General features: G+C 41.4%; 1 protein-coding gene across 1 annotated transcript; it reads right to left on the reverse strand.

The window, feature by feature from the left end:
• Positions 1-4980: 4980 nt before the first annotated feature.
• MAP1B (microtubule associated protein 1B) lies at positions 4981-98488 on the reverse strand. The gene is made up of 8 exons (XM_077816317.1): positions 98311-98488; positions 92352-92453; positions 32459-32541; positions 25488-25628; positions 13680-18796; positions 12106-13505; positions 8246-8484; positions 4981-5136 (listed from the first exon to the last, which is right to left on the reverse strand). Exons 1-8 carry the CDS (start codon positions 98486-98488, stop codon positions 4981-4983), a joined length of 7416 nt encoding a protein of 2471 aa, XP_077672443.1.
• Positions 98489-144179: the final 45691 nt, after the last annotated feature.

Raw genomic sequence — 144179 nt, forward strand, 5'->3', positions numbered from 1 at the left:
TCTAAGAGAGCTTGAAAACAATAACTTGAAGCAATTGAATTTTAAACTTGTCCCTTTCGGACCAGTTTAGTCAAAGAGAAGTAACAATATGCCTTAAAGATAAGTGCACCCGTGGAACTGTGATAAATGTGTTAGTATTAAAGAATTGATGATTGTTAGTAAATGTAGTAAGAAATCTTGGTAATTTGCATTGTTCCTTGATATAGCTGCTGAGTCTCAACTGTCGTCTGTTACAACTGCTTGCAAGACTGTATTGTTTATGTAGTACACACAATTGGTTGTGTCTGTATTTGAGTGGTGAACTGTTGGTTATACATTAACATGGTTCTGGATGAATTAACAAATTGTTGGTTGGTTAAGAATAAGCAAGTGTCCTATTTGAGAAATACTGTTTAAGTTAAAAGTTGAGCTGAAAAGAACCCAGCATTAAACTAGTAAGCTAACACTTCCTGGACTCAATAAAATATTGAATTCTAATGTGTAGTTTTTTTTTAGATCTAATGTGGCTTAGTAGATCGGGCACTGGACTGGGACGTAAGAGACCTCGAGTCTCTTCTCATCTCCATCACTGGCCTGTGGGGTGATCTTGGGCAAGTCACTTCACTCTGCCTCAATTTCCCCATCTGTAAAATAGAAATAATTATACATCAGGTTTGTTAGATTTTTGGCTTTAAAATCTAACAGGCAGCCTGGCAAATTCATAAATTCACACTTACAACACACAGACAAGAAACATACCAACACTACTTCATTACTTTTGTATTTTATTGTGGAACTGAGTTTGTTTCCTTTACATCAAATATCCTCAATGGAAGAGGGGATATTGCACACAAATATCATAAAAGCACTACATATTACTTTCACTGGAAACTATTTTTCTACATTAGATATGACTGGATAGAATAGAAGTGATGCAGGATTATAAGACATATTACCATACACAGCTGCAGACTGACACAAACACCATTCAGAACAAGAGAGAGGAGTGTGTGAGGTGCTTCTCAGCTGGCAACAAGACTGTTTCTTTCCATAGTTTGGAAGATACATGGCTGCATGCAAACATGTGAAAGCATATTGTACTTCATAATTGCTCTTCTACTGTTGTGATTACAGCCCAGTCTTGAATGAATTTTATGGATAGCTCCTGCCATCTGGAGCGCCTAGCTAGTTAAGTGCAGAGAAGCTTTTTTTTTTCTTTCCCTTTTTTCCTTTCTTTTCAATATTTTTATGCGGCCTTTTTATTTAGTTATTTGATTTTTTTTTGTAAAGTCACAACAAACAGATTTTTTTTAAATATCAAACATTTTAAATCAGGTGAATAACAGAATTGCATTCAAAGAAATGCTTATCACTAGGTTGCTTTGTGTTTTTGTTCAATTATTAAGTGAAAAGATGAAAGCTTACAGTTTCTTTCAAGTGTAACCATTATAGTTTTTCCTTTTCTAATAAATCCAGACCAAAAATATTACCATTTCTCTCAAAATGTTATCACTGAGCAAGAACCTCCGGTGACAGATGAATAAAGAGGCATATGACAGAAATTTCAAAAATGCACAGTAATAGTTCCTTACAGCTGAATTTCTTGCACTGGGAAGGGTGGAAAATTCCATTAACAAAACTACTAGATCTTAGCAAATGAGTACGGGAAGGCTCCTAAACCATATAAGCTACTATAGACAGTTAAAAAAACCCCATATACACAGTTGGATCCATTCACCAGAGTGAACTCTACAGGAGATGGAATTAAAGGAAAGAGACAATGTAGTCAGCCCCAGCACACGACTTTGAGAAGGCATGCAAGGGGATCTGTTTAGGTTTGGAAATGGATGTGATCTCCAATGTTAACTCTTCATTGAATTTTATTCAGCAGTGCAGTACTACCATAAAGGTCATGATTGGGAATGTTGTCATGGGTAACATCATCATTTAAGTAGAGTGTTCTTTACACTCAAATATTGAATCTTTATAATTCGAGTAATCAGTATCAAACCATGCTCCTAGAAATCTGTGCTGATCAACAGCGCTCACCATTAACGTTCATGGTACATTTTGATGACTGTTACTAAACTAATTGTGTATGACTATGACTAGCACAATTAGATTAGCTACACAGGCAGGAAAGGCATTAAGGGCAAGAGGAGCTAATTGGGAAGTTAATAACACTCAGGCTTGGCTGTCATTTAGAACAGTGGATGGAACAAGTATTACAATATCTCATAGGAACAATGTCAGCTGAGTCAAAACAGCTGACTTTTTCTGTAGCAGCAAAAAAAATCAAAGTACAGTTTAAGATTGGCTGTAACTGGCTTATTTTAAGTAAAACAATTATTTGAGCTGTTTCAAATTTACTTGGGGCGCTGGAGATTTGAAGCTTGTTTCTGATTTAATTTATACTAATTTACCTGCAATTTCAATGAAGCTACTCCTGATTTACATTGGTATAAGATTAGTCTCGAGATCATTGCTCATTGTTAATTAGATTTTCTATCAAAGTGGAGAAACAAACTACTTCCAGTTTTGGGAGAGTCTGGAATTTGCTCCCTGAAGCCAAAAGGTCTGAAATCTAACTGACATGAGAGAGTAGATAAATCAGAAAGAATTGTAGTAGAAATAATACAACTATTCTACCAAATCAGCTAACTAATAAAATATTTTGCCTTTCATTTTGTAGACAAAATAAATGTTAAGTAAATGATTATGAGCTCAGCAAATTCCGCTTGTTTTCACAATACATTTCCCTTTGTCTTTTGTATCAAAATCATTCTGAGTTATTTTCAAGGATCTAAAAGGTAGACCAATAAATAAAATAGCATTGCTAATGATATCCAACAAAAATATTAAAACAACCCCCACCCACATTTGACAAACAGTAATTCACAGCATTAAATGGGCTACAAGGGCCCAGATTTAAAGGGCTCTGAAGTAATATAAAAAACCCAAAACATAAAAATTAGCAGTGCAAACACACACCTACCGAACAAAAATAAACTAACAATGTTAACATTTAAAATACGTAATACGTAAAGAAAATAAAATGAGGTCATTGTTCACTACCTAGTGGAACTCAACGCCTACCATAAAGATGAATTGTACAGACCAGCACAAATCTCCAGTTAGGAGGCCTTTACCTTATTTAAATTCTGATGTACAAGTCTACAAACTGAAATGTAACAATATTTTCTGTAGTGGTAAAGCTTCCAAGACTTAAGAGTCCAAACTCTCTTTAATAGTGGAACTGATCTGTATGTTTTTACTTTTGGAAATGATCTGTAGACACTGGGAACACTTTACAGAAAAATCAAAAACACACACATACAAAGAAAACCAACTCCCCCCCCCCCCCAACCTGCTTGGCTTATTTAAGGTAATCATTGCTTTTTCAATCTTTTTAAAGATCTTGGGAGAATTGTGAGTCTAACTACCACTTTGTAAAGAGCAGTCAACTGGCATTTCAACTCCTATTTTTTGTGAGCGCTAATAGATTAATTTAATCATTAAGGGTTTTCCCCAAAAATTCTTGGCAGTTAAATGTTTTCAATAAATATGTTACTGCAATATCATACTTCATTCTCACCAGAACCTCAAACAACATTATGTATTTCTTACAAAACTACTAAAAAAAAGGCCTTCACCTGAAATTTTTTTCTTTGCATTTTCCTGTAAACAAAAAATTTTGTTAAAAAGTCATCTATTAAAAGTTCACACAGAGCTAAAAAAAATTCTTCTGTACATTTGTTCCCATATTCACTCTTAAATTAACAAATAAAATAACGTAAGACAAAGGAAAGTAAAATACTGTACAGACTCGCTGAGAACCTTTTTCAATATACTGTGTTTCACTAAGTTTTGCATTTCTGATACTGGACACCACTTCAATCTTGCTTCCGCAGTACAAAAGCAGCTTGCAAAAATGCTTGTCTTGTTTTGTTGAGCTGTCCAGGTGTTACCAATGAAGTGTTCAGCCAACATACATAATTCATAGTACCAAGCTGTTTGACCAATCAGATAGGCTTCTAGTACCACACATGCACACTCACACTTCTTTCCTGGTGTAACTATAATCCTAAACAGATGTTTTATAAACTTGCTGTCTCACATTAAAAAATAAGTGCATTAAGTATCTTTGTACATTCAAGTCACTTTCTAAGGCAATTTGTCTACTGTATGTACTCCCCAACTGCTTTGGTATTTTGCTTCAGTAAATTGGCTGTTGACTTGAGTGTTTAAGCATGCAGGTTTGTCAATTTTGAGTGGACTAAACAGATATTCACTGGGAGCATGCCTTAGACCAACATATTTGCATGTTAAAAGAAAAGTTTTAGAGTTCTGAATGGGGTTCAAACTACTTGCATATTTAGTGTATGATAATTATGTTACGTCAGTATGCAGCGTTCAAATTAGTTAATGGCTAATGAGTGTTTAGATCTTATGTCCCTTCAAAGCCACATTTAGTTTCCTTTTATTATTAGCTCACATAATTTTGTAAACTAAGGCCCCCTTTCCTATAACTCAGACTGATACAAATTTAAAACTTTCTTTTCACGTGAGAGCATAAGCAGACTGCAGTAAGCAATACATCTATCGCCGTGAGACTAATGCAGACCCAATTATTTATACTTTCTCCTCCTACCCCTCTCTCTATTTCTCTCTCTCTTTGTGTTTCTTTCGAGGTCAAATGCCTCTACCTGGCAGAAGTCAGTTGGGTTTGCTAGTGCATGGTTTCCAAATGTTCAGCAGAGATGAACCAGGATCTGTAATTTTGCAGTAATCTGAACCCTACTTTGGGAATACTGTTATTTCCCTTAGCAATCAGCAAAGACTGAAAAATATTAGTGATTTGCATCACCGTGACACAGTATAGCATTTGGCAGGTATATAGTTCAGCAGTTGAATTAGATGGGTTGAATTTTTAGAAAAGGTATTTTCAAACTGAAGAATTTCAGGAAGTAAAGTTTAATGTTGTAGTGTATGGCCTTGTTTCTACAGTTCAATCTTGCATGCAGGGAAAGATTCATCTTGCATAACAACAGTGCTGCTGCTTGCCAAAACCATGATGTTGAGGTCCTGCTGTTTCTCATGGGTCTCTTGATACCAGTCCCTCATCACTTCTGAATCATGGGTTGGGATTAAGGTCACCTACAATATGGAATAGGAAAACTCTTTAGGAATGGACAGAAGAAACAACTGATGTGAAAACAGAGTCTTGATGCTAAAGTCACAGTCAACACGTAGATTTTCCTTTTGGAAGCAAATGGGTATTTCAAGCAAGAAAATATGCAGGATATAATTGCGGCAAAGAAATCATTTACCAAAAGAAAAGCCTGAATATGCAAGGTATTGCTTTGCATGGAAGCTAAATCAATGGTCTCTAAATGAAAAAAACTAACTAAAGATTGCACTTACAGTGCTGCTGTAACCCACTGGTGAGCGTGTTCCATGTCCCCTTCTGTGTTGATCCACAGAGGATATGAGTAGCTACAGTCCCAGCCACAGAAGCTTTGTGTTTTTAACTCAAACTGTAGCAGCTCCTGCTTTTACCTCAGAAGGTCCCTAACTTCAAACCCTGATGTGTTGGCCAAAATGACAGCCATCACACTACAATTCTGTAGACTGCAGAGGTACCTTGTGGGACTAAGGCATCATGTTTAGTCTTATTTATTATGTCTGAAGGGCAAATGAGGTGCCCTAGGATTACATGTTTGCAACATAAATTCATGCAGCATTCACAGCTTCAATAACTAGGATCCCCTTAGGTCCAGATCTTGCAATGAGTACAATTAGGGCATTTTGAAATTTATTATTATTATGATAAGACAATTTTCAAAATCCTTTCTACTTCATAATTTGTGCACATACAGTAACACTATACAATACTAAATTCCGATAGCTTTTATATATACACAACAAATAATTCCTGGAAAAAGACAGAAAAACCAACACAAGTTTAATACAGATATTTCTAAATGTAACTGTTCCTATGATAGACTATTTGGGAAAAAACTGCAGAGTGCAGCCAGCAGCCACTGACTCCAGCAAGCAGGGGCAGGGCAGAAGCAGCCAAAGCAGAGATTGCTGCATTGGGACAGGATGGGTGTCAAATGGGGACCAGCCAAAGCCATCCCTCTCTCCAGTGCTCTGAAGGACCCAGAACTATATAGGGGAGACACCCTTACTAAGGGGGCACTAGGATTAGGTGGTACCTCCCCTTCTGTCCCCCAACTCCCCATGTGACCTTAGGAGAAAACTGCAGAGTGGAGCCAGACAGAGACTCCAGCTAGTACGGGTGGAAGCAGCCAAAGCAGGGACCTTTGGGAATTTGGCCATTCTGAGAACTTTCTACAGTTTTGTACTTTCTCTGCCTTGTGCAGTTTGCTCCAGATCTCTCCTTCACAGTCTTCCCCTCAGCTTCACTCCATACCTACCCCTTTTCTCCCTTGCTCTGCCCCCTCCCTTTCCTTTTGCTTTCCATTTAGCTGATACCCTTCTAAGTAAACCCACCCTAAAAAACTAAACAAAAACTGTTAGTACCCATGGAACTAATAAACGAACATGACCTTTTTGGCCATCACATTGTTCCCGCTGCTTGTATATTAAACCCCTTCCATCACCCAGTGTCTATCTTCTCTATTTACACAGTAAGCTCTTCAGGGTAGGGTTCGGGGTAGGGACCATCTACTACTCAATATCTGTACAGCGCCTAGCACAACGGGGCCCTATTTTGATTGGCCCTTTAGGCAATATTGCAATAAACATGACTAATATTAATAATAGTTCCAATGAGTACAATCTTGTTCCTTAAAATTTATCCTTCTCTTCACAGATTTCCTGATATGCTGAGTGAATTCCATTAAATAACGTTGAGTTCCTGTTTTATAAAAAAGCTGGAAAGACTCTCCTTTTCTGTAGGAAAGGAGAAGTTTAACAGGATGGTGTTGGAGGCAACATTTTAATAAAACTGTGTTTAATTATTTATTAATTTGAGCTGCCAAATGTATGATCACTATTCCTCAACGTTTTTCCCCACATGAAGAGCACAAAAAGGTCCCTGTCCTCTCTGATATTTATTTTGGTGACACAGATTTGGCACTCAGAAAATGCGTCGATAGTGAAAGAAAGAAAAAGAAAGAAAGAAAGAAAGAACTGGATATAGCCATATCAACCACACTAGAAATAATCATTATGGCAAGGAATATGGACATCAAATTAACTGGACAAAGAAAAATAAAACTGCTTTTATCTGAACTGTGCTACTCAATTACAAGGAATTGGTATAAATAAATAAATAAATAAATAATCTATTTAGGCTTATTGTAAATAAGAATGTTATTAACATAACAGTTGCAACTGAACGTTTATTATGTCAGCTATTGTGGAGAATTTTACAAGAGAGGACAGTTTGTTTGTTAGTCTTTCAGGGAATTCTTGCATCATTGACATGGCTCTTCAAACACCTTTTACACAGTAGAACCTCAGAGTTACAAACACATCAGGAATGGAGGTTGTTTGTAACTCTGAACAACACATTATGGTTGTTCTTTCAAAAGTTTGCAATTGACCATTGACTTAATACAGCTTTGAAACTTTACCATGCAAAAGAAAAATGCTTTCCCATTTACGTTTAACGCAGTACTGTACTGTACGAGCCTGATTGGTTCCCCACGAGGTGTGTGGTTGACTGTTCATTTCATAACACTGGTGGCCATAACTCTGAGGCACTACTGTATTACACGTCACCATGCTGCTGCTAAATGGAAAATACCAAAGCTGAAGATGAATAAATTATATTCTACTCTGCACAAAGGACACCTGAAGATACCACAGAATATGACATGACATTAGGTAGCAAATGGATTTTAATTAATTGAGTTAGCTACCTGTTTTTATGGACCGGATACCAATGCAAGCGTTGCTCCATTACGTGCCTTGAAAAATCTGCAGCTGTGGGTGTCTGTGTTAAAGAACCTAACTCCACGTTTAGGTGCTCAAATTGGCCAAATCCCTTGAGCCTGCTCTTGTTGCTAAGATCACGTACCTTTCATCATGCCTCTAGGCTAGGAGGATTCCAAACCCTGATCCTCACATATGTCGCTCTTATTAAAAGAGAAATGAGGGAGTGTTCATCTATAGTACACCAAAGGACTCTCTTCTAAACAAGAGCCATAGCTTAGTAGCTTCTCTTGCTTCCTGTGGTTGCTTTTCATAAGGATTTTAATTCACAAAACAGAAATATTGTTAGAGAGCCTACCTGCATGTTACTTCCCCACTGAGCCTTGCCCTCCAGTAGGGAGTCCAGAACAGCCCTGCTTGGTTCTTCAGCCGCAGGATCATTCCCACTCACCACGTAGTAGGATGACCTCACTCTCTTGAAAAACTCTACATCGACATTCTTGCTATTACTGTGGTTGGGAATATATACCAGGTCCAAGTACACTGGAGGTCCTGGAGGCACAGCTGTGGATTTTGCTGGTTTACTATTTCCAGGTCCTTTTAAAATAAGAACAAAAGCCTGTCATTTATTGGTGAAAACAAACATTTATTAGCTACCACTATACCATTAAAGGTGACATTCTTTTTTAAGAGGATTAGAGTTAGTACCTGCGTCACACAGCCATTGCTGTATTCCTGTGCACTCTGATGCACTTATGTTGTTATCCTATTATATCTAATAGCATATTCTAATTTGGTTATATCCCATATATGTTTTATTGGGAGAAAAAGAACAGAATAAACTTAACTAGCTACTGATACAACAAAAATTCATTACCGGTATGGGCAATCATTTGAACTGTATTCAAGAATGATCATTATTAAGTATTCAAGAATTATCCAGTCACTGTGATTACTGAATTACCATTCAATTAATGAGATTATTTTTTCTCGAACAATAATAGCTACAGGACCTTGGAATTCTCTTGCATGCTTGATAACACAACTCTCTGACACTTTCTTTTCAAGACATCAGTGTCGTAACTCAAGGCCAATCCTGCTTGCTTTACTCATGCAAACTGTCCCATTTACTTCAATGGGACTATCACTGAGTGTGAAAAAAAACAGCGTTTGGCTCTCAGTTATAGTATGCAGGTTTAGAACCTGTCTTGGGACTCTTGAGGCATCATTATGACAAGGATGGGAGATAACTGTTGATATCCTAGGAGTATCTTGCAGGAGCCTACTATATGTACGCAAAGCTAGAAGAAAGGGAGGGAGGAACTTGGAGCAGACTGAAACCTTCCCAAGAGAAGACCCAAAGGAACTAGAAAAAAATTATCTGTACAGCTGTACAGTAAAGACAGTCTTTAAAAACACTGAACTACTTTGTAATCGAAACCTCACAGGGACATTTTAAAGTAGTCACTTAAGACCAAGAGTTGCCTACTGGAGTGGATTGTTAGTATGAAGGACAGCATCTCCTCTCAAAGACTATTTTATATGGAGAGTGGAGGGAGGAAACTGCACAGATTTTCCTCTAGTTTTCATTTCTTTATTCTAACTCAGCCCAGCCTTATTATATTCTCCTGACTTATGAAAGGAGTGATCACAGTTGGCATATACACATGTCAAAAGTAATCTTTTCTAAATTCCTGCAATAGTATGCAAAATATAGGATTAATTTTCAAAGACAGCATGTACAATTGTGCCCATACATTTGAGCACCCAACACTTAATGTACACAAAAATTTGATGGAGGTTTAGATACTCAGAAATCAGCTCTTGTGTGGATGGGGCAAGTTACATGTCTAAATAACTACATGCATGTGCAAACATCTAATCTGTGCTACCCAACTGAACGTTTATGCACATAGGTTAGGTAGATGCAATTAAGTATGCCTACTTTTGAAAATTTGGCTCTATACTACCAAGTTTGGGGAAAGCTTCATTTTGTTACCAAGTCTTAGGATGCATGTGTCCCAAAAAGAGGGTTTTAATTGGAAAAAAAAGTGTAAATTCTTGACATTTCAACAATAATATTATAAAAGACACTGTTATTATCATGCACAGGATAATGGCATGAGCTGGAATCATAACTTGATCAATAACAAAACCTGTTCTATTAATCTCAGTGTGTTACAAAGAGTGCAGTTAAAGTACTAAGTGACCTATGCAATATATTTTTCATGAATTCACAGATTTTTAAAGCCAGAGAGGCCCACTGTGAACATCTAGCCTGACCTCCTACTGAACACAGGCCATAGCATTTCCCTGAATTAATTTCTGCTTCAAGTCCAATAGCTGTCGTTGGAACTAGAGCACAATTTTTAGAAAAGCATCCAAACTTGATTTTAAAATTTCCAGTAAGGGAGAATCTACCACAACCCTTGGTAAATTGTTCCCAAGGCTAATTATCCTCATTGTTACAAAATTGTACCTTATTTCTAGTCTAAATTTGTGTAACCTCAGCTTACAGCCATTGGATCTTGTCATACCTTTGTCTGCTAGACTAAAGAGCTTTCTGTTATCAAATTTCTGTTCCCCATGTAGGTGCTCATTGCCTGTGATCAAGTCACCCCTTAACCATCTCTTTGTTAAAATGAGCAGATTGAGCCCCTTGAGTCTTTCAATATAAAGTATGTTTTCAAATTCTTTAATCACTCATGCCTCTTCTCTGAATCCACTCCAATTTTTCAGCATCCTTCTTGAAGTGCGGACATCAGAATTGGACACAATACTCCAGTAGCAGTTGCATATTTCATAATCTTATGTTATAAAAAATATATAGTTTCTGTTCCAGCACTACAACATGCACTGCAGATTTTTTTGTTCTCAGAATATACTTGACACCAGGCAGTAGTTCAGTGGGGAATGAAATGTGCTATGGACTACATCTTAGTGCAGCTCCAGAAAGAATGTACCAACTATTCTTCTGCATTGGAAGGCCAAGAATAGTGCAGCAGCATACGCATAGGGAGGCTAGAGATGGTGGAGTGCCAGTTTGCTAGGAACATATCCTCATCCTGCAGCTTCTGCACAGGTGAACTAGGGAAGGAAAAGGTTTTCTATACCCTCCTCTCTCTGCCTGAGATAGCACAGATTTTGCTCAAAAGGTGCAATTTCTCTATATGGGATGAAATACATAGCCTAGTAGAAATACATTCTATTTCTGTTGTGATAATAATAAGCCACTCAAGATTTGTTTTTTTTAATGTAATAAAGTAATATAAAGTTAAGCGTGGATTCATGATCAAGCCAGGAATAAATTACTTAACCTATAAAACAAATCAAATCCCACATACAACAAATTGATCAATATCTGAATTTTTAGTTTTTATCTATATCTATACAGAGATATTTCTGTTTTAACCATAATTTTTGTACCGCAACTGAAAACCACAGTATTTTCTATCAGATTCTGCAGGTTCCTAGCTGCAGGATCGGGTGTATTGTATTACAGATTATCCTTTAGTTCAACAAGCCCTCAGGGTAAGCCCTGCAGGGGAACTGTGCCTTTTCAACTATCTACCCTGTAAATGAGATTTACAGTTTCGTTAAATGAACAGGAACGTCTGTAGAAAATGATCTCCCTATATGTTTAGTAAACCACCACCATCAGAATGTAGCCAGACTTCATGGAAGTGCATGCTTAGATAACTGCCTGTCTTCTGAATACTTAATAAGGAATAATGCACTGGAACAGTAAAACACATCTAATTTCCTATTACACTCACACAACTTAAACTAATTAACGGGGCTTGTTCACTTTACAATTTTATGTCTAAATTATGTTTATAATGAAGAGAATAGTTGCTTACTATTCATTTAACTTTTCACATAGCAATTTTCAGCTTAGCCAGCTGGCTAACAAATTGGACAAATAATAATTGCACTCTATATTTCATACACTGCCTCGCTAATTGTTTGATATCTGAGCAAATTAACACATCTAAATAATTATTGGCTTTTTCCAGATTAAAGAGTTGATTCAGTAAATTTAATTAATTTAAATGTGAAACCTTATATTATAGATTTTTAATAAACATGGATTTTCCTCAGGCACACCTCGCAGGCCAGATGATCAGCTGATGAAATATCAACATAGCTCAATTATACCAGCTGAGAATCTGGCCCCACATCTTTTCGTGATACACACAGGTCCTGATCTTTCCTTACCTGAAGTTGCAATCTTTGCAGACTTCGATGTTGTGGAATTTGTTGCATTCTTGGCCTCCTTATCTTTTTCCTCAACACGGGAAGATTTTACTTCTGGAATAGAGATATTTTTCGCTGCTTTCTCCACAGACTCTTTTTTCTTTGGAGAAGCAGTTCTGGAAACTTTGTCTAAAGATTCCTTTAAGCCACCTGGCTTTGGTGAAGCCACCTGCTTTGATTTCCCATCACTTTTTTTGGCAGGTGAGGAAGACTTGGTCTTCGTACCCAGCTTTTTAGTTTTGGTCTTTTCTTTCAGATCCTTCTTCAAAGGTTTGCCTAAATTCTGATCAACAGGCAAAGCTTCTGGGTCTACCATTGAGACATCTGGGTGCCGGGGTGAAGGACTGCGGTCTTGCATTGGGACTGGTGGAGGGTCAATATGTTTGTATGTAATTGTTTTATCAGTTGGAATGGTTTCAGATTCATCTTCTGAGTCAATGTTAGCATCTGCAGTAATAGAAGGGCATTCTTCAGTCTCTGGGGGAACATCTGAATCGGTCTGAGATGGAGCAGACTCGCTTACTGAGGTGGGAGGAGTTTCATCACACTGGCGTGCTTGCTGTTTTCCTCCTGACGGTGGCTGGGCTCCTCCAGACTGGGTTAATGGCTTTTCTTGTTCTTGAGACTGTTCTTCACTTGCAAACCACTCCAGGGGATTGGGGTTGATAAATGAGGGTGAAAGTTCAGTTTTGGGATGCTTGTATTCACAGGAAGACACAAGGCATAAATCGACATCTTGACGGGTTTCTGCTAGAGATGATTTTTCTGCAGCAAAATGTACATCTGTCTTATAGGAGTAACTAACAGCCTCAGGCGACCTTGTTGTTTTCCCAGGTGTCTCATAGGCATAGCTAACAGCCTCAGGTGATCTCGTTGATTTCCCAGTTGTCTCGAAGGAGTAATCCATGACTTCAGGTGACCTGGTGGTTTTCTCTGTTGGCTCATAGGAATAACTTACAGCCTCAGGTGACCTGGTGGTTTTCCCAGTTCTCTCATAGGAGTATTCCACAGCTTCAGGTGACCTGGTGGTTTTCCCAGTTCTCTCATAGGAGTATTCCACAGCTTCAGGTGACCTGGAGGTTTTCTCTGTTGGTTCATAAGAGTATTCTACAGCTTCAGGTGATCTGGTGGTTTTCCCAGTTCTCTCATAGGAATAATCCATGGCTTCAGGTGACCTGGTGGTTTTCTCTGTTGGCTCGTAGGAGTAACTAATAGCCTCAGGTGACCTGGTGGTTTTTCCAGTTCTCTCATAAAAATAATCCATGGCTTCAGGTGACCTGATGGTTTTTTCTGTTGTCTCATAGGAGTGACTAATGGCCTCTGGTGATCTCGTGGTTTTCTCTGCTGCCTCATAGGAATAACTAAGAGCAGGTTCAGGTGACTTGGTGGTTTTCCCAGTTGTCTCATAGGAATAACTAACGGCCTCTGGTGATCTAGTAATTTTCCCAGTTGTCTCATAGGAATAACTAATGGCCTCTGGTGATCTAGTGGTTTTCCCAGTTGTCTCACAGGAATAACTAATGGCCTCAGATGACCTGGTGATTTTTTCAGTTTCATCTTTTTCTGTGGAGGCTAAAGGCTCTGGACTATGTTTTGTTAGAGAGTCTTCTACTGTGTCATGTGTTACTGAGGTATGGTAACCAAATATTTTATCTGAGGACACATGAAGTGATAGTGATGGTGAGTGACAAACAGCAGTTGTTTCTTTGATCGCAGGAGGCGAATCTGAAAAACTAGGAGAGTATAAAGGAGAGGATTCTCTTGTAGTTAAAGGAGATAAATCAGACTTTGGTGAAAGCTTTTCTCCTAGGCTCTGCATCTTTTCTGAGGTAAATGAAGAATGCAGAGGCATATCTCTGGGTGGCATGACACCTGAGAGAGTTTCCTCTTGCAGTGGAGAAGCTACCTGTGAAGGTGTATGTTCTGATGAAGTTGAGGGTGAAGCTTCAATCTGAGATACTGAAATAATCTCTGAAAGATCCTTTTCTTGAGTATAACATGTCTGCTCCACAGGTGATATCTTATGTGAAAAAGTAGGTTCCTGTATCTCTGAAGGACTATAATCTACTTCAGTTGGTCCATTTTCAGATATATGGTGTACACTAGTGCCTCCTGTGGGATGTTCTGGAGATTGTCTACTAAAGTCCATTGCCAAAGACTGCTCAGGGGACTCCTGACTGAATTCTACTGACATAGTTGACTGCTCAGGAGATCTGTGCTCTTGCACTGGTGTTCTTGATTTTGCAGTTTTAGGTGAAAAATCTGGTGGAGAAATTGACATGGGTCTCGGACATTCTTCTTTAGATGGAGACATTTCTGTTTCCTGAAAAATTGTCGGTGTTTGTACAACAGATACAGAAAGAGAATCATCAACTTCTGTAGAATGTGGTGATCCAACCTCAGCATGTAAAGAAGGAGATACATCATCTGTAGTAGGCTCTGGAAATGAACTAGTAGCAACAGAAGCTGTGGAGACAGAAGCAACTCCTTCTATATGTGAATATGTGTCTTCTGCTACAACGTCATCAACGGGAGTTGCAGATTTGTCAGAGACTGTACCTTCAGATATTGACATTTTGGTGTCTTCTTTAAAAGATCCAAACTGGCTAACATCTATTTGTGTAGGAGAGATATCTCCTGCTAACTTCCTTTCATCCAAAACAAGTGGAGACTGAGAACTGGTAGCTTCAATATCCTCCATATTCTTTTCTAGACCAAAACCTTTAGCAGGCATAAACGCCATACCTTTTTCATCTTGCTGTCCTTGGAAAAGATCCACAGAGGTGACTTCAGAAACTGGGCTTATCTGAACAGGAGACTCTTCTTTTTCACTTTTCTCCTCAAAATGACCCTCAGTCAGTCTGGCAGTTGACTTTATATCGGCAGTCAAAAATGTATCATAGGAAGACTCTGAACCTATCAAAGGTGGACTTCGTAAAGGAGAGAGAACTTTTTCAATAGGCGATTCTGAGTCTGGCACAGGCTCATCCATAGGGCTTATTCTGGGTTTTGCAGTCTCATCTTTGGCATCACTAAATTCAAAACTAACTGGAGCCTCTGCTGCCTTTTCAGTGAGTTCAGAAGGAAGTTGGCTGGACTTTTCATCAGTGGGAGACTGATAATAAGGTGTGTGGCCTGCACTACCAGCAGCAGATTGTGCAGGAGACACCACTTCTAATGTTTTATCATCCGGGCTGACAGAGTGCTCTTCAATGACTTCTGGATGTTCATCAGGCAATGCAGTGAGCACTACAGGTTCAACTGATGCCTTAATCTCATTTGGGGTCAGAGAAAAGTTCACACTACGTTCACTTAGTGGTGTTTTAGCAACTGGTGATGGAGGTGATGGACTCTGAACTGGACTCTTAGCTGGGCTATGCTTTTTTTCCTCAAATGCCTGTGAAAAGGTATCTTTGATTTCTAATTTAGCAGTACTTTTGATTTCATTTTCTCTTTGATGGTACATTTCTTGAAAAGAAGATTTGCAGAATCTGTCTTCCTCTAATGAAGAAGGGGGTGAGAGAGTAGAAGCTGAAGCATTATAATCTTTACCTTCTGTGGCATCTGTTTTTGATCCTTCAGATAAACCATTGAAAGCATCATGAAGTGGAGAGAGTTTAGGTCTAGTATATTCTTGAGAATATAGTGATGTCTCATACTTAGTAACGTTTACAAATTCTTGAGAAGGCGATTCACTTTCTTCGTTGTTCGTTTCATCGCTCATGATATCCCGAGGAGTTGACATTTCATCCATTGGTGTTGGCTCACTGGATATTTCAATGGTAGACTGAGTATAACCTGAAGTAGCAGTGAATTCCTCATGTTGGTCTTCTCTATTTTCTTCATCGGAAACAGTTGCTTCACTTTCTGAACCGCCAGGTAAAGTCTCATCATGGATAGAAGATGCTGGTTCAACAGCTGGGGACTGAGGTTCAGAGTGTTTAGCTGGTGTGATTATGAGTAAGCCATATTTATCTTCAACTTCACCAGCCTCTGCAGCTTTGTCTACCACAGCCATAACATAATCTTCTTCAGCTTCGACTTTTTCAGTTTCCTCTTCTTCATCTCTGACATCCTCCATTTTGTCTTCGTCCTCAGCTTCTTCTTCAGTCTCTTCAGTTTCTGCCTTTTCAACGGTCTCTTCCATGTCTTCTTCAGCTCGCTCATCCCCTGCCTCAGATTCTGCCTTTTCAACGTATTTATCTTTAGTTTTAGCATATTTATCAGCTTCAGTCTCTCCCATTTCTCTTGCCATGCCAATATCCTGTTTTGTGATGCCCACTGTTGCTTTTTCTTCCTCATCTTCATCTTGTTCCTCAGCTTCCTCAGTCTCTGCCTTTTCTTCATAATCACCCGCTTCGGATGATTCCTCAAAACCAGTTCCTTCATCTTCAAATTTTTCATGGTCATCAACCCTGTGCTTTTCTACAGGCTCCAGCTCTTCAGGTGTCTGTTCACATTCACCCTCAGCTTCAGTGGTCATTATACCTTCATCAGGAGAGTCAGCAGGTCCTTCAGTATCTAGTTTTTCTTTCTGGATTTCACGTGCTTCCTTTTGTTCTGAGTCAGCTAGTTTCTCTTCACCTTCTATTAACTTTACCTGAGGCTTTGTTTCCTTTACTATTTCTACTTCTTCAGCCTTTAATTCTTCGAAGTCTTTTGTTAAATCCTCTGGTGAAGACATAAGGGATCTCTCAGCTTCAAGTTCTTTTCCATTAGCTACCACTCCAGCAGCTGCTGCTGCTGCTGCAGCGGCAACCGCTCCCACTGCAGCCACAGCAGCTTGTGTTTCACTGACCTTGCTCTCTTTCTTTACTGGCTTAATTTTGCCTTTTTCCTTTGGTTTTCCAGCAGGCCCAGCTTCCTTTTTAACAGGTTCCTCTTTCTTTTGTGCTTTAGGTTTTGTCACAGGCTTTCGGGCTTCAGTTGAAGGAGCAGGTGTTTTCTTCGTTTCTTTTGGAAGCTTTTTGGTGTCTTTTTTGGATTCTTTTTCTTCCTTTTTAATTTCCTTTTTCTCTTCTTTTTTAGCTTCCTTTTTAGCTTCCTTTTGGGGAGTTTCTTTCTTTAATTCTTTTTTAGACTCTTTTCTCTCTTCCTTTTTCACTTCCTTTTTCGCTTCTTTCTTGATTTCTTCCTTTTTAGGTTTTTCCTCTTTCTTGGTAGGTGTTTTCTCCTCTTTCTTAGAAACCTCTTTCTTTGGTTTTTCTTTTTCCTCTCTCTTTTCTTCAGATTTTACTTTCACTTCCTTTTTCACATGCTTCTCCTTTGCAACTTTTGGTTTGACATCTGCTGCTTGTTTTTCAGCAATTTCGGATTTTACTAGCTGCTCCTCCTTAACTGTCATATCTTTTTCTGTTACTAAAGGTTTTGTCTCTGCTTTTGCCGGTTTTTCCTTTTTTACTGTAGTCTTTTCCTTGCTTTCTACTTTCTGAGGCTTTTCTGGAGGACTAGGCTTTGCTGGTTCAGATGCTTCTTCTTTAGATTCTTTTCTGACAGTCTTGGTTGATAGTGTCTTTGTGGCAGGTTTGAGACTTTCCTTGCTGTCCGTTCGCTGTTTCAGCTTTGCTTGTTTCACTGCTGGGCTAGGTATGTTACCAGTAAGGTCTTTCTGTGTAACCATTGGTTGTTTAAGGAAATCTAAATGTTTGAGTTTTTCCAGTCCTTCTAGTATGTTATATTGAGTACTGTTTCCTGGAAACAAAACTCTGATTATTTTTTCTGCAGGATTTGCTGGATGCCAAACGATCAGTGATGAGACTGAGGTCAAATAGGATACTGGAATATCTACTTCCTGACCATTTGGCAGCAGTAATTCAGTTTTATCTTTACTTGTACTAGTCCACTGCTGCATAAAATACTGCATCTCTTTGCTGTTTTTGACTGGATTGAGCACATACATCTCAAGTTTGCCTACTCCCATTTTTTGAAACAGAATGATAGGATCAATGGTATTTCCTATGCTTCTAAAGAGAGGTTCTGGTTTCATAGACAACTTATTTAAATACTGGAGAGTGAAACAAGCTTCTTCTATGCTTCTTTTTACCCTAAAATTAGGATCAGGGTTTTTCAGATTTTCAGGAACATTGAGGAATACAACTCCTAAATCAGGTGAGATCAGATTTTTCATCCAGTCACTGTTGGTAGTAGAACCTTGTGACTGTTCCTCTTCTAACTCAGCTATCTTTCGTTGAAGCATGCTATTGATTCCTGGTAGATTATCATCCCCAATGTGGGTGAGCAGAATGGAATCCACTCTGTCTAAATGTCGGATAAGTTTCCAGAAGCAAGATTTTCTTTCAGATCCCCCATTAATGAGCATATTGAATCCATTCACTGCAAACAATGCAGAGTCCCCTCTTCCACCTGGGAAAATATAACAGCAGGGTTTTGAGAGCTTCAAGAAACCTCCAGATGTTGGCGGTTCCAAAATGTCAAAGGGTGATGGCACTTCTACCGATTCTGACAGATACTCTGTGAATTCAGAAAGTCCTTCCATTTCAGGCAATATGGATGCTGAGTTGAGTTTAATGTTAATGAAGTCTTGAAGGTTATGTCTGTCAAGGTTTGAATTTTTCCAATCCCCTTCCTCAGGGCAAAACAGAGTTAAACTGGCTTTGTTGGCAGGGTGTGTAGTGCTCAGTAATTCACCAATCTAGCATTGGAAAACAAAAAAGACAAAAGGGAGGTGTAAATTTATATTTTGTAATAGAAATGTCATATAAAAATATAACACAGCAAGGCTATCTTTGGGTTATAGTACAAGCTACACTATAAGCTTCACACTAAAGATACAACATTCCTTTTTTATTCTTTTTCACATGACAGTAGCCAATTCTAGGTGCTAAAGGAATCTGTTGCTATCAGCTTATTGCTGTACTGTTTTTAAATACAAAAAAACAGACTGTGCCTGGCCTCTTCGTGGGTGCTGAAGGCACCTCTTGCATCCTTCACAGAGAGGCTGGGTTCAATGGGAGTCCTTATGCTCAGAGCACAGTGTGAGGATTCCGTGGTGCTGCTACTCAGTGCAAATGAACTATGAACCTCTCCACTTCTCCTAACCAGCCAGTAGAGCTGGTGCACCACCCAGGGGAGCACACATTATACCCTCTTTGCGGGGCATGATATATCGGTGTCCCACAGAAGTTCCAGGAGGCACACTCTGAACCACAATACTTCCTGGAGCTCTTGCTGGAGCAGGATGCCTCCGCATTATTCCCAACATGGGGCTGTATTCCACAATTCTGCCATTATTTTAATGCCTTTTGTATGGTCTGGTGCCAAAAAAAGCAGGCATCACACCAGAACTAGCTTAACTGCTGGCCAGCTCTTGACAAGAAGAGGAGCTGACAGGGGTTCTAGAAAAAGTTGTATAGTGGGGGTGCTGAGAGCCATTGAACCTGTAAACCCTGTATATGATGGAAACCACTTCAAGCCAGCAGGTGAGGCAGCACCACCAGTTCCAGCACCTATGGGAGCGGATTTACTGCTTCAAAGTTAAAAAAGAGTTGAGAACAAAACTTTTGTAAGATCATTAGGTTTCTGAAATATGGGAATTAAAGAGGCAGGTCTGCATATTCCTAATTAGTGTGCAATTTTGCAAATATACACATTTTGAATGGAACAATGGACTCCATAGCATTTATATATAATTAGATATTAAAAAGGCTATAAAATGGCAGTTGTATTAACACCATATGTTTAGTAATTAATCTCTGAACAACAGAGCATACAGTATATATCAACTTATGTATGTAAACTCAGAGCAAAAAAGAGAGAAAAAAAACAGCTGAGTGTTGTGGCTAAAAATCCTTTTGACAACATTTTGATTTAAAACAATCATGGACCACATTCTGAGTTCTTTTGCCAGTTTAAATCCAGAATAACTCCACTGATTTCTCCAGTGTTGAACAACATTCTGAGACCCAAAACAGACACTGAACTGGAGGCTTCTATGAACAAAGAGTCCTGTGTTCAGTACTAAAAGCTAGTATTCTGTTCCAGTCTGAATTGAAGACATATGTTTGGTGGTCTCAGATTAGTAAACAGAAAATAAAAGTACATAATATTTCAACCCTTCACTGACAAATTTCCTCTTTTCAGTTTGCTCTCAGAGTTCAGAAATCAGCACAGCTACAAAATGGCTCCAAACTGAATCAGTCCTGCGGACTGGCATGCACATAAGCACACCAGGGCCAAATTCTACCCTTGGATACACATGAAAACTCCCACTGCAGTCAATGGTAGTTGCATATGTGCATCCGAAGACAGAATCTGGCATCAAATGTTTCCCTTGGCTTCCAAAAGTCTCATATCTAGCAAAGACAGAAAGCTCATATCTTGAAAGTGGATAATGGTTTTCCCAGACTAGGATCTGATAGTGACTAATAATTTATTAAAAGACACCAAAACATATTCTGTTTGTGAGCCAAAACAAATTGTGGCTAGAAAGGCCAGCTAAATGGTGACAGGGTGCTGCAAGTCTCTCCTTTGCTGCCATTGGGGGCCTGTTGGGAGAACAGCAATAAAATGTTACTGGACCCAGTACTGTCTCTGTAACCAGACGAGAAGGGGGATTCAGAACTCCTGAATAACCTTGTACTTAGTATTCTGCACTGGCAGTTCACAAACGCCTGCCCACTAGGATCAATGAGTTACATGAACCTGACTGAATTACATCAGCCCCTTATCATCAAGAATGGTTTTTACAAACCCAGTGTGGCCTCCAGACTTAAATCCCAGTCACAGGGTAATCCCCACTGCATACAGAGTTTCCATTTGTTTTATTGTAAATAAAGTATATGCAGGAGACTTCAACTAGCTCATGACAAAGATATTACAAAACTGTTCAAGCATCTTTTTTTTTTAATAATTCAGTCAAATAACTGAATATGGAGACCAAATGTCAATGTAATCTGTGAGAGAGACAAGGTGGGTGAGATAATGTCTTTTATTGGAGCAGTTTATGTTGGTAGAAGAGACAAGTTCTTGATTTCCAGAGAGCTCTTTTTCTCTGTTGAGCTCAAAAGCTCGTCTCTTCCACCAATAAAAGATATTGCCTCACTCACCTTGTCTCTCATGTATCCTGGGACCAACATGGCTACAATAACGCTGCAAATGTAACTGAAGCATATTCACCATCTTGCAAAGTATTACAAAATACTTTTCAGGAATAGTCAATTGTAATTTATATCTACAAGAAAGACTTTTATAAAGATGATTTAGACTAGACTAGAGCTGAACAAACTGAAAATTTTGGACCATAAACTGGATTACCAAGAGGAATAGAGAGTACTATAATAATTAATGTTGTGTGTCTAGGAGATGTTTCATTTCAGTGGAACTCTGAAGATCTGTGTGTTTCTTGCTCTCCTATTTTTGTTGTTATGGAATTTATTTTTAGAATTTAGTGAAAGTAAAATTCAACAGAAACACAGAATGAGATGGTGGATGTTATCCACACAAAAATAATCTACCCAATGCGTATGGGTGAGTAACGAATAAAAGCAGAAAAGGAATAAAATCTCAGAACAGCTGTTTTATGTTCACAAGTCATCCTTACTAAGTATATAAACCAACTTATATAAGAGTATAAATAAATCTTATCCAAACGTCAGACATAGCTTTGTTTGGAAGAGAGCAAAGACAGGACAAAAGGGAGGGAGAAAAGAGAGGAAAGAGTAAAAGGAGGAAAATGGGAGAGTCATATTAATGGCAATCACAGAGAAAGGATGGAAGGGGTAGAGTGGAGAGAGAGGAGGTGAGGACAGGCAAACTGCAGCAGTAAAATTAAGCGCATCTGAGTGGGATACAGATGGTGCCTAACTCCTTGCGCTGGGCTTCTGCTGAGGGGTAAGATTCAGTCTATAGAACACACAGTATTATGGGAAGATAAAGTGACATGAAGTGCTCTTAATTCAGATCAATGAGACAAAGTTTGATGGAGGGATAGTGATAATTCAGTGCCTCTGATTTGGATGCAGATGATGGTTTCCCATGTAGGGAAAATTTTCTGGCAAGATCAAAGATTGTATGGGAAGAAGGTGGGTGAGTGGTCACTGAATTAGTGATGTTGACCATCTGCAGTCTGGAAGATAATAAGTCATTCAAGATTTTGTTTTACAATGATGAGAGGGATAAGTATGTGATCACATTAAGCCACTGGTAGGGCTGACCAGTGAAAAAGTGGGTGAACAGCAGTTTTAGACACAAATTCCTTCAGAGTGGAGTAGCAAGTTCAGGAATACACTGAAAAATGGCTTTGATGGAAGAGCTGATTTTAAGGTTAAATTGGGTACCTGAATCTTGGAGACTAGATCTACATTTGAAATGGTATAATGCAGTGGTCCCCAAACTGTAGGGCATGAAAGAACATTTGAGGAGGCACGGTGCTGTTCAGGCCAGCCCCCATAGGGGGGAGGGGGAAAGTGAGTGGGGAGCACCACCCAGCACCACTATGTCCCCAGCTCCACTCTGGACCCGGGCTGTGCTCCAGCCCTGCCCCCAGCCTCAGCCACAGCCACGGCTCTGCTCCTGGCCCCCATCTCTGCTCCCAGCCCCGCTCTGCCCCCTGCTCCACCCACAGCCCAGCTCTGCCCTTATTCCCTCTCCGCCTCCAGGCCAGCTCCACTTCAAGCTCCAGCTCTTCCCCCATCACCAGTTCTGCTCCCACCTCCACCTTCAGCCCAAACTCCTCTGCTGGGCCAACTGTGAAGTTATGGAGGGGAGCATGGAAGTTTCCATTACTGGTAAGGGGATGGGGTGCAACAAGAAAAGTTTGGGCAGCACTGGTATAATGGAACCATCCTCTGAAGATCCAATAATATTTTAATATTCTATTGCTCCCAAAGGTTGCTTCTGAAGTTTCTTTTCCTACTCACCAGGGATAAGTTGTTTCAAAGAAGAAAATTGGCTAGAGGAAACTCTTTGCCAGAGGATGTTGTGAAGGCCAAGACTATAACAGGGTTCAAAAAAACTAGATAAATTCATGGAGGATAGGTCCATCAATGGCTATTAGCCAGGATGGGCAGGGATGGTGTCCCTAGCCTTTGTTTACCAGAATGAGCGACAGGGGATGGATCATTTGATGATTACCTGTTCTGTTCATTCCCTCTGGTGCACCTGGCACTGGCCACTGTCAGAAGACAGGATACTGGGCTAGATGGATCTTTGGTCTGACCAAGTATGGCCGTTCTTATGCAGGGTTCCTTTTGAGAGGGACAGGTGAGTTTGAAAAGAAAGTAGTTTGGGTAGAAAAGAAAGGCAAAGTTTGACCCTCCTTACTTGACAGCTCTAGTGGATTGTACCAGTAAGTATGTTACATGTTAGGAATCCACCTGACCATGTCTCTCAAATGGTAGGCTACACAGTAAAACAGAAGATCAGATAGACTTAGTCTGTCATTTTACTGAGACCTCTTTAATTATCTAGTGGGAAACGCTTGAGTTCTTTTAGCCACATTAAATAAATTGTGAAAAAATTAGACTGAGAACTTTAAAAGGAACATGCATGTAGTGTAGAGAGTCTGGGGGCTATATTACTTGAAGAATTTCAGCTTTGTTAATGAAGAGCATAGGTAGTTTCACCCACTTTTTAATTTCATTGCTATGTTTTCAGAGCTCTCCTCTCAGTTACACAAATGCATACCTATGAACTTCAGTGGAGTTATACTGGTGCCCATGAAAGCAGAATTTGGCCCACAATTTCTGTCTAGAGATGTTGGACCAAATTCTATTCACAACTACTCCCATGCAACCCCACTGTCTCAGATGTTGCCAAGGTGTAACTTCCTATTATCTTTTTAGATCCAAGGAAAGATTCCTTGATACCAAGGAAAGATATCTGTTTTTGAAAACACTGTCTGTTCACACAGAGATAGATTTGTTAAAATGAATCAGTGTGGATTTCTCATTTTTTGCAGTGACTTGGTTGCTCAGAGGGAGAGTGAATCAGATACGTGGGGCAGCCAATGTAAAATAATGATTTCAAATTGTGAAGAGCTGCTGTTAGGACACTGGAATTGGATGTCTACAGCGATCTGGTAAGGGAGAAGTTGAAAATCATATGGCAGGCATTGCCTGTGGGAAGATCTGGATTTCTGAATTGGATTCAGCAGCAGATTTCCCCACCTGCAAGGAATGACTTATTTACTCAACTGAAAATAGATTACTTGAAGACAGTCTTAGACCAATGGCCAAAACATAGAGAAAGAAACCTTCAATCTCCCAAAGTAAACGTCAAATCTTATCCTGTGCTGTATTAAGGGAGCAAGGCGGCATAGGATTCCTCTTCCCCTCTAGAGTAACTATGCCAACGGGTGTATCACAACCCCTAAAAGGAGCTGTCTCCCATTTAAGGCGCATGGCCAGGCCCCTACCAGCTAGTATGTATGCTGCCATTATCCAGGAGTGCACACTGCTCCTTTTTAAAAGGGCAACAGAGTGTGCCCCACTATCCAGTGTGTCTGCCACCACGAACCATTCTCACAGCACCTGTAACTAACAGCCATCCTTCCCTTGATGGTACAGCGCAGCTCCCTCTGAAGTCAACGCACCCCTGAAACTGAGAGCCAAACTAGACTAGCTCTTACTGAGAGACATAGCTAAGCTATATGTTTTGAGGGCTGGAATTCCAAATCTCACTCTTCTGAAATACTCCTAGTTAATGTTGAAAAATAAAATTCCAGTAATGAGATTTTATTGTTCATTTAAACATATACTTTTACAGAACAGTCAAATTAAGTCTGACAGCTTATTTACCATGGGTTCCTGTGCCCTATGGGAGCTTGATGACACAGTGTATTAAACAAGACAGAGTAATGAGTACAAACAGAATTAAATACTGGTGTATTTACTGGGTAGCTGCTTATAATTTTTGGTATATAATAGACACTCACTTTACAGATTTCTCAGACCAAATTTTAAATACTATGCAGCAAAACAAAACGATATGTGGTGAACATATCAATTGTTAATCCTACAGACTGCTGTGTGTCTTATTTAATGTTATCTACCAGGTAGTTGCTATCAGGCAAGAACTGATGTAAACAAGGTGTCAAACTTAATTGGGTTGCCTTGTAAAAGTACACTGAATAATAATACTCCCCTTTTTTTTATTTCGTAAAGTTATTATTGCAATTTGCCAAATTAAAATTTAATTTTGTTGTTACATCAAAACTAAAGTAATGAAATAGACATTTTGAAGAAAATTGTGTAAAGAGGGCCAAAGGACACCAACCCTGAGGCATCAATGATAGTTTCAAGTATATCAAGGTTGCCATTGTCAATGCATCTAAAAATATGTCATCACACTAAAACGTAATGAAAGACATTTTGTTAAGGACAAACCTCTTGATCAGTGAAGATCTCAATGAAGTTCTGGAACGAGAAAGATCCTGATTGGAGAATGAGCTCTCCTGTGTTTTCAAAGCACTGGCCAGTTAGTACAAGAAGCTTGTGTCTTGCAGCATCTGTGATCATTAAGCGCACCTAAGGTGAAGAACAAAAGCACAAAAATTAAATGCAGTTACCACATTTCCAACCTTCCTCTTCTGTCCAAACCCAGCTTTGCCTAATTTCAAATCCACCCACCCATTACTGGGTTTCTACCCTGTGACGTTGCACTCCATATGTTTTATGGAAATATGCTTATGAGCGTGAATATGATGCAACTGGAATATGCTTTATGCAAAAGGTCTCTTGTAAGGTATCATAACAAAGGTTATAAACTACTGAATATATTCCTCCCATTTGTATGCATGTATCATTCTTGTATCTGAAGCTAGAAATATGAAGACTCTGAGGTCTTATTGTAATTATGCAAAGTGTGGGCCATTAATGGTGGTGTAGAATCTTGATGGCTCCCATTGACTAGGTCCATTGGTTGTAAATGGTTTATTTACCTGCAAGCCTTCCTCTATACCCGTGGGCCAACCCAGGAAGAATGGAGACTAGGGGGTCTTACAGTGACATGTGACCATGTCACATGATACTGGAATCCATCTTCATCCTTGTACTTTTCCATTGATGAGGTGGGGGTGAGGACAAGCATAGACAAAAGATTCCTGCCTTGCGCCAAAGCTATAAAAGGGGGTGGAGCACGACAAATGGGGCTGCCAGTCATGAGAAAATCCCTGCTTACCACCTGAGATGTCTGCTGGAACTAACAAGGACTGTACTGGGGAAAGGACAGGGCCCAGACTAGGAAGGAGTCTAGTCTGTGAAAGAAGCTTATTGGACATCTCTGAGAGTGAGCTATTACCTGTAATCAGTTTATTAATGTACTAGGCTTAGACTTGCATGTTTTTGCTTTATTTTGCTTGGTGACTTACTTTGTTCTGTCTGTTATTACTTGAAACCTCTTAAATCCTACTTTTTATACTTAATAAAATCACTTTTGTTTATTAATAACTCCAGAGTAAGTGATTAATACCTGGGGGAGCAAACAGCTATGCATATCTCTCTATCAGTGTTATAGAGGGCGGACAATTTATGAATTTACCCTGTATAAGCTTTATACAGAGTAAAACGGATTTATTTGGGGTTTGGATCCCATTGGGAACTGAGTGTCTGGGTGCTGGAGACAGGTAACCTGCTGAGCTGTTTTCAGTTAAGCCTGTAGCTTTGGGGGCCGTAGACCAGACCCTGGGTCTGTGTTGCAGCAGGCTAACGTGTCTGGCTCAACAAGACAAGGTTCCTGAAGTCCCAAGCTGGCAGGGAAAACAGGCTTAGAGATAATTTCAGCACATCAGGTGACAGTCCCAAGGGGGTCTCTGTGACCATACTCATCACAGTGACGTAGTTGGCAGGATATGTGCACAGCTGTTTGCTTTGAGACTCTGGAAATGATTTTAAGGGAGTGGTGGCTGTAGAACAGACGAAGTGGTTATTGGTTTGGTATTTTCTGTTGGCTTATTGTGGGTAAGGGAAATAGGGACAGAAAAGTAAGCAAAATGAGTGAGTGAAGCTCAGAAGAAGCTAGAACTACACAAGTTGAAGACTGTTGAGAAGGAAAATGAACACAAAAGGCAGATGGAATTAAGACAAATGGAAATAAGACAAATGGAAATTGATGTGCAAATTGCCAGGGAGAAAGCTGCTCATGAAAGAGCCACGGAGTTAAAATAAAAGAACTTGAGACCCAGAAGCAGGCTCAAATTGAAGCACAAAAACTGCCCTGGAACTCAGGCAGCTGGAGGCTGACAAAGAAAAGGCTGCCCACCAGCAAACCCTGGACTTAAAAGACAAAGAAATTGAGGCCCAGAGTTGAGCAAAAATTGAGACCCAGAAGCATGAACTGGTTGTAATGGAGTAGAAAAGGCAGAATCCTTCAGCAGCTGGCTCCACTTCCCCCAAAAATCCACAAATGGGAATGGTTATGCCGGCTCTGTGATGAATCCAGTAATATTGCCGAATATTTCCTCACCTTTTGAGAGACTGTGCACTCTCCATGCGATTCCTGAGGATCAAAAGATGACTACTTTGGTTGCAAAACTGACGGGGAGAGCTCTGGACATATGCAATAAGATGCCTATTGCTTATGCTTCAAACTATGGTATATTTAAGGAACTGGTTTTGAAACAGTTTCAGATTACACCTACAACCTACAGGGTTAAATTCAGGAGCCTTACAAGGGGAACTGGATTAAGTAATGTGGCTTATATAAATGAAACAAGGGATTTGTTAGACAAGTGGGTGAGGGGAAAAGGCATTACAAACTTTGAAGAAATGTGTGATTTGGTTGCTCAGGAGCAGTTCCTGAATATGTGCAGTGATGATGTAAAACAATATTTGTGGGACAAAAAGGTGGATGCGGTGAGTGAGTTAGCTTGTTTTGCAGACTCTTATGAGCAATCACAAGCTGCAATTAAACATAAACCACTGGCAGAGGGGTACAGGGTTGGTGGAAAGCAGAATCACCGTTTTACCCCTGGGGAAAAAGGAGGCTGGACGTTCACTTCCCAATTCCCCTGTTACTCGTCCCAAGTCTCCTGTATAAGCAGAGGAGCCCAGAAGGTGCTATCATTGTAATTCCACTGAGTACCTGAGGAATAAATGTCCTGGGCTGAGTGGGAACAGGCAGCCAGTAACACATGGAACTGCTGCTTCTCAGAGCACAGGGGCATTCCAGACTATTGTCTCTTACCACACAGGATTTGTAAAGGTTGCTTCTACACAACCAAGCAGTGAGCATATGAACGCTATTAAGCTTAATGTCAAAGTGCTCCAAGGTTGGAGGGATACTAGTGCAGAGATTTCTGTGGTCAGGAGGGACCTGAACCATGAGAAGGATTTGTTACCAGGAAAAATGGCAGAATTAGAATTGTTGGGAGGTTATAAGGTCCTTGCCCCTTTAGCTAAGGTACATATGTAAACTGGTGATTTGCAGGCTGAACTGACTTGTCACAGCAGAGGCACACAATTTTGTACTGTTTCTACTGGGGAATGACTTTTCTGATGTGGCAGAACCTGTCCCAGGGTTTGTTAGCAGCAAGAAGGAATCTTGTGCTGAAAGCCCCAGATGGGAGGGTGAAGTCACAGGTGCTGCTGGGGAAATAGGAGAGTGTCTCTTTAATTCCCCTGTAGCAGTGGAAAAATGGGCTGTTGAGGGCAGGGATGGTTGAGACCAGTTCCTGTAACCCCAGGGCTCAAGGCAGGTCCCTGTGGGAGGGGGTGGATAGAGCCAGCTCCTGTCCTGTCATCATCTCTCTGGGAGAGGAGGATGTTCCATCTTGTAATGGGGAGACCATCCCAGCTGCTGACTGCCGGGAAGTTGCAGTTCAGCAGGGGACAGGCCCTGCCCTAGGATGCAAAGGGACATGTATCCCGGAGATGGAAGTTGGGGTCCTGACGACCGCTGCGATAGGAACAGACCGCAAGGGCTCTGTAGCTGGAAGCATGCCCAACCTGAGTGAAAGAGGGCAGATTTTGCTGGCCAGTGAAGGGTCTGTCACAGCTGGTAGCTGTGAGCCCACAGCTGGATCAGGGTCACCTTCCCTTTTGGAGGACACAGGGCTGTCTGCGCTAGGGGGGAATCCAGAGAGAGAAGTCCAGATGGAAGGTGAGGGGGGACACGAGGGTCTGCTCACCTTTTGTAGGAAGGCATTTCCCCAGGAGGAGGATGAAGGATCTGCATACGAAATGCCAGACCCCACACCTGTGGATCAGGTTTTAAGGGAAGACTGGGGGTCAAATCTCCTGGAGGGGAGAGTCCACCCAGCTGACCTTTTGGGAACAGAGAATGGAGTGATTGAGGGGATCTTACCAATCCAAAGCACTCTATTGAAAGATGTTGTTCTTACTACGCTTGTAATAGATAACACTATCTCTTCAAGGCAGGGGGAGGAAAAACTTTGCATTTCAAAACAGCCTTCACTACATCTGATAATTCCCAAGTTTTACCACTGCTCTGTCACTGCTTGTAATATTTGACAGCCTTTTGTCAAAGTAAAGCTTGTAGATCTAGAGGGATGTCTGCTGGCTAAATACAACTGGAATTCAACTGAGTTTTGTGTAAAGAACTGTATTCTTGAATACATTTTTTGCTAAATATTTCTAAGCCACAAAACAGCATCTCTCAGCACTCCCAGCAAGCCAGTTTTATAACTTTATGTATTGATTGTTAATCAATCGCCTTAAATTACTCCATCTCATGCCAAGAAGGATGCAGTATTGACCTAAATCTCTGTTCAACAACTCTGTTTTTAGAATGAGATGAAAAGGGCCACTGAAGAGTATGGATTAGGAAGACCTCCATTTTGATCTTACTAAAGAAGTGGCCCTGAAGTTTGAATAGCAGAAGGACCCCATAATTAAAAGCTGGCCTAATATGGGCTTGTCACTAATTGTGCTGGATGACAAAATCCAACAATATCCTTGGTGGGTCAAGGATTTCTGTTTCAGAAAAGAACATTGATAAGTGCACCTGGCTGGCTGATGTATGTCACTCAAGTCTCATCTGTTTTAGCTGTATTAAAATCTATTAAAGAACTGGCTTCCCTTCTTAATTTTTTTTCCTCTTTGCAGGAGCAGTTCTGGGCAGTCAGCCAGCTTATGTATAAAACCACCAGCTTTTTCAGCCACAAAATTATTTCCTGTCTCATGAACCACCAATACACGACTGTCATATAATTCCCCTCAATTTCGTTTATTAACTGATGATTAAAGAGTTTCTACAGAGATAAAGAACTATGGCAGAAGCAAAATAAAAATACTTGCAGTTTTTAGAACATAATACATAACATGCATGGAAAAAAATAAGAGACAAAGATAAAAAGAGTATAATGATGGCCTAATGGGGGACTACCAGAATTCTGTGCATTGATATTAGACCATTACTTTTAAAATAAATTGTAATAAGGTGGTATAAAATAGACAGAGATATGTTGTGTTTAACCCTAGCCTTGATTGAAGCCCTATATTGTTCAAAGTAGGATGGTCACTTAAGTTTATAAACATGTTGTTGAAAGAAAGCCCAGAATTAAGTCAAATATATGGTGTTTAATGAGTCTGTGTGGCCCAAAGAAACAGCTGATTAGAAGTTTTCCAGATGTGGTAAAGTTATAAAATTGTTATAGCAACAGAGCAGAATCTTCTTAAAATGAGAGAAACTGTCCATGTACAGACTATAGGAAATGTATTTTGTTTGGGCAGTTTTGATGGGACAAGAATATTGCTTGTTTTGGACACTTCTTTCCTAGGGAGTATTTGCAGCTTACTGATCCTTAGGCAGCATCATGCTCAGTGCATCAACCTGCATCACTAATACGATCATCTTTATCACAGGGCAGATCCCAAGGATTTACAATCACACCATGAGCCTTCTTCTTTCCCACTCTGTCAGATATTCTGTCCTGACTAGACAAGGAGATGGAACCAAATGACATCATCGCCTCCCTGGCTGTGTCCTAAGCTACTCCTGTGATATGAACCTAATGTTCCTGATTGCCATATGGTGGGGTGAGATGGCTATTTCTACTCCTACTTTTTTCCTCCTTCCTCTTTCTTAATTCTCATTTTGACTTTTGCCTAATGAGAGTCTGGCTTAGCTAGCCAAGATAAAATTAACCTTGTAACTTTTGGCTGTTATCAGTTTGGCAGAATGAAAGCATTGAAGATCAGCCAAATGTCAGGAAAAAACAAACAACAACCCCTCCCCCCGACTGGTGAGAGGAAATTAAGAGTAACCTACCCAAACATTTTCCAGAGCCAGGGCAGTAAAGCCAGGGTGCAGGAGTCACTAACTGGCCTGCATGCCAACTGCTTTTCCTACAGTCTTCCATCAATTGAACTACCAGCCTCAGAGACAGAAGCTGCATTTTCCTACCTTTTGCCATTCTTGCCTCTCTCTCTTTGTGATGTTTCTCTTCCTTTATAAGAAGAAAGGGGATCAGACTTTAACAGCAGAACCTAAGAGCTGCCACCTGAACTGATTCTCTCTTTTCTCATTAAATAATTTGGATGCAATTTAAGAGATTCTATAACTGCAGAGACGAAATAAGAGAAATTATAATAAAGATGACTTACTTGATGTTTAATGGTTTAAACATTTTGATTAGTATAGCCTCCTTTTAGTTATGGTTGTTTAATGTTAGTAAGAATCTGTTCTTTGGTAGTGTACAGCAATTAAAACTACATCCCTGGCAACAAAATACCCATTTGAGGGTTTTATACTTCTAATATGTTCAGAGGGGATCCTCCATATTCACACTGAAAATTATTTGTTAACTGCATAGGTATGCCTATTTTTATCTGCCACAACTTCCTGGATGGAATGCTGCTTTGCCTCTCTAAGAGGTGTCTTGAGATATATGGTTGGTGCTTTGACCCTCTTCTAAAGAATACGCAGGACTTGGAGATCTCTTGTTCTGTGATAGCCTCCAACTCTGTTGATCATGGCATGTGATTTCTTGGAGGAAAGATGTTATATACATGTTAATCCTTCTCAAAAGGTCTAAAACTGTCTCAGATGACCTGGTTTATATCAAGTTTAAAATAGACATGCAGAACACAAGCCAGGGAGAGGTGCGGGAGCAACAGTCCAAGAGCTCTCATCGCAGTTGCCTCCACTTGATCAAAACCAGATTTTAGTGGGTTATTGGAAATGTAATGCTGAGAACGGAGATATGAGTATTTCTGTTCTATGTCTTTAAAATCCTATTATGGGAAGGGGAAACAAGAGGAAGAGATAAGAGAAGGCTGACACTTTTACTGACATTCACTCCCACATGTTCATTTATGCACAGTCAGAATACTGTTTCCCCTTATTCACTTATGGTGCTTTTATGATGCATCCAATAAGACATTTCCAGCTGACTTACCTCAGTACTAACTGCTTCATCTGAAGGGTTAATCAGGACTACTGTTTCTAAGACATCACTTCTGTGGTGAAGGATTTTCTGACCTGTAAGCACAGGAGAGGAAAAAAGAATCATGAGGCTTCGCAAGTTAAAACCAACACTTCTTTCACCTAAGCACATGTCCTCCAGGGGCCAGCTCTCACGGCACCCAGAGCAAGGACACTGGCAGTGTCACCTGCATGCATCCAGAGATGCCACCAATGTTCCCCTGGATGGGCCAGATCCACTGCTGAAAGTCTCCACCAACTGGCAGTAGCAGCTACCCCTGTCTCTTCCAACTTCCCTTTGTGATTGAATTGTTCCTTGGTGTACTTGTTGGTCTGTCTGAATTAAATTATAAGGTCTTCTGAGTGGGGATTGTGGGCCAGCTTTTATGGGCCAGCTGAGGACATGTCCCCATGTCTTTAATGTGTTTAAGCTACTTCACCTATACACTCTATGAATAATAACACTCTTAAATAATTTCTCCCAGAAAATTATTCATATCAAACATGCAGGATCCTTGCAATGTCCCTGCCCCATATTACTTGATCTTTCAGTTGTACACAGAACTTCTAACGGTCAATGTTATTGTTATTAAACAAGAGTGAACAGACATTCAATATGCAGGTTCCTAAATGAATAGTCTGTGTAGTTTTGGTGCTGTGTCATGGCACATTGGCTTTCATACTTAGTAGTTAGTCTGTCTCCATATTTAATAGTGATATTCATCTTACCGGGAGGGGGTTCCCTAAAACACAACAGGGCTCTTGACATTTTCTTTCTTATGTTAATTGGTGATATGCTTATCAGCATTTCTTTCTGTGAGAACTGCAGCAAGATTAATTAGCAGCCTTATTGTGAAGGGAATGTCATCCAGAAACCCTGACTAGCAATTAGTCTAACAATCAGAATAACTGTCTCTTGCAATAACTGTCTTAGCAGCGTGGTGTCAATTTAGTTAATTAATTGTGGCTTAAAGGAATGTGCAAGGAGCCCAGAGTAAACTGCCCATAGGCTAAGTTGGAAAATTCCTCTTAAAAACCCTTAATATTAATAAATAAATCAAAAGCAAGCAGCACTGTCTGGAAACACTTCCTAAGAAAGTGGTGTTGATTCCACCTGGGTTGCAGGCATCTGTAGCTTCCCATGCAGCCTCACCGTCCCATTTTAAAGATTCCCCGGCAAGAGAATCCAGCATGGGAGTTCCACTGATGTATTTGGAGCTGCACATAGCACTTCCCCAGCATTACCAGCAACAGCTCCTCTTTCTGAAGTACCAGAGGATCACCATGTTTGTGGTGATTCTTCACACATCCTTCCCATCCTTGTGACCCAGCAGGAAAAGAAGGATGAAACTAACAAGGCTTACGTGAGTTTCACTTTGCTGTTTCTCTTGTGGGCCCCTCTAGGGAAAGAGCAGCAATCCTGAGGGACCACACAAGAGACAAAGAAGGGGAGGAAAGACATGGAAATGAGGATGAGGCAGATAAACAGGAATGGAGAAAGGGGAACAGAAATATACAACTGGCTGATGGAACAGGGATGAAGCATACAAATGGAGGAGGACAGACACTCGAGCATCAGGCTAGTGGCAGACCAGGAGAATTAAGGGCCAAGCTTGATCTTCCATTCTCTGTGCCAGAGAGGGGAACGTACTATGACTATGAGGGTGAAGGGTTGTTAGCTGTCTGGTAAGAGGAATGTAAAATACCATTCATACAATGTAAGTGGCTGTCTTTCTCCGCTGGGAGGCCATTGTTTCCTCTTTGTGTCTTTCCTTTTTATAAAGTGGCTGGTTGGGGAAAATCTCTTGTTACTATGTATAGGAGATCTTATTACATGAAAGAACCAAGGTCCCAGACTGTCTATGTGTGTCTGAAATAAAAGGTGTGGAGGGAAAAAATAAACGTACGAAATCCTGGGGAGGTGAAGACACACAAATAAAAGAGGACAGAGCTAATAAAAAAGCAATGAAATACAAAATGGGGTAGTATAATTTAAGAGGAGAGATTGTATTTAAAGATTTTTGGCTAATAAAGGGGAAGTACCTTGAAGCAGCATCCTGGAAACCCCATATTCACCCATGTCATATAATTATTATATATTTCATACAAACCATGCCATATAAAATATCACGTGAAAGATCCTGATCTGTTGAAACCCACTGTTCTGTCCAAATATGTATATTGTTAGTGTATATGAGTTATGAGATTTTGCTGTATGGTTGTTAGTGAAGTACGCTGTGAGTTTGGAAGTCGCACAATGCTAGTTCTCCAGTGACAACGACAAAGGAGGTGATCAACACCGAAATTATGTCTGATTTTGATATGGTGTGAGGTAAAGAGATTGAGGGCCAAGTGTCTATATGCCTTCAGCCTCACAAGATTTTAAACCATTTTTAAAAAATTAGCTCAACTAGATTTTTAGAGCAATTAGCCACTAATTTTATAAAACACTGCAGCTGTTCCTCTTTAAATGCTATTACTACCTTTGGAAAATGCCTTCAGTGACGTTTTTGCAACAACTCAGGCTCAGTCCCAACCTACATGGTTATACTAGATGTACCTGTGCAAACGAAAACCATCTGCTTTTTCTTTCATAATGCCCTCAAACTGATGAAAAGCTGTGGGGATTCCTACAGCCCAAGATTAAAAAACTGCATATAAAAATGAACCAGTTTTTGCAGTCATGGGAGTATCCTTGACAAGGTTTTCCCAACTTTCAGTTCATATAAAACTCTAAAAATCTTTCTCCCTACCATAACTGCTCTTACAGCTGCTAATATGCTTCTATGTAAACTTTCAAAGAGCAGTACAGACTTAACGAGGGCTGCTGCTGGTTTGCCAAGAATTTTCATAATGTTTGCTTAGAAGGAAGGAAGAAAAGCCGTTAAAATCTTGCAGGACATCATTGACAGCAGAGGAGCAGAAGCAGTATGGGCATTTGTCAAGCTGGAAACTGACTTAATGGTACAGACCCCAGGCCACCAAGTCAGCAACAATGTATGTAAAAGAACATGGCCCACTCTTAAAGTTTAATTTTTAAAAAATTAGCTCAACTAGATTTTTAGAACAAATGGCCATTAATTTTATAGAACAGTCACCCCTGTTTGTAAAGTGTCAGAAGAGATGAAGAAAACATCATTTACACCTGCACAGAGTGAGTGCAAGGAAACATTGGCCATTTTACCTACTTCTAGTCTCTGGATACCATGGATGAAGATGGATTCATGTTCTATTTAAAGAAATTAGGAAATTAAGACTGATAGTGTTGGAAGAAATATTTTATGTCTTGAATAATCTTAGAATGTATTAGATAAAAGCTTTGGTTAAAAATATATAGATCATAATATAGAATCTTGCACATATATGGTGCTGGTTTGATTCTGGACCAAGTCAACAGTGATCAGAAGTAATTACCATGTGACAGTTCCTCTGTGTATGAATTAAGTTGGTGTCAGTCCAGTTCTGGTCATGCAACCACATCATTAAACCCACTGGATCAAATCTTGATCTCAGTTATACTGGTATAACTGAGATCAGGATTTGGTCCACTACAACTCCTGGTGCATTGTTAGGTAGTCACGCTTGTTAAAGAATTGACTAAACTATCCTCTCACAGAGCTGACCTCTCCAGGTCAAGGTTGACCATGTCAGTTAGGCAGCATGGAAACCCTTTTATTGCTAGCATTCATATTATCCCTATTCTATGGATGGCTATATCACAATTCATTTTATAAAATTTGCGTATAAAAATTATAAATGAAAGGCAAGTGTAGGTAAGGAGGCACTGCTATGAGCCTAATTATTGCTGTATTTATCATTACCCAGCTTTGCTGCATAATACTAACCCATCAGGGATGCATGCTTTTGCCAAAAAGCAAGTCAGCAGAGATGTTACCATCAGCTCTTAACCCCATCAATCATTAATACCAATGCTTGGTTGCACAATGTAAATCAATTCTCTTTCTTACGCAAATGAAATTTTAAAAAGCAGCATCTGTGGAGTTCTCTGGAGAAACAATTGTAATAAAAAACAGCCTGTGATAAATATGGCTAGAGGGGATGAGAGAGAATGCAATCCATTTGCAAACAAGGAGCGTTCAACACATGAGCTAACATTTAATAGTCTTTGCCTGGCAGTTTTTAACAACTATTTCTCATTCAGAAAAATTTTAAAGTTTCTTTTCTTTTTCAAAAGCATGAACAACGTTTTACCGGTATCATTACACAACATAGGGTTAACAGATGATAGAGTGAGCAAAGCATGATTTTTTTCCACACTGCTAGTGAATAGAAAGTAAACTCTCAGCAGCTAGAGACGCTCAAAGTACTCTATGTACTTGTAAATTAGCTTCGATACACATAGCTCTCTACATGCCTTTGTCTTGGGGAAACATTGCTGGTGACACTAAGGAAAAACGTAAAACACAAATCATACTAATTTCAAGCGTCCCACTCCAACTTCCAGAAGAATTTTTTTATGGATAAAAATAATACTTCAGGGAAAAACAATGCACCCCAACAGAATGATACTATGTTTGAGGAACAGCAATCAGTAAATCCCTTTTCAGTTTCTTTGGATGCAAGCAAAGGAAAAGGCCCTGCATATTTCCAGTGTTACTGTGAACAAACAAAAGCCCTATTTATGGACATTACACATCTATTCACACATTAGAGGCTTGATTCTCTACTGCCATGCACCTTGTATAGTCATTTTCACCTGCTAAGAGTGAGTGCATGATGGTTTTTAAATGTTATTAAAAGATTACAAACACACCCACACTTACACAGGTGACAGCATTTCACATGTGTAAAAAACTACATAAAGGGGCCAGGCAGTGGACACTCAGACCCTCCTTTATAGCTAAATTCAAAAGGACAAACTACTCCCTTAACAAAAATTGAAATAATAAATATTTTGAAGTCTACCCAAAAGATTTCAGCTGTTAAAGACAACATCAGCTAGGACATTTGAGCTACAAAGTTGGCAGAAGAGACTGTAACAGAGCATGTCAACAATCACATTAGAAACCAGCTCCTAATGCTCTTGAATCCTTGCAGCAAAATTTGCTTTACCCTACCCTGAGGTGAGGAGGACGGATACCAAGGATCCAAGCAAGAGATCCCTTTGAAATGAATGAGGATTTTGGCTTAAAAACAACAGTGCAACATAACCCCAAGGTTGACCCCCCCCCCCCCCCGCCATTTGAATCTTCATTTAGTAATTAAAAAAATATCTAAATCGTCAGGGGCCTTGGATAGCTCCAAACTACTGTCCCTAATACAGCAAACAGAAAATAGGACCTTTTTACTCTTCCACCTTCTTTGGATGTTGGGGATCTCAAATTGAGACCCTCAAAAGGACATTTAAACCTCAGTGTTAGGCTAACACAGTTGCTTTCCATTATTCACAAGGCAGACAGTATGAGTTCTGGAAGGCTCATCTTCCGATAGTGAATTTTTTAGTGAGTAAAAAAATGCATTTGTTCTGGTGTTTTTAACACAAACACACACCACCAAGTAATGCTAAAATTGTGACACAATCCAATATCCTCTGCGCCATCATCCTTGAGCCCACCCCCCCCCCGCCACAACTGCACACTTCCAGCTGAAGAAGAAAGGATCAAGATCCTCTCTACATCAGATCCTTAATTAGCTAGAGAAATCATTTGTTAATGACATGAAGCACTCCTTCCCTCTCATCCCCAGGGTCTGAACACAGTACTTCAGGCCTCTAGTGACCCAAACTGCATCATTACCACCAGGCTGAAGCAATACAGCTCACTGAGAGCACTTAAGAGAGTCCATGAGTGAAAAAGTGGATTTTGTACACTGATCAGTAACCTCATTAGAATCTGAATGAAAAATGTTTCAGCAAGACTGACAGTGGAGAACCAAACTGCCTGACTGGAACACAGGCTTGTGCGTGTAAAGGCTGAGGCTTAAAAAAAAATATGGTAGAATAACTGAGGAAATGGTAAGTTTTAAAAAACAACAACAGATACATTGGGTTTTATGTTGAGACCCAAGCAAGAACAGGGTACCTAAGAATTTAGGACAGACCATCTGGCAGTGAGAGAAAAGGATCTGCACATTTTCTTAATGGAAAGGATCTTCTATTTTCTTAATGGAAAAATTAGTTTAAAATATTCTAGTGCATGGGTGGGCAAACTTTTTGGCCCGAGAGCCACATTGGGGAGCGAAACTGTATGGAGGGCCAAGTAGGGAAGGCTGTTCCCCCCGAACAGCCTGGCCCCCGCCCCCTATTTGCCCCCTCCCACTTCCAGCCCCCTAACTATCCCCCTTAGAACACCTGACCCATCCAACCCCCCCGCTCCCTGTCCCCTGACTGCTCGCACCCCGACAGGCCCCCCCGGGACTCCCATGCCCCATCCAACCCACCCTGTTCCCTGACCACCCCAGAACCTCCGCCCCATCCAACTGCCCCCTGACTGCCCCCCGGGATCCCCTACCCAACCCCCCCACTGCCACGCACATGCCGCCGCCGCCCCCTTACCATGTCGCTCAGAGCAGCAGGAGCTTGCAGCCCGACTGTCCACGACGCAGCATGGCTGCAGGGGAGGGGCTGAGGACTAGCCTCCTGGACCATGAGCTCAGAGGCCGGGCAGGACGGTCCCGCGGGCCAGATGTGGCCTGCGGGCCGTAGTTTGCCCACCTCTGTTCTAGTGGGAGGTGATGATTGTGATGATAACATTATTTGCATTGAGGGGCAGTACAGAATCCCTCCCACAAAAGCAAACGAAGGGTACTCTCTTCCAGTGATACTAAAATTTTATTTTTTGGAATTGGGGAATAGTGAAAAGGAAAGGAGTCTTCAGAAATTTCAAAAGAAAGGAGACAGAATTACAGGAACAAGAGAAATCGAAGCTAAATTTAGCATAACTCCATTTAAATAAGGAAAGATGCATCCACTTCCTCCAGGGCTGAATTTGACCTAATGGTTTCCCCAAATCTTAAGCGATGGATGGAAAAAATTTTCTTCAATGGGAATAAATCTGAATAGCTGAATGGCAGTACTTTACTTTATATGGCTTCTGTATGAAAACAAAATATATATTTACTGCGATGTTGAGTTGACAAGACAGCTTTGAACACAAGTTAGCTCTGCAAGCATTACTGAGAACTCTGACAGTAACAAAGATACGGAAGACTGAAATTGACTGCAAAGTGTTATTTGACTGCAAAGTGTTGTTTCCCTGCCATGATTTAAACCACTTTGATACATACACAGTTGCTACAGTATAATTCTAAGAAAAAGTATGTTAGGTCTTTTGTCTTTTAAATATCTTGGGTTCATCTGCCCTGCAGTTTGATGGGTTTCTCTGTTTGGAACTGTGGACTGTGTTATTATTCTGAATTTAATTACTGTGATGCACTCATTCTCCCTCTTCCCATCCCTCAAAATAGTTTCTCTAAAAGCTCTCCCCACCCCCCCAAAATGGAGTAAGCAATCAAATTTCATATGGTTCAACCTCAGTTTTGTGACTGGCTAGAGGTTCAGGTCTTTCCCCTTAAGACTAATAATTTGACAACTAAAAATCCCTCAGCAGTAATACCTGCAGTGTGTTGTAGTTTTTTTAAAATGATTTTTAACCACCAAAATCAAAACCAGTCAAACTGATTTTCTTTTAACCATTGAGCTGACACCTCATCAGGCAAGACTTCATTTGGGCTCTCACTTGCATGTAATAAAGCCCTGAAAATAGAGGATTAAAGCAAAGATTTTGATGCAGATTGAACAGTAACTGTACATGATCCAAGTTTACCAGGCCTCTATCTGAATCCCTTGAATAGCAGTGAGAGAAAACAAGTTGACCAATTTGTTGCTAATTCTTCAATTGAATTGATATCTTCTGCCTAAAAATTTATACTATAACATTTTCTGCCTTATAAAATAAGCTCTGCTGAGGATTGCTATAATTACCACGCTACTACTTGAATACTTTGGGGTTTCTTTACACCACTGCAACAACTTCCCAGTGAAATTTTTTGAAGTAAATTGAATGCACTAAATCAAGTTGTTTGCAGATACACTGTTGATTAACAGACTAATTGTACCAACTTTTTATCACTAAATATTGATTTGCTGCATCATTTGCCAATTTTATGTGACATTTAACTTGCTGTCAAACTACTGCCATATAGCAAGTACAGGCAAACTTCTGACCTTTCACCTCCATTAGTTACTATCGGGAGAAAATTCTCACCCACAACAGTCATTTCTGACTTTCAAAAATAGCTTTTTCTCATACTTTTTCATAAATTTCAGTTTAAAGGTTTTTCTACCATAAGAACGACATTCACAACACTGATACCCCTTCAAGCCAAAAAACAACCAACCAACCAAATAAATTAAAAACCCTAAAACTTCCAAAGAAAATCTGAAACAAATCAACCTGAAAAGAACAAAAAACCCGCCAACAAACGTGAAGAAAATAAATAAAAGACACAAACCCTACCCCAAGCAGAGATTTTATTCCAAAATGGAGAAGTGCCAGAATCTCCATAAAGTATACTAAGGACTTTGCTTTCAATTTTACAGATACTACGGTGATGCGTGGCAGTTTAAAACCAATACAAAGATATACAGATGAAGATCAACAACAAAATACAATAAATGTCTATAAATGTTGCTTTCCCAAAGAGTGGGAATCCTAATTCTGCCGATAAATAAATTTACTCTTGATACAGCTTAAGGAAAAAGTATTTTCAGTAATCAGTCACCAGGCACTGATCTGTTTATTTATTCAACTGTAAGTTATTGTCCATCTAGCAAGAAAATATACTCTGCTTTAGAGAGAGTTGAAAAGACAATGTCCCTGCCACCAGGGGCTTGCAATCTCTTCAAAAAAAATTTAAAAAAAAAAAAATCAATAATTCAAGTAGAGAATGTTGAAGTGTTTTAAGGAACAATTCAAAGGCAAAGCTGTTACTGAGTGGGTGACTGGCTAAGCCTTTGAGCGTTAGTTTCTGGATTTCTAGTGTAAGTAGGGATTCAAAATTCAAACTGATTACATGTGCATACCAGGGTAACCAGCTGTCCATTTTCACTGAGTTTTTTCCCAATTACGATGGCTAGTCCCAATGTCCCAGCTGGTTGTAGTGAAACTGGGAGGTGGCCAACCACCTGGCAACCCTGTTTCCCCTCTTTTTAGCTAGCCACTGCTCTCTCCCCGTTGCTGTCACGTCACAACTGTCTTTTTGCTGGGTCCAAGTGTGCAACCTCTTCTTCAGCCAGCTGCTCCTTTATTGAATTGGGCCCTTTACCATCCATGCCACAGAGCATATGGCATGATCCCACATGCCCCATATTTCACTGTTAGGTAGTGTGGCAAACTGAATGGCGAAGTGACCAGCAAAGAAAAAGAGTCAGCACTAGCGCAGCTAGGCCCATCAGCTGCCAACTGCGAGCAGCAAGTTGCAACAGTGGCGGCGTAATAAGTCAGTGCAGCATTAGGAGCCCACCCCAATATAAGCAGCAGCAAGATCATGTAAGTAGAGGGAAGTGGAGCAGATAGGGTGTGGTTGGGCAGGGAAGGTGCAAGCGAGTTGGGGAAAAAGAGAGAGAGCCAGCATATCTGGGCAGAAAAAAAGGGAGGATACATGGCCGTCTGTAGGAGAGGGAGTGTGAGTGCCCGCTGAAGGAATGTGGGAGCATGGAGGGGAGAAGGCAAGAAAGCTAGGTGGAGTCTGTAAGAAGTGGACACCTAATCCTTAAAAAACATCTTAACCCGTATTGGCTCTCTCTGTGTGCTGCAAGCTCTTTTCTATCAGTTTCATGGTAACAAATGGCAGGTTTATATTTCATATAAACAAGTCACTTTCTGGATTTTCCTTTAAAACATTCAAAGGTAAATGTGGTTGATTACTTAAAAAGGAACAAGTTAATCTTGTTTAGGATTGTCCTTACATCTTGTTTTTGTAGACTTGTAGTACTGTATTTTAATAGTACTTGCCAATATATTATCTGAGCAACTCACATATGTTAATGAATTTATCTTTAGACTCTCTGTCAGGTGTGGAAGTATGATTATCCCCATATTATATAACTGGGAAACAGGCACTGAGATATAAAATGACTTGTCCATGGTCACACAGGACATCTCTGACACAGCCAACAACAGAATCCTAAGTCGAAGTCCAGTGTCATAGCCACAAGTTAAGTATATCTGATGGAAGCATCACAATGTGATGCATCAAAAAATGTTGACTATTTAAAAATCTGTTGACATTTCTTTTTCGATGCACTTACTAAGTCACCTTTTTTGGCTACTGTCTACTGCTCAGTCAGTGGTAAGATAACTGCAATTCTTTTATTCCATGTATCAGAGTGCCTGACCATACACACATACATCATTTAAAAACATCTTAACTATTCAATATATTAAAACTCTAAATAAAACGGCAGTAGAAAACAGAAACCAGGACCCTCACCCTGCTCCCACTGAATTTAATAGGAAATTTTCATTGACTCTAGCAAGAGCAGGAGCAAATCTAATCCATCCCATCCTCTATTTTTCATCAATTTCTTATAGAGAGAAAGTTATGTGTATCATTTTAAAATAGTCATCAAGCTTTGTAAACCTCCATTTTATAAGCATCATGCTCATAGGAGGCTATTGCAGTAAATTCATCATACTGTCTGAGCAAGCCTTCATTATAAGGATGCAATCATTCTTTCATGTTCTCATAATAATCTTTCCCCAACCCTATCCCCCTAATTTTAAATACCTAGAAAATGGCAAGGACAGGGAAACACCTTTTCAGGATTTCCACCAAATACTACAGCTGTAACATTATAACACTAAGATTTTTCTGCAGAGGTGAATGTGAATTTGGAGTGTTGGTTTTCAGTTACACAGCATATTGGCCTATTACCCACATAATTGGCAGCTAACATGTGGTGTGATGAAAGACTGCAGTGATCTGGAGCTGACTCATCAATCCTGAAGGTTACTGAAGTCCCAGGCCTGGAACTTTACTGGGAATAATACCAACCAGAGAAAGGAAAGGTAACATGGTAATGTCAAACGCTCTCTTGTCTAGGACAAAAAAGTACATTTCTTCTTTCAGTACCTGAACACATTTATGACCTAGAAATTAAAATAATCATGAGTGTTGCAGTCTAATTCCAAGTGTAATCTCCTCTATAATTGTTCAGATAATCTGATATTTTAACCTTATGTAACTATTCAAGAAATAGAAGATCACTTTCACAGCTCAATTTGGTGTAATTACTGAAAAGCTAAACAGCATATTATTCTGCAAAAATAGGTAACTCTTTGCTCAATATCTCTATGGGCCTCATTTCAGGATCATTACCTATAAATGCAACACCTGAAGCTCCAGTATTTATCAAACAGAATCTGGCACCATAGTTAGCAGGAGTGGTTTTTATCTTAAGTATTCTCCTATTATACTAGGCAACCAATACATGTTCAGTGGTGCAAGGAAACTATTAGTGGGTTGTATGAAGATGCTCAGCAAATTCAATCTCAGGGGGAAAAAATGTTTGGGGCTTATTTCAAGGGTGGTTTTACCTGGAAAAGAAGCATGAGGGCCATCCCTTTATCACAGCATGTGATAGCTGGGATAATAATTAAATAATTCTGGGCCTGATCCAAAGCCCATTGAAGTCAACAGAAGTATTTCCACTGACTTCAGTAGGCTTTAGATCAGGCCCTCTGACTGTAAAATATCTTAACTGTTGAAATGAAAGCTAAATAGGAAATGCCAGTATTACCTTTCTCCTCAATGGAATTTAATCTACAGTATTGTTCAAGACCCTTAATATACTTGTAAAAGTCTCAGCTAATTGTACATTATCATTTTTCTCTCTTTTTTAACATTGTTATTGTAACTCTCAGTGATGGTTCACAGCTCAGAATGCAGAAATTAGTTCACAGATTCCATTAACTCAGAGTTTAGGGTCTCCTAATGCTAGAGAACTGCCCAAGGTGAGTCTGCTTCAGAGGCTTTGATCTTGTGGGATGCTACATTTTCCAATTTATCTTCTTCTGTTGCTCTCGCCAGCTGCGGAGCTCTGCTCCCACTGTGTGGACTGTCAATGAAGTGACATTTGTTAGAGTACTTTCCTCTGCAGCACTGTGTGCCAATGCTTCAAAATGTAGGATTTCACTGAACTTCACTATAACTACCAGCACAATACACTGAAACAGAACACAGCACAGTAACATCAGAAGAAAGCAAGCAACGCAAGAATGCCTGGAGTGGAAATAAAACACTGAATTGAAAGGAGGGATGAGAACAACCCCATTGTAAGAGGAAAGGATAGAAGGGGAGAAGAAACCACACACAATGGAGGAAAAGCAAGCAAGATGATTGAGTACAAAAATAATGCTGGGCCAAAGATTGCTTAGTTACACCAGACACAGGAGTAGATCTGGAGTAATTGCACTGATTTCAGTGGAGTTACTCCAGATTTAAACTAATGTAATGGAGAAAAATTTGGCCTAATCATATTTTAAAATTGAATTTTTGAATCTGCAGTGAAGCAATAAATTCTTCAGGAGAACAATGGAGTTTTGAAAATTTCATCTGAGAGATTAAGAACTCTTCAATTCCCCCAGTCTCTGAGTGAGCTCTGTGTTTGATATCAGTCTGGAAAATATACTACCTCACAAAAACGTAGGGCTGACAGGGACCTCGGGGTGCTAGAAAAAAGATCAGGTGCACTGAGATATGTGCATATGCTCCAGGACTCAGTGACTGCTTCCTTGCTCTTGGTTGTAATGAGACCCAGGCACTTCTGAGAACAGGACCTAGTCCTTGTATCTCAAAAAGGGTCTCTCTGCTTTTGCATCAAGGTCTTTTGTCTGGTGAGGAACCAAAAACTTCTGAGGAGGACAAGACCAGGCCTCAGGCCTGATAAAGGTCTTGCTTCTCTTGCTTCAGGCTGTGTGTCTGTCTGGAGTTTTCCCTGAGATCTTTGCTTACAGCATTACTCAGACTGGAGACAGCAGAGAATGATCTAGGAAACCTGTTTGAGATTTCTGTTCCTCACAGACATCTCTGGCTGATTTTAACTTCAGCCTTTTACTTCCCTTTCCATCAGGGGAAAGTGTCTAGATTTTGATTATTTCACAAACTCTAGTCTACAGTAACATTTCTAACAAGATGGGCTCTCATCACTATGGCAATTGGAGCCAAACCCAGAGCTCCAATTAGAAGCCTTTGGAGGCAGTTCCTATTCTGGAATCAATGCTGCAAATGGGACTGTAGTTATATGATCATCTGCCATCTCCATGGAAAGTCTCCAGGGAGTTACGTACATATATAGTTTGGTGTAAACAAAAAATATACTTTTCCTTTAAATTGGTATTCTTTTATACGGACTCTAGTTTATTCCAATATTAAAGCTCTCCAGTTTATATGGACTGTCTCTCCTTTCTCTCAATTAAACAGAGAAAATCCTCTGACGGCCAATGAATAATGAATGAATAATGAAGATTTGCTGGCATCTCCTGCAAACTATATTGCAACTGGACTTGGGTTCCAGCTTTGCTGTTAACTTTATAGTATATAACATAATTTATGGCTGAGTTTTTATTTACTCTGCCAGTCAACAAAGTTTCTTCCTAAGGATCTTTGTAACCTAACCACTTAATCTCCACTGTAAAATTCATTACACACAATAAAAACAACCCAAATCCTTTAAAATCACATCCTGATTATTTGTTTGCCATAGTATTTCTTTAACCCTATTGCATGCACCTATATTTTCTTTTCAAGTACCATCAGAGCTTTAGCTTTTTTCATGAACAAAATGTAATTATAGGATTTTGTATTGTAAACATTTTTGAGCATTTGCTTTTACTTCTTTATAAGCCTTTTAGGAACTCCCCACTCTGCCTACTGTATGTGATCATTACCTTCCAATTTAGCAGTTGTGGAACCCCCCTTGAGCCTTCATGAGCACTGTAAAACCTAACAAGACGCTCTGTTTGTAAGCCTTTAATAAGAATTGGACTTAAGTTTTTTCCCTGGCAACCAGCCAGCTTACCAATTCTACAGAAGCTGTTGCCCAGGGCTTACATTTTGCTTAATATATACACTCAGTGAAAAATATTAAGATAAACAGTGTTACTAATCAATTTCTTAACTTATAGAAGTCACTGTCATACACTAGTAGCAAAACTTTTGCTGACTCGAGACATCAAAGTGACTGCTGTACCCTGAAGAAGAGCTCTGTGTAAGCTTGAAAGCTTGTCTCTCTCACCAACAGAAGTTGGTCCAGTAAAAAAATATTACCTCACACACACACCTTGTCTGCTGTACTCAAAGGCAGAAAGCTTGCTGTAAAAGGGAGGAAACCCAGCTGAAAGCCCAGAAGCATCTTTGCGCTAGGATTCTTTATTGAATATTGGATTCTCTGCTGAGAAGGTGTCTTTGTCCAAAATGATAAATGTAATATGAAATAAACTGCCCATACTAACAATAAAGGCACGTGCTATAAATTAATTACCTAGCGAGCTGCAAACATTTCAAAAGGAAGGAATCAGAAGGTGCAGCTGCTAGATATTTCAGAATAAGAGGAATTATACGCAAGTTTTCATTTCTTAGACAAATACAAGTTTTGTTTAACCATATTCTCTTTTGTGTTTGCCCTTAAAATTTTCCTACCGTATATCTTTGGTACAAACAACTAGCCTGTATAACGATGCAGCACAAGACACTGGTATCCTGAAATCGAAGTAGCAAATACAAGTAGAAAAACACAAAGTATCTTGGAAAAATACAAAATAGTATCCAAATATATTGAAAAATTGATTTCTCCTAACACCTAAACTCTAAAATTCTACAAAGCAAATATCCTTATTAGTGAGGGGACTCTGATACCAAGAAGCAATGCATTAATGACAGATGGTAGGAGCTCATCCCACTGATATGCAATAGAAAAGAAAAGAAAGAACATCTTATTTTCTTCCTACTGCTTATTAAAACAAAGAACCAAAGTAGCATTTAGGTCCAAAATGTCAGACATCTATTTATCTAATATAACTAAGCTCAATCTTCAGTGTCTTAATTGACTGGTTTGTCAAGGATACTTAAACCTTTGTTTACATCTGGAACATTGAACTAATGCAGTGAAATTATTAAATTTCTCAAGATGACATTTTTGACCAACCCAACTTAAAATTTTACACAACTACATGGATACAGAGTATTAATACAAATTCCCTAGAGCTATATCATTCTGCAAAGAGAACAGCATAACTATTCATAGCTTCTCCACATGTAGTCATGTCAGGCCAAAAGTATCTAACAACCTACCAGCTTCTAGGTGCCTATTCCTATCCTTTTAGGATTCTGCTGCTATGCAGAGAACCAAATGCAAACCCAAACAAGTCCCCAGAAACTCTGCATCCCTACATAATTCATTCTAATGACACTTGGAAAAATAGCTGACCTCTGTAAAACACCTGGAATAAAATTTTGGCTCCACTGAAGTCAATGGGAGTTTTGCCACGGACTTCAAAAATGATTAGGGGACTGGAACACATGAGTTATGAGGAGAGGCTGAGGGAACTGGGATTGTTTAGTCTACAGAAGAGAAGAATGAGGGTGGTGAAACACTGGAATGTGTTACCTAGGGAGGTGGTGGAATCCCCTTCCTTAGAAGTTTTTAAGGTCAGGCTTGACAAAGCCCTGGCTGGGATGATTTAGTTGGGATTGGTCCTGCTCTGGGCAGTGGGTTGGACTAGATGGCCTCCAGAGGTCCCTTCCAACTCTGTTATTCTATGATTCTATGATTCAACAAGGGCAGGATTTAACCTTCAAACTCTCCCACCTGAAAACATCCAAACTTTAATAATTATTCTGTTCAAACTAAAGGATTAGGTATTCTTTTCCACACGATGCCAACGCAAACACTTGATACAATCTGGATCATCTGATATAACCTAATAGAGGCACAGAATTAAAAATTACTAATAAGTAAAGGTTGATTTTTTAATCAGATTCACAGATCTCTCTCATAAACACATCCATGTAATCTTTCATCAGCACCAACCCCTGTGACTAAGCCCGATGCTCACAGGAACACTCTGGCTTCACCCTTTGGCTACTGTCTCCACAGCTGGTCTTGGAATGACACAAGGGTTTTGCTGTGCATGATGTCCAAACACTTAACTCTCTACCAGTGGTGCTGGAACCGGGGGACCATGGCCCTTCCACTTTTCGCAGGGGCAGACCCTGTCCCTTTCCCCTCTTCTTCCCAACGAGGTCCCACCTCCCAGCCAGGCTGCCGTGAGGACTCTCCACCGGCCCGTAATGCAGGAGGGGGCTGAGAGCAGCCCCTGGCTGGTGTCCCCGCCCCTGGGCTCCCTGCCTGGCCCAGGGCAGGTGGAGGTGGAGAGTCTGCCGTGACTCCGGGCTGGCTTCCCACAGCTACCCTTGTGGCTCTCCCTGACCTGGCTCTGGCCGGGGTGGAGAGGGCCCTCGGAGTTACAGCGTGGCCACGGTAAGAGCCTTGCCGCAGGTGGCTCTAGGGAGTCACGAACCCTCCTCCTGCCCTGGGGCTGCTCAGGCCAGTTGTGGGTCTGTGTGTGTTATGCTTATCATGGCCGGGCTGCAGCCAGAGCATCTGGGTCGGGGAGAGCCGCATGGGGAGCATGGTCCCTCCACCTGCCCTGGGCAGAGGCCCAGGGACATGGGCGGGGGCTGCTTTTGCCGCCCCACCCTTTGCTCCAGCTTGGCCGGGGGCGAGGCCTCAGGGGGTGGGGGCTCCAGGGCCCCCCCCAACTTTTGGGAAGACTCCGGCGCCCTTTCTCTCTACACAGCTAATGCGTCAGACAGAATTGCCTATAAAGCATCTGCTATTAACAGTAATGTGCCTCCAAGATATTCTGTGAGCGTATCTCCTTAAATATACCACCCAAGAGTCCTGACTGCAATTTTTATACAACTATATGCAAAGCAACACAACAGGAAACAGAATTGTACAGAGTGAGAACAAGGGATTACAGACAGTTTTGAGGATGTGCAACCTACGCAGGCATGCAAGATGCCTCTCCACACCTCCAGAACAGTAATGTGATGTCACAAACTGAATGCCCTTTAGCTTTGAAGACATTGGCATGTAAAAGTGCTAAACCCACCCAGGAGGAATAACAGATGGAAAGTACAGGGGTGGGTGGGCAGCAAGCCAGGAGGTAAAAGCAAAAGCTGCTCTTGCTTTGTCAAAATTGGTCAGGCTCTTGAGTGTGGAGTATGGGTCCGAATAGCTGGCATTTATCTTTTTCTCACCCTCTAACCCAGGGGTGGGCAAACTTTTTGGCCTGAGGGCCACATCTGGGTATAAAAATTGTATGACAGGCCATGAATGCTCAACAAATTTGGGGTTGGGGTGCGTCCAGAAATGAGCTAAGGGTGTGGGAGGCGGTTCTAGGCTGTGGTGCGGGGTATGGGTGTGTGGGGGCTCCGGCTGGGGATGTGGGCTCTGGGGTGAGGCTGGGGATGAGGGGTTTGGGGTGCAGTAGGGTGCTCCAGGCTGGGACCAAGGGGTTTGGAGGGCAGGAGGGGGCTCTGGGCTGAGGCAGAGAGTTGGGGTGCTGGTTGGGTTGATGGCTCCGTCTGGAGGTTCAAGCTCTGGGGTGGGGGTGGGGAGGATGGGTTTGGGATGCAGGCTGGTGCTCTGGGATGGGACCAAGGGGTTCAGAGGGCAAAGGGGGATCAGGTCTGGGGCAGTGGGTTGGGGTCTCAGAAGTCCAGGCTCCGGGCAGTGCTTACCTCAAGCAGCTCCCAGAAGCAGTGGCATGACCCTCCTCCAGCTCCTATGCGGAGGTGCAGCCAGGCAGCTCTGTGGGCTGCCCCGTCCGCAGGTGCTGCCCCTCCGCTGGCCACAGTTCCCGTTCAATGGGAACTGCACGGGGTGGCAGTTAGGGCAGGGGCAGCGTGCAGAGAGACCCCTGCCTGCCCCTACGCATAGGAGCTAGAGAGGGGACATGCTACTACTTCTGGGAGCCGCACAGCAAGCCCCTGACTCTGCTCCCAGGCTGGAGTACGGCAAGCCCCTGACCCTGCTCCCTGGTGGGAGCTCGAGGTCTGGATTAAAAGGCCTGACGGGCCAGATGTGGCCTGCGGGCCATAGTTTGCCCACCCCCGCTCTAACCTGTTTCTAGGAAGTAGTTGTGCCCTCTGCTGATGACACAATAACAGGCAACCTCAGTGAGAGGGAAGGCAGCAAGAAGCAGCCGCTACTGCAACCAAAAAGTGAGGCTGATGCTGCTTCCAAAAGCTTTATGTTTACCTTGATGTATTTTCTTTCCCCCTCCCACCCATCAAAGGAAGGTGATGGTAGCAGTTCTATAATGACCATCAAATTTAATTGCTTTTGTGCCCAGAAAAATAGGCCCATCTTGCATATAAGATTCAAGAGAACCTTGACTATTGAGAGTTGCTGAATTTTCAACCAGATAAATATTCATAAAGCTCAGAGAAAACCAAAAGTGACCTGAAGAAGTTTTCAGTATTTATTAAAACTAACATTTTTTTTAAATGCAAAGGTCTGTTCTAATAGCATATCACAAGCAGGAACAAGCAATTAGTTAAGTATGATTCTACTTCAGATTTTGTTTGTTGCAACTGATATCATGGCTGCCTTTTCCCAAGCCTTAGCTGAAGTATAAAAACTGCTAAACATTCCTTATGCCTCAAAAATACAAGTCTCTTAGAATATTTATTACTACTCAGTGGGAACAGTAATACAATCCTGGTCTAGTCCTCTCTGAAATCGTAATCATGGTACACCAAAGATTTCCAATTTTAGGGTCTATTCTCTCTAAATGTGTGCTTAAGTCCCATTAATGCCAACAAAAGTTATGTGCATGCAACAATGAAAGATTAGACTCCTTTATTGTTTAAGATGCGGTGGTCTGTCCTGCGCTGCTTTTGGAAAAACCTCAAGGATACTGCAAGAACTATGGGGAGTTAATCTCATTACACACTACTAACAGCATTTATGGCAGTCAGCAAAATGTGTGTTTGTTCCTTAAATCAACCATACATCACCACCTGGTCCCCTACAACTGGAAAACCCCTTCTACACATATGCAGACCAGTTCCAGCCTGGGAGATTAATCTGTGAGCAACTAAGTGCTACAGAATCAAAACATTCTCCCCCACTGAGTACAATGTTTTCACTTTGTCTGAATATTTATAATTAAACAATGGATTATATTTTAAATCATTTAAACTATAAAGATCCTTTTAACAAGTCAACTTTATGGAAATCATGGATTTAGAAACAAATTAATTCAGAACATGTTATGCCGTGATGTTTTTCAGTGGAACCATTACAAACGCTGAATGTTTCAAGTTTCTATATCACCAACCCCAACTAATATCCCTCCAAAATATAACTGCTGTAAGGACTAGCTTTAAATACTGTATCAGCAATACACAGCCATTCCAGAAAATACAGAAACTTGTAAAGGATACAATGAGAATGAAAACTACATAAGAGACCCTCCCCCTCCTCCCCATTATTAGCCAACCTTTTCTTTACAGGCTGCCCCATTATAGTCTCAAAGTTATTGGGACACATCCTCAGCAAAGCTCCACTGAAGTCACTGGAACCACACAGATTTACACCAGCTGATGATCTCGCCTCTTGATTACAATTCTGTTCCATCTTCAATAGAAGACTACCTCAGTTAAGAGACCTGTTTAAGTCAGCCAATTGAATGGCTTCTTTAAGCAGGTATCATTGTACAAGAACAGCACTGTGAACAAAAAGAACACCTTTTGACTATGCTGTAGATGACTGATCTCTACCTTCCTACTCTAAGCCAAGCAGATGGGTCATTGCTCATCATCACTTAATAGAGCTCTTATTTTGCCCCTTATACTGGTATAAATCCAAAAGTACCTCAATTTAAGCCAGTGGAGTTACTCTGGATTCCAGAGGGCATAAAGGAAAACAGAATTTGGCCAATACAGTATGGCTATATATCTGGTACATCGATATAGATGTTTCAACTAATATTTCAAAGTAGGTAAAGAACACATAGGAAATTACAATGGGGAGACTCCTTTCATTACAGAAAGGATCTGTGGTCTGCTGCATTACTACCATGTTGTAGATTACAAAGCATCGTGTGTAATAGGAGAGGTCTCAGAGTAGCAGCCGTGTTAGTCTCTATCCGCAAAAAGAAAAGGAGGACTTGTGGCACCTTAGAGACTAACAAATTTATTTGAGCATAAGCTTTTGAGAGCTACAGCTCACTTCTTCGGATGCATGCAGTGGAAAATACAGTGGGGAGATTTTATGTGCTCAAATAAATTAGTCTCTAAGGTGCCACAAGTACTCCTTTTCTTTTTATAATGTGAGACTATTTCTAGATGAGCACAGATAACACCAATGCTCAGGGCATTTATAGCTCTCACCTGGAAGTTCTTCCAAATTTAAAAACCAAATACATTCTGGAATTCCCCCAGTTTAATGGTGGAGGAAAAAGGGGTTGGCTCCTAGTTTTCCCAGGTTTACATCCAGCAATGGTGCTGAGTGGTTGTTCAACTAAAGTATGGTGGGAAATGGCACCAACTTGGTGGGAATACAGGGGTGGAGGGAGGCAAATGCACCCTCCCCCCCCCGAAGGTTTATGCACTTGCTTAACATTCCATAGGCCGGGGAGGTGGTAGGGGGACATGGTACACTTGCTTTTAAGCAGTCGACCCATACAGCTGGTGCCAGAGTGGTTCAGAGCATCACTCCAGCTACACAGTCACAATGCCATTGAAATGGACCAAGCTGCCCCTCCATACAGATAGAGGGGTGGCGGGGTTACATTTCAGTACATGCCTGACTGGGTGCAAGTGGTTGCAATGTCACTGAAATTTGGCCCCCGCCCCTCCAGCTGGATTTCTGTGTTCAGACAGAGGGGCGGCAGAGCCAAATAGTGTTGTGCCCTGCTGCAGGGGGAGTCTATTTTAGTAGACCAGAGCACACAGGAGTCTGATGAGAACTTGATTCCTGGTGGCACCGGCTCATGCACTGAGTGGATAAGAGAGCAGAGAGACTCCCGGGCTGAGGGAGACTGGAGTCTTTGGGAAAAGGGTAGTGGGGAACAAATGAGGACTGGAACAGGTTCCCTGCCAAGATGGGGAGGGGAACCAGAATTTGCCTCCCATCCATTATGAAATATGTGAATCGGTGTCACTTATAGTGGGTGAACCGCAAGAATCTCTGAAGTCTGCCAATGTGAAATACAGGAGAGGAGAGCTAATCAATTTTCCTTTTTATAGATTTCCTTTTTTCAATTATATTTGGCAACAGAGACCAATTTTTAATGCCTTCATTAGTAGCCTGAAGCAATGAGTTAATGAGATGAGACTTTACACAGAATTACTATAGAATATGCACTTGCAAATTTGCTTAAATTTAAATGATAGGGTTGTGTTGGCAGAATTTTTTTAAAAGCACTAACATGTTGAAATATACAGAAGGAAATATGGAAATGTGCCAAAACAGAACAATCTATCTGCACCAAAAAGGAATATACAACATTCTGATTTTCTTTAAAGGGTGTACTGTATATAATTTGCAGCTGTAAATTTTATAATGAGTTGTTAAACTGATACACTTTCTCTGAACTGAGTACCCCAAAGCTATATTATTGATGAGTGAACCTCAAAAGATTCAGAGGTTCTGTTTAGATTAGGTGCTTTTTTATTTAATCCAAACTGTCCCTTTGAGGCCAGTTACCCCTTAACCATGATCTCCCCTCCATACTTCTGGCTTCTCCCATCAAACAGACTATTTGCCTTCTCTGTGTCTCTGTGCTTTGTGACTTGCCTCCTCCTGGAAATCTTGTTGTGGAGCCCCCAGGTCTGAAAGGCTCTCAATTGTATCCTCAGGGATTACTCTAGTGAAATAATCCACACTCTGAGGCTTCCTTGATAAAAACAATAAGGGACTAGGAGAGCAGAAGAAAGGAGAGCCAGGGGGATTAGAAGATCTCTGGATGATAGGTGATAGGAAGAGATAAAGAAAAGATCTCAGGGAAATAACTTCTCAAGGGAGGGAAATCTCAAACAGATGGAGATAGGGGAAGATGGCAGAATAGACAGAATAAGGAGAGCTTAGTTAAAATTACTCAATAAAGATGCAAATAATTTACTAAACAAATCGCTTGTGCTTTTGTGTGTGATTAGAACTAACTTACCTTAAAAGAATCCTGCAGATTTTCCAAAAATGTACACAGACACTCACGTGGCAGGATGGGGGTCCTATAGAAATTGGCAACATTGCCTGCAGATTTTCAGAAGCCTTATGGTTAGCGCCCATTTTTATCTCAGAATTCTGAGATGAAAATAAATAAAATAATACATAAATAATCTGGAAAAAGGGGCAAACAGTGAGGTGGCAAAATTTGCAGATGATATAAAACTACTCAACATAGTTAAGTCCCAGGCAGACTGCGAAGAGCTACAGAAGGATCTCTCAAAACTGGGTGACTGGGCAACAAAATGGCAGATGAAATTCAGCGTTGATAAATTCAAAGTAATTCAATTTCAAATTCAAAGCACATTGGAAAACATAATCCCAACTATACATATAAAATCATGAGGGTCTCAATTAGCCATTACCACCCAAAAAAGAGATCTTGGAGTCATTGTGGATAGTTCTCTGAAAACATCCATTCACTGTACAGCGGCAGCCAAAAAAGCACACAGAATGTTGGGAATCATTAAGAAAGGGATAGATAATACGATAGGAAATATATTGCCTCTATATAAATCCATGGTATGCTCTCATCTTGAATACTGCATGCAGATGTGGTCGCCCCATCTCAAAATATATACTGGGCTTAGAAAAGGTTCAGAAAAGGGTAACAAAAATGATTAGGGGTATGGAACGGCTGCCATATGAGGAGAGATTAATAAGACTGGGACTTTTCAGCTTGGAAAAAAGACGACTAAGGGGGGATATGATAGGTCTACAAAATCATGACTAGCGTGAAGAAAATTAATAAGGAAGTATTATTTACTCCTTCTCATAACACAAGAACTAGGGGCCACCAAATGAAATTAATAGACAGCAGGTTTACAACAAACAAAGGGAAGTATTTTTTCATATAACGCACAGTCAACCTGTGGAACTCCTTGCCAAAGGATGATGTGAAGGCCAAGACTATAACAGGGTTCAAAAAAGAATTAGATAAATTCATGGAGGATAAGTCCATCGATGGCTATTAGCTAGGATGGGCAGGGATGGTGTCCCTAGCATCTGTTTGCCAGAAGCTAGGAATGGGCGACAGGGGATGGATCACTTGATGATTACCTGTTCTGTTCATTCCCTCTGGGGCACCTGGCATTGGCCACTGTCAGAAGACAGGATATTGGGCTAGATGGACCTTTGGTCCGACCCAGTATGGCCGTTCTTATGTGGCTAAATAGCTTTAGTGTTTTGTCTATACCCTAATATGAAGTTAAATGCCCATCTTTTTGCATTGTTTTTACTCGCTACTCAGGAATGAAGACAAAGGGAGGCTTGCACCACAACCCAAAACAAATACAGCAATAAAAACATCAAAGAAAGATTTTAAGGTGTTGTAGGACCATAAGGCCTACCAAGGAAAAATCATCTTCCCTGTTCAGGGTGGGTTTTTCTCAGAGCACAGATCTCCTGTTTTCTGTTTTTATGGGTAAGGGCCAAGATAGTTAAGGGCTTTAAAAACCTGCAGTGTCAATTTAAAATTAATCTGCAAATCAATTCCTCTCCCAGCACCTCCCGCCTGTCGCAATCAGATATTCCATGGTGTGCAGGAGGCACTGGGGGTGGTGGGGGAGAGGGAGAAGGAGCTGAGACGGGAGGGCATGCTCAGGGGAGGAGGGGGTACTGGGCAGGAAGAGGTGGGGCAGAGTGGAGATGGAGCCTTGGGGTAAGGGGTGGAGTAGGGGCAGGGCCTAGGGCGGACTGAGCATCACCAGGACAAGGAAGAAGGTGGCGCCTGTGATGCCACTGCATTCTGAACAAGCTGCAGGCAATGGAGTAGCCCTATCTCAGAATAAATAAGAAGAGTCCATTCTTCTCAGGATATGCACACTCCTCATTAAGTATATATTTTTTCCTTTTAAGATCATTTCTGGAGACAACTTCATGGTAACAGTAGTGCTTCTGACTTCCAACCTGTACCTAAAATAACTCTTTCAATTTATACCCCACACAGTGAAAGAGAATCCTCTTTGTTCCCAAACTTCTCATTACCACACAAAGTTCAATTCAGAGTGAAAAAAGAAACATTTAATCCGGAGAAGTGCTTAGCTTTCCCATGTAAAACAGAACTGCCAAGATCTGCCATAGCTTTTTGGATTGTTTTCTGATTACTTGTAAAAATAACTATCAGGTTATTGCAACCATTTTGTTGGTTATAACATTTTTCACCACATAAGCCCTACAGTGTGGGTTAAATCCTAAGGGCTCTTATGCATTTTTTAAAATCCGTTCTCACTGGGCAAATTCCCATGGGTTTTAATGAGAGTTTGTCTGAGTAAAAACTGAACAACACCCCAAGGATCTAGACCCAGGTTTGTGGTGTATAGTAGATTATATAATATAAACTAAATATAAAAAGTACTTTGTTCTTGACATATAGCTAAGAGAAAAATAAAGATGGATATTTTAAAGTTATACAAATATGCTCAGTTTCCTCTCCCTACATCTCAAACTGGAGGGCTCCTGAGACCTTCATGGAGCCTCCAGGATTTCTGTCAGTTTTTCCCTTTGTTATTTTCCCCTCTCTCAAAGCCACATGCCATGACAGCTGTCCTTTGGCAGAAAGGGGCTTGATATGGATCCATCAGAGTCCTGAAAAAGCCAGAGGAGTCACTGCTGACTGACGTGAGGCATTCCTATCCCCAAAGCCTAAGCAACACCATGCGTAATTTACCCAGGCCCCACAAATGTTTTTCAGTCAACAGAAATAGAGGCAGATTCCAATATTAGGACTCAAATATCCTCCAATATGGATACTAGCGTCTACTATAGCTTATATACTTGAGTGTCTTAACAAAGAATGCTACTCCACAGACAGTTACAAATAATGGGAAATGTTTGCTCTCTGTCACTCCAGAAAACAAGAGATTGAATAGTCTTTAGTCATCACAAAGAACCCTAGGGAAGAGTACACATGTATTTATGGGGTAAAACTAGAATCTTATATTCAGGTTCTTATTCCTGAACTCTTGAGGTTTGGATAAAATGATATCTGGATCGCCCCTGGTTTTGCTTTTACAAAACTAAAACCCAGCTTTATTGGCCTATCTCTAACAGTAAATAGTGCATTTAAAATCTCATGTGGTTTGCTTTTAATCAATACTTTATTTTGGTACGCAATCGCAAACGCTCCTTTGCTGTTCCCTCATGTTAAAGTGTTTGGCTTTATAGTCTATAAATAATACATTTTAAAACCCTGTTGGGTTTGTTTTTGCTCTAATGTATTTATAAAATGTCCCTGTCAATCTTCTTTGAATATCATAAAATGCTTCTGGGAGCTGTTTGGGGATACCCAAAACCACACATTTGCAGTTTGCAATACCTTGGTATTATGCATGCAGCAAACACCAGCACTTTGTAACATTCAGACATAGGCAAGGGAGTCCTTATAAATACTAAGGGCCCAATTCTGCCTTCAGATACAAAAGGAGACACACAGCTCTTGTTCAATATTCATTTGAGATGTGTATGCAGATTGTATTTGAGGGAAGTATAAAATCAATCATTAAGGCTTGATTTAAAGTTTTAATTAAATTAATATAGTTGTATGCAAACTCTAGGAGAACAGAGATTTTTCCCACCCCACTTCTTGCATAAATTAGCACATCTGAGGAGCTGATGGTTTGGTTCTCAGTTTTCTCAAATTTGATTAATTTATACAAACATTATTTGGCCTATACTTTCCCTTCCAACTCCTATCACCTGAGCACAGCTGATCCCATTGTTGTCAGACACAATCCCTACACCACCTGTCTAAATTCATTTGCATAACCAAGGTCTAAGTAGCTCTCTCCTGTCCGTCACTTTAATCTTCCAGGAACAATATTCTATGTCTATCTCAGCATCATATATTATGTGAAATCAAAGGTATCCTTCAATTATGTAAACCTAATTAAAGTGCATTTTCATGGTTTTATTCCTTCAATTTATAAGATTCAGAATGCATAACAGAGTCCTAATTCTGGCACTTTGTAGGCACTGTTTATCTGTGGTTCTATTCTTTCCTATTTGTGTTCTTATATAGCACCTATCATTGTGAACTAAGTGCTTAGACAGAAGAATATTAGACAAACTCATTCTGACAGTTGAGTACTAGCCTATCTAAATTTTAATCTTCTCAATGTTTCCTATGAGGATATGAAGCCAAATCCATGGAGGTGCTAGCCACCTGTAATTCCAGTTAGCCCTGGGCCACCCATTTGAGTGGGCCCCAAAGCCAAGTGGCACTGTGACTTGGCACGCTGGGTTGCGATGCCACTCACTGAAATTTGGCCCTGCCTCCTTGGCTGGGCCAAATCTGAGTAACAGTGTGACCCTGTGTGCCAGGTCGCTGTGCCTGGTGTAGGTAGCCGGGCCCAGCCCACGGGACAGGGCCAGGCCACTGACACAATGTGGTTGCAATATGAATTTGCTGCCCAACTCTCCCTGCTCCTCCGACAACCACACCCCCTTGTGTGGTACCCTTGGGGGTAATTTTTTTGGAATATGGGGTGGGTGGGGGATGGAGAGGGGGATAGCTCAGTTTCAGATTTTGCCCTGGGCCCTCAAAAACCTCTGTGTGGCCCTGCCCTTTGACTTAAATGAAAGTGGCAAGTACTCAGTTCCTCTGAGGATTTGGCCCATGGTCCTTCCTCTATATTCCTCTATTGGAGAGCAAAGGAATATCCTTTATATTACACAGTGGAATCCTCTTTGCTTTGTAACAATGACTGTAGAAAGCTTTATCTAATGATTTTCATGCTAATAGGTTCCTGAAGTTTGCATCCTTTCCTCAACCCCTCATTTATATTTTGTCTCATTATACTGGAATTTCTTTGGGACAAGAAACGCACACCAACAGCCCCATATAAACAAGGAATTGAGATGTCTTGCAGGGGAGCATCCTGTAGCTCTGCACAGGAACAAACAGGAGATTATTAGCAGGCCGCCTGAGTGACACCTGGGTAGCCAGAGGATCCACTGGTCACAAATCCCACATGGGGCTGCTCAGCATAATGGGCCACAGCTATTATTACTACCTACAAGCTATAACAGTAGCCATGTCCCAGCTGTGCAGGTTCTCAGACCCTATGTCCAAGTTGGAGGAAAGGAGAATACTGTCCCTCATGCATAATCAATTTAATCAGGTTTTGTGCAGGTTACGTGAATTTCACTTGTAATTATTTATCTTAGAGCTGATTTAGGAATGAGATTTTGCCATTAAAAATGAATATTTTATTTTTGTCAAAAAATTAGATTTTTTCCAGGTTTTATGACAACCCCCCAAATGTGATGTTATTTTACAAATACCTGAAAATTTTTAATATAAAGTGACATTTTTAAATTAAAATTTCCATTTTCACTTAAAAAAAAACATTTTCCATCAAAAAACGTTTAGATAGAAAAATTTCAGCCAGTTCTAATACCTCTGTTTTAGTGAGCAAATACAAGTTTTCCTTTTAGCTTCCTTTCAATAACTACAAAGTCCCTTCCATAGTCACTGGAGTTCTTGTTTGCCTTATCCCTAACAAAGCCTGAGGGCATCATGGCTGGTGTGCTACATTTACATTAGAGCCCTTGGACTGCACTCTCCACTTTCCACAGCTGCAGCTGTTGACCTAGTGTTTTACTGATATTTGCATTTCAAATAAAATCAGTGGAAGCAATGAACTACAAAATAGATTGAAGATTTGCATAGAAAACAGAAGCTTTTCATTTATCAGAACTCAGCAGCTACAGTAGGTGTGGAAAAGTATCAAAATGTGGACAACTTGTAATGAGCCATGATAATGGCCAGTCTGGTCAGGACTAGACAATGCTTAACTCTGAATAAACTACCCAGCAGAACCAAGAACATGTATGGAATGTCCAAAAAGGCTTTCTGTAATTAATAAAGGACCTGATTCTCCACTCTGTTGCCCCCGCTTTATGCCGATATAGCTCCATTGAGTTAAATGGAGTTACACAAGCATAAAACCAGCGCAATGGAGAAGAGACGGAGGTCCAATAATTCTATCTTTAAAGTATCACTCCTGCCCTCTATGGAAATATTCTAATTTGGAGCACTGTACAATGTAGAATTTATTAGATATGAGCATGATTTGTTTCTCAAAAGCCCTCTACTTATTTCTACCTCACTCTCATAGGTAATTTCTCTCCCCTATTTTTGATGAATAAGGAAACTTGCGCTGGAAATTAGTTTAATGTATGATTGACACAATTCTAGACAACATTATTAGTTCACACTTTAGCAAAAAAACATGCTGATGGAGCAAAGTTGTACACTAAACTACAACATCCCTGTAAAACTACAAAAACAGCATTCCATAGAATGATTCTTGGAGTACAACCACCCAGTGTCATTACTTCATTATGACAACATGGTTTTAAAGTATGCTGTGACAGATATGGCAATTTCCTGAAATGTCTTTAGGAGATTTTACTGTATTAAATTTATGTATCATTGTGGGCCAGGGATTATACATATTAAATTTATGTATCATTGTGGGCCAGGGATTATACGTAATTCCATGGGGGAGGGAAACCACTGCCCTGCAAGAACTAAGGGAGGTGTTAAGGCAAATTTACTCAGATTGTAACACCTCCTGGCACACATGTAACACCACCTGCTACCACTTGGGGAAGCTTGCATATATACTGATTCAAACTAGATTCTCTAGAGACCAGCAGACACAGAAAGGGCTTTTGGATAAATAGTCTGAATTTAAACTGACTCAGGGCCTGCTTTCTGATCCAGCAAATGGACCCTTTGTCCAATTCTTCCTGGGAAGGGTTGGACAGACTTGACCTATTCATGGGGATTCTTGTTGGGGGGGGGGGGAAAGAGGGGAAGAGAGAGAAGAGTTATGAATTTGTAATCACAGAAAAAAAGCCCTGCATAGGGTTTGAATGACTGTTCACAAGCCAAAGCCCTTGCTGGAGTTGGGGTGATCTCTCGTAAACTTATTAGCACATGTGCAGGTTCTGTTATTGTTTTAATGTTTTCTCCATATTTTTATTTTAAGAATAAATATAAATAAGCTTGCTTAGAAAGAGCTGTGGGATAACTTCTACGCATGGGCAATTACACTGTAGCCTCTGAGGAGAAAGTAAACCAGGCCTGCTGAGGCAGTCTGACTTGCTCGGGACTTTGGTGTAGGCAAGGACTGTGCAGCCTGGAAATAGCCCAAACGGGTGGGAGAGAGATGTACGTCTCCACCCAAGAGAGGTGACGATTGGGAAGCCGGAAGCCTAAGAGTGGAAAGACCGTAGGCTATAGTGCTGTTTTATACTTGTTAGGATGGGTAGGTGCTATACCATCTCTTTACCACGACCAACTACTCATGTTAAACCTGAAATAAACTTCAGAGCTAAGGGTGAACCATTCAAGAAATATATGTTTGCTGATGATATTTTAAAGAAAGTCACATCAGTGAAGTGGTGGATTAAGCACTTGGATTCAGAAACTGTTGAAGTGATAATCTCACTTTTAACAGCAATAGCTTCTTCTGCTGGCGTAGAAAGAATATTTTCTTCCTTTGGACTAATTCATTCCAAATTGAGAAATCGTTTGGGACCTGAAAAAGCAGGAAAGCTTGTTTTTCTTTTCCAGATTATGAACAAACAGGAAAATGAAGGTGAAGATGACTGAGTTAGCTGCAGAAGCCAATATTTTAAGTTTCTCATGTTGACCTGGCTGACATTTTTTTAAAACAATTAAATTGACTATTTCATTTAACTATTTTAGTTAAAAACAATGTTAACAAAAACAAATCTGATTTCAAAAAACTTGAATGTTTAACTAAATTCACAAATTCATATGCTTGTTTTCTTAAAATATTATGTTTGTTGAAGAAAAAAATCCAGAATATATAACATTGTTGTTTTAGTTAAATAAAACAATTTAAATGTCTATCTGGTGATGTTCTCCTCCTAATACAGCATGGCAAGAAAATCCTCTAAATATTAATGATTAACTGTTGCATTGGAGATATTTATGAAGTCATTGGGAGGTGAACTATCTGCTTCAATTACCTTTGGTAAATGAAATAACCAAACAATCATTCATTTTCTGATATAGCTGTAAAACTAATCTGAAAAGTTTTCAAAATAAATCACCTTAAAAATGTATATAGTGGAGACCCTCTAAAAATGAAACCTACATCTATCTCTGAGTTGTGAAGAATGTGTATTAAGGTTATAACAACCAACAAGAATGCACTTTTATGTAGAAATCCATGATTAAATCGAGTCTTCTTGACTAGTGATTTAAATCAAATCCACCCTGCATCGCTGGCACAGGACAAACAAGTATGAATCTGAAGTGTATCAGATTCTAAACAGTTCTCTTTTCATCCATACAAAATAGTTTTCAGTCACCTGTTCAAAACTGCTGTAGTGTTTAATTCAGATGGCTTTTTATGGACCATCACATCAGCTTGTGTCCCGAGTTCTCAGCAAATAGGATCGGCATTGATTTCTTTAACTGATGAAGAATAAGTCAGCAATATTCTGTGCTAGATGGTTATTTTCAGTCTGTAGCCGTGTGAGACTCACTGCTTTGGCATTGCCTGCTGGCCGTTCTGGAATTCGCTCAAGTCCTTCTGCAGGGTGCCCTCCCCTCTGGTGGTGTCTCCCTCGCCATTACTCCCACTTTGCTGTCTCCACCACTCTGTGACCCGCGTTGCTCCCTGGAACACAGCGTCCTGTTCTGGGCACAGCCCTCCAGCTGTGCCCCGCTTTGCTGTCTCCCCCACTTTCAAGGGAACCGGCAGTCAATAGTCCAGCCGTGCGCCTCAGTGGCCTGCTGCAGTCACCAGTCTAGTCCCTTGCTCCAGGGACAAACTTCAGTCTGTGTTAGCCACTTCCCTCAGGGCAAGTGGGGGCAGCCCTAGCACCTTATCTGCCCTTCCTCCAGGGCCTCAGTCTGGCAGCGGCCGGCCATCCAGCCAGCCAGAAACTCCTTCTGCTCTACTACCCTGCCCAGCACTGCTCTAGCCATGGTGCTCCTAAGCAGCCATGCTTCTCCTTAGCAGGCCAGGGAAAGACTTCCTTCTGCTCTGTTGAGCAGCCCTTTATATATGGCCTTGCTGGCACTGATTGGCCGCTGCAAAAAACCACTTTCCAACTGGCTCACTTAGTGAGCCCGCCTCTAATTGGAGGGTTCTGCACAAGCTCCCTCTGGCCTGCTTCAACCCTTCCTCCGTGTATGGGGCAGCCGCCCCATCACGCAGTCACTCAAGATACTGTGATTACCCAATACCAAAGTAATGAATCACATTATTACCCTTCTAAATATTTAGTACCTCACTTTAATCCCACATTCAATTGGGCTTCCTGTTTTGCTTCAGTGTTTCTTTACAGGTGCAGTAATGGCATATACGTATCTGACTTCCATGTGAGTGCCCATGGATCAGATAGCTAAACATCTAAAATATATCAGTTGTACCCACAAATTGAGGGAAACGGGGGAAGAGAAGAGAAGAGACTAAAAACCTGGACTTTAAAAGCTGAATCAGGAAAGCACTTAAACCCTATGCTTAAGAGCTTTCCTGAATAAGGATGGATTAAAATATGTAAGTGTCTTCCTGCATCAAGGCCTTAATTTATTGTATGATTATCCTATGCTTATCGTACTAAGTCTTTGCATACAAGAAGGTATATCTCAGATTTTTGAAAGAATGCTGGTAATGCTTAATATTAAACTGCTGCACAGAATTTTTTCAATCTATAATTATGTCTACTACAAGCACCTGTTCAGGCTTTCAGATTCAGCGCAAGAATGTAAGAATGTGTCTGGGTCTTGTATTAAAGTATCTTTTTTTCCTAAATAAGGCAAGCTTTATTCCTAGCTCAGCAAAAGCTTATCTAGTCTGGTCAGAGTTCACAGAACCAGACACCAGACATAACCATAATACAATTTCCTGACAAAATTTTGTTTTTTTACATTTCCCTTTGGGATCCTGAGTACGTTTCTACTCACAAGACTTCAGACGGTATCAGTTTCTTTGTGGTACTTCTGTCAAAAACGACATTATATCCTCTGTATGGTTTTTCTTATTATAGCAACAACTGCTAGTACAGCTATCATTAATGCACTGTCAGCACTTCCTTTATAAACCTCTATTTTCAGTGGTTTATACCTCAGTTATAATAATTTGCTACATTCTGAAAAAGCATTCAAAGCCTGGGAACAGTGTTTTATTAAACTATTATTTTTATAAGTCTGTTTCACTGTTTTTAAGGGCAAAAATAGAAGTACAAGGTGTAGTTTTTTAGGTAGGTTATTTACAGAATGCCCAAACTGTGTTTCTTTACAAATAAAGAAAGCCCCTGCATAAAACAATCTTTGTTAGGATAAAACCATCATAGGGAGCACATTACTCACAACTACTTTCACTGGGATTTCATGGACCTTCCGCTGAAGTATCTGGTACTAGCCACCATTGGAGACAGGATACTGGACTAGATGGACCAGGGTCTCATCTAGTATGGAAATTCCTATGCTCCCTAGGTTGATGGTCTTACAATCTAAATAGATGACAAACATACAAAAGAAGGGGGATTGGATGAGACAAGAATACATGAGAGCACAGTGTTGCCCAGCAAGAGTCTTGTAGTCCAATATTTTGTTTATTGTTCTTATTTCATATATTCATTTTTGTGGGGTGGAGAAGGGAAAGGATGCTAATAGAAATATAGGGCTGGAAGGTCATCAAGTCTCCTGTGCTTAGGCAGGACCAAGTAAACCTAGACCAGGGGTCTCAAACTCAAATGACCACGAGGGCCACATGAGGACTAGCATATTGGCCCTAGGGCTGCATCACTGACACCCCCCCCGTCGCTGCCCCCGCTCCCACTCCACCCCTTCCATGAGGCCCCGCCCCTGCCCCGCCTCTTCCCACCCCTTCCCCAAAGTCCCCACCCCAACTCTGCCCCCCCCACCCCTCAGGGGGCAGGAGGCATGTGGGGTGCAGCAGGGGGTTGGTGTACAGGGTGGTTTGGGGTGCGGCAGGGGGCTCGGGTGCAGGAGGGGTATCGGTGCAGCAGGGGGCTCAGGGCAGGGAGTTGGTGCAGGAGGGGTTCGGGGTACGGGCTCCAGGGTGGCAGCAGCGCGCACTGGGGCCAGGGCAGGCTCCCTGCCTGCCTGCCCTGGCCCCTAGCCCCTGTGCCGCTCTGCTCAGCATCCGGAACCATGCCCCTGTGGCCTGGGGGAGGAGGCTGGCGAGGGCACAGGGCTCTGTGCGCTGCCCTTGCCGCTCCTCCAGGTATTGCCCCCAAAGCTCCCATTGGCTGCGGTTCCCCCTTCCTGGCCAATGGGAGCTGCAGGGGGCGGTGCCTGGAAGCCATGGCAACGCACAGTGCTCCCTCTCCCTGGGCTGCAGGGATGTTGTGCCGGCCGCTCCAGGGAGCGGTGCGGGGCCAGCGGGCAATCCCGTGGGCTGCTGTTTGCCCACCCCTGGCCTGGAGGTAGGCCGGGAGTGCGGGCTGCTTGGTGGGCTGCAGGAAATAGCCCCGCATGCTTGAGACCCCTGACCTAGACCATCCCTGACGGGTGTTTGTCCAACCTCTTCTTAAAAAGCCTCCAATGGTCTCGATTTCACAGCCTCCCCTGGAAGCCTATTCCAGAATTTAACTATCCTTATAGTTAGAAAGTTTTCCCAAATATATAATCTAAATCTCCCTTGCTGCAGATTAAACCAATTACCTCCCGACTTACTTTCAGTGAACAAGGAGAACAATTGATCACCATCTTCTTTATAACAGCCCTTAATGTATTTGAAGTCTTATTAGGTCCCCACTCAGTCTTCTTTTGACTAGACTAAATATGCCTCATTGATCAGGTTTTCTAAACCTTTTATAATTTTTGTTGCTCTCCACCTTGACCACATCTTTCATAAAGTGTGGTGCCTCACTCTGAGGTTTTTTAAACACTTCTGCATAAGTAGGTGGTGAATGGAAAAACACTCCACATATGGATTTCATCCCTCTTTTATTGAGTGGGCCAGTCAGCTCCATAGCACGATATTCCTGTGCCATGTGAACTATGTAGTAAATGGAAGGAAATGGAAGAAAAGCCAAGACTGAGATGAGGAGGCCATGCTTTACCCTTCAACAACCCCACAGAAAGTGCTTAATAAAATTAACATAGCCAGAGACTATATTAATGGACATGCAGAAAAAACTCTCCACTGGAGAAACCCCTTAAAGGAGAGTTTTGGGGGAAATTCATTGGAACTTAGCTGTCAGAGAACTGGGACAGAGCCCTAGGGGTCAAGAGCCAGTGCAGAAGCACAGGACTTCTGAATGGTTAGCCCCATATATCCAGGAGATCCCCAGTGACCTGCAGAGATCTCAGGGTTTCTAAACCCCAGGCTGTCACAAAGAGGGGCAAACCTGGAAACTACATGACCGGATAAGACTCCCCTGAATGGGTCCACAACAATTTTGTTTTTATTATATTATCAGCATTGTGCTTGGATCCACATTACAGTCTGACTGGTATGATGTCAATACAGATTCACAGGAGATCTTAGGGTTTGTACCATGAGTAATACTTAGTTCTTTTTTAACAATGTATATTTGATAATGCATGAATTATATAAAGAACTGCTCACTAGGTGCCTGTGAAATAATAGTACCTTTGTTAACTTTTTCCTTCTGAAGTTTACAATTATTAAAGAGAGTATAATATCATTGATTACCCTATGTTTCCATTAAAGTCACAGAAAGGAAATTAAGTACTAAAACACATTTCATAATACTATGGGCCAAATTTTCCTATTCCAGCATTTAAATCAAAATATGTATGGAAAAGGTAATTGTGCATACAAAATACATAGGCATCTGTACACAAAATGGATAAAACAGTCTCCCATCTGGATGCATATTCCTAATTTTACTTGTGAAATTTAGGTTCTTATTTTATCCTTTTGTTAACAAACAGATTTCTTCATTGTAAAATAAGCAATTAAATCCCTGAAGTATCTGACCATGTCAAGATGTACTCTGTGTTCTTCCTGCTTACTGATAAAGTCACAACAATACTATGACTACATTATTGTTAAAGGCAGGAGATTACTTTAAAAAAATGCTTTAAATAAAATTATCTTGAATCTGGATCATCAATAGGCTGGGAACAGCAATGAGAAGGTACTTCACAAAGTAACCTTTTAAAAAGGTTGTCTAGACTGTAAGAATTCACCTTTAAACAAGTTTTTATGAGAAGATGTGTGAAGAGCAAATGCAAAATACAACATACTACACTAATTATTGTCTGAAAAAATGTAGGAAGCAATTTCCAGGTCTAAGTCTTAGTGAAAACTACTAATAAATATTGCCTCTTGGTGGGGAGAGAGGGAGGGAAATCTATATTAGATTGGAAATAGAAGTAACTCAAGGGAAATCTGCTAAGACAGAATAACCTTTTCTCAGAGGGTCAAGATTCAGCAGAATATATTCTATGGTTTTCCAAGCAACAGTAAGGTGCAGACACTGCTTACATGGCAGCTTGACATAGCCAAGAAATCTCTCACACACACACACACACACACACACACACACACCCACACACCGGGTGGAAGGAGCAAAAGAAAGAAAGAAGAAAAGCTTCATACTGGGTAATGGACAGCTGACCAGGGTAGAAAGATCCAGCTCCATAGCATCTTATTGCCTGCTCATCCTTCCCTCCAACTAGGGTTGACCTAATTCTCCTATATGGCTGGCAGCAGGAATGTCTCCGAACTACAGGTAAGGATTATGTTAATTTAATAACAGGTTTCAGAGTAACAGCCGTGTTAGTCTGTCTTTGCAAAAGAAAAGGAGTACTTGTGGCACCTTAGAGACTAACCAATTTATTTGAGCATGAGCTTTCGTGAGCTACAGCTCACTTCATCGGATGCATACCGTGGATGAAGTGAGCTGTAGCTCACGAAAGCTCATGCTCAGATAAATTGGTTAGTCTCTAAGGTGCCACAAGTACTCCTTTTCTTTTTGTTAATTTAATAGTTACCTGGAAGTAGAGAAGGGATAGGTAAATGGTTCCTACTCTCTTGTAACAAATAATTCCTCAAACAAGTTCCTTCTCTCAGTTCACTATTGTGCCAGGAGACTCTCCATCAAAAAATTTGGGGGTGCAGGGAGAGAAAGGTTGATTGCCATTTTTTAGGCTAGGGATATATTCTTTGGGTAGTATGATCTTTGTGTCTCCTTCAGTGAGCTAAGAAAACAGTTGTGAGCTATGAACGTTCTGATATCTTTGGGTCACAGTCCCTTAGAATTCACATCAAATGCATCAGAGTGTCAAAGGAGTCTCTGATCATACTTACATCCCCCCTAGGAATGCAAATATCAGATACTGCAAGCAGTCTAGGTCATATCACAGATTCTGTTCCTAAAAATGGACTAGTTATTGGCATTCTACTGGAGACAAAATAACAAACAAGAAAATGGAACAGTCTGAGGTTTCAGAACTTCTGTTACCAGTAGCCAGGAAATTAGTATTTTTCCCACACAGTGTCCAGATATTATGAAATTGGTAAAGTAGACAAATCATTCTAAGTAAATAAAGATACAGAGAAAGATGTACATTCTTGTATAATGCTAATACACTGTATGATTCCAGGCAGTTAAAGCATCTTCTTTTAGCATATGATTAGTAAATGATTCAATGGACAGTAAATCTTTACCATTTTATTCTTTTATTGCCCTCAGGGACAAGCAGAGATTTAATAGCGTGAGCAAACCCATCCTGTCTATTTACCACTTACATTCCCCTTGATATATTTCTCAGACTCCCCTCCCCCCATACAGCTGCTGTCATTGATACTTCATTCCCTCCTCTGCCTTACAGCATGGAATTTGCCCCCTTTAAGGAAGCTGTATTAACACTGATCTATCAATCATCCAGCAGGGAATGCTCATACAGGCAATTCCACTAGCACCCACCCTCTTCGGACAAAGCAAGTCTCTTATATACTAGCTTTCTAACACAGAAATGAATGTTGTGCTTGGCCTCTTTTTTTTTTTTGGCAGAAGTTCACTTAGTAAACACAATTTTAATATTTTCTTTTCACTAACAGGGCTGGCAAAGGTTTTGCTTAAAAGATGACCTAGTCCTTTATTTGACAAGTACTTCACATGACACCAACTATCAGAATCTGAAGTGAAAGACACATGCAGTCATTCATCAAAGTAGAAAAATGTGTTTTTTGTAGAAATATTAGCTGACTTTAAAACCTAGAAAGACAAACTTCTTTCAGGATTACGTACGCTGCATTTGAAGTGCTATCTATAAAGGCATTAGAGCGGTATGCTTTAATTAAAAAAAAAAGAACAATCTATTTAAAATTAGATGAACTGCATTAATCTGAATGTTAGCCTTTGGGCATTATTAAGATTCACAGTACTAAGTGTCATGCTAGGTTCTAATAAATTGATTAAAATGATTTAATGAAAATATACCATCTCTATAATGGAATAATACTTTGTATTACTAGTGCTTCTAAAACAAGTTGGCTGAATTGCTTTTATTGTATGATTCACAGCCACATGTTTAATATATTGGTACTTCCCATTGGCTGCATCTGTGTCCTGTACTCCTGCAACAGGAGTGTAACAATGTTTAATTTAATCAGCCTCTTCAACTGTCACATGTATTCACCGTCCTCCCTCTAACATTTTGACAAATGACAGACCCCTACGTTAAGTAAAAACCTGTAGTAGTTGGTTCAATACCAAAGAGATCTCCGTGGGATATCAAAGTAATTTGCCATGCATAACAAATAGAGCAAATTATTAAAACAATACAAAGAAGTATCCAAAAATCTACAGTAGGTTGATGTACATGATGTAATATTTCATTAGCATAATTAGAATCAGATTTATAACAGCTTATTTTTTCAGACACCGTTCCATTTGCCTGAAGGGAGACTGCAATACTCTGCTGCTTCTTGGAGAAAGTTTGTAATGTGACTGGAAAAAATGTCAGGTGAAATCAGACCACAGAATGCAGAAAATGTTGTTATTTTAGATGTGAAAGTTAGAAATCTTGCTAATTACACATACACTGTGTAATTACAGATTCATGCATTATACTTCATTAGAATGACAAAGTGTCAGTGCTGGTGAGACATTTAACCTAGCTAATAAAAGAACAGCAAGCTTTTAGGATCACCATCAGTCAAAAAAAAATAGAGGAATGACAGGTGCATGCTAATTTCACCAGGATATTTTTGTGCTCTTTCTAAAGATTAAAATTGTTCTGTGTTTAATGTAATTTCCCCTATTTGTGATCCTGTGGGATATAGTATTTTCTGTCAGCAAAGAAATGAGAAGATTGATGTGAGACTTCCAAGATTTGTACTGGGAATTTCCCATATCTTTTGTTGTAGGTGGGGTTATTTTTTTCTTTAAGAGCATGAATATTTAAAAGGCTGGTGTACTAAACACTATAATGGACTAAACTTACATTAACTGGGAAGTTCTTGCAAAATGTTAGCAAACTGATGATGATACAGTTTATGATAGCTCTAAAGAGCATACAGAGACATGGTTAAAGAAAAAGGTACTTACATGCAGAATAGGGGCAAACACTAACATGGGGTCTGATCCTGCTTCCACTGAAATCAACGGCAAAATTCCCCACTGGCTTCAACTGAAGCAGTATTGGAAACACAGATTGTATTACTAGATGGATTTATAAAGCTACAAAACTCACTTTAAGCTCTGGGTGTTCAGTAGAAAGAAAGTTTTTATTTTAGGTTAGTCAGATTACCCATATTTGCAAAGCAATATGTAAATTCCTTGGTACAGTATTTAATTTAGTGATTATTGTCCAAGCCTTTTCTCTGTCTCACTCCAAATTTTTTGTACGTGGCTACATTTTAGTAGAGACATTATTGTATGTCATTTTATTAAATGATCAATGTATAGTAAAAACATAAATAGCAAAAAGTCACTCTAATGTGATAATACTAATCAAACCAAGTCCTGCAAAACTGAGAAAGACAACTGCTTCTTTTCCATACACATATGATTTCTTATTATCTGTTAATATGAATGGGTCTTTCATTTGCTGGAAGGTTATTGATTTATGGTTTCTATTTCAGGGCTTTTGTGAATCCTCACTAGTGACTACATCTTGCACATTGTCCCTGTTTGCTCCTCAGGGGTTATATGCGTCCTCCACAGACATTGCTACTGGAACCGATTTTAAACAATAGAGCTGCCTTACAAACAAACAAGAAACACAAAATCACTAATAACAAACCCTCATTCATATGAGTTGACTCCTATGTGATTGTTCTCAGAAGGCCACTCTGAGTAAATGTTTGCAAGACTGATCTCTAAATATAGTTCCTTTGAAGGCTTTGCATCTAGGAGGCTCCACAATTTGGATTTTCACCTTAGACTATGGTACTTCTTATGATAACTAATGCAATTAAATAACCCTAAACCCTTCCTTGACAGTTCTATACTTGTGTTTGAAGTTAGTCACTTTCTTTTAGCCTACTGTCCAGGCATATTTTGGATCCTATATTAGTTTATTCTGAGACAAGCAGTGATAAGTAGTCTCTGAAAAGAAAGACCAACAACTGCTTCTAATGAAGTCTAAAATATCACAATAAATTAATATGACAAAAATATAGTTGGAATTAAAGAGACTTGGCCTGTCAAATTTAATTTTTTAATATTCTTTTGAAATTTAACATTTAATTGTGTCTTCAATGGCCCTGGAATCTTTGAATGGGCAAACCTGTCTAACTGAACAGATATTTTAAAAAAATACTCCTCTCATATTGTAATATCTCCTATAAATACAACAGTCTTTCTTTGCCTAAATAAGCTGTGCTAATATGAATATGTGGGCCAGGACTGTAAGGTACAACAGACCTGACAGAGTGTGAAAATGCCCTGAAGTCATATGCCGCTTGAAAGATATGCACTGGAACTCTGTCTGCATACTAATAAACTCTACTAGATCATAATCCAGACAGGTGGAATTTAAATTAACCTTGTGCCAGGAGATAAGCAGCCGTACTGACTCGGGGAATGGCACAGCAGAGATGATAAAAGCAGGGATGAAAAGTAACTGAAGACACTTACCGGTATGGGCCGGGGTGGCTCTGGTCCCCGGAAGGGGCGGGGCTGAGGGGGGGTCAGCATCCCCCAGCCAGCCCTTCCAGGCCACCTGGCCTGTGCCACCCGGGGCTCCCCTGTTGATTTAAAGGGCCCGGGCTCCGGACGCCGCTGCTGCAGTAGCGGCAGTGGCGTCCGGAGCCCTGGGCCCTTTCAAATTGGCGGCCCCAGGGCAGCTGCTCCCTTTGCCACCCCCCTCCACCCATTGGCGGCCGAGGGGGGGCAAAAGGGGCAGGAACATTAAAGAGCTGCAGGGCTGCCGGGGGAGGGACGGGGGCGTGCAGCAACATTAAAACACTGCCCCGGGAAAAAGATCGTCCTTAAAGCACTCCCGTGCTTTAACATCCCTGCCTCTTTTGCCTCCCCTGTCGGTGGCCCTGCCGGTACAGACCCTACTAGCAGGGCTGCCAATGGGGGAGGCAAATGGGGCAGGGTATGGCCAATATGTTCCAGAAATTAAAAAAAGGCACATATTTCCAGAGACATGTGGCAGTGGTTAAAAGCATTTAACTCTCATGTGAAGTAAAGCTTTGTTAGATGACAGACAATATTTCACCAGCTTGCACTGTATGCTTGTATTATGCTTTGCATAAACATTTCACCTTCACAGGTTTACATCTAATGTAAATCTGCTGATTCATAGCCATCTCTACCAAAGCCCAAAATAAGTGGGGGACACACCATATTGGGCTTCCTGTTCAACAGAGGACCTTAACCCAGTATCACCGCATTATATTTTATATGTAATAATATTACAAACAAAATATAGAATGATCTCCAAAACCAATCCCCAAACTATGCATATGGGATTTATAAATTGGAATTCTTCAATAGTGGGCCAAATTCTGCTCTCATTTACATTGGTGTAAATCCAGAGTGATCCCACTGTAGTCAGTAAAATTACTCATTTACATTTGTGCAAATGGGAACAAAATTTGGGTCAGTGACTGTAACTAATATAAGCATCTACCTACATGATTTTAAAGCAGAAGCAGACATCCATGCACAACTGTACATGCGCTTGCATCTGTGCATACAAATCAGTTGAATGACTGTACAGGTAGGTATTTGCATGTGCATATTCCAGTTTTTGCATCTGATCGAAAGATCTGTCCATGCAAATCTGGGTAGGTGCACACTGAGTGTGCTGGACCTCAGTTCGTACATCTTAAAAATATCTGACCCGTAATATCTTGAGAGACTGAGTAACTCAGGGGCTTGGTGATAAGATACAGAGTCTTATCTCTGTGTTTTTTTTCAAACCAAAGAGAGATCTATCGTCATTACTTTTTGACAGCTGGTTGATGACTTATGCGAAGAGAGAGTTGGTGGTCTCAGTTTGAGTTCTAATGAAGAACGTACAATACAAACCATCTACATTGGCTTCATTCTTGGCCCTCTGAGCAGAAAAGTCCATTATATGAGGCTGAAGCAGGACATGAATAAATCCTTTTCACCCTTACAAATGGACCTTCCAAGTCAAGGTTGATGCTGTTTGGCAGGGTAACATATCATGATAGCAGTTCTACCTATTTGGTGGGTAGTTAGGACTTGAGAGTGTCCTAACTAAATTCCAAGCCTATCAGTATATCACGTTTTATGTGCACTGTGGTCACTAAAAATATAACTTTTGACACAATTTGATTTATACACCCACACGCACACTTATTTTAGTTGTAATGCACTAAAAATGCATAGTCAAACTAGTAGTATTCTCTTCAGCAAGTGACATGGGACTGTGTCCCTGGTGCTTCAGACATTTTCCTGTTTCTTTCAGAAAGGCACATCAAACATTGAGACGGGAGGAAAAAAACTGAATTATACTAAACTCGACAACTGATTCGGAGCCTACTTGCTTAGGACTCACATCTTTAAATTTCATGCTGTGTTCTAAATTCAGCTGGGGGAGAGAAGGAAGCAGGAGTTCATGCCTTTTTGAAGTTGTTATAGTATAGCTTCTGGAGAGAAAAGTTCAGATCTTTCAAGATGCATTCTTACAAAACAGAGAATATAATGTTTGCAAGACTTAATATGTATGCCCTCTGACATCTGTATTCATTCTCACACACACAGATTTTCAGAAGCACTCTTCTTTGGCCTTCTTCTGTTCCCACTGGCTCTTTAATGGAAGACAGTTAGGACAATACTGAACATTTTTGAAAATCTCTCTCTCTCCATGTGTTACACTGTCCAAATCCTGGTCCCTACTCATAACCCAACTAAATGAGCAGTGAGCAGGGGAACTACATGGAGAAGTTACAGAGGAGTTGAACCAGGCTATCTGCATCCACTAATGAAGCTGTAGAGACACAAAGTTTTGACCATTCCATGTATCCAAGCAATCACAGACCCAACAGACTCACCTCCATCATGCTCACAGATCACCATGGGCCTATGCTCCAAGGCACATGTGGGGCCAAGGTGCACAGTCTACCTATAAACTATATCCTGCCTCTCCCACACTGGTTACAATGCACTTGGGGACTGCTGCACTCCCACACTGCGGGATTGGTCCCTTAGATTCTACAGAACATTCCAAAGTAAAAGTATAGGCTATTGAAGTTCAGGTAAATGTTGATACAAAATATTTTACAGAGATATACATATCAAATTAAGTGCTAAAATCTACATACTTTATAAAAATGGACTATTATAGCTGGTATTTGTTCCAGTGTGTTTATTGTATTGTTACAGATAGAGAAATTGCCAATGCCATCTACTGGTGAAAAAGCAGAAATGAACGAAGTATCAGAGGGGTAACCATGCCAGTCTGTATCCACATAACAACAAGGAGGCCAGTGGCACCTTAAAGATTAACAGGTTTATTTGGGCATGCATCTGAAGAAATAGGTTTTTTACCCACAAAAGCTTAGGCCCAAATAAATCTGTTAGTCTTTACGGTGTCACTGGACTCCTCGTTGTTTTTGTAGAAATGAACATAATTTTCCAAATCACTATTTCTGAATAAAGACAGGCTGGATGACAATGAATAGTCTTTGTTCTGTTGTTCCTGTTAACAATTTTAAAACAGTTGAAAATGTGTAATTAAATGTTGGCCTTCTTATGTAGACTTTGTTTGGAATAAATGTTAAAGTTACTACTTCCATATTAACAATGCTGGAATAAGTCAGGAGTTTGAAAGTATTATGAATTATATTTGAAGACGAGAGAGAAAATTTGTATAGGCTTTCTTGTTAGCCTTTTGTTCTTACTTATTTTTCCTCCTTATTAATAAATTTCAACAAACTACACACAAGAGTTCTTAGGACGTTTTGTGCTAATATTCGAAGTGAAAACCTTTGGCATACAAATCTGTAACACTTTAAAGCAGCAATGTCCAACTGTGAATGTGTTTGTTAACTATGGCAACCATGACCACAAATAGCCATCTGGTGGCAGAATATATGTACACTGAACAGCTTAAAATAGTTCTTTTTGACACAAATACAACAGAAATGCAAATTTATTTAAACCCACCCTGATGGTAGTTTGATCCTGAATATATGGTTTGAGCAATTTAATAAATTTATCTTCATCTTATTCTTAGCCTTGGTTACATATGGGGTATTTAACATCTCTAGTCTGCACAGCATAGTCAGCAACTAAAACAAGTTATCACAACTGAACAAAGCTACTCTCGTTTGACCCTGGTCATGCAGTATGCTCTGAGGAGTGCCCCCATCCCTGCAAGTGATGAGTCATGTACTAGATTGAGTAAGTGATACAGGAAGTGCTAGAAGTTGGTAGGATTCAAAGAGATACAGATAGAATTAGAGTCCTGGGTATCAACAGATGGCATGTTAGGGAATGTTCAATGACAGAGAGACCCAGAGTGCCCGAGAGGGAAAGAAAATCTGAAGAAAGTTGCTTGGAAGGGTAAAGTGGACATTTTAACTTCTAATGTTTAGAGCAGCAGAGGTGAAGCCAAAATCAGTGGCAGTGTCTGAGCAGATGTGAGCAGGAAAATTAGACCTCAGCCAGCAGATTACCTCTAGATTCACACTGGACAAAGGTGAAAGACAAAGGAGCTGGAGGGCAGGTCTGACATATATCAAGAGAGGTAAGAACTGTAGAAGTTAAGATTTAATAAGGATGGATCCATCTGTTCCACATCTTAAAAACATAAATCTTCTGAAAAACAAAGGAGGAGTAGTGTCATGAAGAGAAAACAGGCTAGAGTTTGAATGCAGATAAAGGATATACAGAAACACTTCCTTGTGGTCAAATGCAAAAGTAAGGACTAACTAATGGACCAGACATTAAGGAGATTGAATCTGAAGAGGACGGGAATAGTGAAGGGACATGATGGAGCAGTATGATACTGTGCTGTATACTTAAGACATACAATACAGTATAACCCTCTGATAGCAAAGAATTTTATTTCCCCTAACATGGATTTCATTATAAAGAGGGCAGCTTTATTACTAATTGTAGTTTTCAATGGCATAAACAATGTACATGGTGAAGAGCAAACACAAAAGAAGTCAGCATCTCTATTCTAAAGAGCTTACCCTTCAGAGAAAAGGAGGCCCTCCTTCTCACTGCCAGTAAGGACCCAGCAGTTTCAGAAGCACCTGTACCTGTAAATGCCTTCAGGAAGGACATATAATCATTCACATTGCAGGATAGCTGTAGGAAACAAACATCTCTTCAATCCTACAGCAATACTGGGCTTACTTCTTCTCAGTCTCCACCACTGTTCCCTCTAAGCTGTGCGCGTGTGCACACAGATCCTGAACCCCGCGCACAGGGCGAAACACTGCGTGCACAAAAATTTGCACAGAAGCACAACAATTTGCACACACGGCCTGTCAAAAATTAGAGGGAACATTGGTCTCCACTAGCATAGATGCAGCAAGACTGGGAACCAAGGGTTTCTCCTTTCTCTTCCCTCCTAACGCCTGTCTACAGTAGTTCAGCAGCACCAGCGTTAATAGCTTTGGAAGCTCTAATGTAAACATACCACCATCGTTTTAAGCACTGTACCATCTGACCTGATCAGGCAAGATCTAATTACACCACCCCTAAAATGATGGCAGCAGACAATGACCCATCTACATGAAGGCTCCCAAATTGCTAACACTGGTGGAGCTGAACCAGTGATAGCAATGGTGGGAAATGTTTTTCAAAATTTCACTATTATAGACAAAACTGACTTTCTTTCTCCGCTCATCAAGAGCGGAAAAGGATGGGGAGAGGATAAGTGGTGCCTTCTAATGGGATTTACCGCTAACTAGCAGGCAATAATTGCTGTATTAGAATAGTATTAACACAGCAAAAGATCAATGTAAGCCCAAAGAATCTTCACTATGTTTTTTTGTACATGGGGGTCTTCTTTGAAAAAATTTTCATTACTGCTAACAATGGTGCAGCTCTATGGGTGGCAGTTATGGTGGAAGCGCTTGACAATGTGCCACTGGACAATGACATGTCATTTAGCCTTCCTCTGAAATAAAAAATAATAAAGGAGGAATAAAATAAAGAGAAAAATAAGAATGTGTGGAATTTAGAGTAAGTGCAAGTCAGACCGCACTCTTGAAAACATAACAGCAGTATTAAAGCCACCAACATTAGTACATCATATTCTCCAGTGTGCCTCCTTCAGACATAACCTTCTACTTTGAAAAGGGAGAGGGGAAAGAAAAGACAACATGACTAAAGAGAAAGAAAGGGGGTAATGTGGACTACATGGTCACTCAGTGAAACAGCATTCTGTGTCTTTCACTTTATACCATGGAAGAAAGAATTCAGGGTAATCCCTGCCTTTTGCTATTTAAAAATCAAGGAAGAGTACCAATTTTAAAAATGAAAATACCTCCACCATACCATTAAATTTCTAGCACCAGATGTTTCAGGTGGGCCTGAAACAACGTCGGAGGATTCAGGTTATTTCATAGGTACCACACAAGTGTCCTCTGACATCAGAAGGACTAAAGATGAAAGCTAAGGAATGGACTCAAATAAAAGGACCAAAGCTAAAAGTTGGTAACATGTTGTACAACATAGCAAATAGCAAAACTGTAGAGATTTATTAAGAAATTGCCAACACTTGCAGAACATTTCCCTTCAGGTTTGCTGCAAGACCAACGTGTGGGCCAGATTCTGCTCTCATTTACACCAGTGTAAGCCATGAATAGAGTTACACAAGTGTAAAATTAGTGGGAGATCAGAATCAAGCCCCATTAAGCAACTATTGCTACAGTGTATGCTTGCCCATATTGTTCAGCATACTGAAGAGCAAGTTTATGTTACTGTTTATGGAAATACAGATTTTAGAGAAATGCTTTTGTCCCATCTCCTCTGTAACTGATAGTAAAGGGTTATGGAGCACATGCTCCTATTAATAGAGCAGATAATTGGGTTTTTCCCCACTGCAGCAAGGCAACAATTGCTTCTCTCACAGATGAATATAACCACATTCTCCTATTTAACATAAAATGAAAATGTCGGCAGGGTCTCCTTCCACATGATGATCCCCTACTTGACATGCAATGACATTATCCCACTGAAGCTGGAGACAAATTGTAATTCCTGTTGTAATTACAGGCTTTAATGGAGAGAGGAGATGGTTAGATGCAGAGCAACTATTCCCATCAGAGATTCTTTGGGGATACAAATGGTGCAGTCACAAACTGTTTATGCAATTGAGGGATCATGTTGTGATTCAACTCAAAAGAGAAAGGAATCAAAGAATCACAGCTAAGAATTTTAAAGGGTCACATGAATACTACACAGGCTCCATTTTGATTGTTTTTGAATGACTTCTCTATTTTTTCCTGGTGTTCCATTTAAATAAGAGATTTGTTTTTCAGGAGACACAGAAGGTAGGCTTGGAGCCCAAGGCAAAAAAAAATATTTAAAGTTTTCTAAAAAATAACAGTGACTGGAAAATATTTTTAGTTTAATTGTCAGCTTCAGTAATACCATTAGCAAAAATACAAATAAAAGATCAAAACAAATTTTTTCGAATGCGTTTAATGTTCAAAATCCAGATTAGGTATTGAAGAATATTTAAAATCTTTTAACTCATATGAACTTTCAGAATCTGAGCTGGTAAGTGGTAATGATGTCTTAAAAAATGTTAGTAGACCCAGACAAATGAGTATGAGTAACACCACTGGATTAGTAGATTGCTACAAGTATTAAATCCTGTCTGCAGACTCATTTGAGGACACAGACTTTCTTTAATGTACCTTTCAAACAACTGAAAAAGTGAATACATAGTTTTAGTCGGATTAACATAATTATCTCCATCAGAAAGACTGACAAAACAGACAATTAGTACTTTTTTTTTTTTTAAATTTAGCAGGTCAGATATATAACCCTAAAATTACACAGCATAAGAACAGACGGCTGGCTCCTAATGTGTGAATCCTGCAAGCTACTGAATGCCAAAAATTCAGTAGAACTGAGATGGTTCTTCTGTGTGGGTGGGGTGTGAGGCAGTTGCCAGAATCAGAGAGACCACATGGTCTCTGCTGAAATGCAGAGGGGGGAGTTGTGATTGCACCAGGGAAGCTCTGGGAATACAGCCATTGGATCCACTATACCAGGGATTCTCAAACTGGGGGTCGACACCCATGAGGGGGTCATAAAGTAATTACGGGGGGGGGGGGGGTCACGAGCCGTCAGCCTCCACCCAAAACCCTACTTTGCCTCCAGCATTTATAATGGTGTTAAATATATTTTAAAGTGTTTTTAATTTAGAAGGGGGGTAGGTCGCTATCAAAGGCTTGCTATGTGAAAGGGGTCACCAGTACAAAAGTTTGAGAACTACTGAACTATACAGATCCGCTGACTATGCATTAAGGAGGGTTTGCAGCATAGCTACTATAAGCAGGGGCTATTGCAAGGTGTGGAGTAACAGGCAGGTTGAGGCATGAAAGGTTTCTGTCCCCAGCACAAATATTGTATAGTCAGGCTTTAAGGACAAAAATTTTCACACCACCAGTATTGCCAACCCCAAAAGTTCAAACAACGTAAGTCAGACAGGCCACCCTAAAAAAAAAAAAAAAACAACAAAACACAAGATTAAATCAGAGGTTTTGTGTCTGTCTTCTGGTTTTTGAACCCCGCCCCCCTTTATGGATGTGAAAATTAAGAGTGTTGCAACTCTTAAAGTGAGTAAGACAATTTTAACCTCTGCTGCAGGATCTCTTGCTAGAGGACCCAAACAAGATTGGGGCCCCTTTGTTCTAGATCAGAGGTGGGCAAACTATGGCCCACAGGACACAACTGTCCTGCCCAGTCCTTCAGCTCCCCACCAGGGAGACTTGCCCCAGGCCCCTTCCCTGCTGTTCCCCCTCCCCTGCAGCCTCAGCTCACTGCTCTGCTGGCGCAATGCTCTGGGCGGCGAGCTCCTGGGGCAGCGTAGCTGCAGAGCCCGGCCTAACCCGGTGCTCTGTGCTGCGTGGCGCGGCTGCCTGTCCTGGTGGAGCTGCGCCACCAGTGCGGTAAGGAGGCAGGGAGCAGGGGGATGGTGGTCAGAGGGCAGGGAAGTTCGGGGATGGTGGTCAGAGGGCAGATAGGGGTCAGGGCAGTCAGAGGGTGGGAAACCGGGGGGGGTTGAATGGGACAGCGGGGGGCAGTCAGGAGACAGGGAGAAGGGGTGGTTGGATGTGGCAGGGGTCCCGGGGGGGCTGTCAGGAAGGAGGGGGGGGTTGGATAGGGCGGCAGGGGGTAGTCAGGGGGCGAGAAGCAGGGGGGTCAGATGGGGGCAGGGGCCGGGCTATGCCTGGCTGTTTGGAGAGGCACAGCCTACCCTAACTGGCCCTCCATACAATTTCAGAAACCTGATGCGGCCCTCAGGCCAAAAAGTTTACCTGCCCCTGTTCTAGATCCTATTCAAGCACAATAAGAAAGGGCCTCTGTTTCAGGGTCTGCAGCTCTCAAATCTTGGTCCACAGGGAACTTAGGAGCCAGTAAATTCCAACCTGTTACACAGTGACCTGCTAAAAGTTGCCAGAACTAGAAGCTGAAATCCGACAGAGGACTCCTGTCCTGGGATCTGACTGGCAGAATTCTGTGGGTCCTGATTGGATTCCCTGCTTGTATTTAAACCAAGCTCAGGAACAAGAAGCTGTCCATGCAGCTGGGTTTCTTTCCCCTGCTTAGAGCTGCTTCCCTTGCATTACCTGCTCTTATTGCCTGCCTCTGATCTCCCGGTAACCCAATCCTGCCTGCCTCCTGACACCTGACTCTCAGTTTGCCCTTTGCCATATCTCAGACTCTGATCTACTCATATATAATCCAGCCTAACTCTCAACTCCTGCTCCAACCACTTGGTCAGACCACCCATGACACTCTGCCCTGAAAAGCTTTCACTTTAGTGCAAAGCATAGTGATGGGTTTGTGACATGAGATCCCTGGATTTCAGAGCCCAGGCTCCAGCCAGAGCAGGAATGTCTACACTGCTATTTTTAACTCTGTAGTATGAGCCCAAGTCAGTTGATGCAGGATGAGATTTGCAGCCGCAGGGTTTTTTTTGCTGTGGACATACCCTTACAGAACTGAGTTCTAGTCCCAACTTTACTTGAACTTATTTTGTCTAAATCCTGACCAGTGAAATGCGTGAATGATAGTTACCCCTTAAGGTAGCAACATGAGACCTTGGCTCATAATAAGGTCTGTGAAGTGCACAGAAATATTAACAACAGTCTCTTGATGGGCGTGCAGTTTAGTGCACCTTCCTGTAGTCTACAGGGAACTAGAGGCCCTGTCTGATTTTGACTCCACAAAATTTATATGATGGCTGGAGCTTTTCACATCACTGAGAGACTGAAAACAGCAGCAGCCAAAATTGCATTTCTCTCAATGAATTTGAGAGAGCAGTCAACATTGCGCATAACTAACTGTACAGGCAGAACTGGTATAGTTAACAGCCACATAGGTTCTGCACCTGCTCCTATTGAAGTCAATGACAAAACTCCTATTGACTACAATGGTAGCAGATTTGGCTTTCTTTATACTATTGTACATACATAGGAAGGCTTTTCACCGGAAACGAAGTGTCATTTCATTTGACTAATAGGGAAATACAATTTCTTTTTCCCCTCCTTTCAGGTTGTCATGAGATCAAGTACTTATTTTACCCTTAAAAATGGTAGAAAATATTTGGTCTATAACAGTGGTCACCAACCTGTAGATCACCATCGACTGGTCGATCCTGGAGCCTACCAGTCGATCATGATCTCCGGTCGCTAAAAGTCTGGCAGTGCAGTGGGGCTAAGGCATGCTCCCTGCCTGCCCTGGCCCCATGCCGCTCCCAGAAGCGGCCAGGATGCCCCCATGGTCCCTGGAGGGGTGGAAGGGGGCAGAGGTCTCCGTGCGCTGCTTCTGCCTCCAAGCACCGCCTCTGCAGCTCCCATTGGCCGGGAACGGGGAACTGTGGCCAATGGGAGCTGTGTGGTGGGGGGGTGTGCTTGCAGGCAGGAACAGTGCATGGAGAGCCCTGTCCCCCACCCCCTGGGGTTGTGGGGGCATGCTGGCCACTTCCGGGAGTGGCATGGGGCAGGGGCAGGCAGGAAGCCTGCCTTAGCTCTGCTGCGCCACTGACCAGGTGCCACCTGAGGTAAGTGCTGCAAAGCGGGAGCCCACATCCCAATCCCCAACCCTGAGCCCTCTCCTGGAGCCAGCACCCCAAGCCTCTACCACAGCCCTGAGCCCCTTCCCAGAGCCAGCACCCCAAACCTCCCTCCAGCACCCTGACCCCCCTCCTGGATCACACACCCCATACTGCCTCCTGCACCTCAACACTCTACCCCAACCTGGAGCCCCCTCCTGCACTCAAACTCCCTCTGACAGCTTGCACCCCTCACCCCCTCTGGCACCCTAACCCCTTGCCCCAGGTTCAACCCAGAGCCCCTTCCATACTCTGAACCCCTCAGCCCCAGCCCAGAGAAAGTGAGTGAGGGTGGGGGAGAGCGAGCAATGGAGGAATGGAGTGAGCGGGGCAGGGTAGATCCTGGGTTGCATTTAAATTCAAAAAGTGATCTTGTGCGTAAAAAGGTTGGAGACCACTGGTCTGTAATAATTCCGAACCGTTAGGGCCTGATCCAAAGCCCACTAAAGCCAATGGGAATCTTTCCATCTATTTCAATGGACTTTGGATCAAGCCCTTTATCATTATAGATACTGAACAGAAACCATTAATATTCAGCTCCGCCTTTCCCAGCAACTTACTCATCAAAAGGTTGATAAATTGTAGGTGAAAGTAGATGGAGAAAATCTAGATAGTGAAATAAAAGATAAATCATAGAAAGAGAACATAAAAGCCAACATTTAAACAACGTTGGCTATGACCACCAGAAAGCAGATGACAAACGACAGTGACAGCCTAGTTACAGACTTAGAACAATTCCAGAAAGGAAGACATGAAAATCAGACAAAGGTCATGTGCTAATAACACTAAACAAAGGCCAATAATGAGAGGACACTGGAAATGAATACCGAAACAAAGATCAATGGGAGCCATAATAAAGGTGGCAACCAAAAATAACTAAGAGTCTAGAAAGAAGCAACTTAATGAAGAGAAATATGGAGAGTAATTACTGTATTCCCTCAGCAAAAATCTTAGGAATGCACAGCTAAGGTTGATCATGTCTCCTCCAAAAGCAACAACAAGAAACCCAACGTAAATATTAACAATGGGAATTTAAATGATCTAAAACAGCGGTTCTCAAACTTCATTGCACCGCGACCCCCTTCTGTCAACAAAAACTACTCAACTCCGGGGGATGGAGGGGCTGGGTACACAAAGCCTGAGCCTGCCCAAGCCTCACCACCCCAGATGGAAGGGCCGAAGCCCCAGGGATTCAGCCCCAGGTAGGGGGCCTGTAACCTGAGCCCCGCCGCACAGGACTGAAGCCCTTGGGCTTTGGCGCCGGGCAGTGGGGTCAGGCTTCAGCTTTGGCCCCAGACAGTGGGGCTCAGGCTTCAGCCCCAGCAAGTTTAAGTCAGCCCTGGCAACCCCATTAAAATGGGGTTGCGACCCACAGTTTGAGAACCGCTGATCTAAAAGGAAATTCTCAGTTAAGGCTCACCTAACCCTACACTGCTGCCCCCCCTCCACATACAAGCCAAGACCAGTTTCCATAGCAAAGGGAGAGTTCTATAATAACATGCTAATTTTATCTACTTGTGATGCAAGGCATTTAAAAATAAACTTCTCAGTACTATTGCTGATTCACTTTAGCAGCTTAATATCAGCACATACTGGTGTTTTAGCAGTAATATAAATTCATGTTAATTGTCTTTGAGATCATGCCTAAAAAAAACAGAAGTGTCAAGTTATTCAAGAATGATTGTCACATCAGTGCAACAACTGACTCACTGAGCAAATAAAATCACTTAGTAGCACACTTCTGGAATTTTGATTACCACTAAAAGGAAGAGAGTTTAAGTAATTCATATCTATTCCTGTAGACAGACATTTTAGGTATTTTACTTGTAATCCTTTATTGATCTATGGAAATCTTTGTACACTACAAAATAAAGCTAATTATACTTTATGAAATCATGGCATTTATTTCCTGCATGAGGGATCCTTTTTCACCTTTGTTTAAGATGTCTGCAATCCCCTACCTCAGCCCTACTCTGTAGTGAGAGACAGTGACTCTACTGTGAAGTTGCTAGCAGCAACACTCCTACAGGAAACACCAATCACAGATCCAGCAGCATGAATCAGCTTAATTCTCCACTTGAGCTCTCTCTGCCTCCATTTTCTTTCTTCCAAGTAGCAACCACTTTATAGCACAAAAACAAATCTTTTAGCCAACTGGAGATAAACTCTCCAAATATATACCAAGCTAATCGGATTCCCCCCAGATAGTTATTCAAGGTACAGAAGTCTCTGGTAGGTTAAGAATCATATTTATAGACTAGCCCTGAGCTTGTTAACATGCCAGATTACTTGCATTTTGAAGATGAATGTATCTAAGTGTTTAGAGACATTGCTTAGTGCTTAGATATGGACAGTGCTCTCCATTTCTCTGCATAGAGCACAATATACTAGACAGATATTACAGTATAGACACACCTGGTGCCAGATGATGATCCCAGTTACTCTTGTTTATGCCGGTGTAAATGAGATCCGAATGTAGGCCAGGATATTTTAACTTTAAAAAAAATAAAACTTTGCTGAAAGTAGAGTTAAAAAACAACATTAACACAACATTTTATCAGTAATTTTGGGGATCTGATCTTACAAAGCATTAGAACAGATTCTAAACTGGTATAAATTGGCATAGCTCTAATTAAGTCAGTGGGCGCTACACTATTTACACTAGCTGAGGATCTGACACATTGTATTTCTAACGAACATAGATATGGTCTCAGTATTGGAGATGTGAATATTTATTTAACATTAAATGAGAAACATTGTACTGACTCTCTTTTAGTCACATATTTCTGTAGAAGTATTAATGGCTAAAATGCAATGCACAAATTCTCCATTACAAGACTAAAAGGTACTTATGTCATTTTAATTAAAAATCTACACATAGTATTCAGTCAAAGGCACTAAGATTTATATGCAACAACTCAACAAGTATAATTAAAAATAAAAAGATATATGTGGTATGTTGTGTGTATTTTAACACAAGAAAAGCAGGACATCTCTGAGAGCGACCTTTATAGATTAAACATCTGTGCCATGTTATATTACAAGACAGCATTTGGCAGAAAGTTTATATTTAAAAGTGCGGTGCAAACAATGCCTATGCAGCAACATCCGCTTCAAGAAAGTTTCTTCAAATATCTTACAAAAGTAATACAAATTAAAATAAAGCAGATGAATTCAAATGGGCATGTATGTGGTTGCATGTCTCTCTATAGCTATGTATTTTGTATGTGCACACACTTCTCCACAGAGACAAAGGAGAGAGAAGGAAAAAAAAGCCAGTGGCACAGACAGAACCAGGAAGGGGGGGCATGGACATGAACCCTAGACACGTTTGTCAGTCAACTGAGACTCTCAACCACCACACTGAGAACCTGCAGACTAAACTGATTATCACCTTTTATTCTTTCTATTTCTAAATGCGCTACTCTAGTCACAGAAACAATGCGTTTTGGGTAGAATTTACCCTACTACAGAAGGCCCAAGGCAAGGCCCTCCTCACTGTAAGTCTCAAGATGTAGGTGGAGATATGGATGAAATGGCCACCAACAAGACCTCCACTTCCGCTCTACATCAGCGAGCTCCTGCCTGGTATTGAATAGGCAAACACATGTTCATTCGGGGCAAACCAGGAAAGGAGACAATAGGAACTGTTCTACACACAAACCTTGCACTGGTTTAGCTGAAATGGATTGTATTTGGTCAAGGCCTAGAATCCACACTGATCCAGTGGCTGGAAGCCTCTGTGTAGGAGGCAGAGGGGCAGATGAACATCTGTGGAGGGCCTGACTGAATGAAGGCGAATATATTCCATCACCCTCATCCCACACTGATTCCCTGCACAAAGCCTATTTACTCTTGCTTCGTGTAAGAAGAATTTCACCTATTATGCACTTGAAAAATAAATTTTAAATTTAAAAAGGATTAACAAATTGTTTAAAAGTAGCTTCATTTTAAAATAAAACACCATTCAGTACTTTTCCACCCTCATCTCAGCATGACACACAAACTGTTGCGTGTGTGAGATTTTCTCTTCTTTTGAAGTTTACTTCAAAATATGATGGAAATTATCAGTTCATGATGGAGAAAACAAAGAAGTATGCACTGCAGTATTCATTTTAAGTAGTGTTCCTTGTTGTCTTGGCAACCATTTTATTAGCTTTGCTATTCATTTTTCACCAGGAACTGACATCATCAGTCCAAGATTTTTTATTAAGGGGCCTGCTAACTCAGCTACTGCATAAGCCATGGCAAAGGGCCTGTTAGCATTTCCATTCGAAACCCCATTTCTGAGGGCAGGATATATTGTCTTTTTAAAGTACTATTCTGGCTATAACTGAGTATACAGAACACCAGCAAGTGAATTTATTCTTTTATAACATTTAAAAATATATATATATATGTTGGGAATTAATTCTATTCCCATTGATATCAATGGGAGTTTTGCCATTCACTGCAGTGGGAGCAAAATTAGGCCTCAAATTAACTCATTCCTCAGATATACAAATGTAAAAAGTAAGGATGCTCAGGAAAGGCATATTCTCTTCAGTGCCTCATAGACTTTAAAGGTCAGAAAGGACCATTATGATCATCTAGTCTGACCTCCTACACAACGCAGGCCACAGAATCTCACCCATCCACTCCTGTAACAAACCCCTGACCTATGTCTGAGCTACTGAAGTCCTCAACTCATGGTTTAAAGACTTCAAGGTGCAGAGAATCCTCCAGCAAGTGACCTGTGCCCCATGCTGCAGAGGAAGGTGAAAAACCCCCAAGGCCTCTGCCAATCTCCCTTGGAGGAAAATTCCTTCCCGACCCCAAATATGGTGATCATCTAAACCCTGAGCATGTGGGCAAGACTCACCAACCAGATACCCAGGAAAGAATTCTCTGTAGTAACTCAGATCCCACCCTATCTAGCATCCCATCACAGGCCATTGGGCATATTTACCGCTAATAGTCAAAGATCAATTAATTGCCAAAATTAGGCTATCCCATCATACCATCCCCTCAATAAACTTAGTCTTGAAGCCAGATAGGTCTTTTGCCTCCACTGCTCCCCTTGGAAGGCTATTCCAGAACTTCACTCCTCTGATGGTTAGAAACCTTCGTCTAATTTCAAGTCTAAACTTTCTGATGGCCAGTTTATATCCATTTGTTCTTGTACATTTGTTCTTGTACCACAAGGTACTGAGCACCTTATGAGTGTGACTCCCCCCTCCATCATACCATCATTTGGAGTAACATACCCTGTTTGCAGTGTTGCTTTGCGAAGCCTTTGAATTGCTGTGAAAGGTGTGGGGAAACTTATTACTCTTGCCTCTGTCACTGTGCAGCCATGCAGGGACTGCACAAAATTATTGTTACACATTTATATTGTGGTAGCACCTAGAGGGCCTCCACCAGGTGAAGGACCCCATTGTGCTAAGCTCTACACAAACATTAGTAAAGACAGTCCCTACCCCCAAAAGTTTATCTGGCTTTATGTTTGGGTCACACTATGGGCTTGGTTTTAAACAGGCAAAAGCAGGGAGTTTCAAAATTAAAGGTGACATTTATTATTTAACTATACCCCCACCTTACATATGATGGGCACTACTGGAATCTCATCAGGTTGATTTTTTTTTTCCCCATGATGAATATTGTATATTCATTTTACTGAACATGGGTCTTAGCTACCCGGATTTTCCAAGATGAGGAGAAATTTAGTCGGTTTTATACTTCACGCAAAATGTTAACTCTGTTGTGAAATCAATGTTAATTTAGTTTCAATCCAGGCTCAGAAATTTCAACAGAAATCAGTTACTTTGACATTTTATTCAAAAAGGGCTCCAAAAAAGGCCTCCTTTTCATGGCACAAAATGGAAAGCACAATGGAGTCTCACATGGGTTCAGTACCAAGGCACTAAGGATAAAGCCCAAAATTTTGTTCTCGGTTCTGTTAAGAGGGATGTCACTGAGGTCAATGGGAGTCTTATACAAGCATCTGGGGGTAGAATTTGACCTAGAGTGCCATCTTCACTTCTGAATTTCCTCACTTTTTCAGGTTTAAGACAGATTCTTTAATGCCTTTGAACACAGATTTGTGTGTCTTATTGTAAAGACTGAGCAGTACTAGAAAACACATTCATTACTGCTTGTCATAGAGATGGTGATGAATTCAAGTCACATACAATTAAGCTGTAATTCTACACAATGACAGACTAAACAGGCAAGTCTAGACAAAAAAAGGCTGCTAAAAATACAATTCCTAGAGAATATTTCCTAGACAATTTTATAATCTTTCCATTGAAAAATAGTGTATAATCCTCTATCATTTACAAAAAAGAAGTAAGATTTGCTTGGTTTTAATTCATGTAAACCTATCAAAAAATAATGTCCCAAGTTAAGCCATTTAACAGAACTTCCTGAAAATCTGAAATGCATGGTCATGTTTTTGCTAAAATAAAGGCAAAGAAGTTTTTAGCTGAAATCTTAAATTAGACATTTACAAATTAAATTTTAGGTGTAATGTACAGTTCCACCCTCAGGGTCAAATCCTGCTAGTCATACTCAAGTACTCTCAAAGCAACAAAAGGGAAACTTGTGTGACTAAACAGCTGAATTTGGTTCATGATCAATGAAATTTAAACCAAATTGTAAGATATGTACTTTGGATCTGATCCTGCTTCCATGAAAGTCAATGATGGCAAGACCAGGACCTAGATGTTCAAAAATTTTTGGACTTTTCCCCTTGGCCTGTGAAACAGCAGAACAGATTAAAAAAAAATATGGTGTTCTAAATCTGACCAAATGTGCATAGACTTTGCCACCAGTCTGTTTATTAGAGACAAATGGTGTAACGAATGCTGCTCATAATTACAGAAAAAGCTTCAGTGTGTTATCCAAGATGACAGGGTGAATACTGCAAGAGTAATCTGAATCTCTTTGTTACAATTTGTGATACTGACTCTAGGAATCTGCTGTAGCAGCATTTCATAGCCATCCCAACCATGCTCATGACCAGTAATTTTAATGTTATTTAGTCAATATTATGCTGCATTAGTTGTTACGCTTACATCCACAAATATTTCACCAGTGAAAACAACCTAAATTCCTTTGAGAAGACTGTATAGTATTCATTAAAATCTAATGTTGATTGTACACGTGCCTAAACTCAAGATTTGTTTAAAAAAAAAAAAAAAAGTTAGAAAAAACTTACCAATCATCAGATTCCCATGAAATGACAGAAGTCAATTCTGTATGATTCACAACAAACTATAAAATTAATTTTTATTGGTACAAATCCTCAACTGAAAAGCAGGCTTTCAGAGAAGTCAGAAGAGAAGATTTAGGTCTCATGCCTCCCATAAGAGTCCACAGTCCCCATGAAAGTGAAAGAAAAGTGTTCCCTCAACCATTCAAAGCAGGGGAGTGGAAAATTCTATCTGAGCAACTCAAACAACACTATACAAGCCATGTTCACAGAACAGGAATTATACCAATTCTGAAGGGCTTTATCATACTGCAAAATTAGCAGTTTAGGTGCAGTCATAGTTCAAAATAGGGGAAAAGAAAAAGCTGACTTGTAGGGGGAGAAGAAATTAACTTGACTGAACAATGAATCCCAGAGTAAGCCAGATAACATGCACTCCCCTGCATGTCCATATGTAGTCCTCCCTTTCTGTATAACAAGAGGGTGGCCAGGGGCCATTTCTGTAGCAGTGCCCCTCCATCATACCCAAAGGCCACAGAAGGCCCTCCAAAACAGTCTGAGGTGCTGTGTGACGAGGGGGATGGATTTGAGATTAAAAGGGGCAGGGCCCTCTCCCCGTCCCCAACCAACTATGGGGAATCAGCTGAAAGTTATATTAATCTTTAAATTACAAATATTCCATTCTGTGGAACTGGTGCTGATGCACAGGTCTTCTACTGGATTCCCCTGAGGTTTACGTAGATCTCAGGGGATCTGTGGTTTCTGGTGGCTGAAAACCCTTTTCATTAACTGAGGGATGGGGTGTAACCTTGTTTAAAGTAAGTTTAAAGACAGTAATTTGCTGAACAGAGCCTGCTCTGATGCAAAGAAATACCTGAACTTCATGAGAAAGCAGAAGCTTCTTACTCGTTCATTCTCAAAATGTACCTTAAGCAAGGAAATGGATGGGGCAGAGAATTGTTACAGGGCCATGGAGTTTTTCCCCTCTCAGTTATCTGTTCAATTCCAGCCCAAGTAAGTAGTGACCAAAAGTTACTACCTTTTGATAGCTCTTTGGTGACCTGTTCAGCATGAGTTGATAGGCTAACTCCAGTTCCTTATGAACAGATTTCCATGTCACAAAACCTCCACCTTTTGTTATAGACTTACTCTCAGAGAGAATCACGAGTGAATGATTTTAGAGAACGAACCACCCCTCCTGTCTCTCCAGAGGTAGTCCATCCAAGTCACGATCAAGGCACATTGCTGGGATTGTGCTGTGCCTATTCTGATAAAAGACCTCCAGTCTCCAGGGCTGTTAATCGGTCACTTTACCTTAAGGAAAACAACCACTCATTCAAATAATGAATATTGCCTGAAACTCAGCAGCACCCAAATATCAATATATAATGAAGTTGAACATAGCGTTGAACATGCAACATACCTAAAGCATAGGTTTTAGTTTGCGTACCTTAAAAAGTACTACCAAATATATTGCATCAGATATCTGAATATTTTGACAAAAGAGTATTATGTCTGAAGCTTCTTCTTCTTTTTTTTTTTTTAAATAGAGAAAATCATCCTGTGTCAGAGACTAAAAACTAAGCTAAGTCATACAGTACGGTTTTTTGTTGTTGTTTTGTTTTGTTTTTTAAAAAAAGCTATGCCAAACATTGGTCAAAACTAAAAAGAAGTCTTACCTCGAACTTCAGGAGAGAACCGAGCTGAATGGCGAGACACAAAAAGTTTCAGTTCTTGGTCTAAGTTGCATTCAATCAGATTTGTGTCCCATGATCGGATTCCTAAAAGTCAAAAAACAATATATATTCATATTTGATATGTGTGATTTGAAAGTTTTCAGCTGAATATTTTGGATTCTCATTCATCAGAGCTAAATATTTCTCCATTCCAAAGCCTGCCTGTGTCCCATCCTTCCTCTCTCTGATATCCATTTGACAGCTGTTTTGTTCATTTGCACTCACTATAGCTCAATCTTGCATGATACTGAACATTCTCAGACACGACTGAAGACAGTGGTCAGTGAGAAATGAGGAAAAGGCAGTTCATCGGTGCTAAAAAACAGTGGCTCCTGCAATCTGAGAATTGCTGGTTGATTCTGCAGCATTATGACATATATATTGATAGTATATGCCCCCAAACTGACTTGCAACATAATACATTGTTTTTACTGATCATTAGCTACTGAATTGCATAAAACTAAATTATGCAGGGGAATATTTTAGCCACGTTACAAGATCATTGTGTTTGCTCCCATGAAAGAAAAAAAATGACACCTTACATATATTATAGTCCCAGTACTTTAAGTATTAAATTTGCAGATCTCTTAATGACGAGCTGTTATGCTAGCAATGAGCCATCTCATTTAAAGTGAAAATATAAATTGTTACTTTATTCCCTTTGTTCAAGAAGTGTCAAAATCCTGTCTCTCTCAAATATAAAATATACTACTTGATCTCCTCTCTTAAATTAAGCTTGGAAACGGTCCTACTACTTTGCTATCCAGTTTCTTTTCTCAGTTAAAGAGGAAGATTCTTGACCCATGTAAGGCACTGAAACTTATGTTTTCATAATAAATATTTTTAAAAGTTTATAGTTGCGAGTGGGGGAATAAAGTTACCAGTTTCAATATCACAGGAATGAGAAAACCAAATATGAAATGGTCTGCAATGTTTTATATTTTTCTACAACTCAAAAATTCTTCATTTTTTTAAAAGTGTGCAGGCAGTTCTCCAATAAGGTACAGGCACTCGCACCACTTTGAAAATAAATTTAAATGTTTATCCTCTTCTGCAGGGGTGCAGTGATTAGACCAGCACAAACTAGCCAAGCTGGATGGCAAGTGGATGGGCAGAGGGAAAGGAGCAGAGCCTATAATGGTATCAGCCGCTTCCCATTCCCATAAGCTGAATTGTCTCTCTGTTTTTTCCCTTCTTTTCTGTACATGTCCTGTCATGCAACTGTGGAGTTGGGGAACTGCAGTATTTGGGGAGGGAGGACCCAGTTGGAGGAGACAGAATAAGGGTTGGGGCAGCTGCTCAATATGGTACCATCCCCTGGAAATTCCAACATGACTATGCTCAAACTAGCAGCCCTGTTTCCCCACTTTCTTTTAACTCTGGGGGGGAGAACCCTAGTCCTAGCTTGACTCCTGTGGGAGGCACACTGTGCATGGTAGGGATGAAAAGAAAGAGAAGTCACAGAGAGAGTTCAGCACTCTGCATGGTTGGCCTGAGATCAATAGGTTTGATGACTGGACTCCCAATACAAAATGTTTGAGGATCTGCATTTCAAGGCCCTTGCCCCCTGCCCACTCCAGAGGCCTTTGCTATAGAGAGAAAGCCATCTAATACTTTCTGCATCTTCAAATCTGTTGAAATACAGGTTTATTCCTCCCATTTCCAAATGATTTTGCAGGGGAGGAGATGATTTAACTATCAGTTTGCTGTTTTGATCCAATAGCTACTTTGTGCCACCAATGACATCATAGGAATGCTCATTCTGCAGCAAGTCCAGAAGGCACAGAGAGAAGCTACTTTTGATGATTTTTCATAAGGGTCTTTATGACAGCTTTTCAACCAGCCTATCAATGTGCCTGATATTGGGGTATGTCACTTTATTAATTAACTGCAATTTTTAAACACTATATAAGTTTTAGAAATACACAATTTTCCATACATTTCATAACAGTTTATGAAAATAATTCCCTAACTAAATTACTTAGTTGAACTATGGAGGGACTCACTCGCTACTTGAATTGTAACATATTTGTATGTAGGCACTGGAGGTCACCCTCTGCTAGGAGTCTTCCTATCTTCGTTTTCTAGAAACCTCTTAGTCATGCAGTTTTTTGGTGAATGAATTTGGGAATTAAATACACCACACTAACAGTGTTCATATTTAATTATTTCCATGTGTCAAATACTTCAAATCAAGAATAATCTTAAAGATATCATACCCAGCAGTCAACCATCATCCAGATAAGTAGCACATCAGAGAAATGCTGTTTGTAAATGTGCACTGACCATAAATCTTGAAGCTAAACAATGGTGATTAAACAAGTCCTAAACTCAGGCAACCTCCAGACAACAGCTCATTGACCTATGATAGCAAACCCTGAGTGATAAGCAATGGTGTTGTTTAGGGATAGACTACAAGCATTTGGTAGACCTATTAAGCAACACAGACATGGATTCAGTGATGCTGCAGGTACATAGTGTCTGTCCTGCCATCATTCGGTGCATTGACATCCTTTTGATGCAAATGTGTAGAGTGTAGATTTATGCCTGGATTGAGAGTCTACAATACAATACTGGAACAGAGCCAGATCACTCAGCCTGTCAATATGCAAAACACAAGAATCAAGAAAATGCTGGAAGCTTAAAATGAAATGTAATTATTTTCTTTATCTTAAAGAGCATTTTCTATACTTGAAGGTCCATGATTCAGCATTTCTGATATAAACACCATATTTCAAATAGTAAAAGTGATAACGTCAGGTTTAAGTGAGATGGAGATTAAATCTATAAACCAAGGACAATTTAAAGATAAATATTACATGTATAACAATATACAGTCAGTGAAAATACAATGGACCTGGGATCATTACTTCTTTCTGGGGTATTAGGAATACAGATGCCGCTAGCCCCTGGACTAATTATACAGCAGAATGGGCACACCCACAAGCCTTAGTCTGTGTGCTAGACCAGTGGATAGATACTGAAGCCATTTTTTGACACATCAGAAGGCAACCCTAGACCACTAGAAGACTGCCATTTCAAAGTAGTTATATAGAAAGAGATACTTCAGAATTTAAAAATACAGTTGGCAAACTCAAAACAAGACACCCTCTCTTCATGAAATTTAAAGCAACTGAATCTGCAATCATTCAGGCTGTGTAAGACCAACCCACTGATGTAAATTATCAGATAATATCTTCTCTGATTCTGTTTTTCTTCAGTACTGTACAAGAATCCACAATCTTCAGTGATGATGCTCAAAAGACATACCAGAGAAGACAGCAAAGAAGAGTTAACAGGGATGCTGAACTCTTGAAGGCCTTGTTGAGAATGGATGGTTTTGGAATGGACTATTTTTTCCAGATAGTAGTGAGCTTTCCTCTGAAAAGAGGAGATTCATCAAGCCCATATTTATTCCACAAATACATAGCTACAGACTCCCCCAGTGTGTTAATCCAGAACAAAGCAGATGAACATAAAATCAGTGATATCTCCAGCAGCTGAATTCCTAATCAGATCTGCCACCTGCAGGAGAGAGGTGACTTCTAATCCAAAATTTTGAGTAGACAGCCCACAGGGTTGCTTATAAATATTTAAAATATGCTATGCTTTGTGAGTTTAGGTGGCAGCAATGGAAACCGTACAGCAGGAATTACACAGCAGAAGCTTCAAGAGCCTGAAGAGGATTTCTTCAGAAGAAGGATGACATCAGATGTCTTGAGGGCAGAAGACACATCCGTTTGCTCTATTAATTATTAATAATTTGATTTAAAAATGCAGCCAACTCAGCTTTAACTTAATCAAAACTTGGGTAAAATTAGGAAAATACACTGACCAAGTGGCTCTAAATTACAGAGCAGAGCAACAACAGTTTTCACTGGAAGACAATGGCAGCTATAAAGATAAAAAAGGTAATTTTAAAAGGTGGTTAGCTGTGACTAGCTAATCCTTAATCAGAAAGGAGTAAAAAATAAATTTGGGAAAAAAATAATGAAGTAAGACAGATGGTGGGTGGGTGGTGAAGCTACAATAGGAAGAGACAATTAAAGTCCTATTGAGACTGCTGAACCACACCTATAAGCCAGGAATGGTAACCAATTCACTGTTTAAAAGGTCTCCCTCTGACAATGGACATTTTCTGAAATCTCTACCCTCACAGCCCAAAAAAGAAAACACATTTGTTACAAAAACATCAGTAATGTAGCTTAATAAACTATGACATCTAGTAATGGTTTTACTTGTACTACATATCAATATTGTGCCATCATAGCATTTTCCAATTCATTGAAATCTATTATTTAGAAACAATAGCAAGGACTGATTGAAAAATCATGATTTTCTTACTTATATTTTGATGGAGTTGTGACTTTTAAAAAAAATATAGCAAATATTCTGAATAATAGCAGCTGTAGCTGGATAATGTAAGGATTGTGAGAGTGAATGTTTAGATATTTAAATTTTTAATCACTTAAATCTTTGTTGTTTTTCTTCTATAAAAATCTATTCCTATAAAATTCTCTAAAGCAAACAAAAACTCTTATTGCTGAAAGTTAGAAACAATAGAAGCAGCTGCGTTCCTGCTCAGGGGTTCCTCGCTATTCAGAACTACGACTCCCCAAATCTCTTAGATTTTATTTTGCAGTGACGAAATGCAGTTTGTTTTTTAAAATAATTGTTTAAAATGTATTTTTTCTTGGCTATGTGAACGCCCTTTGTCCGCTCTGGGCTGCCATAGGGACCGCAGTGCGGACTGCACCACGCCCACGAGCCGGTATCTCTGGGCAGACAGACTCCAGCAGCACCAAGAGGGGAACAGAGAAAGCGAGGGAGGCATTGCTGCTGCAGAAGACCGGAACGACCTCTGCAGAAAAACCCACTAGCACAGCGGAGTAACAATGGCGGGGGGGACACAGAGAAGCAATAGTGGGGGGGACGGCTCGAGATCAGTTGCAGTGGAGGGAGAGGTCTGTTGTCTCACCCGTTCACCTTCTCCTGCCTTGTGTCTTAGGCTGTGTGGGTGCAGCAAAAGCCAACTGCAGATCTTTGTGCGGGGGAAGCCAGCGCGATCTAGAAGGAGCCTCCTCCTTAATTTCTGCTGCTGCTTTATGGACTAAATAGCCACGTATGTCTCATGATACTGCACCTAAACTACTCGATTAACATTGGCTTGAACACAAAGAGATTCCTGCAGTCTCTGACCCCCCTTCTTTATGTCTGGACATTCTCGATGGAGAAGGGACACGGTCGGGGGGCGGGGGGGGGGTTGTAAAGAAAAGGGGCAGAAAATAAGCCCCCTCTCCAGCAGGCAGAGATTTCCGTTTGGCTTTCCCCAGTTTTCCTTGTGAAATGGAAAAATGGGCAATGATGTCACGCAAGGTGGGGCGCTCCTCGAGCGAAGAGGAAAATTCTCCCCCCCATGCGCCAAACGGAACCACCAAAACCGCTTCAGGGAACCACAGCTGCCTCCCTCCGCCGGTGCCAACCCCGGCCACCCTCCCGACCCCTCCAAGGCGCGTCAGCCAGCCGAGGAGGTTGAAGCCTGGCTGGGCTGGGCTGGGCTAGCCCCGTTGCCAACTGTTAGCGCTGCAGCTGGGAGCGGAGGATTTTCCCCCCTCCGAGCAAAGGGAGTGGTTGCATCAGATTCTTTTCTCCTTGTGGTTTAGTGAAGGCAACATCTTGACTCCTGGCGCCGGACGCTGCGAGCTGCAGCCCCGCTCGTGGCAGACGGTGAGGAGCCAAGGGCGGGCGCCGAACCAGGGGCATTTATGGCCGATAAAAAGGGAGGGGGGGGAGGGTCTCCAAAGAGGAGACAACAGCAAGGACTTCTGCGCAACCTGTGGTTGTCCCCGTGCCTCCCACCCGCAGCAGAAGGGCTGTTCTCGGGGCGGGCCGGGCACCTTACCTCGCTCTATGTTGCCGATGGCTCGCCTCAGGTGCTCCTCGGTCACGAGCTCGCCGATGACCACCAGCAGGTAGAATTTGCTGTCGAGGAAGCGGTGCGAGAGGCTGGGCGTGGGGGACGCGGGGTTGGGGATGCTACAAGACGGGTCCGGCTCCGCTTCGACCACCACGGTCGCCATCCTGCCAGCCCCTCTCCTCCTCTTGCTGCTGCTCGGGGCGGGGGGCAGGGAGGGAAAGGATTATCTCCAGCGGTGCCTCCCTCCTCGGCGCGGAGCTGCCGAGTGGTGCCGGGCTGCGGGCAGCAGGAGAGTGAGGGCGGGCGGGGAGGCGGCGGCGCTTTTATACCGAGACGGTGCAGGGCTGGGACCCGGGGAGGAGGAGGGGACCCAGCACATCCCGGCGCGTTGCTGCTGCCGCCGTTCCAGCATCCACAGCTGATGTCATCTGCAGCAAATCATCCCCGGCGCTGCCTCCGGAAGCAGAAGGGACGAGGTGTGCAAACAATGCCCAAGGCTGAGCAAGGTGTGGGGGGGCCTGGGGCCCAGCAAACTGCCCTGCCTTTGCAGCGCAACCCCTCCCCCTCCCCCCCAGCCTCAGCACACAGACCCCCAGCGAGAGGGCAGCCGAGGAGCAAAGTTCAGGCCAAAGCTGACCCCCCTCCCCAGTCCTCAGCTGGGGTAGCACAGGGCTTTTCCTCTCCAAAACTGCATGAGAGCAGTACCTTCACGGGGCACCCTCCTTTGCCCCTGCCTGTCACAACTCCATAGGGACCCTAGCCACAAAATGCGCACCCACATCCATGTGTGAACTTTCGCTTTCGCCTATTTTAAATAGAGCCAGTCACGAAGTGCAGAGCCACAGGTCACCTTCTGGAACAACGGTACTTACCCCGAGGATTTCGGTTTAGGTCCGATCTCCATTCACAAAGATAATGTCCCTTATAATAAAAGTATGTACAGCAATAATCTACAGTAGTAATTGTCCAGACTCCTGCATTGCACCATAATACTGCTGCAGAACTTGGGGAAGTTACTGTAGAATACTGTAATGTGTTTTTACAAGGGGGAATTCAGACGTTCCCTTTAAGTCTTTTTATTTTAAAACCAGTTACCATAATCAAACATTCTGAAACTAAGGCCTTTGTTAACATAGGCAGTGCTCTGTAGATACAGGATTCACTCCTGGGGAGTGGTCCTTCCATGATGCTTTGGATAGACTACAAAAAACTCAGTCCCTGCATAAACAATTTGAGCCAGAGCTCCACCAGTGACTTATGAAAGAACACACCCAGAATTACAATAGTAAATTTGGAAGGGATCTAAATTCTTATGCTCCAGTGCATAAAGATAAACTGCCCACAGGATAAGCTTCTTCTCAACTGGGTAGAGGTTATCCCATTACTACTTCATGCAGGGTTTAATGCAATTTCCTCTGAAACAGTTGGCACTGGCTACTGTCAAACACAGGAATCTCAGCTGAAGGGACCATTGTTCTCATGAAGTATGACAACTCCTATGTTCCCAAAACGTGTATTTTTATTTTTACAACACTCCGTAGTCACTATAACAAACAAGTATTTCAGATGTTATAAATAATAGTAATAATGTATTGGTATTAGAGTAGGGCCTAGAGGCCCCAACCAAGATCAGGACTCCATTATGCTAGGTGCTGTATAAACACAGAGACAGTCTTTATCCGGATGAGTTTACAGTCCAAGTAAGCAAGACAGAGGAAGGGTGGGAGAGAAAACAGAGGCACAGAGAAGTGAAGTGTCTTGCCCAAGGTCACAGAGCAGATCAGTGACAAAACCAAGAATAAATTCCATGTCTCCTGCCTATTCACTATGAAATAGTTATAACAAGACAAGCAATATGGTCCATATAGCCATGTGTTTCTAACATGAATAAACCTTCTCCAGATAAACACAGAGAGCATGCCAAATTCTGGCTAATGTGAGGAAACTGACCTCTAACAGTGCATCTATACTAACATTTCTGAGCCATTTTCCTGCATCTGTATAGTTTCCCTGGTGCTACTAGCCATGTAAATTGTGTTGTAGACTGGGCACAAGCATTTTGACAGCCATGTCATGTAAACCCAGAAGACTCAATGGAAAAAACTGTACAAAACAGTTGAAAGCAATTTTCCTAAAACAGACAGTCTTAATGGACACAAATATGCTGGAAAAGTGTCACTAATATGAACCATATTCTACCAGTTGTGACTATAGTTTTTTCCTGCTGAGAGTAGAGTTTTTCATGGCATGGTTGCACTGGTCTGTGTTGATACATGTGGGCACACAAATACACATGGATGATGCTAGCTTCCCCATAGCCAAGCCCTGTTATACTCATGCCCACATATACACTATTTCAGTTACAAACATGCTGAGAGGTCTCTAAAATTTTGTGGAGGATCCTGCACAGAGGCAGGCAACTTCCAACATTCTCTCCCACTGCTACATACAGGTTTTCTGGTATGCATACTACATGTGTATTACCTGCAAGAATTTAGCCCATAAGGTGAGGAGAGGGTGCATCTAAAAAGGTATTTTACTTAATGTTTACAAAACAGAGTGATAGTGATTCCCAAATATAAGGGTAAAAGATTTTTCACACATCACGGTCATAACAGGTTAAGTACATGAAATGCATTTCATAGCATTAATCACACAAGGTGCATTACCTGGGTGACTTAGTGCCTTCTGTTTAAAAAAAAAAAACTCTGACCACAACAGAAACAAACAACTGTGGGAAAATTATCTGTTGAGATTGTAAGCAATAAGGTTTACTTAAAGAAAACAAAGTAAACCAAAAAACCCCATAAATATATGTATATGATACAAGTATACCTAAGGTAGCCTGCTGAGGCATATGCTTCCGTAGTCTTGTGTTTTATATGATGTTGCCACAGACTATATAAATATAACATATTACAGAAAATGAACTATGACAATTTGTGATATTGTGGTAGGAGCTGGTAGGTATATTAAAAACCCTAAGGGCCAGATGCTACCATTTGGAAGAAAAAAAAAAAAAAAACACCAGTTTTGTCTCTATCTGATCTCTGAGGGCTGAGTCTGGCTCATAGATGTTTTGCCTTCCTTCGATACTCACAAGCACATACAACTGGCAGATCTAAGGTAAAATTGGGGCCAATAGCATGCTTGTTACAAATGCAGTTCTAGCTTCATGGATATGGCTCTTGGAGAAGGTTGCAGATTCAGATTCACGGTTTACATGGTTGATGTTCATGTGACAATAACTTGCCCTGAAGCTTGTTTGTTGGCATTTTGAATTACAAAACAAATAAAACTTTGTCCTTGTACCCTACACTTTTCTTACCTGAATAGAAGTTGTCTTCTTTACAAGTAACAATAAAATCTGAAAGCATAATCACCAGATCTTCAGTCAGGTGAAATGAGAAGATGAACTGTGAAAAGCTGACTTAATGTCACATGGCATTCAGTGTTTCAAAAATATTTCAGCTTCCTAGCTGCAGAAAAATTACATAAATATACTATTTTGGATAAAGAAATAGCTAAATGAATTTAGACTGTACACATACAGATGTAGAAAGACGGTAACGGGTATCAACTGTTGAAAAAATGTTTAAAGTTCATGTTACTGATCCATTTTTTACTTGGTACCCAATTGCTTGGTACCCAAATGATACACATAAGCCTGTATTTTCATCTTGGGGATCTGGTGATATTATTAATCCTGCATATGCTCTGTTCTTGGTCCACGTTCAGCCTGAATTGGAAGGGGGTAAACAGTGAGAATAGTGAGGTATATGGGATTATAACTAGGAGCAACAAAATGAAATTTAACAAGGGATAAATTTAGGCTGAATATTAGGAAAAATTTCTGATGGTGAAATATATTTGGTTCTGGAAAACTCTCCCTAAGGGTATGTCTACACTGCTGTCAGATGGTGGGATTGCAACTTGTGTAGACATACTCAAGCTAGCTTTTGATTTAGGATGGTCTGTCTGACGGAGTACAACCCCACACAGGTCCCAAAGTATGTATTTGAGTGACTCCTGCCCATGCTGCCAAGGCTTCACTGCTGTTGTTACCAGAGCAAGCTTTGATCTAGCTCAGATATGGCGACATAAGGTGCAATCACACCTCCTTATTGCAGTGTAGACATACACTGACTCTGTCCCACTTTGATACCAGTGCTTTCACTCTACATCTTCCCAGACTATCATGTTTGCTTGGCAGTCTGCTCCAGCATTTTCTCTCCTGGGACTTCTTCCAGTTGTCCTAAAATGGTTTCTGTCTCTCTCACTACTGGAGTCCCCATTGCCACCACCACCACACCTAGATGAAGAATGGATGCTTGAGACATTGCATATTATCTCCAACCTCATGAACATAAGAGCCAAGGTCTCTGCAGAATGCTTTGACTAGACTGTCAACACCTTTAAGGAAAATCTTCTCTCCTTTGCACAGGCTGATCTCCCTCAAAATATCAGGGCAGCCAGCAAGCAAGGTCCTGATTCTTCTGCCTGTCATTTTTTGAAAACTTGTGCTGGGTATAGTGGAAACCTGGAATTTGGGATTGCCTCAATATAATCAGTTTAGAAGTGACATTTGTGTAGGCAGTTTTATATGCAGAAAGATAATGACTAACAGAAAGGAGTTTTTTTCCAAATTTGGAAATGTGATTATGTATTGTATGTGATCTAGTGACAGACAGAGTGGGTTCTCTTCTGATGATGATGGATTGCTTAGAACTTTAGCATTAAATGGCTTTTCTGGAATACCCTTTCTGAATGTCACCTTAGGGTGAGATTGCTATCCTTGTACAAAAATATCAGAGCTGGTGGCTAGTCAAACACATTGCTGGTCTACTGTTGCCAGGGTGGACTGAATACTGCAGAGTGCTGTGGTGGATACAGCCCTCACCAAACTCTTAAGCTTTCCCCAACTTGACTAGTTCTGTTCTCTACACGAGTCTGTGCTAAAATGGCATGACTGAGTCCTTTTTTTATGTTGGTGATGATGGTTGCTATGGACTCACAACTGGTGGGTATCATGGAAGAAGCAACAGTTCAGGAAGGATACGAATAAAGAGGGGGGCAGCTTTGCAAACCAGGTGTAGAAGATAATTCCATGCATGTTCTATGGGCAATTCTGAAAAAAAGGCCCGCGTATGGGAATGGGAGAAAGAAGGAAAATAAAGGGGCATCAAACGTGCCCTCACTGATTGAGGGGAGAGGCCAGCATGGGAAGCAATAGGAGTCGGGGTCCCAGATGTAGCCTGGGCAAAGGCAATACATTCACCAGTGGGAAAACAACAGGCCAAAGTCTGCCACACAATGTACCTCCCATTGACATCAGGGCAGGATTGGGCCCAATATGCCATCTTTCCTTCTCCAATAAACATAATGTTCTTAAAATGAAAGTTATCTGCTTTTACTGGTAGACTTCAGCCCTGGACATCAAGGCATAGTCATAATCCACCCCAGCATTTCCCCATAGGCCCTCTGTGATTCCCCCAGCTATCTTTATCATAAGAGCTTGCACCTTCTCCTTCAGACACTTAGAAAAAATGGTCAGTAACCATTAGCCAGCCCTCAGTACTAAGGATTTACCACACAGCCCTTAATCACTGTAATCAATGGAACTATTTTTGTGAGCAAAGACTGCATCATCATCTCCTAAGATTGCTGTACAGCCTGCTGCTCTTGAACTTCCTCCCTTCAGTGTCCCAACATGTCACCCTGGTTCTGAGTCTGAAAACTGGTGGGCCTACTATCATGAACAAGGGTTTTTAGGATTGGTTGCACTGTGATGTAACTGAACTCCACTCCTTTGGGGAGCAGTTTCTCCAGGCTACTCACAAACCCAGGTGTCCCAAGAGACAGTCCAATATATTACAAGTGATTCATTGGCCTGTGCATCTGATACAGTGGAAAGATTACTAGGCTGAGAAAATGAGACTTTGGATCTATTTCTGACTCTGATTGACTTGTTGTGTGACTTTTAGTAAGTCACTTAAAGTGGAGTTTCACTCTTGCCTCTCAATGGCTTCCAGACCACACAGCTTCAGTTTAGAACTAGATAGATGTTCTAAGTGCCAGTTCTACAAACTCACCCTAGAATCCAATAAAGCTGTTTAATGCATCAAGAACTATAAAGATTTTGCACTCAGAATTTAATTAACACCCCTGTTGATGATGCATAAACCAGACTAGAATCCAGCTCATTTTACAAGAGCTGTACTTGTTCTGCACTGCTAATGGGAATGAGTAGTAGTAAAATGTTATTTTAGTCGGTAAAGTAAACAGGTGTCACTCTGAATACACACAGAGCAGATCTGTTAAGTAATAAGGTTCCATTTTACATAGGTTACGTAAATAAATTTACATAAAGCCAAACTTTACTCTCATTTTCCCATCTGTTAAATGGGGATGATAACACCTGCTCATCTTTGTAAAGCTCTTTGAGATCAATAGCTGGGAAGACCTATATCAGCACCAAGGATTCTTCTTCGAGTACTGTCCCTATGGGTGCTCCACTGTAGGTGTGTCTGCTTTCATGCACGGCTGATCGAAGAACTTTGGTAGCAGTGTCCGTTCAGCTGGTGCATCTGTGCACGCACTACCCCACTTCCTCTCATCCCCTTGCTCCTCACGAGGCTAACCAGTGTTGCAGGGGCAAACCCACCTCAGTTCCTTTTTAACCACCCTGTCTAGGGATGGAGCCTGAGCTGTCCGTTAGCAGATCATTACCTTCTATAGAATTGCTAATTGTTTCTCTACTTTAGCTACCCTTTTAGAGCTTCCTTTTTTCTTTTTCACTCCTTTATCTTTTTTTTATTTAACCAAAAAAAAAAAAAAGCTTTACTTTAAACTTTATTTTTCTTTGACCTCCCCCTCCATCTGGGGACCTCCCCTGGACAGGGTATTCCAGGTTCACTGGGCTTCAAGAAGTGTCTCAGTTGCAAAGAATCTATCCCAGTAACTGTCTGACATTCTCAGGGCATCCATTGCCTGGGAGAGAACCAAATCCCCCAGAAGGGTGGTTTATGCCAATAATTGAACAGAGATAGAGAACTGACCTTCTAATGGAAGTGGCACTCCAACCACCCTCAGAGCTGTGCCAAGACTCCGGACCACAGGGATCTTCACCGCAACCCTCTACATCTAAGGGAATACAGACTAACACGGCTGTTACTCTGAAACCTGTCATCTAAGGGAGGTGAACCTATAAAGACAACCACAAGCTACTCACCTAAGGCTTCTAAGAAAAGGGCTGAGAGTCCCCACACTGAGCCCTGACCGAGCTGAAAACCATCTCCAGCTCGTTTGGTATCATCAGTACCAAAGACACCAAAACTGTCTAAATCCAGTACCCAGAACTCACATGGTACCACCCTGACAGAAAAAGTGGGGCTGCCTAAGAACTCAATGGGCACAGGCAAGGAATCATCAGTATCGACTGGGCGTGAGAAAACTAGAGAGTTCACCTTGGGGAAGGCTCCTTCAGTGCGGACATAGACGTCAGTACCATCGTCGGCACATGAGACATTGGAAGACAGCTCAACCAGGACTACATCGCCAACTCTTTGGAACTGACATCTCAGCACTGCCAACCACCACTGGTACCAATGCCTACAGCACTGCCGGACTTCCAGTATGCGACAGACCTTTTGGTGCCTGAAGCACCAGATTCACCTATACTCGGTTCTGGGCCCTCCGGTACCGAGTCCATCCAGATCTCCAGACTCACTGGTGGCATCATACCATGCACCCCCGTTTTTGAGTGCTGAGTCAGACAGTGAGCAAGGAAACAGTCTCCCGTCACCCCTCTCATCCACCCTATGGTACCAATTTCCAGTATGGACCTCAACCGTACCGTCCCTCTGACACCCAGCCTCCTTGGTATGGGCAGCTGTGGTATCAACCTCTGGGACCCTTCCCACACTCTCAATGGCCTTACTGGGACACTTGGCAGGAACATAGACACCGTGCCTCCCATAACTCTAACTTGGCCTATTAGGAGCCAATGAGACACCCTCCTTTGGCCACTGCATCAAGGGTATCCAAGCCCCCTGAACAGTTAAGAGAGGAACAAGAGGCTACTTCCCAGAATAACTTCTCCTCTTCATCAGATGAGACAGTGATGCCCCCTCCACCATTGTTGGCAGAGGGCGTCAAGCTTTTCTAGGAGCTAGCTTAGAGGGTGGCAGATGCAATACAACTACCATTACAAGAGGTGACTGAGTCACACCATAAACTACTGGACATTTTACACTCCTCTGCCTTGTCCAGAGTAGAACTCCCTATTAACAAGGCTCTCCTGGACGCTGCTGAACTCATATGGCAGACCGCTGTATCAGTCCTGCCAACATGCAAGTGGGCCAATAAAAAAATATTGCAAAAGACATGGAATTTCTCTTCTCTTATCCGCCCCCTAATTCAATCACTGTGGACACAGTAAACTCCAGGCCATCAGCATCACCTGAAATATACCCCCTATGACCGGAACTGGAAGCACCTCAATTTTGGGGGGAGAAAAATATACTCATCAGCCACTCTACAGTTCCATATTGCAAAAGAGCAAGACTTAATGGCAAAATATGATTACATCAACTACTCAAAACTCAATTCCTTTATTGAGCAGCTCCCAGATTCTCACAAAGATCAATTCAAAGCTATCATTAATGAAGATCAACTGGTGGCAAAGACATCACTCCAGTCTGCACTCAGTGGAACTGATACAGTGGAATGTTCCATCTCCACTGCCATCATGATCTGATGAGCCCCTTAGCTGCACTTATGTGGTTTCCCCAAAGAGGGGCAAACAACTGTTAAGGACCTACCTTTTGAAGGCACAAAGCTGTTCACAGAAAAGACAGCCTCTTTCCTCCACACTTTGAAAGACACCACGGCCATTCTTCGATAGCTTGGAATCGATATACCTGGGCAGAAGAGAAAAATATAGTCCTCAGCCTTTGTTCAGGCCCCAATATTGTCACAATATTCATCCCAACGCTTGTATGAATCCCAGAAAAAGAAGTCCAGGTTCTTCAAACGGAACCTTTGGGCCCTCAACCTATTTCCTCACAGCCATTCACCTCATAACGACAGTTTTGATGAGTTGGTTGAGATACCATCAGACCACTCTCTTCAATACCATCCAATGCTGGAAAACCTCTCTCATCCTGATGGATGCCATCTCACCTCATTCCGCAGCACCTGGGAATGGATAACCTCTGACAAATGGGTACTGGAGGTTACTCAACATGGGTACTCCCTCCATTTCACCTCCATACCTTCCCCGTCCATCTTCAGGGACCCTTCTCACAAGAGCCTGTTATGGCAAGAGATAGATCATCTCCTCCCTCAGCATCGGAGCCACAGAATCAGCCCCACATCTAAGAGGCAAAGACTTTTACTCTCGCTACTTCTTGATCTCCAACCTTCCTTTTTCTTGGGTACCCATACTAAACCTCAAAATGCTCAACAAATTTGTCAAGGCTCAGAAATTCAAGATAGTCACTTTGGTGATGATTGTTTAAGCCTTAGAAAATATACTTTGCAGCAATAGTGACCTTCCACCAGCAGATAGAAGGATACTAAATTTTTTCCCACCTGACTACAAAGTCATTTCTCAAAGGTATAGCAAACGTCTCCCCAACCCAGGCTTCCCTACCCCAATCAATCTACCCCAATAGAATCTCAATCTACTGTTAAAAGGACTGACTAGACCACCCTTTGAACCCATGACCACTTGTTCTTTAACTCACCTTTCCATGAAGATGGAATTCCTGATCGCCATTACCTTGGCAAGAAGGATCGAGGAGATAGTGGCCCTGATGGCGCATCCCCCTTCTTAGTGTTCTTCCTTGACAAAGTCATGCTTAGATCACATCCAAAGTTCACCCCCAAAGTGACTTCTGCATTTCATGTGAACTAATTCATTCACCTTCCAACCTTTTATCCCAAGCCTCACCAGGATAATAGGGAAGCCATCCCCAATCCGCTTGACGTAAGGAGAGCCTTAGCCTTTTATTTGGATAGGACAAGAGTTTTTAGAAAATCTCTGAGACGCTTCCTCTCCATCGAAGACAGATCTAGAGGCACAGCGATTTCAGCTTAAAGAGTCTCTACATGGGTCTTGAACTGCATCGCACTCTGTTATCAGATTTGCAGTTTACCAGCCCATCTACAATCTGCGCACATTCTACGGGATCGTTTTCCTTATCAGTTGCCTTCTCCAAGGGTGTCCCTATATCTGAACTCTACAGAGCAGCTACATGGGCTTCTGCACATACCATTACAGAACACAATGCCATCCTGGGGGACTCTGCTGCAGATGCCAGATTTGGTGCCACAGTATTATCATCTATAACAGACTCGACTCTGAAGCCCCAGCCTCCAGTGGGGGGATACTGCTCAGGAATCACCTACAGTAGAGCATGCATAGTGACACTATTCGAAGAAGAAATTACTCACCTAGTGCAATAATGATGGTTCTTCGAGATGTGTGTCCCTACCAGTGCTCCATGACCCACCCTCCTCCCCTCGACTTTGGAGTTCTCATCATACACTCTGCAGTAGAGAAGGAACTGTGGAGAGTTCACCCATGCAACGCGGATTAGCCTTGTGGCAGAGCACGGGGCAGTGGGAGACGGAAGCACATGCACGGGCTACCAAAGTTCTCCAATCAGCAGTGCAGGGACGCAAACACACCTGCAGTGGAGGATCCATAGGGACACACAGCTCAAAGAACCAGTAACTTCTTATTCATTTTTGTGTTTATTATTATTGTCCTGATTCTGCAACCCTTGTTCAGAAAAGTCAAATCAGAGGTACATGTGAGCTACATGTATCTCTACATTTATTTTCTTCTTCACCTCTGTTTCCTACATGTATATTTTCCTCTTAAACAATTATCTCCTAATCTCACTCAGTTCAGTTTCTTACTTTAGCAGCCATATAATTATCCTAATGTGGCTTATTTTTAGAAAGCAGGGGAAATGATGTCAGTAAGCAAACAACTGAAAGATGTATTCTCCTAACATAAAAGAGAAAAACAGATGATCAGTTTCCTTTTGGATTCTTATTTACTCCCCTAAAGGATCTCCTAGTCTATTGTCTAGACAACTCTTGGGCATGCTAAACTACAACATTAATAATACCGCCTAGCTTTTAGGTAGCACTTTTCATCAGTAAATCTCAGAGTGCTTTACAAAGTCGACAAGTATAATTAACCCCTTTTTATGGATGGGGAAACAGAGGTACAAGGAGGTGAAGTGACTTACCCAAAGTCACTCAGTAGGTCAGTGTCTGAACCAGAATAGACCCCCCCCCGCCCCACAGGTATCCTGTATCCCAGTCCAGTTCTCTATCCACTAGACCACACTGCCTCCTTGGTAAGTAAAGTTTATCATATCTTAAATTTGAAATACAAAATGAAAACCCCTATTGTAAACAGACTTTTCCAGACAAAATGTAAAAGGCGGGTGAAATAATATATTTGTTTTTTAAAGCAATACAGTATTCTATACATGTGGTATAATGCCTTCAGTTAAACTAACCTCATTAAGCAGTATGTCAAGTTTCCGGCAATTCTGAAAGCCGATAACAATAATTAAGCAACAAGACATGACAAGTAGTGTTTTATTATGCAATGCCAGAACACCTAGGTGAGTTGTTAGGCATAAAGCCAATTGCTTTTCACCATCTGGAAGGATTCTTTTTACACATAAAATGGATTGGAAAATGGAATGATCTGATTTGCCCATAGCTATGCAGTTATCACATTCTAACCACCTTGCTTAGAACTCATCAGCTCTGTGACCAGATTGGTATTGATTTAAGTAGTAATGATCAAGGTCTGGGGCATTTCTTTTGGATTAATAACTGACTGGGAGGAGTTGATGGCCCAAGGCAGAGCCAAAGACCATTAACCCTGTCTGGTCATCAATCCCTAGGTAATGTCCTGTACTGAATTTGTTATTGTTAATATAAAAGATGAAAAAGAAACCAGAGGCATACAGGCTTTTGGAGAGCGGGCCTGGGCAATGAAGCATCAAGTGGTACGTACTAGCCATTTCTAGGGAATTCATGTCCAATGCAGGAGCCAGTTGTTTGAATCCAATCTCATTCCATGCAAGTAATAATCACATAGAAGCAGTCTCAAGTATTTTCTAAAGGAGTCTATCAGAAATGTTTAAGATAGTTGCATTCATTTTTATGCAGTTGAGTTACATATTAAAGGTTTCATTTCCAAAAAGCTGGGTGTTCAAAATACGCAGATACAGGTATAAAATGAATCCTTTCATTTGCTGTTGGTTAACTTTTAACTGCATACACATTTACAGGGCTAAATGAAATTTTTCAAAACATAGTTCCTGACTGGGCCCAATCCTGATCCGATTGAAATCAATGGAAAAATCCCATTGGCTTTAATGTGGGGTAGAATTGAGCCCTGGTGGCTCTACAGATTTAGTAGAGGACTAATTTATGTAATTTCTTGCATAAAACACATTTCTTTAGTCTTGGCTTCCAGAAAGGTGCAAAGCAGCCTTAATGGGCTCAAGGATCTGGCCCTGTGTGTTATTGCTTATGCTGCATACACCCTGTGTTTCCATGACAATGATTACATGATTGATTTAAAAGAAGAACAAAGTACATATTAATCTAAAATATTATATTAAAATAACAGTGACACAAATATTCCCAAAGATAACCATTAAAAATAGGTTTGAAGAATATGATGCAAATTATATAAACAATAGGTAAATTAATATATAGTAGCTAGGGTATAAAATGTTTAAATCTTATTAGGAGGAAAATAATCATCATCAGTTACTAATTTTTTCATTAAAGCTAAAGGCCTAGATGTTCAAAAGTGACTAGGTGATTTGGAGTGCTTCAATTTTTGGGTGCCCAACGTTAGAAAATACTGGACACCAACCTTCTGAATAAACAATCAATGAATGGTAAATAGGTGGTCCTGAGGATTTTGGGGAGGTAGGGTGGTGGCTGAAACTCACTGATTTCATTATGAAAATGGTATGATTCTCCAGGTTTGATTGAAGTTTGAGAGTAAAATACTGGCCCCTTTGAAATGAATGGGAATTTTGTCACTGACTTCAGTGGAGTCAGGATTTCATCCCCCGTATTCATCTGAACCTTTATAATTCAAATAAAACTACAGGGTTAAGAACACAGATGAAGTCAACCTGCTGGTTTCAAGTTTCTGAAACATCCATTGATGTTCAGGATGTCCAAGAGGGGGAGAAGACATTAATGTGCATGTTTAATTGGAAATGTTATTTTGTCTCTTTTTCCTCTGCATCTACGTAGTGCAGGCAGATGGTGATCCCACACCTTTATCAGATATTAGGGATGTGGGTTACCTCTCATCATCCAATAGTTCTCACAGCAGCACATACAGAGTTAAAGCTGTTTGGAATGGAATGGAAGTCATTCTATAGCTGGTTTGTTCTCTATCACAAAAGCACCACTCTTACCAATGCTGGTATTTCACAATCAAAACACAAGGTAATCGGATGATGAAAACAGGGACTAAATCAGGGACGGGCAAACTTTTTGGCCTGAGGACCCCATTGGGTTTTGGAAATTGTATGGAGGGCCGGTTAGGGGAGGTTGTGTCTCCCCAAATAGCCAGGCATGGCCCGGCCCCTACCCCCATCCCACCCCGCTTCTCACCCCCTGACGCCCCCCTCCGGGACTCCTGCCCCATCCACCTCCCCCTGCTCACTGTCCCCTGACCGCCCCCAGAACCCCCACCCCTGACTGCCCCCCACTGCCCCATCCAACCCCTCCTCTCTTTCCTGATGGCACCCCCTGGGACCCCTGCCCCCATCCAACCACCCCTTCTCCCTGTCCCCTGACTACCCCCGGAACCCCTGTCCCTGACTGCCTCCCACCACCCCATCCAACCCCCCCTCCTTCCTGACTGCCCCCCCGGAACCCCTGCCCCTATTCAACCCTTTCTGTTCCCTGCCCTCTGACAGCCCCGACCCCTATCCACACCACCACCCCCTGACCACCACCCTGAACTCCCCATCCCTCTCTCCAACCCCCCTTGCTCCCTGCCCCCTTACCACGCTGCCTGGAGCACTGGTGGCTGGCAGTGCCCAGCTGGAGCCAGCCACGCACTGCACAGCTCAGAGCACCTGGTCAGGCCGAGCTCTGCAGCTGTGCTGCCCCAGGAGCTCGCAGCCCCACCCCCTAGAGCATTGCGCTGGCGGCGTAGTGAGCTGAGGCTGTGGGGGAGGGGCTGGGGGCTAGCCTCCCGGGCCAGGAGCTCAGGGGCCAGGCAGAAGGGTCCTGCGGGCCAGACGTGGGCCACGGGCTGTAGCTTGCCCACCTCTGGACTAAATACTATATTAATAAAAATAACAGATATCAGTTTGATAAAGATTCTTTCTGTAAGAAATATAAATGATTGAGGTATAAATGCTGATACTTCTGAGGTCAGATTCTCATCATGCTCTAACACCTTTATGATGCATAAAAGGCCCAGAATGGTATCAAGGGCTCTAAAAGCCTCATTTGTGGCCCAGGTAAGATTTCTCTGTCACAGGCACTGTGGATGACTGCCTTTCAAGGACCCCATCACAAGCCCTGGCATAGGGGCAGGAGGGGGCAGGCCTGGCTGGCAGGGGCAGGGCCACAGCAAGCAGCACTGCTGAGAGATTCCTGGCTGTCCCAGGAGGCTGCTATAACTTGGGGTATGTCTACACTACAGACAGTACAGCTACAGTGCTGCACGTGTGCCTCTATAGCACCATATTACAGACATTTGCCCCAGTAATGGGGGGGTGGCGGGGGGTTCTGTCACTGTAATTAATCTACCCCTTGAGAGGCAGTAGTTAGGTTAATGGAAGAATTCCTCCATTGATCTACCGTTTATGCTAGTGAATTACATCTCTTGGAGGTGTCAGTTTTTCACACCTAAGGTCACACAGCTAGGTCAACCTAAGTTTTAGCTGTACACCAGGCCTTAGGAGCAGGTCTACACTATAGACTTCTGCCAACACAAGTTATGTTGGCATATAACCACCGCAGTTAGTATATTGCTTGTGTGTGTGTGTACTTGACTCCTTGTGTCAGTGCTGCGCATACTCTCCAACAGTGCTTGTTTCAATGTACAATGTGATGCACCATGCGAAGGTATCCCAGTGTAATTCACCACCTTCCAGCACACTGTCTTTTGGGAAGTTTTGGCAAAGCATAGTGGGGCAGAAATGAATTGTGTAGAGGAGACTTGGATTTCAGGGTCAAGTTCCATCATGCTACTTTCCGCATCCCATAATACCATCTTTATCCCATAATTTTCTTGCCTATTTTGAAAATCCCACAAACCCGCGCCGGACTTGTCTCTGTCCGCCATCTCTGGCGGAAGCATGGAGCCTTCACAGCTCTAGTGTCATGACCGTTGCAAGCACAGGACACACAGAATCACAAGAAGAGCCATGGGGAACATCATGATTTATTGGAGGTCAAATTGCTGTGAGGTATAGCAAGAACCGATACAAGGTTGTTGTTAGCCTTCATGGAGTAGCTGCAAATGTTGCTTCTGGGCCTAAGAAATGAGCACTGACTGGTGGGATCCCATTGTAATGTAGGCTTGGGATGATGAGCAGTGGCTACAGAACTTTCAGATGTGCAAGGCCACATCCCTGGAGCTGTTTGCCAGGCTCTCCCCAGCCCTCCAGCACAGGAACACCAAAACGAGAGCTGCACTGACAGTGAAGAAGTGAGCGGTGATCTCATCATGGAAATGTGCAACACTGGATTGCTACCAAACAGTGGAAAATCCACTGTGGGAACCACTCTCATGCAAGTGTGCAAAGCCTTTAAGTCATCTCCTGCCGTGCAGGTCTTCGGCTCTCAGCAATGTGCAGGACGTAATGGATGGATTTTGACCAGTGGGGTTCCTGAACTGCAGTGGAGCAATAGACAGCATGCTTGTCCCTATTTCGGCTCCCGATCACCTTACCACAGAGTACATCACCAGGAAGGGCTATTTTTCTATGGTTATACAAGTTCAAATGGATAACTGGGGATGCTTCACCAGCATCAGCATTGGCTGGTCCGTGAAGATGCATGACATTCACATCTTTAAGAACACAGGAGTGCTCAGAAAGCTAGAAGCCTCTTTCCTACCTAGCAGATTACTATTTGCGATGTTGAAATGTCAATAGTGGTCCTTGGGGGCCGCAGCCTGCCCCTTAATCCCCTGGCTCATGAAGCCCTACACCAGCCAGCTCAGCAGCACCAAGGAAAGATTCAGCTACAGGCTGAGCAGATGCAGAATAACAGCTGAATGAGCTTCTGGTAGATTGAAGTGGCACTGGTGTAGTTTCCTCACAAGATTGGATCTCAGTGAGAAAAATATCCCAATGGTTATAGCTACCTACTGTGTCCTGCATAATATCTGTGAAGAAAAGGGGAAAAGTTGCTGCCAGGGTGGAGGTGGAGCAGTGAAGAATTCAGTGCAGAGCTGTATGCCTCAGGGAGGCTTTGAAAGAGCACTTTAACATTGAGCCACAGTAATGCGTTGTGGTGTACCGTGCTCTACCCAGCCCTGCAGTTTGGGGGCCCGTTAGGAATTATTTGGTGCTTGGTGTACATTTATGATTATAACACTGTCTTTGTCCCTGATCCTCTGAGCTATATCACAGTATACAATAACAACTACCACCAGGCATTCTGCAGCATATATTGGGAACTAATAAAGATGAATTGTTTTCCAAACAACCGAATGTTATTGAATAACAAAAACACCTAAAAATGTGCAAGTTAAAAGCTAATACATTAAAGCCTTAATCAATTTATGGAACAGATCTTAAAGAAGGAGAAGGAACATTTATGTCTATTTTAGCTACACATGCATCAACCATGGTTCTCACATGTCAGTGTATGTGAAACTGTGGTTGTTGTTAATGTCTCCCTGGTGTGGAGTGGCAGAGGCAGGGATGCAGCCCCTGATGCCACATGGAGTGTTGACGGAGGGTTTAGGGAGGGCTAGGCCTGGAGTTCTTCATGGACTGAGAAGGGAGGTAAGCCTGGGACTGTTGAATCTGGAGAACAATGAGAGTCTGCAGTATCTGTCTTTACTGCCAGAGAAGCCCCATTATGTCATGGTGTATCTTCCACTTCTGCTTCTGGCCCTTTCTACATATTCTGTACTATTCATCCTTCAGGCCTTTTGCTCATGGTCTGATACAGCACTTGGTTGCAGGATCTTGCTGAACATGTCATCCTGAGTCTGCTTCTTTCTCTTCATTTGGTTCAAGCACTCTGCAGGCATAGAGGGGGAACCGGTCAAGCCCAGAATGGCAGCAGCTACAGATAAAAACACAGAGGTATCATTGTCCATATAGTCACACTGGAAAGCTAAAGTTAAGATTCAGAATTCTCTTCCCTTGCGGAATACCTCTATGAAAGTTTCACTGAGATCTCTCAGGAGGATTCAAGGCACAGCTCTGTGTACATAAAGAAACTGCTCTATGCCTCCTCTCCCCGACCCTTGCCTAACTCTACAGGGGAATGAAAAGCAGATAACTCTACCTCTTTGTTGTACCATGGCAGTTCCTTTGCTTTCATGCAGCACAGCTGCTGGTCCCTGTCTTACCCCTGCTCCTGCATCCCTCATCTGCTCACAGATGTCCACATTTCTAGAGTTGGTCCATAAATGTGCCTACACAGCCTCCTCTCTCCACAGGCCTAGGAGATCCAATGTCGCCTGTCTACTCCAGACCTGAGCGTGACATCAACATGGTCAGCTGGGCAGTTGCACACAAAAGTGGAAAGCTGCAGGTGTGCCCACCAAGATGGACAATCAGGAAAAAGGCATGCCAAAAATGTGCAGGGTTTTAACAGGGATGGCTTCTGGTCTCCAGCTTGTGAAGGGGACCTAGGAGGGCTTAGCTTCTTCAGACCCACCACCGGGGTTCGTATGTCAGTCTGTTCCCCTGAACAGCTTCCCAACAACTCTGGCCCACAGAGCGAGTCATTTTTCATCTTCTCTGTTTCCTGGGCTTGAACTCTGGTGCCCAAAACCAATTTGATAAACTCCATGGGCGATTGAGCCAGCCCCTTCCAAACCAGTTGTTCTTCCTTCGTATCGTAAGAATCCTGCAAGTGTTTGTTGAGGGCTGTCTTATCACAAGTCATTGGTCTGCCTTCCTCTTTGTTTCTCCAGTATAGTCATAGAGTGAACATACCAATAACCAAGACACAATGCAATATCCATAAGTTACAGAGCAGCTCTACCTCCTTCACAGTATATATATATCGCACACGCACTAGCCTGATTCTGATCTCACAAGTATAAAGCAGGAGAAACTGTTGAAGTCAATAGAGTTACACCAGTGTAAACTGGTATAAATGAGATCTGGGTCAAACTCTGTAAATAAGCCAGCTGAGATTTTCAAAAATAAATGTTTAGTCTCCTAAATCTGTATTTAGACACCTAAAACATGATCTGATTTTCACACTCAGTTTTCCCACTGACTGAAAACAGACATAGGAACTGAGCCATGGGCATCCATTTTAGAAAAATCTTGATCGTAAAAATGTTCAAACACAGTTCAATTACAGAAGTTTAAATTTGAAAGGACCATATTAGCTACTGTATACCAGTGCCAATGGAAGTGTAACCCTACAATATATTCTCTAGTGCTTTGTGCCCTGCCGAGTTTTATGAATCTATTATTCATGTCTAAATGCACAGTTTTGAGTAGTGACAGATACTTCCTATAGATACAGGTATAGCTTCAAATTAGCAATGTGAATCAATATAATTCCCAGATAAAATGTAACCTCTACATAATCACTAACACAGGGATTGATTCTTCAGTCATTCTGCAGAGAAAACTGCCATTGGTTTGAATAGTAATATCTTGTGCAGGTCATCTATAGGATTGGGCCTGTAGTCCCCAATCTGACTGTAACGAAAACCAAGTTTGGATTATTTTATTTATTTATTTATTTATTTAATTCCTATACTTTCTGGGTCAAACGTTCGAACAGTGACCTTACAAATATGCACCTGCAGTTGTGCATGCATTTAATTAGCTTGCAAATTAGGTAAATGCACATGTGAACTGGTATCCACTGAATCCAACTACTGAATGTACCTGATTAGTAACTTGCTGATTTAGGCTCCTATTCTTCGAAGACTTACACATGTGCATACTGTGAGTAGTCCCACTGAAACTAATGGGGATAATCACAATGCACTAAAGATAAGCACTGAGGATATGGCTTCAAAGTTGTGGGAAATGTGCACAATTGTGGGAATAGGGTTGTGTGCACATTTTTGTGCACAGGCCGCCACCTGCACTGTTTTGACAATTTGGCTCAAACTGTCCTCTACATGTTATTAAAAACTTTATAAAATTTAAATTTCATAATTTTAAACTTTATAGACCATAGAGATAGTAAATACCATCCTGGCTACTGCCTGCCAATAATGCTTTCCTTGCAATCATATAGCTTAATTTTATGTTTTGTTTAAAATCGAATTTACACACATTAATTTAATTCTTAAAGTTTTTTTTAAAAAGGTGCCAAAATCCAGCAAGAGCAGTACTGAAAAATATACCTATTTAAATGTGAATGTGAATAAGGCAGCTCCTTCTTTCTCTACTGCTAAACGTGTGTCTGGTCTGCTTTTATCTAATTTTTTTTAATCCAGAAGGTCAAATAAAATATATAAATAAGACACCCCTTATTCAGTCCTTTCTGGTGTTTAGATAATATGGTGGTGAGTGAGGTTTAACATCTAGATAGATTTTTAAAACATGACAGTTACAAGCACCCTGAATGCAAGTAAAATGCAGTTTCTATCTTAAGAAACAAACTGCTTATCCGTTAGATTTCTAAACGTATCCATTGACAGTACTTGGTAACCATAAATACTCCACCAACACTGTATTTATACATTTTATTGACCTGCTTTTGTTCCAACTCATTCAATACAGAAGCTGCTGAAGAAAATGCACTGGCTGCCCTGTGTATAGAGCAACCAGACTGGCTGAAACTAATGGGCTGACTAGTTACTTTAAATACACCCTGGACCAAAGCCATCTCACCATATGTGATTAGTCCCTATGAGGCCAATGATTCCACTCACATAGGTAAGACAGAAGAATGTGGCCCCAGATGGTTAAAAGAGAAGTTTTATAGCTGTTGCCTGTCACAGAAACATGGACAATATTAAGTAGCACAGCAGGTGATGAAAGCTTCTTACCTAATATAGATAAAACCAATATTATTTACAGTATGAGTCAAGCCCCACAAAATCATGAGATTTTTACATGTATATTGGGTTATTTTTATTTGCTTTCTGGTCTTTGAACCTTTAGGGTACATTTGGGTCATGTTCTCAAGCTTTTGTCTACAACCACAAGTGTTTGAAACTTACTTTTATTTTTAAATGAAAGCTGAGATGCTCACATATTCACATGACTCCAACAACTGGGGCTTTAAGAAAAAACTCAAATACGATGAGACTCATAATCAAATATTCAGAATTGGCAACTCCGTATCTACCGTACATACATTGTGGCTATGACTATGTGGTTAGATGTTATGCACAGAAAGAATATGCATGAATAGCCACTGGGCAACATTAATATTTAAGCTATTCAATTGCATATTCTTGCCAGAAACTTCATTTTTTGTATAGTGTTGTTACAACCATGCCATCCTAACCAGCAAAATAAATTGCTTGGGATTATACGTAATCTCCTTTCCATCCCTGTTGGTAGCAGGTCCTGCATACAGCTAGTGAAAAAAAGTTTGCAAAATTGTCAGGTTTCTTAATTAGTTTTTTAACAGTAAGTTAGTCAGGAATTTTTAGATGAAACTTTTTATTTAAAAAAGTGATTTTTGGCAAACAATGAGTTCTAGTCCTATGATGTTAGTGGTGGGTGGAAATCTTGCCTCCCAGTCATGGTCCACAGCTGCTACTGCAGCTTGAGGGTTACTCAGTTGATTGCATCGCTTGCAGGTTGTTCAAGAGAGTACCTGATGGATCCATGTACTTGTGAATTCACTGGCCCCATTCCCGCTCCTCTTCTACTCACATGGCTCTCCTAGCATACTGGAATGCAGAGAGAATGTGTGGGGAACACCTATGGCATGCAAGGGACATGGAACACTTGCATGAGACCCCCAGGTGCCATCAATTCCTTCCCACCTCCCTCCCATGCAGCTGAACTGTGCCACTCTGCTGGGTGTGAGCCCCTTCACGGCAGGGTAGAACAGGGTAGGTTTTGCCCCCCAAACACCAATGACTAGACTTTTATTTTGATATTCTGTAAAGCATGCTATAAAATCTTGACTAATGAGCGTATAATGGTTGGCTGAACTCAAGATGCACATTTTGGTTTAAACAGCTAATTACATGCATAAAACAACAGCATCTTAAAGGTTAAATGCATTTTTAATAACTCTTTTGCATGAGCAAAGAATCCCAAGAATTGATTATGGATACATTATTTTTGTGCGTTATTGATGAAAACCTTACAAGTGCAGAGGACCAAAGGCATTAGTGACTCAGAAATAATGTTGCATTGGTCAACCCACTGGGTATCCCTTGATAGATGATTCTTGGGACAGTATCTGTAAAAATAATAATCTGAAGCAAAGAAAGAAAAAAAAGACAAAGGTTTCTGAGAATCAGTAAGTCACTGTAAAACAAAAGGAAATGCCCAAATGTAACAGTATTTTTGATAGGCTGGCTTGGTGAGGCAACTCATTGTGGCCAGGCTTTTGCTGAATCCTAATATAAGAGGTTTTCTCACATGATCTTGTAAGAGGGAACATAGATAGCTTTATAGGCAAATCTGAGATAGAAGCAGATTTCTACCTTTGATTTCTAACCTGTGAACATCTGATCTGAAAGTTTGCTTTTATTGTATTTTTGGATCAAGCACTTACTGCCCTAATCTTTATTAAAATACTTCTAGAGTGTAAGCAAAAAAGGATTGTATCGGTGATCAATAATTGGGCTACGGTAAAAATAGATAAGTATTGTACAGAGAGAACTGCAGACATATACATAATATGTTAACCTGTCATTTAAATCAAATTTGTGACAAACATTCAGGCAAAGCTGATTCTGATTTTATCATAACAGCTATCTGAAAATTTACTATGTAAATATTAAAATGAAAAGCGTGTCTGAATATACATTTACTTCTCATTTATAACTCCATCTCAAAGAACCCCTTTGTGATAATAATAATAAAAAAAGTGCTGCTTATTGAAGTTTCCTGTAAAAAATAGTTGGGGGAGGTGAAGAAAAGGAAACAAAAAGATTTTTCCATTGTGCAACTCTCTTTTGTGGCATGATGCACATAATAGCTAAAGTAAAATCTGAGCCCTGCAGGTGTTTGGAAGAGATAAATACTGTCTGTAACACTAGACTCTGAGGAAGTTTCCAGTTAGATTACCCAGAAGCAAGCTGTCCTGTAAGGATCTATACCATTAGCAACTGCAGCCAAAAAAACTCTCTCTCTCTGGAAGTTTCAGGCTTTTAACTCTAGGATTCCATCCAGCTGGAGGCTCAGCAATAATGATAAAGCAAAACCTACCATCAGCTAGGCTACATGAAAAGTAATCTCAGAAATGCAAGCGAGAAAGGTTTCTTGTCGCAGACAACAGCACTTCTTGAGATTTCCTGTGCTTCTCTATCACCATCCATACATTTTAGCTGTACCAGCAACACTTGGAACTCAGAAATGCCATCTTTCTCCATAACATTTCTCTTATGCATGACAAAGGAAAATCACTTGCTATTTTCTTATCATGTAGCTTATAAAAATATATATTGATATTTGCTAACTACAGTTGTATTTTTGGAAGCCAAAATAGTTTATAGTACAGTATTTTCACCCAATTTCTTGAATTTTCCATCTTATCCTCCTTTAACTCTCAGTATTCAGTCTTAACATTTGTGCTAGAGCAATATTGGGCTGCTGCTGAAGGCTCTCACACAACAGATATTTGTGCCACTGCATATTGCAGGCACAATGATGCAGCACAACTTAATTTCCTCCTAAGGACAGAAACCCTGCCTTGGAAAAAACCAACCCCCACTAGGCATGCCCAGAAGTCATACATTGCCCAGTAATTAATGTCAGTTTTCCTTTTTAGTCTGATATCTGAAGCTAGGAGTCAAGTTGCAGCCTCTCTCTTGAGTGCAATACAGAGGAACATAGCTTTTCAGTTCTGCTGTACTTTAAAAACATTAGCAGTCAGTAGCATTTAGGCAGCCTCTTCCCTGCCTCCAACATACAATCTCTCAACCCACATTGGTATCACTGCATACCACTCAAAGATAAAATTCCCCCCAGTAAGGAGGTCACACATTAGCTCACACCCCCACAGAATGGGCTGTTGGGATACTTTGGGTGACACTGCATGTGGGCTTATGTGGATCCTCGGTGACAATAAAATGCCTAATAAACTAGGCATTGGTATACAATGTAACGAATCACATCATGACTTGCAGGTCTTCTCTTCTGAAAGCTAAGGAATGTCTTGAACACTATATTTGGGCTTTTCCAATGTGATTGTTTTTAGTGCTGTTAACACTTTGTTAACGTTCATAAAGCATTTTTAAGACAAAGGATGCCATATGAATAGTAAATATGATTGTGATTGAAATGGGCTGATACTGCTTCTGTAGCTTTGGTTTGCTTCTGAGCATATTTGATTGTCTGGCTGCTCATAGTGAGGCTGGGTAATCTTACTGCTGGTGCAGCACACGCTGACTGGCTGTAACTGTTAGACGAGAACTACCACATTCATGGTAGTTTTCCTGCAGAGGAAAAATGGTCATTGAGAACTTTTAAAATCTAATTAAGCAGGTGGCCTTCTGAGGAGAACAATAAAGGGGAGAATGTTAAAAGTAACAAGATTAAAATCAATCTGAATTTTCCTTTTTGAAAATACTGGAGTTACTCCAGCTATCAAGGGCAGAATTTGGCCCGGGGCTTTTCCAGCAAGCTCAAAACGAAGCAGACAGCTCCCTGGCACTAACTAGCAGACAAGTTTATTACTAATCCATTTCAGCACCCTGAAAAATCAAAGCAAGCCTGACATCAAAATCACAAATCCTTCAGAGAGATGCTGGTCTGGTAGTTCAAATTCCAAATGCAGGTTGTATCAAAACAGCATTTTCTAAAACCTAAATGCTTGTTCCTAGTTTGTTCTTCACATAGAATGTTTTTCATGGTTTATTTTAAACTTTTATTTAAAACAGTTTATTGGCATATTTAAACTCCCAGGCAGTATTGGACATAAATCCCAATACCATACCATTATGTTAGTCCATGAGAACTAGAAACTGAATGATATATTTTTCCATAGCTAATAGCTTTCAGTCTAAATGGCTCATTTTGGAATAAAGCAGTTAGGAAAGAAAGAATAAATATAAAGCCTCCATGAGGGTGCACAGTGTGTATGAGTCACTCTGTATTATCATCCATCTTGAACTAATTCTCATGGAGTGCCCTGAAGATGAGCATGGGCCCTACTGTTTAGATAAAGAGAAGATACCTAGACAACAGCTTTGAAATTACATAGCTTTATATACCAGAAGAAGTGACTATTAAAAATACAAAATTCAAAAGGCATGAATTACATTCAAAGGGTCCAATCTTCTAAAGTGCAGAATGCCACTAAAGTCAACTCACCCTTCCTCTCTCTGAAAAACGTACACCAACTAAACACAAGAGTCATGCATTTTAGGCCAAATTCTGACTTCAGTTACCCCCGATGTCCGCATTACGTCAATAGGTAAGCAAGGCCAGAATTTTGCCCCATTATTCTTATTCTCCAGTTCAGATATAATGGCAGGAGTTATATAGCTTCTCTTTTCTTTTGTTATTGTCACTTTTATACCCAGTGAAGTATTGACAACATCTTTAACTTGGACCTTTAGATCCTAGATTGATTTAGTTACCAATTCTTCTTTTCTGATCAATGCATATCATCCAGTTTGGCAAACTGAATCTTGGCTATGGGAAAAAAACAGTTCTGAGTATTTGAAATACAGTTCTTGCAAAGTGAGGTAGGCACAGAAGTACAGATAAGAGAATTTGGTCCTCAGTTCTGCCAGTGTGAATCAGGGTATTTCATCGTAATGAGAAGGATTACTCTGTTTTCACTGGGGAAAATGAAAACAGAACTGGGCCACTAGTGCTCTTATCTTTAGAGCTATAAGGCCATAAACTAAAACCATTCTCATGAGATTAAAAATCAAACCATTTTAATTAGTTAATTAACTTCCTTTTTTCAATGTAATACACATTAGACACTTCTATATACTTCCAGGTCAAAGATAACTAGTCAAACTAACATCAGATCCAATGGAATCATTCAATAATTTACCTTCTGATGCTGCCACTAGAGGTCAGACAATATAATGTCAGCATGAATACCGAAAAAAGTATTCCCCTTTCTCTTCTGCCCATATTACACTTTCAAATATACCAAACAAGACATATGCTGTGGGCATAATTTTCCTCTTGCTTACACCAGTTTTACACCAGAATAATTCCAATGAGTTCAATTCTTCCCTCTGATCCACCTATCCAACACTATTGAAGTCAGTGGGGTTGTATGAGGCCGAAGATGTTTACACTCCTCAATCTGTGTACACCATAGTAATCATTTGTCAGAAAAATAAATAATGTAACTAAAAGTTCAGGTTTCATGAAGATAAGAACTTTAATATGGATTAACTGTCAAGATGCAGAAGGTCATTTTTTGACAGCTTCCCCCTAATTTGGGGTGGTGGTGACTTTTTTTGGGGGGGAAAGGATTGGTTAGATATCAGCAAGACCCTTGAAATGACTATATAGACCATTTTGATCTTTTCCTGAGTCAATTTAATGATATCCCAGAGGAATGATGTCAGGATTTCTGATGACTGTAGCATGTCATTCCATGCGATTTTGATTTTTTATACCCTCCAGGCATATGCATACAATCTAGGGTTATGTCCTGTAAGGGAACACTTCCATACGTCTGCCTTATACTCTTCCCTCCTAATCCTCCCCCGCATCATATCTTGTAAGAGAGGACTACATCCTTTGCATTGCTGTTTTAGTTGCATTTCTGTATGTCATTTAGCACAGTCTAACACACATCTAGACAGTACAATGTGCACCACTTATCAGTTATACCAAACAAATAACTCACAGAACTCATGAGAGCTTATTTTCTGGTCATTTTCAATTTTCATTTTGAATTATAAGAATGGGTTTTCTGATATAAGTTTTTTTCTTGTATAGCTTCCTTATGTACCACAGTTATGTTTTTCTCATAGAACCACCACCTAGTAGCACAGACAGTTTAATAATATGTTTTCTTATTCTGTCCAAACGGTTCCACTCCAGAGAAAGTAACCTCCTGCACCAGGATCTCTCTCTAAAACCCAGACATTTTCATGTTCACCATGGTTCATGTTCCAGTCTCATTTGGAAATGCAATAAAAAAATCTGGAGCACACAAGGGTCTACACAAATAATTTTCTTGTGCTGGTTTTAGAGAGGGATAGTTTATTCTGCCATCCTGTAAAGGAGAATGGTATTTACGTCTCCTATATAATGCATGGAGATAAGAAAGACGTCAAAAACTTTCTGATGGCACCTGTTCAAGAAAAAGGTACAAAACAATAAAGCTTAGCTCCAAAAAACATTTACTGTTTGCTCTAACACTGCATTTATGCACATATGCTTTCCATCATTCCAGTAATTAATCCACAAGGACTGCAGTTAGTGTGGTCATGGTGCTGGGATAAAGTGGTAAAAAGTTTCTATCAAAGATTATGGGCCAAAAAAAACAAACAAACAAAAAGTTGTCTCACGCTTTTGTTTTTTCAAACTGTCCCTTCAGATCAAGTTAGTTTTGTAGAAAAAAAATTACGTTTTGCATTTACCTGTAGATCAGAATAAAGAACAAAATTATAGAGTGTTCTTTTTTCTTTCCAGAAGAACATTACCATTGTCTTATTGTCAGTAGCTGCTAGCATCAGTGAGAGCCTGAGTACTGGTCAAAAGTAAAATGGTGGCGGTCTCTGCTCCCACAGGTGACAGTAGAATACAATAAGGGTACACAGAAGAGAAACAAAATGAAGGTAACAGATACCTTCACAATGACGTCCTCTTTTTTAAGCCCTGTTTAGGACTCAGTATGTCTAAAGTGCTACACCAGAGCGGCCACCCTGCTGCAGCACTTCAGTGTAGACACTATCTATGCTGATAGGAGGAGTTCTCCTGTTGGCGTAGGTAATCCACCTCCCTGAGACCAGACCCCATAATATTGCCTTAATGTGGATGAAAACACACCTTGGTTGTTCAGGTTTTTGGGTGGCTTATTTTGGTATAGTGAGATGTAAGACATAACTATGCACAGAACATTCCATTTCCTCCTCATCCAAGCATAGACTCCAAACAAAAACCAGACAACTTCCTGTGTGGTGAGGATATGCCAGATTCAACTACTGGTCATGTACACTAGTCAACGGAGTAAAGTCAGTGTTATTTTGGGTCCACACTGGTATAAATGAGATCAGTATTTGGCCCACTGTAAATGGAGATGCAATCAATACAGTTTGAGATATTATACTAAGTTGAAAATGAACCTATGCCCTATACACCTTTTAAATAGTTAGTGCTCGATAGAACTGCTGTAAAATCCACAGAGACCCACATATCATCTCAAAAGCTACAGTACATTTTTTAAAATGTTGGGACAATACACTTTGCCAGGATCTTTTACATAGTGAACTAATAATCCTGTTGTGGGTTCTAAAGATAATGACAAACAGGATGTGTATTTGCACATGCTTTTCTCCTTGTGCTCAGATATCTAACATATTGCACACATTTTATTCTGCAGTTTTCAAAAAGAGTATCAGTGACCATGTTTCAGCTCAATCTTGCTGAAAGCATACACATGGTGTTTGTTCTGCAGGGCGCAGGAAGGTCAGATACAATATACTGGCTGCAAAGCAAGATTCTGGGTGATCAGCCTCCACATCACTGGAATGGTCCAGAGGAAAGGTCTGCCCTGTGGGCAAGGCTAAAAAAGAAAAGAAAAAAGAAAAGTCAAGTCTCCATGCTTGGGAGCTGTGGAGCTGATCAAGGGTTGAGACGCTCATGTGAGTGAACCCTCCCACTGGCCATGTACGATATCTATCTGTTCTTGGTCTTGTGCTTTCCCCATAGTTGGACTGTGCAGCCTACAGGAGTTAGCAGAACCCTAGGGCTGGAGCCTCCTTTCACAGCACCAGGTGAGGCACAGACAGCCCAGTCAGCAAAAAATAAAAGACTAAAAATAATCTTCTGAAGTTCTGGGTAATAGGGTAGTGTAGAGGAGAGGAGGACAGAGAAAAGCAGTTTTCCTATCCTTAATCTTAGTAAGAGTGGTGGTTTCCTACCTCTGATTGCTAGAGAAAAAGAAATAGGAGCCCCTTATATCCCAAATCACCACTGTGGATGCTGATCCCCAAGTCAGAATGGGGAGCTCATTTACCACTCTCCTATTATGTGTAGTTTGGGGCTTATATGTGATTTGTGACCCAATAATTCCCCCTCTTCACCCAGATTCACCTCAGTAATGGAGCTCAGCCCCCTATGACCCTTTTTAAGTTGATTTCCTGGCCGTGACACTTTTAGCCATGGAAGAATCAGACCCCTGGACAGTATTACAACGTACAAGGAAATACAGAGCCTGCAGATGTCATTCCCATGAGCCGATTGCTGGCTATGTAACACTGGTCCTGGGAAGGACGCAGGCTTGGAATGACCCATAAAGCTGAAGTCTCCAGCATGCAGACACTTCCAAGTAGTAGCCCCTTGGGCTGCGTCTAGACCAGCTGCTTTCTCCCTAAAACGTCTCACCATCACTAACACCATTACCGCTCCAATGAAGGCAACACTAATATAATAGGCAAGACACCAGTGACTGCTGACATCTTTACCACCTACCATCAAGCCCTGTTCAGGCCAAGTCAAGACACCAGAATGACAGAGTGCTAGTAGCCACTGGCTCTTTGTCCATTCTAGAGTGAAGCTGCATCAGTGTTAGCAACAGTGGGAATTTTCAGAGAAGAAACACTGGTTTGGACAAGGCCTGTATGGGAGAGAGTGTAACGACCATGGCTGTGTAGATCAGGCCAGTGGAGGCCCTGAAGCTGCAGATGAGATTTAACTGAGATTTGACTCACATGGGCCCTGATCCAACTCCCAGTGAAATCAGTGGAAAGACTCCACTACAGAGTCTTCTCCAAACACAGCTCAGACACAGGAGACTATCTATCCCAAAGCGTTTGAAACAGCCTGAGTAAAAATTGCATCCCCTCACAATGAAGGAGGTTTTATAACCTCACTTATTAGTTCTCCAGTCATCCATAAATTCTCCCAGGAGAGACAAGACATGAATTTTTAATGTAAAAAAATAAGAAAAAGCAATACAGGTAACAGGCCCATTTTCCCCCCTTTGCTGGTCACCATTAGCGAAATGAAGAGCTTTTAACTGAAAATAACTTTTTGTTTTGAGCTTGATCATTTAGATCTCATTCAATTTGCAGATGGGATCTTAAAAAATAGGGTATTAATTATTTGTATTACATTAACATCCACCTGCACCAATCAGTTCCCTTGTGCTAGGTGCTGCAGAAACATGCAGTAAAATGACAGTGACTGCCCCAGCCAACTAAAAATCATGGACATGACAAAATACAGCAGGTGGATGAAACAAACAGATGGGCGAGAGGGAGGACAAGGTAGCAATAATAGGAGAATGTGTTTGCATAGATCAGCTGTGTACATAGAGTAGCTCACCACCTGCCTCATCATTAAATGCACATTAAAGATAGCATTGCACTTTTCAAGAGAGGAAGGATTTTCCTGATTTGCTTGTTCAAAATGTCACTCTCCTGCATGATGGTGGTTCCCTCCCTCCCTCCACTATGAAGATGGCTGAATTTCAGTGGTGCCAAACTATATCACTATATACTTTTCTCCAAGTGTTTTAGGATCCTTTAGGATGAAAAGTGCTATATCAATATATTATATGATTGTCAAATCCTAAGGATCTTATTTGGTTTTCCTGACTCCACTGAGAGTTTTTCATACTATAAACTATGTATTTGACTCATTACTTATTAACTATTATCCATTTTTAATTTATTATTAATTATTATTATTAACAGCAGCATCTTCTCTATGGGGAAAATATCTTTTTCCAAGAACTGATTGAAAATTAGCAAGCCTTAATATATTTCATGCATGAGTTGCTTATGTTGCTGTATATCAAAAAGAAAAACAAATATATTGACTAGCTCCTTTTAACATTGCACGTGAAAGTTATTGCTTAACAGAAGATTTTGGCTAATTTTTTTTAATTAACACCCAGTTATGGGTACAGCTCCTGTTTCAAATCTTCTGACAAGGATTCAGAATGATCGGTCTGCAAGGATTGTATCTAAAGCTTGTTACAGATGGAGAGACCTGGAAAGGAATTGCTTTTTCTATTATAAATGCAATCCAGCCCCACCCCCACTCCCTCAATCAGATACTGCCTTCTGATCTTTTGTAAGGAGTCTTCTTATTCAAATAGATAGAAACATCTTTTCAGCTCTGAAATATGAATGGCTAGGAAGATTTCTCCTTCAGGGCAGATACATAGTTGGGTCCCAGTCCAGCAGACACTTAGCACATGTTTAACTTTAAGTACATGCATGAGTGTTTGTAGGATTAGGGCGATATGGTAATATAAATAATCACATATTCAAACCTATATATAATATAGGGATTCCCAGACATGCCTCATTCTCACCGTGAAGCTATTGTGTAAGCCCATTCCTACATCCATCTTTTCTCTCATCTCCTCCTCCTACTCTATCCAAGCCCCTCAGTTTCCGGCTCCTTCGGGCCACTCACCGCCTCCTCTCACATATACCAGTTTTACTCTGGTGGAACTCAGTTGACTTCAAGGGTTTGTGAAATGAAACAATCCATTTCCAGTGTGTTAGCCCAGAATTTTTTTTATAAGAAACAAGAGATCACTTTGGCATCAACTAGTGCTGTAGTGCAAAATTATATAAGCCAGATATGTCTAAACACTATTTCCGAGGTCAAATTTTTCTCCCTTTTTTTTGTTTAGATAATAGGGACACCAAATCCTGCCCTTACTTTACACCCCACACCACCCCTTTGATGTCAGTGGGGTTCCACCTGGCGTAAGTCAGAGCCCATGTTGCCCCATAGTTTGTGAATTTACTATAAGCATAATCAGCTAGAAGGATAGACAGTCTCAGGATGTATTGTCTTTTCCACAATAACGCTCTGTGACAAGATCCCCGGGGTGCAGCCTGGGACTGTGGGACCACTGTGCCCCCTTAACTCTCCCCAGCCTGGGCTGTCTTTTGCAATGCCTTGCTAGTGACCAACAACAAACCCTTCCAGGTGCCGTTATCACTCAGTACTACTGCATGTGGAGACCCATACCCAACTATATTGCATGAATGCTCCCAGAGCCATTGAATCACACAGGGAAAGGCACCAGAGCCAAATTCTCCCAGCTCCCAGCACTGTACCTCAGGAATATACCATCTTGCACTGCTCAAGACAAGCAGTGCAAATTTATTAATTGGTTTACCACTTCATCAATGACAAGCAGATATACACCAGCCTTTGCAAAACCTGAGCAGATTTGCCACACACTTCATACAAACTCACAGGTAAAGATAAACAGTAAAAACAAATTTATTGACTACAAAGATAGATTTTAAGTGATATTAAGTGATGGGCAAAAAGTCAGAGTTAGTTACCAAAATAAAATAAAATATAAGCATGCAGTCTTATCTCTCAACCCTATTAGACTGGGCAACATCTAGATTAAGCAGTTTTTCTCACCCCAGTGGGATTTCACCCTTGAAATCTGGGCCAGTCCCCTTAATTGGAGTCTTCAGAGTGTCCTTGTTGCTTGCAGCGTAGGTGGGTGAAGGAGAAAGGCCAAGCCTGGGCCCCCTGTGTTCAGTTTTATACCCTCAGTCCATGTGCTTGAAAAACACAAGTCCAGGCATGTCTGGGGGGCATTGCTAAGTCTCATACAGGTGAGTCATTGAATTGTAGCTCCCTTGCTGGACAATGGTTGTTGATGGGTTGTTTGACACCGCGCCTGGGTGTTGGTTACTTTCCTTGTTGTTGCCTCTGGGGAGCTAATATCTGGCTGATTCCCCAACTTACAGCATGTTTTAGTGACAACTATACAACACAATTCTCATAACCCAATATGCATTAATGATATACATATATGCAGTGATGAGCTGCCAAAATCTTAACAACGGGTTCCCTCCTCACCCCATGAGGGGGTCGTTGCCCACCCCCATCCCCCGGGATTCCTGCCCCATCCAACCCCCCCCCCGTGTTCCTTGAGGCCCCCCCACCCCCAGGACCCCTGCCCTATCCCCTGACTGCCCCCAGAACCAGGCAGGAGGGTCTCGTGGGCCACCGTAGTGGGTGCCCACCCCACCCCTAAGAGCCAAAGGCACCTGCCAGGGTGCGAGGAGGCGAGTCCCGGAGATGCTTACCTGGCGCAGCTCCCAGGAAGTATCTGGCAGGTCCCTCTGGCTCCTAGGGGCGGGGGTGCATAGCTGGGGGGGATTAGGGGGAGCAGCTGCTCTCCCACTGATCACATCAGAAGTGGCGCCTTAGGTGCCAACTCCCTGGGTGCTCCGGGGCTGGAGCACCCACGGGGAAAATTTGGTGGGTGCAGAGCACCCACCGGCAGCTCCCCACCCTGCGCCTGGCCCGAGCTCACCTCCGCTCCTCCTCCTCCCCTGAACGCACCACCCCACTCTGCTTCTCCACGCCCTCCCCCGGCTTCCTACAAATCAGCTGTTCGGCGGGAAGCCGGGGAGGGCAGAGAAGCAGGCGGCGGCTTCCTGCTCAGGCCAAGGGTGGCTGAGGTGAGCTGGGGCAGGGAGCAGTTCCCCTGCGCCCCCCCTGCCAGGTTACCTGCTACGGCGCGGGCAGCTCTCCTTGGGCCCCCCCGCCCCAGCTCACCTCCACCTCCCTGGGCCTGACCAGGAAGCCACAGCCTGCATCTCAGCCTGCCCCAGCTTCCCGCGCGAACAGCTGATTCGCGGGAAGCCTGGGGTGGCAGAGAAGCAGAGCAGGGTGGCGCGTTCAGGGGAGGAGGCAGAGGCAGAGTGGAGGTGAGCTGGGACTGGGGGTGGGGCGGGGAGCTGCCGATGGGTGCTCTGCACCCACCAAATTTTCCTCTTGGGTGCTCCAGGGCTGGAGCACCCATGGAGTCAGCGCCTAAGGCACCACTCTTGGCCGGTTAAATTTAGAAGCCCTTTTAGAACCGGTTGTCCCTCGCGGAACAACAGGTTCTAAAAGGGCTTCTAAATTTAACAACCGGTTCTAGCAAACCAGTGCAAACCGGCTCTAGCTCACCACTGCATATATGATAGAGAAATGACTTTCAGCAGATCATAACCTTTTCCCTGATAGCCCTAATATAAAAAATGCCTTGTAAGGTGTCAAGCGATTAATCTCACTGTTAATAATAGAATACCATTTATTTAAATATTTTTGGATGTTTTCTACATTTTCAAATATATTGATTTCAGTTACAACACAGACTACAAAGTGACAGTGCTCACTTTATATTTATTTTTATTACAAATATTTGCACTGTAAAAAACAAAAGAAATAGTATTTTCAATTCAGCTAATATATGTACTGTAGTGCAATCTCTTTATCATGGAAGTTGAACTTACAAATGTCGAATTATGTACAAAAAAAACCCTGCATTCAAAAATAAAACAATATAAAACTTTACAGCCTACAAGTCCACTCAGTCCTACTTCAGCCAATCGCTCAGACAAACAAGTTTGGTTCCATTTGCAGGAGATAATGCTGCCCACTTCTTGTTTACAATGTCACCTGAAAGTGAGAACAGGAGTTCGCTTGGCACTGTTGTAGCCGGTGTCACAATATATTTACGTGCCAAATGCACTAAAGAGTTATATGTCCCTTCACGCTTCAACCACCATTCCAGAGGATATACATCCATGCTGATTGCGGGTTCTGCTCAATAGCGATGCAAAGCAGTGCAGACCAATGCATGTTCATTTTCATCATCTGAGTCAGATGCCACCAGGAGAAGGTTGATTTTCCTTTTTCATGGTTCGGGTTCTGTAGTTTCTGCATCTGAGTGTTGCTCTTTTAAGATTTCTGAAAGCATGCTCCACACCTCGTCCCTCTCAGATTTTGGGCAGCACTTCAGATTCTTAAACTTTGGGTCAAGTGCTGTAGCTATTTTTAGAAATCTCACATTGGTACCTTCTTTGCATTTTGCAAAATCTGCAGCGACAGAGTTTGTAAATCAAACAACATGTGCTGGATCATCATCCAAGACTTCTATAACATGAAATATATGGCAGAATGTAGATAAAACAGAGCAGGGTACATACAATTCTCCCCCAAGGAGTTCAGTCACAAATTTAATTAATGAACTATTTTTTTAATGAACATCATCAGCATGGAAGCAAAGACAAACTTGTTTGTCTTAGCAATTGGCTGAACAAGAAGTAGGACTGAGTGGACTTGTAGGCTCAAAAGTTTTACGTTGTTTTGTTTTTGAGTGCAGTTATGTAACAACAACAAAAATCTACATTTGTAAGTTACACTTTCATGATAGAGATTGCACTACAGTACTTGTATGAGGTGAACTGAAAAATACTATTTCTTTTGTTTATCCTTTTTACAGTGCAAATATCTGTAATAAAAAATAATATAAAGTGAGCACTATACACTTTGTATTCTGTGTTTAATAGAAATGAATATATTTGAAAATGTAGAAAAACATCCAAAAATATTTAACAAATTTCAATTGGTATTCTATTGTTTAACAGTGCGATTAATTGCAATTAATTTTTTTAATCACAGTTAATGTTTTTGTTAATCACATGAGTTAACTGCAATTAATCAATAGCTCTACTTTATATGTAATATCACAATTATATACAGATGAGGAATATGGAGGGTATGGGTGCTACCCCAAGGTACAGAATGTCTCACCCTCCATACCAAGGAACCCCTGCTTTGAGAGTCAATGGAAGAGAGCTCCAGGAATCCAGAAAGAATTGTGGGGGCATGAGGCCTCTGGCAGATTTGTGTCGATCTCAGAGGAGCCCACACCCGGAACTGGAGCCCTCACTCCCCCTGAACCCCAATGCCCTGCCCCAGCTCAGAGCCTTCTCCTGCACCCTGAACCCCTCATTTCTGGCCCCACCCCAGAGCCCCTACACCCTTCCACACCGCAGCCTTGTGAAAATGAGCGAGTGAGCGAGGGTGGGGGAGAGTGAGTGACGGAGGGAGAGGGGGATGAAGTAAGCAGGGGTGGGGCCTTGGAGAAGGAGTGGTGAAGGGGCAGGGCCTTGGGGTGGAGACGGGATGACAGATTTCCTGACTTTATTTATACTGTCACAAAACATTCATTCTCTTCAATTACTGTTGATACCTCCCACTTGGCCCAGGAAGTAGCATTTTCTAAGCCTGACACTAAAATCTTTTCTTTCTACACAGAGTGGCATTACAAACTCAAGATTCGCTGCCCCTGAACCTACAGTAACAGTGGTATCTCTTACACTAGTATACAAGATACAATAGTATCTGTGGAAGGTGTTGAGTTTTTAATGCCTCTCATTGGAAACTCTCTTAATTTAACTTTTATCAGGCATAAACCGTGAATCCTGTGCAGTGTCAGCTGCTTCTACAGATCTAAATATTTAAGGACATATTTTCAGCTGTAGCCTCTAAACCCACACCACCAAAATCATGAATGAAACTGTGTGCAACCTGTATTTCTATACGCAAAGAGTATTTGTATGTGCAACTTAGGAAGTTGTTACAACCCTACTATTCTGCTTTCATGCACATACAGATAAAGGCTAAGCTTTACATGTGCAAATGGATGCAGACACAACATATGCACATATGAAATCAAAGAGCACTTTGAAGCTCACTGATGATTTGACCTTTGATGATAGCAGATTTCAGTTCCCAGGCAGAAGTGTGCAAACGAAGAGAGAGGGAAAGACTGCCATCATATTTATTTCAAAATATGCACTTTAAATGAATCTCTCTTACTGAAGTCAGACTATAATTTAAGCATTGAGATAGTGAGGCTAACATTTCAAAGTTAAGATATTTTTGAAGGAAATACAAACTACTGCTAACCCAACTGAAAGGCACTGGACAAAACTAGTATTTTTGGAAAGCCAGAATAGAAAGTTAGTAACATTTTTCTATCAAAACAGTTCTATTTTGGTCATAAAACTGATCAAATATTTGCAGCACCATGCAAGACTCCCTGCTTGATAAAAAGCAGAGAACCTCTAGATCAGGGGTGGACAAACTATGGCCCGTGGGCAGGATCTGGCCCCTCAGGGCTTTGGATCCAGCCTGCAGGATTGCCACCCCTAGAAGCGGGATGGGGAACCACGGCCAACGGGAGCTTTGTGTGGAGCCCTCTGCCCCCCCCATCCCAGGCGTCACAGGGACGTGGTGCTGGCCGCTTCCGGGGGCAGGGCAGGGCAGGGCAGGGCAGGGCAGGGCAGACAGGGAGCTTGCCTTGGCCCCAGTGCACACCACTGCCACACCAGAGCCACTCCAGGTAAGCAGCATCAGGCCGGACCCTGAACCCCTCCTGCACCCCACCCCCCAACTCCCTGCCCTGAGCCCCCTGCCTGCATCCCAACCCCCTGACGCACCCTGCACCCCTCTTGCACCCCAACCCCATGCCCTGAGCCAACTCTCACACTCCGCACCCCTCCCTGAACCACTGCCCTGAGCCCCCTCCCACACTGTGCACCCCAAACCTCTTCCCTGAGCCCCCTCGTTTACCCCGCACCCCTCCCCTGCCCCAACCCCTAGCCTTGAGCTGCTTCCTGCACATCACACACTGCACGCCTCCCTCCTGTACCCCAACCCGCTGCCCCAGCCCTACATTCATGCCCCCCTGCAAGCAATTTCCCCACCTGGATGTGGCCCTGGGGCCAAAAAGTTTGCCCACCCCTGCTCTAGACTAAAATTAAGAAAATGCCAGTCATAGCAAGCTCCAATAATCAGGATTGGAGCCAGTTCTACAGTAACTAGCTTGAAAGCCTCTCCCACTCATCACCTGTTATGTCACCTCAACTCACCCTGGATTTTACAAAGATATTTTTGCTTCCCATCTGAGCTGTCTTACTGTTCAAAGTCTCTGTGAGGGGAGGGGATGTGGGGAAGCATGGTTCTTTTAGTTGTCCCTGGAAGGCACATAGATGAAAGATGTCCCTTCTAAGTAAGAACTTCTGCCATTATGGTTTCAAACCACTGTGATACAACAGAGACTGACAGGCTTAAGGTCTTTCTCATGGTTCTTCAGAGGTGTTAGTTGAAAAGCTGCTTTTTTTTTAAGCTTTGTTATCTGGGCTTGCTTCCAGTATTTACATTACTTTACCAATATCTGTTCTATATTGTCTCTGTCACAGAGGTTCAGATACTGTACCTTGTATTTTATAGCCCTCCTGTTTCCTTTTAACTTATGACCTTTACTGAGAATGAATGCATTTGTCTGCAGACTGTCAGTAGAAAGGGTTGAATCACGTGGGTTTGGCATCAATAGAAAGTGCTCAGTTGCTTTGTAATCCTTTGTACAGGGTTATTTAAAAGAAAAAAATTATAGAAAATAAGAAATGCAGGAGATTAGAAAGCTTACTCTGAGCCTTTGCTCCTGAACCACCAAGCAAATTTTAAAGTTTAACCAAAATTTTAAAAAGGTAAAACAAGGTAATTTGAAAAGGGATGTCATTATGTCCATTGCACATGCTTCTTGATTTCTTTTCTCATAAAAACAGTTCCCCACCCCCCATCTATACTGCTGACACAGGACGTGATCCTAATTGTATCGTCATGTGTAGAACCCTATGTTCACCTTGAGCCCCATTGAATTACAGGACTGGGTCCAGTATCTGTTTCGTAACAGATTAAGTGAGGTTAAAAAAAAAAAAAACACAATTTTGCTTCTCCCTCATTGTTTCACGGAAATCTGTCAGATTTTTGTACTACACCCATCATTGTAGTACTGCATTTGAGCACCTTGAAACGACAGTCAGTTAAAAATCACATTAAAAATACTCATATACATAACTAAAAGCACCTTCAGTTATTAAAAGTGTGTGAAAGGGTGAAATTTCAGAAAGAGAGGCTAATGGTTCCTTTGTAAAAGTGAGCTTGCACAGTAACTGCTTGCCTGCATTTGTTCACACAGTTGTACATGCAAATTAGGCATATATAAGTGATGAAAGAGGTCAGGAGAGCTGGCAGTTTCTGAAGGAGAGAATATTAAAGGCATAACTGCAAACTATCCCAATGTGAAGGAAAGAGAAGATGACTAGTAAAACGCCAATATGGCTGCATCAGGAACACTTTAATGATCTGAAAAAATCAAAAAGGAACCCTACAAAAAATGGGAACATGGAGAAAATTGAGAAGGATAAGTGCAGGAGAATGGCATAAGCATGTAGAGACAAAATTAGAAAGGTTAAGGCACGAAATGAATTACACCTAGTAAGGGACATAAAGAATCTCTGCTTATTGCCTTTTAAATACATTAGGAGCAAGAAAAAGATGAAGGAAAGTGTAGATCCCCTACTAAGCAGGAAATGAGAGATAATAACTGATGACATCAAGAAGGCTGAGGTTTTTAGGGCATATTTTGCTTCAGTCTTCACTAAAAAGATTAATGGTGACCATATACTCAACACAATATTGACAACAAGGGGAAGGAACACAAGTCAAAATAGGGAAAGAAGATAGAAGAATATTCAGATAAATTAGATGTATTCAAGTCAGCAGGGCCTGATGAAATTCATTCTAGGGTACTTCAGGAACTAGCTGAAGCAATCTCAGAACCATTAACATTAGCAACTATCTTCAAGAACTCATGGAGGTAGGTGAGGTCCCAGAGAACTGGAGAAGGGCAAATGTAGTACCTATCTTTAAAAAGGGGAACAAAGAGAACCTGGGAAACTATAAACAGGCTTAATCTGCAGCAAGGAGAATTTAGGTTAGATAATGGGGGAGTGGGAATCTTTCTATCTTTAAGCTCTGGAATAGGCGTAAGTAGGATGTGGAATCCCCATCATTGGAGGATTTTAAGAACAGGTTGGACAAACACCTGTCAGAGATAGTCTAGGTTTCCTTGGTCCTGTGGCAGGACAGAGGGCTGGATTTAATGACTTCTCAAGTTCCCTTCCAGAACTACACTTCCAGGATTCTATACCCTGAAGTATTTATATCACTTATATTTGGATAAAAATGTATAACTTCATGTATTACATATATAAGTGCTTAATCATATTGAATTCAACCAAGTTATTGAGCTCAATAATATCTTTTGGGAGCAAATTTCATAGGTTAGTTGTACACTGTATACAAGTCTTTGAATTCTCTTATCAGTTTTAAGTGGCAAGATTAATGTAAATAAAGTTGTTTAAAATTAAAAAGAAAGCGTTTGCTTCTCTAAGAAAATTTTATCTTTCTGATCAGTGTATTTAATAGCCAAACCTACCATATAACGAAACCAGGCTCCAGCTCTAAAATTTATTTCTCGGCCCTTGCATTGCAGCTGAAATTGTTTTCTCCCTTTTTTTTGGTCATTGCATTGACCATGCACTTGTGGGCAGACACATCTTAATCTAAAAAGCCATCATAAATATCCCAGGTTCAGATTTGAGTTGCATTAACTGGAAAAGGCAGATCTCTCAAATGTGATATTCCAACAATCAATATATTTTCCTTTCAGAACTGGAGAGAGACAGCCACCCGCTCCCCCTTCTTCCCCAAGAGAAGGCAGGAAATCTTGCAACATAAAAGGAAACCACACAATCTGCATGCTCAGGACATCTATCAGTATTGCTTCCTCCCTTGGCAACATCATCCATGCCACACTATTGTTGCAGGTACTATACAAAGCCTGTGTTGGCAAGTTAATCCAAATAGCACTGGCTGAACATGGTATGCTCACCAGCCATCTCGCTGGTTTAATACAATTGAAATGTGCCAAACCTACATTAATCACTTGTCCAATTTCCTTTAGCTCTTTCCTTTTTATGGGACTATAGTGTTAAAATTTAATGATGCGTTTCAGTGTTTTCTAATTTAGAAACAAAGGATTCGCCCCCACCCCCAGTACATCAAGAACAGACTTCCATTTTGGTCCTTGTCCTCTTGCTGTGTAGCTGCTATTACAGAATTGCCACTGTGGACATCTGGTCATGGCAAGTTCTCATTATGAGGCATTTTGCTGCATTAAACTTGTTGCAGGATATTTTGTCAGTGACAGCTGGTCACATACATTTCCTCTCTAGCAGCATATATAATGGGGAATGGATTTATTATTTTGAACTCTAGGCCCCACAGATACCAACACAGATAGCATTTAGTTGCCCCTATGATTCTGCAGTTGATCATAAAAGATTCCTGCAATAAAATTTTACACAGTGAAATTTCACGGTGGTCAGATATCATGGAAGATTGCAATAACATGAAAGGCCCATGAAAGGAATTGTGCTTCCCAGGTGACTTGAGAGCATTAGCAGGGCGGGGAGGGGGAGATCTCTGGTTTCAAGTGCAGGAGCTATACCTTCTGCTCTAAGGGGAGAGCTTTAATCAAAATTGTCAAAGCCGGTTATTTATTCTTTACACATCAGAATGACAGTTTTGCTTTTCCGTGATGCCATAGGCAAGAATGGTTACATATTTCATTTTTTTTCCTTTAAGTCTTTGGTCCTGATAATTTCACATGTGGTTTGGCAAATGTGCCTTGCTCTTTAATGAGGGGTATAATTGCTTGGAAGCCTCATTCCATCCTTTCCTTTGCAGTTCACATGATCAGTACATATCTCTAAATACAAAAAAATGTTAGCAAGTGAAAATGCTGAATTAAAATCAGTGTCGCTTTTATTCTTAGCAGCCTTTATCACCTAGGCTATGGTCTGGCATACTGGAGATTCAATGAAATCTAATTGAGCATTAGTACAGGCAGAGCATCCAGTACTGTTACTCATGCTGACTGACAGAATAATTCCTCCACACTCTACCCCAGCAACCTGCAGTCCGAACTAAATCAAACACTGTTGAACCCCACTGGGAATTTTGCCAGGTGAAGGATCCCAGGAATGGGTCCACAGTGACTCAGTCAGAAGAAACAATAGCAGAGCCATTTGATTTTGAAAAAAAATTTTTTTTAAACATAGAAAGGAGGACAGGCAAGTACAAGACATTTCTTACACATTTAACTAAATCTTATGCAGGTTTTGTTGTTGTTGTTTTTTTAATTGTGTTGTGTTCTTACCAGAACTGTGGGTAACATTTAGTGTCACAAATTGCAGAGATTGTTGTAAAGCCATTGCAGAGACTGGTTTTTTTGGCCATTGATCTGTAAATGAAATTATTTACCATATTCAGGCCTGCTCCTGCAAATCCTTACTTCTATATGGCGGTCACTGGATTCAAAAGAACTCATCTATGAATTGGGCTTTTATTAGAATTTTTTAAAAACAATTTATTCCCCCCCCCCAGGCAAATAGAATATAAAAGTGAACATAAACAAGAATTCCTCATATTATACACCGTAATTTACTAAGAGGCAAATTCTATCCACTTCCCTCACAGCGGATGGCAACAGGGATGTAAACCCCTGTGCAGTGCAGAACCCACAGCAGCTGGGGAGGAGAGCAAGGGCAGGGCCAGAGAATCTGTTGTTCTGGGGGCTTGCCTTTTCTCCCCACCCCATAAAATCCAAACCTAGAACCAGATCAGAATTGTGTCTTTATTAAGGAGTGGCCTAAGAGCCTAGATTTGAAGTGTAGATCCAAGTTTTGCAACTTGAGCCCATCCCTGCTTATAATTCACATTTGTTTATAATTATAAGATTCTGTCAGTGTCTTCAGATAGTAAGTATGGTCTTACTTCAGTTTATTGCTTCCAACAGAGGAATTTTTCCATGTGGTTCTCTCTCTAACCACTAATATTTCAAACCTGAATATTATTTTTCCCCTTTAAGTTAGTTAATTTTTGTATTGCTATAATTTATCAGAACTATTTACTGTTTTTAATTAGCAAAAGATAGATATGCCTATCAACACAAAACCATTGATAGCCATCAGAATCAACTTCAAGATTCCTCTCTCATTAAGAAAATAAATGGCAGTCTCATAAGGCAGTTATTCGGCATTAGCTGTGAACCGTTGCTGTTAATTCACAGGAATTGTTTGCACACTAAGTATTAAATGCAGGCAGATTAATGTTTTATTAAGAAGATTGGGATTCCCACACACACACACACCTCCAAATCAGAATTTTTTCAAAGTTTCTCTTTCTAACCTAGCCCAAATAGGTCTGCTGGCACCCACTCCAGAAGAGACAGTTGCTGCTGGTTTGCAAAAACACACACCACCGCCATCACCACCACCACCACCACACACATAAACCTACACAAAACATTCATTAGATGGGTGTCGAACTAGGACTGAGCAAGTATATTAGGGGAATTGTGTTTGCCTACACCAGCCAGAGCTGAGTTTACCAAACTGCATCCAAGACATGCTTGTTTCCTAGGGCACGCTTGCTTTCATTGAACATTATGTCCTTGCATACTATATGCAACTGGGGATTCCCCTAGTGTAAAGGAATTCCCAGGTGACAGGTCTACAATTCACCCCATCCTCCACAATCTCCAATATAAGGGATGTGACTGGAATGTGCTGTGCTCTGGTGGTCAGGGTCTGCCACAGCAGACGTTGTGGGCAATTGAAAGTGGCCCTGGAGACTGGGGAAGTACAAACCATTTTTCTTCTCTCCAGTTGATCCTATACCAAGCCCAGTTTGGCCAGACACAAAGACAGACTCACAGAGAGCAAACTGCTTCCCTGCAGACCTAAAATAGTGTGCAGCCCCAGAATTCATAGATGTTTGGATCTCAAGTTTAGGTTCAGGCTCATTTTGACAATAAAATAAGTAACACCACTGATTAGTCCTTTAATTCCTGTGATTGCTGCTTCATCTCTTCTAGGTCTTTTATCAATTTATTGTTTGAGAAAGTTAATATAGGGTCCACTTGGTTATGTGGAACAACACAGTAGAGCTGTTAGTTCAGGGTGGCACTGGCACAATGCTGCTTGCCATTCCGGAAAGTGTTTTTCTAACGAACTCTCACCCAGCAGACACAGAATCATAGGGCTGGAAAGGACCTTGAGAGGTCTTCTAGTTCAGTCCCCTGCACTCATGGCAGGACTAAGTAGTATCTAGTGCATCCCTGACAGGTGTTTGTCTAACCTATTCCAATCATGGAGATTCCACAACCTCCCTAGTCAATTTATTCCAGTGCTTAACCACCCTGATAGGAAGTTTTTCCTAATGTTCAACCTAAACCATCCTGGCTACAATTTAAGCCCATTGTTTCTTGTCCTATCCTCAATGGTTAAGGAGAACAATTTTCTCCCTTCTCCTTGTAACAACTTTTTATGTACTTGAAAACTGTTATGTCCCCTCTCAGTCTTCTCTTCTCCAGACTAAACAAACCCAATTTTTTTCAGGTTTCAGAGTGGTAGCCGTGTTAGTCTGTATCAGCAGAAAGAGCGAGGAGTCCTTGTGGCACCTTAGAGACTAACAAATTTATTTGAGCATAAGCTTTCATGGGCTAAAGCCCACTTCATCAGATGCATGCAGTGGAAAATACAGTAGGAAGATAGATAGAGAACATGAAAAAATGGGGGTTGCTGTAACCAACTCTTAATAGCCCACCTTAATCAATTGGTCTTGTTATCAGCAGAAGAAAAAAAAACTTTTGTAGTAATAATCAGGATGGCTCATTTCAAACAGTTGACACGAAGATGTGAGTAACTGTAGGGAGAAAATTAGCATGGGGAAATAGTTTTTAATTAGTGTAGTGACTCATTCACTCCCAGTCTTTATTCAAGCCTAATTCAATGGTGTCCAGTTTGCAGATTAATTCCAGTTCTGCTGTTTCTCGTTGGAGTCTGTTTTTGAAGTTTTTTTGTTGAATATTTGTGACTTTTAGGTCTGTAATTGAGTGTCCAGGGAGGTTGATGTGTTCTCCGACTGGTTTTTGAATGTTATAATTCTTGACGTCTGACTTGTTTCCATTTATTCTTTTGCGTAGAGACTGCCTGGTTTGGCCAATGTACATGGCAGAGGGGCATTGCTGGCACATGATGGCATATATCACATTGGTAGATGTCCAGGTGAACAAGCCTCTGATAGTGTGGCTGATGTGATTAGGTCCTATGATGGTGTCCCCTGAATAGATATGTGGACACGGTTGGCAATGGGCTTTGTTGCAAGGATAGGTTCCTGGATTAGTGTTTTTGTTGTGTGGTTGCTGGTGAGCACTTGCTTCAGGTTGAGGGGCTGTCTGTAAGCGAGGACTGGCCTGTCTCCCAAGATCTGTGAGAGTGAGGGATTGTCCTTCAGGATAGGTTGTAAATCTTTGATGGTGCGCTGGAGAGGTTTTAGTTGGGGGCTGAAGGTGACGGCTAGTGGTGTTCTGTTACTCTCTTTGTTGGGCCTGTCCTGTAGTAGGTGAGTTCTGGGTACTGTCAGTCTGTTTCTTCACTTCAGCAGGTGGGTATTGAAGTTGTAAGAACTCTTGATAGAGATCTTGTAGGTGTTTGTCTGAGGAGTTGGAGCAAATGCGGTTGTATCTTAGAGCTTGGCTGTAGACAGTGGATCATGTGGTGTGGTCTGGATGAAAGCTGGAGGCATGTAGGTAAGTAAAGTGGTCAGTAGGTTTCCAGTATAGGGTAGTGTTTATGTGACCATCGCTTATTAGCACTGTAGTGTTCAGTCTTCCATTTTAGGTCATGTTTCCTAGACCTTTAATCATTTTTGTTGCTCTTCTCTGGACTTACTCCAGTTTCTCCACCTCTTTCCTGAAATTTGGCATTCAGAACTGGACACAATACTACAACTGAGGCCTAATCGGTGTGGAATAGAGTGGAAGAATTACTTCTCGTGTCTTGCTTACAACACTCCTGCTAATACATCGCAGAATGATGTTCGCTTTTTTTTGCAATAGTGTTACACTGTTGACTCATATTTAGCTTGTGAGCCACTATGACCCCCCAGATCCCTTTCTGCAGTAATCCTTCCTAGGTAGTCATTTCCCATTTTGTATGCGTGCAATTGATTGTTCCTTTCTAAGCGGAGTATTTTGCATTTGTCCTTATTGAATTTCATCCTATTTATTTCAGATGATTTCTCCAGTCTGTCCAGATCATTTTGAATTTTAATCCTATCCTCCAAAGCACTTGCAACCCCTCTCAGCTTCGTATCATCCACAAATTTTGTAAGTGTACTCTCTATACCATGATCTAAATCACTGATGAAGATATTGAACAGAACTAGACCCAGAATTGATCTCTGCGGGACCCCACTCACTATGCTCTTCCAGGTTGACTGTGAACCACTGTTAACTACTCTCTGGGAATGGTTTTTCAACCACCATATAGTAGCTTCGTCTAGATGGTATTTCCCTAGGTTGTTTATGAATGTCATGCGAGACAGTATCAAAAGCCTTACTAAAGTCAAGATATAACACGTCTACTGCTTCCCCCCATCCACCAGGCTTGTTACCCTGTCAAAGAAAGCTATTAGGTTGGTTTGACATGATTTGTTCTCGACAAATCCATGCTGTCTGCCACTTGTCACTTTATTATCTTCTAGGTGTTTGCAAATTGCTTAATTATTTGTTTCATG

Source organism: Eretmochelys imbricata, chromosome 5, assembly GCF_965152235.1.
Source record: "Eretmochelys imbricata isolate rEreImb1 chromosome 5, rEreImb1.hap1, whole genome shotgun sequence".
NCBI classification, from domain to species: domain Eukaryota; kingdom Metazoa; phylum Chordata; order Testudines; family Cheloniidae; genus Eretmochelys; species Eretmochelys imbricata.

Coding starts and splice junctions, on each gene's coding strand:
- MAP1B (XM_077816317.1), bottom strand. CDS start 98,488: ATGGCGACCGTGGTGGTCGAAGCGGAGCCGGACCCGTCTTGTAGCATC. Junction 92,454..98,310: donor CATCGGCAACATAGAGCGAG/GTAAGGTGCCCG, acceptor TTTGACTTTTAG/GAATCCGATCATGGGACACA. Junction 8,485..12,105: donor TGCAAAGATTGCAACTTCAG/GTAAGGAAAGAT, acceptor TTATTTTAAAAG/GACCTGGAAATAGTAAACCA.